The 144,179-nt window shown below is 42.2% G+C and overlaps 1 protein-coding gene and 1 long non-coding RNA gene across 5 annotated transcripts; both read right to left on the bottom strand.

Annotated features, from left to right (window-relative positions):
- Nucleotides 1–37,896: 37,896 nt before the first annotated feature.
- TSC22D1 (TSC22 domain family member 1) lies at nt 37,897–132,724 on the bottom strand. Of its 4 annotated transcripts, XM_034060236.1 has the most exons (4): nt 132,275–132,724; nt 128,788–131,648; nt 40,410–40,461; nt 37,897–39,346 (listed from the first exon to the last, which is right to left on the bottom strand). In XM_034060236.1, the coding sequence occupies exons 2-4, from the start codon at nt 131,613–131,615 to the stop codon at nt 39,089–39,091; spliced, it is 3,138 nt and encodes a 1,045-aa protein (XP_033916127.1). In that variant the 5' UTR covers nt 131,616–131,648; nt 132,275–132,724; the 3' UTR covers nt 37,897–39,088. The 4 variants fall into 4 exon arrangements, with proteins under 4 accessions (XP_033916127.1, XP_005147742.2, XP_033916128.1 ...); XM_005147685.3 differs by lacking the exon at nt 132,275–132,724 and having other exon boundaries at nt 128,788–131,657; XM_034060237.1 differs by lacking the exons at nt 128,788–131,648; nt 132,275–132,724 and adding an exon at nt 40,870–41,137.
- On the bottom strand, nt 90,260–97,304 carry LOC117435895 (uncharacterized). Its single transcript, XR_004549429.1, has 2 exons — nt 93,381–97,304; nt 90,260–92,400 (listed from the first exon to the last, which is right to left on the bottom strand). It is a non-coding gene; the product is annotated as an uncharacterized lncRNA (long non-coding RNA).
- Nucleotides 132,725–144,179: the final 11,455 nt, after the last annotated feature.

Genomic DNA, 144,179 nt, shown 5'->3' with positions numbered 1-144,179 from the left:
AGGCAGATGGGGCAGGCGGCTTCAAAGGAGCTGCCAGCCACTTCCGGGGGATGGCGGCACTGCTGCAGCCTGCCGCAGGCATCAGAATGGGTGGGTTTCCCAAGCCCCACTGCTGTGTCACCCTCCGGTCTCAGCCTCCACTTCTCCTTCTGCCCCCTGCCAGGGCCAGTGGGGAGAGAAGCCCCTGCCAGGGCTGACCCCTCCATGCAGTGTCATACAAAATACAGGACAGCGAGAGGACCACCTGGCCACGATGGTGGTGGGATGCAAACAGGCATGTACATTACCTTTTGATCCACACAGGCAGGGGAGCACAGAAATGGGGCAAGGACTTCAGGGATGTGAAGAAGAGAGAACATGTGAGTGAGAACACACCTTCTTCAGTCAGAGCTGGAGAGATGTGTTCACTAACGCCCAGGTGAGATGGAGGAGAGCTACCTACCCATGAAAGCATGGTGAGAGGAAACGTGGTGGACAGATGGGTGGGCTTGTCATGGTCCCATCCATTGGGTCGTCACTTGGCGCAGCCCAAGCAGGGCACACCATGCTGCAACATCACTGCTGCTTTTTCCTGTAACTGCCCCAGCCCACCTACCCAGCATCTCCTCAGGGTGCTGAGTCCCCACCACCCAGGTCAGCAGCGCTGGGTGTCTCTGGGACAGCCTGACCTGGCTGCTGCTCTCAGCCCATGCCAGCCCAGAGCCACCCTCTTCACAGTGCATTTCCCTGCTGTGCTCCAAGGGCCATGTCTTTCAGAAGTATTTTTGCAGCAATAAAGCAGCATTCTCCCTGGGCAAAGCTACATTTTAATAGCAAGGGGAGAGGACTGTTAAAAGCTGCAGCAGGCCCCGTTTGGCGCCAGTCATTGCTTTTTTTTCTCCTCCATATGTACCCCATATGCAAGTACAGCTGAGGAGCTGACACAGAGATTTTAAAAGGAGAGAAATGTCTGAAGCTGCTCTGACAAGGATGTTCTGGGCTTTTTAACTCTGTTTTTGCAAGAGCTGCGGAGAGCCCAGAGATCTCTTACATCTGCGCTTTTGAATTCCCTCCTTACAGGTAATTAATAACATGGATAATTGTGATGAGGGTGTAGGGGAGAGGCCTTTCCACTCCTCCACAGCCCAGCTGCTTTTCAGTGTTTTGGTCCTGTGCCGTGAGAACACCTCCATGGCTGACACAGCATAGGTAGGTGTCTACCCTACCCACTACTTTGCACAGCTTTGCATGGCTGTGATGGGTCTGGGATGGCAGAGATGGGCCCACAATGGGTCTCCCATGCCAGCTTCTTCTGCAGCCCCTCCATATGCGTCCAGGGCGTCCAACATTGCCTGATGTACTAAGCTACTCTCATCTCAAGAGTTCCTCCTAGCACAGAGCAGGAGTCACCCAGAACCAAAAACTCACTTCCAGGCTGTTCTTTATGACCCACTTTTAGCTGCAGAGGAGGCACAGCAGTACCCTGCTCTGTCAATGGGAAAGTCGTGCTCACAAGCTCATTCTTTAGTTTCAACTGAAGGGTTCATTGCCCTTAGATTCATGGGTTGCATGTAGATGGGCTTGTCTGTGTCCCTGTTTCCCTGCTTCTCAGAAGCAATATTAAACAGCTTCCCTTCTTCATACCCATGAGAAATATGCCAAGAAATAAGAGCCATGAAATAATCTCTACACAAGTACAAACACTGTTTGGACTCCTTCCTTCCAGGCCCTGAACCACCTTCAATGCTCACAGGATTCACCTTGGTTTTGAAACCAAAATATGTTCTTTAATCAAGCAACATGAGAAACACATGTATCTGGGGGAAGGGGGAATCTGCATCCTTGCCTTTCTTTGTTTTGGTTTTTCTCATCATTTTGGACAACTCTTGGGGATCAGCTGAGAGTCCCTCCAGGCATCCATACTTTTTCTTTTGAACATCTGTGTGCTCTGACTCACTTTGTGCTCCTAATGGTGGTGCCACTAAAGACAGCATCATTCTTGCTGTGAAAGGGAAGCCTCTCTCCCTTAACTTCCTGCATGGCACTCATGGCCATACATATAATTTCCATGTGGTTACTCCCCAAAGGGTGCCCTATGGAGGCTTCTGCTCAAATGTCCTTCCCTGAGAGCAAGTGAAGGAGAGACCTGTTCTTGCATGCATTTGAAGAAAGAGAGGGCATATTCTCAAAACCAAATACATCAAGCTTGGCAGAAGGGGTTTTACGTGTGGACAGAACTCATCATACTATCTATTTATAATATTTGTCAAATGTACTTTAGCATAGGGAAGTCTGCAACTGATACATTCACAGCCCTTTCCTTGCCCAGCTCCTGAACACAGATTTCCTTTAGTTTGCTGTATCCATGAGCTTCTACAATTCCTCTAGCTTGGTCTTGCAAGTAATTTGGTATTACTTATGTTTCAGTGGTGTTCAGCACTATCTGTGCTAGACACTGTCTAACTAGACCAATCAGACAAAGTAAGGGCAGATGTAATGTTTCCACCCCCATTTTACAGGCTGCAGCTAGTCCAAGAGAAATTATGGGGAGATCTTAGCATGCCACTTAAAAGGACCCAAACTGCAGCATGAAAAGCTCTTTGTGAGCTGCTCAGGCTCCTGGGTGGCCACAGTGCCTGTGTTTCCCCCAGCAAACATCCGCTTTTTTGAAGTTCTGGCCCTTGTTCCCACATGGACCACAGGGTTTGTGACCCTTTCAGTGCCACACATGAGTGAATGAGGGAGCAGGCTTCCATAGACTCCCCACAACCCCTCCCAGCTGGTCCCTAACCAAGGCTGCCTTCTACCCTAGCTGAAACCCCAGCTTCCTGATTCCAAGTGCTCCATAGCGGGAGTGCCCGGCTCCCAGCAACACGTTCATGATGAGGCCTCCTAAGGACCAGTCACCCTCTCTCAGCAGTAAGATGGGGAAGAGAAGCAGAGAAGGAAAGATGCATGGTAGGGAGTACAGCTGGGGAATGATGGATTTAGGCAGCAGGGAAAGGTATTTTTTACAGGTTTCCATATTACCTACTGAAAAAGATAATTTTTGGTCCTATTTTGACCTTTTCTTACATTTCAGTAGAGCAGAGATGGACACAGTATATGCTTCTATTAGAAAGAGAGCGTTTTCTTTATACAGACCCTACACTGTAATAAACACAATGTTTGATGGTACTTGGGTCAGTTTTCTATGCGGGATGTCAGGCACAACATTAAAATACCTATGGCAATTAATGTATTTTCCACAGCTTTTAGGAGCTATCCTTGAACAGAGACACAATTCACTGGAATACCCTTTTGGGTAGAAAAGGTAAGAATTGTCATTTTCTTTTGAAATCTTTAGGACATTTTCTGCAAAACCTCTTTAAAACAATTAATCTTTAGGAGGTCTGAATGCTTCTGAGTTTTGTCCTACCTCCTGAAGTGTTGGTTTAGAACCACTTCAGCCCTGTTAATGTGTGTCTGTCAGACAATGCAGCTGATATGAATTCACCATTAATTGGAGAGTGGGGCTTCTCGTGTACCAGACTAAGTGCTTTACTTTCAAAGTGCTGTTATTACAGTTGTAGACTGCATTTGGTTGCTTAGAAACCATCCTTATCGATGATTCAAGTTTTCTCCTGATAGCATGGTGAACAGATAGCACCTTTATTTTTCTCTCAGCAGCTGTCAGGAGGAAGTACTTTATAAGAGCTACTGCAAAAGGCAGTATCCCTCCATGGACAGGCAATAGTGTAGCTAGTATGTTGATTCAGGCCCAAGAAGTACATTATTCCAAAGGAGCAAAAGTTATTCTAGAAAACAGCATTTGGCAGCACAGTGCTCAGAAACCTGTTGTTCAGCTGGGGGAAGAGGAAGAAGAAACCCTTCCCATCTAGTGGGAACACTTATCTGACAAACAGCATATCTAACAAGCAACAAATGCTAAGAAGAAGGTCTCTGTAATGTTTCATTTAAACCACAGACACATTACTGATGTGGACTTTAGGCTGCAACTCATTAGTAAATGAATTCTATCTGTGACAACCTTGTCAAACCCAGGCTTTACTGATTACATTTGGCTTTTAGGCAGTAATCCCCAGGGGAAGTGATTTATTTCAGCACTTGATGAGTTACTCCATTGATAGTAGTGATAATGACATTATCTTGACATAGGTTAGCGTTTATAGGCCTCTTGGAAGGAATGAGTGTTCAAGGGGGATTTTAATGAAGACAGGAGGGAAGCCAAGCTCAACAGCATGAGAATAGTTAGATATGTTTGGAAAGCACAGCCCACCTGTAACAGCAAAGGTTTTACAAAGCTGGGGCAAAGCAGAGCACTGAGATTAAATGACACACACTTTTGACAATAAGCTCACAGCAGAGGGGGACCACAGGCTGCCCACCACCCTCCCTCCCTTCCCAGCCCAGTGCCCTGCTATCGTACAGGGGCTGAGCAAATCTTTGTCTCCTCTTGTCTTGCAGCTAAACCAGGGGCTGTAGCAGGGAAGGAAACTCTCATGTCCTGCTCCCAACAGGGAAGTTTTTGAAGGTGTAACAAAGAAATTAAGTTGAATGTGTGATTACCAGGGAATAATGATGCACAAAATCAGAGAGAGATGGGCACAAAAATAGAGCACTGAGTTAGGATGCTGTGAGGAGCAGAAACAGGGTGTCAATGCTTAAGACTAATGTGTACATGCTTTCTTAGTAGTTAATAAAGAGAGAAAGGGGAGGGAAGAGGGACAGATCAGAACAGCCAACAGCTCTGATTTCTCTTTAGACAGTCCTTTTTTCTTCCACTGTCCTTGGATCAACAGAGAGACACTGGGATCTTTAAGATCAGGAGAAAACCCTCTCGAGATCTAGGCATTAATCCTATCATGCAATACAGACCCAGAGGCCTAAATAATAAATAACTATCCTAACTACCAAGACGTGGAATGTCTTGCACAGGAGAAATCAGAGCTGCCTTTGAGATAGGTCTGATGTAGGTACCACAGGGGAGCTTGCTCCCCAGGATCCCAAGTTCTGCCAGTCTGAGCTATGAAGATGCTCTCTGCAATGAAGGGGATGACACCTGACTCCAGCCAAGGCCAGAAACCAAGACTGAATCAGCAGTAGCTCTTTGGAAACCTCTTTGTTTGAGAAGGTTTTTCCAGCTTAGGAGAAATCAAACAGGGATCTGCAGGCACTTGACACCCCTTTAGCAGATCCAAACTGTTCCTGTTGAGGTTTCCGTTGCCATCCAGCTGGCTGAGTAAGGCTCCTCTATGAGGAAATGCACAGCGAGCCACCCTGGGTGTGCCATGGACATGAAATGGAAGCACTACCACATTGGAGGATTGATGCATTCGTGATCTCTAAAACAACACCACAAACTCAGTTCTGCTGTTCCGTCGTCACAGAAAACACTGCAAAGCTCACTCTGCAGCAGCAGCATCTCAGGCCTTGTGCAAATTCAGGAGAAGGTTTTATGTCTGCTGAAATTGTTCTGTCAATTTTCACTTGAGAATATGCCTCTCCAAGTGCAGTGAACATGTACCGTGTCATTCTGATCTACTATCACCCCAGCTGTAACAGCGAAAGCAAGAACAGCTTATCTGTTTCAGTAATTAACTCTAATCTGAGAAGACAAGGGTCAGTAATTGCAAGAATAAGGGCTATTGCACTCCCAGAAATAAAATTTAATCTGCTTTTATTTTCAGCTCCAGTGTTCAGCTGGACCATAAAGTTACTTCTGTTGCAAATCAGAAATGTGATATGATTAAATAGCAAATCTGCTATTACTGCTATTACAGGCAATAATATCCTAAGCATCATCACATCAAGTGAGTCTGAGATAGGACACGCAATATTCAATTACAGTTTTGGAGAGGGAGTCTACACCATAGGTAGCAAATAGATGCATTTTAGAAAAATGTATTTTCTTATTTAGGGAAGAGGGGGCAGAATATCAGCAAATACATAGTCCTGAGAGGCTCTTTTAATATTTAAAATCATGTATTTTGTGTCTTTCACTGGGTTGGTGTCAAACATTGTAAAAGGAAATGTTGTGGTTTAAACCAAGTCCACACAGCTCATTCACTCCCCCCCTTGCTCTCCCAACTCCCAGAGAGTTGGGGAGGAGAATTCAAAGAATGTAGCCCCCACGGGTTGAGATAAGCACAGTTTAATAACTAAGGCACGACACAAATCACTACTGCTACTACTACTACAAATAATAATGATAAAGCCAATAACAAGTGAAGAGAATACAACACCTCACCAGCCACCGACCCATAACTCACCCCACCCTGCCCGAATGAGCACAGACCGACACCTCCTCCAGCCCCCCAGAGCTCCAGCCCTTCCGGGTCTCTCCCGGTTACATCTTGGGTATGACGTGCTATGGTATGGAATACCTCTTTGGCTAGCCTGGGTCATGTGTCCTGTCTCTCCTTCCTCCCAGCCTCCCCTCCTCCCTGGCAGAGCATGAGCTCAGAAAAGGCCTTGGACAAACCAAACATTTGAGCAGTAACTCAAAACATACTTGCTATCAGCAACCGTTCCCAGCCTGAAAGTCAAAACACAGCACTGCACCAGCTACCAAGGAGAAAAAATGACTGCTCCGGCTCAAACCAGGACAGGAAATGAGTGGACTTCAGTTTGCCAAGTGACCACTGTATAAATGGTAACGAATGATTGCCTCAAAGCGATTGTTAGTAAAAAGGAATTACAGAGGAACTGCAGGAGGAGATGAAGAACTGAAGAGATGCTTCCTCTGACACACCCGGCTCTGACTTGTATCAAGGATAGCACATGGGCAAACCCCTACAGGGGTCCTAAATTCCCAAGAATACTGCCTAGAGAACAGCTCAGCTTATGAAGCACTGGGAAGTGCTGTGTGTGAATCAGGATAAAAACTATAAGGCAAAATGAAAGGAATTGCTTAGCTGTAAGGCTAAATTACTGAATAATGCAGAGGGTAATACTTTTCACCATGTAGCCCTATTAATTTCCATACACACCAGTGAGTTTTGAAAGCAACATGGGTCAGAACCACTGGCAATACATGGCTGCTGAGCTATTCCAAATGGCCTGTATGTGCTGAGGACAATACAAAATACAATTTTATTAATCTTTCATTCTAATTGCATGGCACTCAGCAGTGTTTGTGACTGCGCACAATGACAGGCACCAATCCAGAGCCTGTCCTGCCACAAGCTAGGTTTGTTCCATTGACCCCAGCAGAGCTGTGCTGATTTACACCAGCTGAAATCTGACCCATAATTTCTGCCTCTGAAGGATTGAACTTAATTACTGCTTTATGTTCAACCCACAGCACAGGGATATCCCGGCATCACAAACCCAAGGGTACCAATCTCTCCCACTGGCTGTAGTAAACATCCCCATTCAAGACAATCTCATGACGGCTGCCTAGCAAGAAGCAGAAATCGTGCTGTGGCACCAGACCCATTGACCGGTTGGTTTGGCCATGAGCAGTCACAAACCAGGGTTTCCGAGCTGTGGGGGGCTCCCAATGACTGCCCTGGCAGAGGTGGCTTTCAGGACCAGCCCCCACTGAACTGCAACTCCTGATAACCAGCTCCTGAGACCTCCCACACAGGAAAGAGCCCTTCCAAGGATTCCCCTCTGTGGTTGGTCTGGAGTTGCCCTTGGGGTGCTTTAGTCTGGCAATACTAGAGAAGAGTGAGTCTGGGGGGGCCTTGCAGCATCACACATTTTGTCTACCACTGCTCCATCCATGCCGGGTGTCTCTGCCACTCTGGTTTTCTATCACTGTACCACCCTTCTTGGAAGCTAATACAGAGCAGCAGACTCATGTGTAACTGAAGCATTTGCAGTATGCCCTGAAAGTTTCCAGGTCTTGAGCCAGAGCACTTTCCAGGGGACAATTTAGCACCCATGTCCTGCCACCTGAACAGCGCTCCTGCTTCTGATGCCCACGGGCAGAGACACTTCATGCAGGCCCTCTGAAGATGTCAGAAGCCAAATCTTGGGACTGCAGAGGTTAAAACACAAGCACCTTAGATTGCTTCCTTGTGCCAGAATCGAGCAGCGGCCTGCCCAGTTCCCAGCATGACCCATCTCCCATGGGAAGTGCAGCTGAATGAGGACATGTTGCCACACTGTCCTGTGCTTACTGCAGTTTGACAAATGCTTATAAGCAGCATCTTACATAGAGCCCATTGTAGTAATTGTGCCTTAGGGCTGTGTCATTTCATACCAAGCAGAAGAGGTTGAAAGCATGCACGGAAACTATTTCTCACTGTGTGTATTGGTACAGAGAAATCCAAGAGCCTTTTTCCCCCTGTGCTTCTCTCCCTGCACACCCTCACTCCCACTCCTCACAGAATTCTGGTTTATGCAGCTTTTAGGACAGTTTACGGCACAGGCTGGTGAACAATTTGCAAAAGGGGGACTATTTTCTGGTCCCTGGTTAAAGAGGCTCCCTGGTGAACTACAGAACAGACAAGAACCATAGAATGGTTTGGGCTGGAAGGGGCCTTAAAAGTTGTTTGGTTCCAAACCCATGCCATGGGCAGGGACACCTTCCACTAGACCAGGTAGCTCCAAGCCCCATCCAACCTGGCCCTGAACACTGCCAGAGATGGGGCAGACACAGCTTCTCTGGGGGACAAGAAGCTGCTTTAAGGTCACCCCTGACTCTTCTCCTGGCTGAACAACCCCAGCTCTCTCAGGCTGTTTTCACAGGAGAGATACTCCAGCCCCTTGATCACCTTTGTAGCCCTCCTCTGGACTCTCCCAAACAGGTCCACGTCCTTCTTATGCTGTGGGCTCCAGAACCACGCACAGTGGGCTATCAGGAGAGTGGAGTAGAGGGGCAGAATCACCTCTTGACCACAGGCAACACGCAACACAAAACGCACAGTATTGCCCCCTCCACAACCCAAGACAAGGCATTATGCTAGCTCTGATAAAGGCAATGGCTGCCTGCTCTAACAGCCTTAGGATTTTGCCTCAAATTATTTTTATTTCTTTTCTGTATGGAACTGAGCAATCTGTTATGTGAGGAACAGTGGCTGGGTTTGTTTTGCAAAGCATAGCTGGGAATGTCACGATGACTGTCTTCCAAGTGGGCACAAACAAATGGCTTGAGTATAATCATTTAAAAACTCCTGTTGCTAAGCTGTGCCTATATGGAGTTGATTTCACTGTGTCACTTCACTTGAAGACTTGCTGAAGTGCAGCTCTTAACCCTAAGGAATATCTCCTTACACCTCTGAAGAGTACACACTGGTTCGTTAATTTTGCCATTTCATCTGGGAAAGATCAAATCTGGAAACGTGTTCGTTCTATTTTTTTCTGTCCTCTTTAACTCGGTAATTACACTGTCTGTGAGAAAACAGAGCAGAAAGGAAATTGCTTCTAAAGGACACGGTAATAAACGTGTCACGTATATCACTTAGCTGGCTTGTGTTTATTATTAACTTGGAACAGGAGAAGACTCAAGCCGTGGCGCAGGAGCATGACGGGCTGGCTCTCCCTGGAGTGCAAGTCCAGACCGTGCTGATTATCCCACATTTGCACCAAAGGGACCCAGCCCATGCAGTGCACCTCATTAGTGGAGCAAGGGACCTGGGAATCCTACTGCTGCATACATTTCTCCACAGTTCAGCAGCGAGGAATTCCCCTCTTTGCTAATTTCCACTAACTGAGGATCCCACTAAGTTTAATTAAAGCAGTATGTACTGAGAATGACTCCTCTGACTTCCCGCTAATGCCAGCCAACAGAGATGAGAACCTGCCTTGGAGTGCCTCCTCCTTGGCAGTTGTCAACTCAATGAGCTTCAGCTGTGATTAACTGAGTTCTGGCACTTTCTGGACTTGGCCGTGCTGGGGTAACAGTTGGACTTGATGATCTTAAAGGGCTTTTCCAGCCTAGTTGATTCTGTGATTCTATGATTGTAGAGATGAAGCTAAAGATGGTGGCTTGACAATGAATCTCAGATAGGATTCCCAAGCTAGTGCTTGCAAAATCTTAGGAAAAGTCTCATAAATTTCACTGTAACCAAGAGTTCACATTTATTTCTACAGAACGCATGTACTCAGGTTAGATTTGCTTTAGATCACTCCCAAGCTGTAAAATGCAGTTAAATCTAATAAACAAGTAAGTATTTAACTTGGGTTTACTGCTGCTTTGCTTAAGTAAAATGACAAAAAGCAGCTCACATGTGTAGCTGAATCTGGCCAAAGCTTGCCCAGGATTTTCCTGCTGGAATAATTTCTTGTTTAGAAAGACCATGGATGGGCAGCAGAGTAGGTATCACAGGTTGGCTTTTGGCTAATGCTGGAGCTAGAGGAATGGTTTGAGCATTCAGCTGCGTTGTGGAGCTCCTTTGGTTTATAGTAAAAAGAGGAGGAGATCTGCTTGGAGGTGTGAAAGTGGGGCAGCTGCCCCAGAGACCCCAGGGCAGAGACTCCCAGCTTTGAAAATGGCACGAGGTAGGAGCAGCCTCCCCGTGGTGCAAGCTGGGACCCCAAAGCCATCCCAATGCAACAAAATAGCACTCCTATTTATGGAGGACATTCAGAACAGCTGGGTTTGCATCACTTCATGTGAGTGCATGGGAGCAATGCTTGGTGAGGAAATGGGTGCTCTGGTGGAGGCCAGGTCATGGTGATGTCCAGATCAAATGGGGCCAGTTTAGTTCTCTGTAGCCAGAGAAAAGCACACACATATCCTCAGACCATCACATGAAGATGTACATTGGCCTTTAGTATCTTCAGGAAATTAAAAACGTGGCAACGGCTCTCAGAAATTGTTTCTGCCCAATTTAAGCTAATAAGCTCCACCAAGACAGCAATTATTCTCCTGTTTGGCTGCTGCCTCTCTTCATTATGTGTGTGCATATTATTATTTATCAGCGATCTCCTTGCAACTATACAATGACACAAGATTACGGCATTCACTGCTCCCAGAGCCTGCTGTACCAAATACAAACAAATGATCAGCAAGAACCATTACAACCGATCTGCTGATCTGAGCCAACCTTTGATCTGTGGTTGGGGATTCAAGGAATCAAAACATGGCTTCTCAGATAGTCAGGACCTCAAGTTTTCATATGATCCATCAGAACAAATGGGGACTCTGGCTACGGCACATTCAGTGCGCATTCTTTAGAGGATGCTAAGACTTTTTCCTTGGTTTGGGTTTTTTTTCCCCACACATGGCACCGGTTTGAAAGCATTTAAGTGGTGATTATCCCTTATTTTCCTACTTCATTGGCAACAGTGAACTGTGGGGATAAACGGAATATATGCAATGGTGAAAATAACTAATAAAGGCACATTTATGAGTTAAGAAAATGAACTGTGGAGCAAAGACCACAAGCTTATTCACTGATGGAAATAAGTGCTGGGGCACGCAATTATTTCCAGATCTTACTATGCAAGAAAGGCAAACTGTTTGCTGGAGAGTATTCATGAGGGTCAGATGATGGAGGGAAAGGCCAAAAAGACAAGAAGGAAAGCTTTCACATTGCTTTTTCAAGCTGTCACATGAAAGAAATGCCTGCAGTAACACTGAGTGAATGTGAACAGGGGGATGTTCACAAACTGCCAAAATGTCCCTCAGTGGGGTGGAGAAGGGAGGGAGGAGAAAATTATCATGAAATAAAACAATAAGAGAATTGATGCCATTTCACGTTACTTTTGTCATCCAGATGTGAGGAAAGAGAAATGAGTTGTGCCCATCTGGTTCATGCTACCATATGCTATAGATACTTCTCAGGTGCTGCTAGTGAGGGGCAACTCAGTGCAGGTGCTGGTTATACACCGTTAGGTATTTAAGAGCAATCAAGAGGAACCCATCACAGCAAGAGTCAATAAAGGTCTTGGACTTGACTCACCACCACATGAGAAAAACAGTAGTGCTAAAAGCACATGCTCCGAGCCCTGTCCCAGCTGCAGAATCACCTGGGCTTGTTCAGAAACTATACTGATCCTAGTAGCACACGTGCATACACCCAATACACCACATGTATTTATAGACTTGTGCTGAGCAGAGATTGTTGCTATCTGCTGTTCACCCCTAGATGATGAGCATCTGCCCCAGATGATAGGCACAGATCAGCTCTTTGGAGGGTCCAGAGTTGCCTTCTCTTCCCTTGACCACAGGGAACCCAAAACACACATGTTTCTACCAAAGACACCAGAGCAGTGGAGTCGCTCTGGATCTGTAGGCACACATACAGCCATCCCAAGCTACAGGCAGTCTGGGGCCAGCACACCCTTTCCTGCAGGCACAACAGCTCCATTAGTTTGGAACAAAGTGATGCTGCAGAGAGAGCTCCTCAGGAAATACAGCCACCCTGGCATAAGAAAGTGGGACCTGCTATCTATAGATAATGGGCTGAAAAACAGGAAATGGAGGTCAGGAACAGACAGGCAGTTCTCAGAACAGTGGTATGATAGCAGTGACCGTCCACGCGGGTCTGCACAGAGACCTCAGCTGCTCAGTGCCTCTGTAAATGGCCTGGAAGAGGGGTGAGGAGTGAGGCGAGAGAGTTTGCCACTGATAAGAAGTTATCTGAGGACAAGGACACGCTGTGAGAACTGCAGGCAGGGTGAGTGGTCAAAGGGCAGCTGAAATTCAACACACACAACTGCAAAACTGGGTCTATTTAGAGGGAAAAGAGAGTCCTAGATTCAAGTGGGCTCTGCACAGACCACTGCTGGTCAGGACCCGGGTCTGGTGTTCAGTGTCCACCAAGGCACAAGCTCAGCCATCAGCAGCACTCAGGGAAGGGAATAGACACCTCAGAGGCTGGCAGGGGAAGCAACACAAGCCCTGTCCTCCCTCCTTCCGAGCCGTCTGACACTGGGCTGGATGCAAAGCCAGTCTAACCCATTCAGCCGAGCCTTCTCCTTTGGCCATGGTGTCATCTCAGTACACATGCAGGGCAGGAGGTCTCTGCACCACTCAGTGTCACAGACACAGGCTTCCTCTCTCTCCATGCCCAGTAAAATGGGAAGATAGAGGTGAAAATAAGAAGAAAATGAGGCCCCTCTGCCTTTCATGAAGACAGCACAGTCCTGGTCAATGAGTGAATTTCTTCCCTTAACAATGGGGTACAAAATATGGATACCCAAAGCAAACACCACAGTACCAGCCTTGGGAAGGTCCATGACGTTGTTTGTCAGTCACAAGTTGGCTTAAGAAACATGTAGCAATAGGTTTGTTGATTTCTGGTTGTTAATAACAACCTACATGGTCAGGAGTCACCTGGCCATGTATATGCCATGTGCTGGGGGTACCCTCTCTTTTGTCATGCATAGCCGTACTTATGATACAGGTCTTTTTGCAGGGCTACTGCAAGCAGCTGGACAGTTTGCTGTGTGTTTTCCCTGCTGCAGCTTCAAATAATCCCTGGGGACATACTGTATCCTGAAAGCTGAGACAGCCCCAGACCAAAGGAGCCGGAGAGCCGCCTGCACTCTCATTGTGGGAACTGGTCGGTATGTCACAAGCAGGCAAGTTATACCAAAACACTCATGTTTCAGACCTGGATTGCTCACCCAAAGAAAGGCTATATTCCTATGGGCTTGAAAGAAGCAGTGCTCATCAGAGGGTGACAATATAAGTCACAAGAAGAAAGGCGTCTTTGCTTGCACCTTGGGTGGCATCCTTGCTGCTGTGGGAGCTGCATCTCCCACAAGCGGAAAGTGCCACCTCAGGGCTTGGCAGCACATTGAACCAAGGTGTCAGCAGCCTCCCTGCCCCAGGGACAGCAAGGGATGGGGCAGCAAGGAGAGCTGGTGGGGAACAACAAGGTGGTGTGTAGGGGACAGGCATAGAGGCATGGTGGGACCTGAATTGGAGACCACTGGGGACATGCAGGGGTTTGTTGGCACGTGTAGTGTCGGGGGGGCACTCATGGCACATAGGGACACTCACAAACATGCAGAAGTACATGTGGGACACATAGGGGGTGTATGGGGGGGGGGGCACGGGAGACACATGAGGGTGAAGAGGGACACATGGGGATGCAGAGGTGTAGGGGCCAGGCACGGTGGGCCATGGTGGCAGGATGCATGGGATGACACAGTGGGGACATATTGAGGATAGGGGTGGGGGAACACTTGAGCCATCTCTGGGAAGGTGTTCCCACCTCCCAGGGGGTCCCATGTGTATGTTAGTACCATAGCCTGTGGTGGGCAAGGGGGCTCATGAGGGTGTGCACACCTTGGGGGACCAGAGCAGTGGGCACCAGCAGCCCCAGCTGCACCACACCGCCATAAAAAAGTATGTGTGATAGAATTATACATATCAAACATATATAACATGTATATAATGGTATGTGTTATATACTTACAATAAATACATACGAACTAAGAAACCAATGACGGCTAAACAAATGATGGCAAGCAAGAAGCACAGTGAAACCCCCACCCACCAGAGAGGAAAGGTGGCCCAGCCCCAGTACGGTGGTGCTGGGGTGGTGCATTGGAGGGCATTAGTGGGGCTCTTGGGGGGACACCTCCGGTATGCTCCCGCAGAGCAGGCAGGGTTTCTTTTTCCCTTGCAAGCCCCTCCAAAGAGAGGAAAACCCTGCCTGCTCACTCAAAGCGTGCCTCTGCCCCTGTGACACCGGCAGAGGAAGTGTCACACCCCACCCTGCACAAAACAACCGCATGTGGGAGTGCTGCACAGGTCTCTGCATGCAGATGGCCCAGCGGAGAGGTGGGTTTGTGGCCAAAGGGAGCCGACACGTCCCCTGCACAGCCGTGGTGGCTGTGCCCCGATTCCAGCTCCAGCACCGCTCCATTGGTGCTGGGCCCACCCTGCCACCAACGCTGCCCACCCACGGATGCCTGGGCTGATGGAGCTGACAATAGCCACAAGCTGCCTTACAAAAGAGAGCTTTTAATTTAAGCCTAGCCTGCCTTTATTTAAAACTCATTTACAGCTCTTGCTCGGTCTAAATCCACCAACAAAAGGAGGTTGGTGGAGGGTGAAGCATGGATAGTCTCCCTTCCCTGCTCTCCATCCCAGCACTGCAGCTTCTCCAGGAAGGGATGGGGTGATTTCCTGGTGTCCCAAGGAGGAGGAGGAAGACCCATAGCCATGAGTTTTGGGTGGCTGGGCAGAGCGACCCACTCCACCTTGTCAGTGGGACTCCTCCTCAGCTACGTTTGGCCACAGTCCATGTTTAGTGTTGAATCACACTCACATCTCTGAAGATGAGCTTTAAAGGTATTACATCTTGATGTTCTCCAGTCCTTGGGAAAATCTGGTGGATTTGCTTTCCTTCCAAAGATGAGATGCAACTCAAAGTCAGCTGTTGGAAAGCAATTTCAAACGCAGTGTTTCTATGTCCCATTGCCTTCCTGGTAACAAGAAGTAAGGGTTTGGTTGGATTATATTTTGTTCATGTTCACTTTCAATCAAGCCAATCTGTTGCTCTCTTTCACTCCTGACACTTGTTGATGTGCAAAGCAGTGTTTGTGCTTGGAGCACCAGTGACTAACAGCAGGAGTTACTGCTTGCAGCACAAACAGCCTGAGGCTCTCCGATGCCTCCTCTGCCCACAGCCTTGTGCAGCCCCAAGTCTCACCCCTTGGGGATGTTCCCACCTAGTTGTGCTGTGCCAGTTGGCAGGATTTTGCACTTTCTGCCCCAAAATTGTGTTTGAAGCTCCCTGGTCGCACTTGGCACCAGGTGGATGCATGGCCCCAGGGGGGACTGGTGTGGATGAGACCCCTCAGGCTGATTGCTCTGAACTTCCCCTTTGCTCAGTGGCTGCCATACGGATGGGGCACAGCCAGGGAGGCACCAGCAGGGACCGGCCTCAGGACTTCTATGGGGTGTGTTCCCAGGGCAGGGGGAGAGGACATGGGGGCTGCTGGCAGACACTAACAATGCAAAAGGAAGGAAAGCAAAAGGAAGGAAAAAGGGAAGCTGAAGCAGAAATTCCTCAGTGCCAGGGGAAGCAGTCAGCCTGTTACACAGCCTTTACTCTGCTGCCGCTAAGCTCTACCCACTGAAGGAGACTAATGAGTAATTATCAGTACGTGTCAGCTGTTACTTCAGTCCTGGCAACATCTACATTTAGAAAACATCTGTGTGTTCTCCGAAGCTGTAAGTGCTATAGTTAACATATCAGTACTGCATTCTTCCTTTTTGCTTGCAAATCTCCAACCTGTTCCATGAGTACCGTGCGAGGGGTACACACAAAAATGAAACTCAGTGGTCCAAAATTACTTAGATTCTTTAACTTCTCCTTGCCATGTTCTTCCCCAGCCCCCGAGCCCTGCATTGCACTGCTTCATTGTACTGACTCAGAGTAAACTGAATAGGAATTGCAACATCTTAGCACATTTCACATAAGGATATGCCTGGCACATGCTGAAAAGCGTCTCTTTTAATGGGATTTTGGGAGGAGGTGCCTGTGTCAATAGTGAGTGGGATATCTCAACAAGAGAAAAAGAAGACAAAACCTCCTGGGAAGAGATGCAATTGGCTTGTTGAAGCTCTCAGATCTCGGAGCATCCTCTATTTTATTTACAGCTCCTCTGTGACTAAATACTCTTTGGCAATTACTATGCTGTTCTTTTCGGTTGGGCTCCTTATCCTTTCTTCGAAGCAATGTGTCCACACAGTAAACTGTTTTTGAGGAGCGTTTGCTGTTTGAGGTTAGAAGCTGAAACCACAGAGTTCTTTATCTTGTCTTTCCGCAGCTGTTTTTATATGAGCTAGCAGGGCAAAACAGCCAAGCACTAACAACCAGAATCTCCTCTTTCCCCTCTCCCCACCCTTATTGTCAAGGCCACAAGAGGAGAAGTCTCCTGCAGGACCCAGGTGCTGGCTGTCTCTGGGTTCATTGTCTGCAGATCAGGTATGAATGTGCTTCTGAAGGGTGGGCAGGGACGGGAAGCAGGGGGCTGAACTGGAAGGTGGAAAGCAGTCACCAGCCGGGCATGGTTCCTCCTGAAACCTGTGTTTGTGGCTTAGGAAAAAGCTCTGGAAAACGCAGCAGTGTGTTACTTTCCTTCCCCAAATTTCAGCTTGCTTTATTGAACGGCTGCTAATTCCTGCTAGAAAATGTGTCTGGATGTGAAAGGTGGTGGGAATCTTGCTCAGAACCTGGGGCACCCAGCAGCAAGGGGGTGGTTGGGGTCTGTTCTCATGGGCTGCAGTTTGGCATCTGATGTGTGAGGATAGCAACTGTCCCTGCTGCCGTCTGAAGTAGCTGTAGTAACCCCCAAGGGAAGACCTTTGGGTGAGCCCAGGTGACAAAATATGCTCTTGTGGCTCAGTTTTAGGTTACAAGCTTATTAGAGACTTGTACCTGTGACAAACAAGGCAGGGATGGGAGGTTCTGGGGGACTGCAAACATCTGATACCTGTGCTGCACCGTGCTCTGTTGGCACCTAGAGGCCTTTCAAACTCGCTCAAGCTTTCACAAGCCTTGAAGTGCATTTTGAAGGTATTTGATTTTCACATGATCCAGTGGTGATGTTGGGTCCCTCCCAACATGATGTTTTTATACAGGCATTCTGGTACAAATCATTTTGTAAAGCCCTCTCCTTGCAGCCTCCCAGGATTGCACAAGTTCAACAAAGTCTGTCCCACCTGGGTTTGGTGCTTAGTCCTGCTCTCTAACAACAGCCACACCTGGGCCTCTGGGGCTTTGTGACTCTCTGATGTTTAACGAAGAGGGAAAAGATTCAAGAAAAGACTAAAATAAAAAAGATAAACAGCTGCTTAGACATACCTGGTACATTATCATTGCCTCCACAGTTGTTCCTTGCTGTGACAAAGCACCCAGCCATTGCAGGCATCCTCGGGCAGACAACACAAACGCTGTCTCCTATGCTCTCTCCCTACATGTTCAGCACATTGAACCAGCCCTGTGGGAATAAACGGCACAAAATGAGCCCTGGAGCACTGGGAGGCAGCAGAGGAGGAGGCAGTGAGCACTGGAGCTGAAGCATGTTGTGATCAAAAGCAAGTCAACAGCTCACAGCTGACCAGGCAGCCTCGTCTCCTAGGTTCAGATGATATAAACTTTCTAGCAGTAAATTATCTCCTTGATTGACAGATTGATTTCTGAGCAAAAACATTTGCAGTATTGAACCACAACTGGTGCTCCTTATTTGCACACAGCCATCAGCAAATTTGCATGGAGATTTCATCTGAGAAACAGAATTAGCTTCAGTATCTGGAGACCCATCTTGAGCACACAGCAATGAAATGACCCAGGTTTAGTGCCAGCTCTCAGAAGCTCCAGCTTTGTTCCTATATAAGATAGCCAGCAGGACTGTGTTTAGACAAACGCTTCCTCCTGGCAGAAGCTATTTCCGAATTGCTGCTTGAGCTCCATGCAAGCCCAAGCAGCTTCACCTCAATGGGTGACTTTTCTCAGTTGCTCAGCCCTTATGTCCAAGTTTAATGTGAACTCTGCTCCTCCTCCAGCTTCAGACCATTGCTTCTCACCTGCCACCTCCAGGAGCACAGCAACAGCCTTCCTTCACTTCTGTACTGGTACCTGTCACTGAAGCTGTTCCCATCCTCTCCCTATTCACTTCTTCCCAGGGAGGACCGTTAGTGACCCCAGAAGTTACGTGCACATTACCTAAGTAGTGCGTAGGTATATTCTATGTATTAAAGCTAGGTTTTTCTATGTCTCTCCTAAACACTGAAGGTCAAAATCACAAACTGTATCTCAAGTTGGCCTCTGCAGCTTCATTAACCTCATAGCTTTTACCCATCAACCCTCTTTGGCAAGGTCCTCACAGCAAAATGGTCCCAGCCAGGGTATGACTGCAGAATGCGATGGCATTGCCTTCTCACCACATGTGACTGGAAACCTTCCCTAACGGGGACGCACAACACTCTGTGTCACATCTGAAAGGGCATCTTCTCAATAGCTACTTCATCTCCTAGACAGAGCAAGGCCTGTTCTGTCTTGGACATGAGGATGTAGAGTCATTCTTTCCTTCCTCCTTCATTCATTTGCTTCTACAGATAGTAGAAGCTAATAGCATCCAGGCTGAGTGCTGCTTGGCTGGAGCTATCTGGTGGCCAGGGCTACAGAGGGGATGGGAGACCGAATGACACCTCACGGTGATGGTGTGAGTGGTGTCCCTCATCCAGGACATCCTGATGTGCAGCATCCCCGCCTCACTGCCAGCCCATGTACTGCCTTCACTATGAGGGCAAAGTGTCTCATCCAGAGGCAACATAATCCAGATCAGGAGGGAGGTGTCTCCTTCCTACTGGGAAGGAGGGGGCCTGCTCAGCTCTAGCTGATTGTTACATACCTACAACTAAAACCTGTATGTCCCACTCAGGGTTAAATTCAGGTTTGCAAAGTGTTCAGGAGGGAAAGGCATCCTGTGGATGCACAATATCACCACTGCTGAAGGTGTCCTACTCTGCCTGCACAGCAGTGGGACACTGAAGTGTATTTCCATTAACGGGTGCTGGTTGAAGGACACAGTGACTTCTCTCTTTCCATATTTTTCCCCCCAATTCCTCTGTTGCACGAAGGCAACAAGGATTCACAGATCTTGCAGCATGTTCTGAATCACAGGTTGAGAGCATCCTTCTCCAGATGCTTTCAGAAGGACGTTTGGGTGCTGCAGGAGGCCAAACAAGCAAGCAGCCTTTACCCACTCTTCTTGCACCTTCTCCCTGTTTCACCCTTAGTGGGTTGGGGGCAGAGCTGACGGAATTGCTTTTGCTGATGCCCAGGGGATATTTCGATATCCAACCCCATCCACATTCCCCTGTGTGTCTCTGGGAGCACCCAAAATCTGGCACTGGCCAGAAGCCCATGTGTAGAGATGAACTCAGCCCTCTGGCCTCACTGGAGGCTGAAAGCCTCCCTCCATGTGTCCTCCTTGCCTTGTCCTGTCCTGTCTCACTCCTTTTCTCTGCTTCATTTCCTGTGACAAATTCGCCATGCCCGGTCTGTGGAAAGCAGCTGGACAGGATTCATGCCTGCAGTGTTTTCTCCTTCTTTGTGCCCCTCAGCAGGCTTGAAGCCATTCAAACCTCCTTTTCTTTTTCTTTCCTTCTTCTTTTCAGTGCAGCTTCCTACTATTTCAGCTTCTTGGCTGCCTTAGGGCTTGAAATCTCCCCCTATGCTTGCTCCTACAGTAACCCTTTGAGATGCATTATGAAGAGCACAGTGGAAAGCTGCTTCCATCATCCCCAGATGACCGCCTTAACCAGCTGGAGGTGGCAGGGGCATTGGCTGCTTCACGCTGCAGACAGAGACACATGAGAGAAGAGCACCACGGCACCATGCCTCCAGTATCTGTGCACCTCCTCACCTTTCCATGGGCTTTTCCAGTAAAAAATGATTGTGATCTGTGTGACACAGCTGTCAGGACATGGGGTCTGCCTCCCATCCAGCCCTCCTCATGATTTGGGTTTGTCATGAAGTTACCAGCATCTGCTCTGTGTGATGGTACACCTCCGAAGCCACTGGTGAAGCCTGATGCCCCCCTGCACATAGATCCCTTTCAATGCCCCACCACCTCCCTCTTTTCTTTGGTTGTTTTTTTTTTCCCTACTATTATAGGCAACACCAAACAAAGCCACATATAAGGAATGCTGTGGTGGAAAGTTTTCAGGGCACACAGCAGACTGTGCTGCCTCTATCCTGTAGATGGTACCCATCTTACTCCACAGATGGGTAAGGTAGATAGATGCCCAGCATCTTGAACACCTTTGCTCTGGAGACAGGCTGAGAGAGCTGGGCTTGTTCAGCCTGGAGAAGAGAAGGCTCCAGGGAGATCTTAGCACAGCTTCCAGTGACTAAAAGGGGCTACATGAAACTTGGAGAGGGACTTACTACAAGGGCCTGCAGTGACATGACAAGGGGGAATGGCTTTAGAATGAAAGAGGGGAGATTCAGAAGGAATATTAGAAGTTCTTCCCTGTGAGGGTGGTAAGTCACTGGCACAGGTTGCCCAGAGAAGCTGTGGCTGCCCCATCCCTGGCAGTGTTCAAGGCCAGGTTGGATGGGGCTTGGAGCAACCTGGTCTAGTGGAAGGTGTCCCTGCCCATGGCAGGGGGTTGGAATTGAATGCACTTTAAGGACCCTTCCAACCCAAACATGTGTGATTCTGTGATGTTGGCACACAGGAGGATTGCAAGATCAGGCCTGTAGGGACATTAAGGCTGCACAGCCACTCACAGCACAAGCCAACCTCTCCTGATGCAACAGCTGTGTTATGGGCTTGGACACCCCAGTTCTGGTGGCATAAATGCAAACACATTTCTGGCCACCTCGTGTCTTCTGGGGAATCACCATTGTCTGACCCAGGAAGGCCTGCAGTCAGTTGCCCTCCCATGTGGGAGCTGAGAGCCCAGTATGATGCTCGACCACCTCCAGCTGCCAACATATGGATACAGGTACCCACAAGCTCAGTTGTTGCTGTATAAGCAGTGATGGTTTCACATTATTAGACAACAGTTAAAATAGGGCAGGATGAGTTATGGGAAGGGAATGGGAACCCTCAATGAGCTTTTACCAACCAACCTAACAGCAAGCTGCTGCAACAGAGAAGAACCATATTTTAACCATATTGGTAAGCTGGTCCAGAGCTGCTCTGCTGACTTCCCTCTGCTCTCTCAGGGTATATTTGTGTAATGCCTTATGCTGTGTATACTATCATACAGTTCTGTTTGATGCTGGAACTTTAAAAAATGTTATTATTACTACGAAATAATGCTTACGCACAACAGTGTGATGTTGGCTCCTGCATCCCAAATAGCCAGTGCCTGATGGTTTGAGTCACACGAGGTGCTCAGTGGCCAATTCCTGGAACAGATCCCAGGTACCACAGTAACCACCTCAAGCTTATGCTCCAAACCAGGCAGTTCTTTTAGGTTTTGTTTTTATTTAAGAAATGTTGTCGTGGTTTAAACCAAGTCCCCCAACTCCCTGAGAGTTAGGAAGGAGAATCCAAAGAATGTAGCCCCCACGGATTGAGATAAGAACGGTTTAATTGCTAAGGCATAACACAAAACCCCTACTGCCATTTACTACTACAAATAATAATGATACAGCAAACAGCAAGTGAAAAGAATACAACACCCCACCAGCCATCGACCCATAACTCACTCCACCCTGCCCGGCCGAGCACCGCATGCTCCCTCCTCCATTTTTCTCCCGAGCTCTCCCCTCCAGCTTTCTCTTTCCCAGAATGCATCCTGGGCATCACGTGCTATGGTATGGAATACCTCATTGACTAGCCTGGGTCAGGTGTCCTGACTCTCCTTCCTCCCGGACTCCCCTCCCACCTGGCTGGAAAAAAAAAAACCTTGAACAAAAACACCCTCAAAACATGCTCAAACCATGACAAATGTATTCCCCAAAAATATATTCTTGCTCATATGGATATCTTTGGACATTAAATAACCCAATGGCAACAATGCAAGGACCATCCTTGTTGGACTGGTCAGCCTTGTCCCTCTGTTTCAACAAGACAGGTGTTCCCAGATCCCAACCCTGCCAGTTCCATGCTCCCATCCCAGCAGCAGCATGCAGGACAGGCCCAGCACCCAGCAAACCCAGCCTGGTCAAAAGCCAATGGCAAAGGAAAGCCTCCCACCAAAACCAAGTCATTCTCCAGAGACACTCTTTCCTACTTTTGCTTCACTTTTTCTCTGTGTTTTGTCATTTAGGTTTTTTTTCATATGATTTCATGGCATTTCATTAGTGCTGCACATGATATAAGAATATCTCAGTACTTTTTATTCTGTTTCATTTTAAAACTATTAAAACCATCTGCCACTTAGTAAGCACCAGCATATTTTCTTTTCTAGATCAAAGTGTCTCCTGTCTGTGTTGTATTGAAGTTTGACATCATTTTTTTTACAAGACAGGCAGGAGACACTTTGATCAGGTGCCAAACTGTTTCCCTACAACAAACAGGCAACACTCTGAGCTCGAAATGATAAGATGTTATTATGCACCGTGATGATTTCACGACATGTCAGCTATAATGTTAAAAAAACCTCTACAGAACATGCAACATCAGAAATATCATTGTGAAATTCCAGGGTTTTTAAAAATGAACAATTTCTGAGTTCAAAGCACTCCTGTCCTGGTTTCCCTCAACAGAGCTGTGACCTTTTTGTGGAATTTTTTGACTATTTTTTGTAAACCTTTTGATTTCAACGAATCAGTATCTTGTCAAAAACACTCCATTGAAACAATTTGCATTGACTTGACTTAAAAGGCTTTTCTTGAATGCCTTTTCCATATACAAAAGATGATGGTCCCTGTCAGAGAACAAAAGAGTCACCTGCTCTCTTTTCTGTCATTCCTAAATACAGTAATTGCTTGAGGATTATTTCATCCATGTTTCTCAAACATGCTGCTCCCCATCTCTCCCACCAGCCCCCCATACGTATATACGCCTTTTATCCTGGGATGCAGGATGCCTCAGCAGAGAGCCCCAGCTTTCCAATAACACAAAGACTGCAGCCACATGCTAAGGAAAACAAAACAACCATACACTTTGTAATTTTTGTCTTAATTTGTATGATGAGGAGAAGAGCTCTGCCATAGCCACCTGTGCTAAGTGCACGGACACCAAAGAGGGGCTGGACATGAGTGTGCAGCCCGTGAACATGGGAGCCACAGGTGGAGCTGATGAAGCCAACCAGCCCCTCTTCCTCCCCCTAAAAGTGGGTCTACTGCTTTGTCAAAGGAAAGCTTTCCACATGGACAGCCACAGCTGAGAAAGGGTTAGCTGTCTCCAATGGGCACAGCAGCTGGAGGGGGGATCCACAGCCCTGAATAACGGGTAGCCGAGGGGCAGCAGCATGCACAAGATGAGCAGTCCTCATCTGAAACTTGCAATTTATCTGACCCTGAAAGAGGTGAGAAACTTCAAGGGCTCAAACTGTGGTTCTCTACAATGATTATAAAGGAATCAAGGACAACTCTGTTGTAGAAAGCAGACAAAAGTTGAACCAAAGAAAGGTATGATTGAGTATTGGGGGGAAAACAGCCCATTGCAAAAACTGGAAGAGGTTGCCCAGGGGGGCTGTGGGACTTTAGTCCTTGGAGGTTTCCAAAAACCAATTGGACACAGCCCTGAGTGACCTGCTTTAATGCCAAAATTAGTCCTGCTTTGAGTGAGGAGTTGGATCAGATGACTCCGCAGGTCCCTTAAAGGTTCAATTATTCTACATCCATATCACGACATCCCTAAAATCATGTGAGATGAATCCCAGCTCAGGAGATAATGAGTCTCAGGTCTGCCTGAACCTAGTCCGTGTCCTTGCCTGCAGCCCAATGCAGTGATAGCATTTAATGTGCTGGTGCTGGTGCAGATGATCATCTCCTATGCAGGGCATGTGCCATTAGAGTCACAGCACTCACGCTTCCAAGAGACAGCATTTGGCTTCCCGGGTAACTTCATTTCAAAGCATACCTTGACCGGTCTGTGGCTGAAGGACTGTATCAGTCTGTGGCTGAAGGACTGTATCACACTGCCCGAGGTCAGGAGCAGACCCCAGGCAGCCCCGGTCTGCCAGAGTTCCGGCACAGGGAGCTGTCTGTAGCAGTGGAGCCACATGCTGCTGCAGCATCAACACACAGAGCACGTCTGAGCACAGCCCAGGCCACTGCACATGGGGTTTGTGTCAGTATGCACAGCACAAACAGACACCACTTCACATTTAGGTCTGCTTTCCTCCCCTGGTGCTTCGGGTCAGAGGGTGTTCCTGTCCTGAGAATGACTTCCCAGCATCAGTGGAGCAAAGGCTGCTCAAGAAACAACTGAGCCTTAACTTATCTTCTCCTCTTTTAAACACAGGTTGTTTGGAAACAAAAGACATAGGATTGCATACATTTATCATTTCGACCCAGGGGTAAGCATTTTAATGTGCAATAAATCATTATTGAGAAAAAAGGTCAGAAATCCAGAGCCTGGGAGGCTAGAGGTGTGGGTTAGGCATTGCAAATCAACCAACAGCAATAAAAGGCAGGTGTTTCATTCACTAGGTCCCCCCAAGCTTCACAGCTTTCATGGTTTTCTTCCTGAAAGACTGCATTCAGGCTGTGTCAGCACAAGGCAAAGTTGGATTATCCTGGAAAGTTGAGAATTTGGGAGTTTCTTCCGCATAAGAAGAGAACCAGTTTTCCATAGGTTGTTCACTGCTTATTAACAAGCTGTCTGATACCTTTCTACCCAATGTTCCCTTTTTCACACATTCAAATATAGCTGCTTTTCAGTTTTGATGGAAATAGAAATCACCAAGAAACTAACATTCAACACAGTTGTATGTCACGGCAGTCTGTAGGATGTAGCAGAGACAACCTCATGTCTCTATATACTACAGGTTCAGACACATGGAGTATTACCAGTTGTGGTTTTGCAAATCACTTTCTGTAAGATAAATATAGGTATGGGCAGCTATGGCAGCAGGCTCCTGAGGGAAGTGGTCACAGCACCAAGCCTGTCAGAGTGCAAGGAGTGCCTGGACAATGCTCTTTGTCATATGGTTTAGTTTTAGGTAGTTCTGTGAGCAGCAGGGAGTTGGACTCGATGATCCCTTCCAACTTGAGATGTTCTATGATGCTATGACTATTGCTTGTTGTCTGCTAGCACACCTTCCCCTTTATTGCCTTCTCCAAGAAAAAATCAAAGCCTTTCATACCACCTGCAATGCTTTAGTACCCCACAGGGTTAGCAATTGGCTTGTGCCCGTTCCTCCACTCCCCATGTTGAGGACAACCCAGCCGGCCACACAGCACAGGATGCCTGAGGGCTTCCCTCCTCACCAAGAGAGGGAAACCACCAGGAAGTGAGAACCACAACTCCCAAAGAGCCCATCTCCTCCCAGATGAAAATACTATGGAGCTGTATCCTGAATACAACAGCTGTTCGCCAACAAGTCAGAAACACCTACAGAAATCTCCCCTCTGGCAGAGCACAAGGACCACCCAGTGTCCTGGAGCAGATGAATGCCACATGGCACTGTGCAGGACACTCCATCAGCCATGCCCATTCATCTCAGTGAAGGACTTTGATTTGGGCTAACAAAGGTGGTAGGGGTGATGCATGCCAGGATAAACACAGCTCATTCTATGAAGAGTGGCACAGCCTTCAGTCCCAGCATTTGACAGCTCACTTGGCTGCACTGGGCAGTTACTGCCATGCTGGTACTGCCTGTAGAGCAGGCAGTAAATACTCACCCTTCACCAGCAGGAAGAATGTGAAGATCAGCAAGGTACCATGCTGAGGTGCACTGTACACTAACAGATTAGGTCCCAAACCTGTGATTTCATAGAATTACAGGATGCTTTAGGTTGGAAGTGACTTTAAAGCTCATTCAGTTCCAACCCCCTGCCACAGGCAGGGACACCTTCCACTAGAGCAGGTTGTTCCCAGTCCCTTCCAACCTGGCCTTGAACACTGCCAGGGATGGGGCAGCCACAGCTTCTCTGGGCAGTGTGTGCCAGGGCCTCACCGCCTTCACAAGAAAGAATTGTTTCCTAATGTCTAATGAACTCTCCCCCCTCTCAGTTTCAAGCTATTTCCCCTTGTCCTATCACTACTTTCCCTTGTAAAAATTCGCTCTCCAGGTTTCCTGTAGGCCCCTTTTTAGTATCAGAAGCTGCTGTAAGGTCTCCCGGAGCCTTCTCTTATCTAGGCTGAGCAACCCCAACTTTCTCAGCCTTTCTCCATAGGTGAGATGCTCCAGCCCTCTGAGCACCTGCATAGCTCTTATTATTGCTGGTTTTGCCTCGCTAGCTCCTTAACTGCATTTTTGGTAGGTGTTTGTGCCTCTCTCAGCACCCAAGGCATCACCAGAAGGACTGATCTATTTCTCTGCCTTCACTCTTTGAAGCGCCTTGCGCCCACTAAGTAAACAGTGCAGGAAACCCCTCCTAAATACCTGCTCCAGAGAAGCCTTTTGCTTTAACCTTGTCAGGATGCACTGCTAGAACAACAACATACTCCATATTGTGTCTGCCTTTGTTTGCATGGGCCAAGGAACTAGGCTGCCTACAGAGCCGTCTTCTCAATGGAGCAGTCCCATCCCCATCCAGCCCTTTATTAGCAGCTGCCAGACTCGTGTGGTACATGAGAAATGCCTTAACGTGTAATTATAGGGCTGCAGTGTTTTGCTTAATTGTTTGGCTGACAGCAGAATACAGCTGTCGAAGGAATTGCCCCCTTGGAAACCTCCCTGTCCACATGTTTCAGGACACTCAGAATAAATCCCCCAGCAGGCTCAGGATAGACACAGCTTCACAGTGCCTGGGGGAGAAAAGGGTTGAACTTCTAGCTTTGGTAAAGAACAGCTCTCTCCTTTGCCACACTCCTGATACAGTACAGCAGGGACAGCAGCACACATAAGGGACTGGAGATGGGATTGTTACTGTGGTTGGTTATTTGTGCTGGAAATGGATCTTGCTACGTTTCAGTCTAGATGATTTAGCCAGTGGTTTCCAGAGAACAAAATAGTTCTGTCCCTTGATCCTTCATTGTAAAACTCAATCTGAACTTTAGGAAGTTTGCTGTTGTAGGATTCCCATTCCTCAGACTTACCTTCATCACTGGGACCACCATGAGAAAACATTGGTGGCTGGAGGGGGGCTGTACCACCAGGCACTGAAGGGCACCAGCCCTGGCTGCCTCGGCACAGTCTGTGAGAGCCCCTTCTCCAAGGCAACTATTTACTGCAGAGCAATCAGTGCCACACAGTGCCCAGGTTGTAGATGTTCTAATGAAAGCACTCCAGAGCATCTACTGGGGTGAATGATGAAGGAACACCATTGCTTTGGAAGCACTCTCTTAGCTTTGAGAGGCTCGGTAGAGCTGCAGCATTGTGTAACCCAATATGAATGCCGCTTCTCCTCACCTCTTTGCACAGCTAAAAGCAAGCAGCCGTTTGCCTTCTCTGTTTTTGCAGGCAAGGTTGCAACCTCTATTCCTGCCTTAAGGAATGAACAGATTGAATTGCTTTTGATGATCCAGAACAACGTCATCCTTTATTCCCTCTCCCAAAGCAATTAGTCTTTCAGCTTGGTTATTTGCATATAATACGAGTCTCCAGACAAAATCCTATGGGCACAAAAATGCTCCTTGATGGAGAAATCAATAAAAGGTATTTAAGATTAAAGACCCAACATATGCTGAACTATCATCAAAATGTCACATGTCAAGAAAAAATTCAGTTCCACTTTGTGAACCAGGAAGATTAATCCCATGTTTCTGTTTAACCCCAGAACCTTAATTAATTTGTGGAAGGATCAGGGCACTGTAACACCAAAGGCAGCTTGTGCTGTCAGAGCACAAGAACAAGTTGGCTCCAACACAATTTCAGAGCTGTCAAAGCATCCTAAAGTCTTCTAAGTGAGGCCCAAAAGTGTCATTTCATCTTAAGAGATAATTTGGGATATTTTTTCTATTATTTCTTTTCTGATTTCTAAATTCTTGCTGATATTTTCAGCTCTTTGCCTCAGAAACTGAAGGCTGGAAGCTGACTCATTCTTAATAGAAAGTGTAAGTCTCATAGGAGCAGCATGATTTCAGGAGCTCAGATTTTAATGGGTACATCAAATCTATCTGGCATTACAATAAGGTCAGCAGAAATTAGCAATACTGAAGGTGGATCCTGGATTTGCTTCTAACTTAGCTCATAGCTGATGTATACCTATGTCTGTACTAACGTTGCCAAGCAGCCTCATTGGGAAACTTTAAAATTAAGCATAGTAAGAAATAGTTTTGTGACCATTTAGACCAAAAATAAAGGTTTTTCTTTTCCCTCTGTATAAAAAGTAAAAGGAAACTGGTATCTGCGAGTTACCATATGCAGCATCTCAAAAGGGTGGATATGATTCCCTTAGCTGGGTTGACCTCAGCAAGATGACATCCTCATTGTAAAAAAAGAAAGCAAAACTGCACAGAAACCATAGTGAGCCGTTTAATGATGTCATGTCTAATGAAATGCACATAAAATCGATGCTAACAAGGGGTAGCAATACCCAAAGTCCTCTCCTTTTGTGAAAGCAGGCAATTCCTTAAGTATCCAAGTAGGCAGCATGGGTGGTGAAGGTGAGGAGACACGGTCTGCAGAGGACACCATGTTGTTAGATGTGCGAGCCTATCTGAAACTTCAAAGCCAAGGACTTGCAGAGGAGCTCATGCTGAGTTCCAAGCAACACATCCACATTCCATATCTGAAGTGATGCCTGTGGACCGAGGCTAGTGCTGGGCCAGGCATGCTGCTACCATGGGGAGCAAGTACAAGCACTGGGGAGACAGGCTAGAAAGGGACAACTGGGGAACAATTGCTCTTGCAGAGTGAGTGAAAGGATGGAAATGAATTTAAACATGTCCCTGGGGGACACATCCAAAGGCAACTCTGAAACACAGGTGTCAGCTGCAGCCTCCAGCTTGGGAGATCCTAAGCTGTTGGCTGCTGGAAGGTGAGAAGATGCTCATGGACAAGGACAGCTCCACACCTCATCCTATGTGTCTGCTCCTGGCCACAGCCAGTCAGAGGGGCTGTGTCAGTCAGTCCTCACCGACAGCCCTGGCATGGCCATTATGGATGGGTAACAAGCTGTTCAATTTATGCTGAGCAGAAAGTATCACTCTAAGTGTAGCAACACCGGTATCACAGGACTTACACTGGATAGATCAGTAGGAATAGCCACTGCTAAAATACAGTCCTGCTCACACTAGGAGGTCCCACAACCCCAGCAACAGGCTTGATTTCTAGCAGAAACCCCTACCTCTAAGAACATAACCATATTTTGAGGGGCAGTGCTTTGGCAATGGCTTTTAAGGGACAAGTTCGGGAGCAGTGTTCCAGTACTGGGTGCAGTATTTTAATGCCAGTCCCTTCACTAAGAGGTGTGTTTTCAACTCATGCCCTGGGTGCTGCAGCTCCCACTTGATCAGGCAGGAGCTTGAAGGGTGATGAGCTGCCAGGCTGTGCACATGTATCTGTTCTGCCAAAACCCAGAACATCCAGGAGCACCTATAAGCACTGCAGACATTGAGGATGGTATCTGCTCCCAGACCTTGCTGGCTGCCAAGGTCCCCAAAACAGCCCAGGGCTGGGGTAAAATCACTGCCTAGATCTTACATTTACATTGGCATCCAACAGGTCACATCAGAACATGGCCTCTCCCATCATCTCCCTCTACTCTAGATCTACCCAAGCACCCACAGCCCTGACTTGTGGCCTGTCATTGGTTGAGCTGCTCCGGTTTTCTCCACACACCCTAGCAATACAGCTACTGCTGTTCCTTAGAAAGCCCAAGTGCATTTATGGCACTTAAGTAGTAAATAGGAGTAATTGTGTTCTGAGCAAAAAGGCTGTCCTGGCCCAGATCCTCCACACAAACCCATTAAATGGGAGCTGCTGTTCATCAAGAGCAAGATTGAACTTGATCCACAACCACTGCTGACTGGATTTAAAGTTAATGCTGATGAAGATGGGACTTTTTCTTCTGCTGCCTAAGATTATTTACACTTCCATCCTCTTCTCACCTCCCCTGACAGACAGACCTGAGTGCTTTCATTGTCACTGTGGGTGTGGATCCCTTGTGAATGGCAAATGAAGAAACTCCATGGCTGCAGGGTGCTTAGCAAGGCTTTGCTAAATCCTACACTTGCGGTATGGACCCACACAGCACCCCAACCCATCGGAGCCATACTCTGGTGCATCATCCTGACTCCCATATACTTTCTTCCCATCCCACCATTAAATCTGCCTATCAACTAGAAGCTGCCGCTCCCTGAAGGCACAGGAGCTTGCAGTGAGCTGCAAGCCACATCCACTCCCTGCACTCACCTTCACTTCTCTTCGGGTTTGGGGTTTTTGTCAACTGCATCTTTTTCTGCAAAGCAGCCCACACAAAGCTCCCTTCTGACTGCTTTCACTGGAGATTTTGCACGACCACTGGAGCACTGCATAACATGCTTCTGGAGCAAGGCTGCGGCATGTGTCAAGGACCAGCCTGACTTCACTTGGAGGTCACCTTTACCTCTAGGGTCATGGAAATACTTTGAAAGAGCTGTTCCCCACAGAGGCTGGTGGTCTGGCCTGCCCAGAAATTGTTTGGATCTTGCATCAACCACCCTATAAGGCTACTGCAAGTAAGAACAGTGACCCTTGAACAGCTGACACCAGGGAATATGCGCTTACAGCACTGGAGACCGAAGGAAGCCTGTGAAAATAAAGATCCTCTTTTGGTATAGACATTCCTATCAATCTATTGTGCTTTCATGCCCATGCAAAAGGTGTGATAATTTACCCCAAGATCACCTTTAGAGCTCCTTCACCCCACCTCCCAAGGCAGAAATACACTACTGTGCAGCATCCATCTTCCCTGTTACAAAGGAGATTGTGTGGCTCCTGAGTGGTGCCAAGTTTCCGGGTTCTCCCCTGCTTTGCAAGGAAGGAGAAATAAAGTCCTCCAGTCTCTTATGAGGAGCTGGTGCTCATTTCAGGCTCCAAGGGGCAGGAGGCAGCAGTGCTGGAGCAGAGCCCCGCAGGCTACAGCCCTAGCATGGAGAGCACTCTGTCCGGCAGCAGCCGGTTGTGCAGAGATCGTGAGTTTAAGCACATATCTAATTGAATTGCAGATGTCTTCTCTGATGGCTATCTGGTAGCAAAGCTTCGGCTGTAGCAGCCGCAGAGAGGCAGAACAGGCTGGTTCTCAGTAATAAAACTAATGGAAGGAGGAACGACCATTTACTGGGGCCTCCACAGGGAGCATGATGCAGGCGGATGCTTTAAGCAATATTCTGGGGGAGATGTGAGAGCTTAGACACCCAGCTCCCAGTGATGCTGAATGTATGCTGGACTGGAAAGCAGCTGAGAGCAATTTAAGTAATCCACAGGCAAGCTCATCTCCCTTCCCATACTCCCTGATGAACAACAGACCTGCTTTCCTTTCTGAAGGCCGCAAGGGTTTGCTCTTCTTGACTCTGTTAAAGGCTGACAAATGTTATTTGCTGCCTTTTTGTCACTTCCCAGATTCAGGTGGATTTACCTTGAGCTCGCACTCACCACATCTCAACCTCTCACTGTTTTACGATGCTTTTAGCCCTCCCAAGGAGGAGAACTTCACAGCGCTCAAAATCCACCCAAACCAGAAGACTGTAAATCAGAGAACTGGAGAGTTATGTCCTTCTCTGCTTTCTTCTTTTGCCTGTAGCCACTTTCTCATGATGACTTGAACCACATCCAACACACATCACCACATGCACACCACTGAAAACCATCCCCACCCAGCACAGCTGAAGAATCAAAGTTAAGCTTTAAGATGACATAAGACCCTGGCTTAGCTCAGGAACAAGGTTTCTGAGGACTGTTTTCCCTTTCCTCAGTTGGCTGTTATGCTGTACCACATTCCCATTGTGCTACACTTTGGAGCCCCCTTGGCTATGTCCTACCCAAAGCTCTTGCCTCTCGGCACAGCACAACTCTCCTGGGGGCACCTCAACGAACAACCACCACCTTGGACTCGGCTTCAAGGACAGTCAGTGCAGCTTTCCCTTTCTAACTGTTGCCCTTTCCCGACTCATTTACAATGTAAGGAAGTCAGTTTATTCATGGATTTTAACTTCACTGTTGAGCTTGGCTTGGGTCCTGTTGGAAACTGGACCCCGATTCAGGAGGGCAGTTGCCAGTATCTGCTTGGAAACTCCTTGCCATGGGGTTTTCAAACACGCTGTTTGTTGGCCTAGCTATGCACGTACTGACTGCAGTCAGGAGAGGCTGCTTACTCATGGCAGGAAAAGGATCAGGCCAGTGGCAGGTGTTTTCAGAGTATCCTCAAATAAGCATTGCAAATGCCTAAGCTCATGCCAGACTTCCCAGGAGCTCCCTCCAGCAACCAGCCTCCACTTAGTTTCATACATACGAAGTTCCACTGACGAGCAGCAGTTGGAATTGGGCTGATTTCCCACTTGGATTTGTAACTTGTTTCAGGTTCAGCCAGTTTAGAAAACCTCTCTGGAAAGATAAAATGCACAATCACAAATTGAGAGAACAGCAAGAGCTAACACAGCATCTGTAGGATGTGAATTGTTACTAAAGTATTCAAGACACTCAAGAGGTTTTGCAAATGGCACATGTTAGGCTAAGCCTTCAGTCAGCAAGCTTGAGTACTGCTATTTCACCAGACAAGGAATAAATAATAATTAAAATGCTTTTGTACTGAGATAAATACATTCACTGTAGCTAAAGGAATCAAGGGTGGTAATTCCCAAATAGCATCGCTGGGTTCTCTCTCCAGTTGAAAGACAGGAAGCTGCCTCCCAGGCATGGATTTATTCCATAGGAATTAGGGACAGGCATCTCTAAGGCGCTGCATTTACTCCACTGCTGCTAGGAGGTTTTGCCTGGGCTCTCTCCAGTTTTCAGGCATGTTACTGAAGCACATTTCTCTTCCCCAGTGTTGTGGTTTAACCCCAGCCAGCAACTAAGCCTTACACAGCCGCTCGCTCACTCCTCCACAGTGGGATGGGGAGAGAATCGGAACAGTGAGAAAACACGTGGGCTGAGATACAGCAAAAGCCATGCACAAGAAAAGCAAACCAAGGAATTAACTCACCACTTCCCATGGAAAGCAGGGCTCCATCATGTTTAACAGGTACTTGGGAAGACAAACACCAACATTCTGAACATCCTCCCCTTCTTTCTTCCCCTAGCTTTACACAGCGAGTATGACATTAGTCCACGGACCACCTCTGTGAAATATCAGTAAAATATCCACTGAGTTCATGTATTCCATGACTTTGGGCTCAATCTGTTACGTGTTACGACGGTCACTCAGGACAGGAATGGTTGTATGTTGTGTGGTGCTTCTGGGCACCAAAGCCAGCTCTGGTCAGGTCACTGCTGCTCTTGGGCTGCTTCTTGTAAGGACTGTCCTCAGTTGGTTCAGGTGATTCCTGCTACAGTAATTCCTATAACATGCAACTCAAATCATGGGTTACCAAAGGTTTTAACATTGCAATGAACTTCTCCCCCTATTGCTGCTCTGGCTTGGACTTACCCACAGACTAGGGTCCCTTACGGGTATACCTGCTCCATGAGGAGCCTTATCTATGAACTCTCTTATCTATGTCCAGGGATATACCTGCTGCAGCATAAGGTTACCCACAGCCATAGTTGCTTTGAGGTCACTTGTTCCAGAGCTGCCTTATCCATGGACCACAGTACCTTCAGAGATATACCTGCTCCAGCATAGCTTTACCCAGGGCTGCATTCCCTCAAAGGACTTACCTGCTGTGCTGTGGGCTTATCCATGGCCATACGCTTTGAGGTATGACCTCATGTACAGCCACTGATGCTTCAAAATGTACCTGCTGCAGCAGGGACTTACCCAGCATGGACTTAGCCATGGGCCACAATCCTTTCAGCACAGACATAACCAGGGCCCCAGATGCTTTGACATGTTCCTGCTGTGTCATGGGCTTATCCACAACCACAGAGACCTTGAGGTGTCCTGCTTCTGCATGGACTTGTCCACAGGTCATAGACCCTTTGACTCGAAGCTCACACTGGAATTCCAGCCTGTCCAGTTCCACAGCACAGAAGCAGCAGCAGTGTCATGGCCATCAGCCAGCCCAGGCGCATGGCCATTGCTGTTATCAGAATGTTCCCAGGCACAGCACAGTAAGATGATAAGCAGTACAACAAGCAGCAAAAGCAAAAAGCAGCCACAAACAAACACTAGACCCTAATATACAGTAAGGCAAGCAAGTCTCATGGCAAGCCTGACAATTAATAGCTAAACAGCAGTTTCAGCTATAAATTCAACTTAGCACATTCCAATCAAATCTGTCATTATCTCAAGCCCTTCAAGTGCCACGTGGGGCACCAAGGACTGTTGTAGTTTAACTCCAGCCAGCAACTAAACCCTGCATTCCTCCACAGTGGGATGGGGAGAGAATCAGAGAAGTGAGAAAACTCATGGGCTGAGATAAAGGAAGTTTAACAGGTAAAGCAAACACCACACACACAGGGAAAGCGAAACAAAGAAGTCATTCACCACTTCCCATGGTCAGGCAGGTGTTCAGCCATCCCCAGGAAAGCAGGGCTCCACTACACATAGCAGTTACTTGGGAAGACAAACACCATCACTCTTGACATCACCGCTTTCCTTCTTCTCCAGCTTTACGTGCTGAGCGTGATGCCATATGGTGTGGGATATCCCTCTGGTCAGTTGGGGTCAGTTGGCCAGGCTGAGTTCTCTCCCATTTCCTTGTGCCTACTCACTGCTGGGGTGTTGTGAGGAGCACAAAAGGCCTTGGCTCTGTGTAAGCACTGCTCAGCAATAACGAAAACATCCCTGTGTTATCAACACTGCTTTCAGCACAAATCCAAAACACAGCCCCATACCAGCTACTGTGAGGAAAATTAACTCTACAACAGCCAAAACCAGCACACCCAAGTATTCACAGAGCCCCCAGAAACTGCACAATCTAAACCTGTCTTACAATTATTTGCCAAAAATTATAGGTTAAACAAAACCCCTTTTGAATATAACCTAAAGAGTTATTGGGGATATCCAAAGAATAAAAAGCCTGACATATAGAGGGCAGATTACATTTAAATCAATTCTCACTGTGGATGAAAACCTGAGCATCTCAGAGTTTGTACAAAGAAAAACCCCGGTGGAAAAAGGCAACACTCCTGACTATTGATAACACTTGATTTAAAAGTGCTCTGAAAAATAATTTGTTCTAGAACAAAAGCAAAAATCAAAACAATTCATTCCAGAAGTGTTACAACACAACTGACTGGAACATCTACTCTTTGGTTGGGTCTCAAGTGCAATTTTAGTCAATTTGAATCAGTTTCATGGAGAAGAGGGTGCAGTTTTGACAAATCTATTGCCAAAACCATCTCTGCAACAAAACATTGCCCTGCCTAACTTTGGCAATTAATGAACAGCTCCAAAACCCAGCTCCATGGTTATAAAACTATTTATTAGCTAAATGATTGAATTTGCCAACACTGAAGCAGTGTACTAAAATTATTCATGTGTTACCTATATAAAACCTTCAGGCTTCAGATACTCTACTAAATAACAGTTAAAAATAAGTAAATCTTAGAATATGCTCAGGCTGTTCTTCAAACAAAACAAAAGGAATAAACCCAGAGGGCAATCTGCTCCTTTAAACAAAAATAATTCTTTGTGAATTTTGGTAAGGAAGCGGGTGAAAAGCCGATCTGCATGTTAAGATTGACTTTTTTATATACTCAGTGTTATGGCCTGGAAGTGTTTAAGAGACATTCAGAGTATAAAGGCAACTGGAGACAATCAAGCCATTTAAAAAGCACCAAAATTAGCATTCCTTTTGTCAGATCCCAATAATTCAAGTGCTGTTCTGCCACAAAGGCTATCATCAATTTCTAATTTTAGCTTAATCCATGAAAAACAAAAAAAACCAACCAAAAAACCATGTCACATTTCTCCCTGACGTTTCCTCATTAAGAACTCTCTTAAATGACATACTGAAATCTCAAGAACACAAACTACAAATTAAAGTTCACACTCCCACAGAGACACGCACGCATGCACTTTGATATACTAATCGCAGTAACGGTAACACTGCTACTTGTGCTGCGATACAGCCAAGCAGTGCCTGAGTGGCTGCGTGAGGAGTACCCAAGCGCAAGAAGTTAGCTCTAAATCCCACAGGAAGGTGATCTGTTCTGCCTTTGAACCTTCAGCCCTTTCCTCTGCTACACCCCATAACTCTCAGTAACAAAGATTCAAGGCCAGGCTAGACAGGGCTTTGAGCAATCTGGTCTAGTGGAAGGTGTTCCTGCCCCCGGGTAGGGGTTTGGAACTGATGTTGTTAAAAGTCCCATCTAACCCAAACCATTCTGTGATTGTATCATGCTATGAAGCTGCACAAAATTTCTACCTCCTGATCCTCACATAGAGCAAGTGGTCATGCAAAACCCCATGAAAAACTTTGTAATTAACCCTTACAATTTAAGTAAAATTAATTCCTTGTATTCAAATTTTAGGAGACAGCTTTTATAGTCAAAGTACTGTCCCACTACTCAGAGAACTAACCATTGCCTCTTCTTGCCAATTCTCTGAGCATCCAAGAGTCACATCAACACAAACACAGCCCACTGTAAAACTGCAAATTCCTTCACTTCCCTGGTTGTACCCTGTCAATCACACTAGAAATCTAGTCATTCACCCAGAGATTTGTAGGATTAGATTCAGTTGTATTTTAATCATCATTACAAAGGAGGACACAAGTACTGTTTTTCAAACTGAAGGGAAGGTTTTGTCTTCACTCAGAACTGGCAACCTTCCTCAACAGTTTCAGAAAGCAGCACTAATACTACACGCCAAGTTCACATGATTCCAACTCACAAAATAAGTATGGAATGATCAAAGCAAGAGCTGTGGGGGTGAGTCCTGGGATACCAAGATCGCAGTCTGGTCTCATCACTGGATGTTTCTGAGACTGACCTGCTAGGGAAGCTGCAGTACTTCCTGCCTTCATCACCCCAAATTGAGAGTGCTGGAGCTGCTGCCCACATGGAGTGACCCATGCCCAAGCAAGGGCAGTTTGCCGCTAGGAAACAACTGCTGCATGAGGCTTATACCTTCATGGCTCATCATACAGCAGATATCTGTGCTTCTGCTGATGTGCTAGTATATAGAAAGCACCCTAACAGTTCTGAGGATGCAGGACTGGACCAGAACAAGAAGCTTTGCTTAGTCAAGCCCCCTATTCCCACCTCCTCCATTTGCCTTCACACTATGATTTTATGAAACTGGAAAGCAGGAGCTGCATTTTCAGCAGGCACTAAAGCTGATGGGCAGGGTCTCACTCTGCTTCCTGACCTCACTGCTCATGTAAAAACTGCACAGCAACATGCTGGAAGTGACTGCAGTTAACATTAGTACAATATACAAACAGTGATTTATCAACATTGTATGCTTTATTGAAAGTCGACAAGTGCAACAGTTAAATACAATGACGTGTTACAACTGTTTAGAGAACATGCACAAAAACATATGCATACTACTATACAGATCATATGCAAAAAATCCATACTGGGAAACCCAATTCCTTTTTTGGGGTTTGTTTTTATATATATATATATTTTTCTTTTAAATTCTTTGCTAGCAGGGTTTGATATTTTTGGAGTGGTTTTTCCTGTCCTGAACCAAACTACAATGAACAAAGATTTACTTCAAGATAATCAGCAGCCAGGGAACTTCAGAAGTTACACAAACAGCATAAATCTGCCAAATTCTGAACAGTTGCGTAGGTGCATTCTTATTTATGTAGCATAAAAAAAGAGAGACTTTCCAAACTTCTTCAGATCAGCCAATGAAACAACTAAACTTCAATCTGTACAACCTAAATAGTTACAGTTTTCTATTTTACAAAGTAATTACACTAAATACACAAATATACAGTAGGCAAATAACCTTCATTGTAATTACCCTATGACCCAACTGTACGTCACCTACCTGCTTTCTATATATAATACAGCTTTATGCACCTGTCCACTGCTTCAGAAAACGGTGCAAGTATTTGCACTTAAGGTTTCAGGTGACAATTTAAGTGTTAAAACACTGAATTTACCTTTCTCCCTCTTCCTCTTAGATCCTATGCACCAGTCCTCACTTTGGAACCCCAGCGCACTATGGGGGATTGAGCCATCTCTTTTTACTCCAGTCTATTTCTTCACATTTCCAAGCTGGAAAAGCACTTGTATCAGTTATGTCACTGGATAAGCAGAAGATTTTAAAACAAACAAAAAAAAATCAGGCATGCAGCTTCGTTTCTCAGCCATTTGCAGAAGCTGCTCGAGTCCCCAGTGCACTTGTGCTAATTCTCTGGAAGAAGTTTATGTTATTCAATCAACCTAAGAACAAAGACTCCTTCAAGCCAAAGGGGGAAGGGAGGGAAGAGAGAGGCAGATGAGTGCGTAATACAGGGGGGGAGAAGCTTCTCCTGATGTGTGCAGGGCATGGAGTCCTCAGTCTGGGTTGCAGTGTGCATTGAAATGGATGAAGGGTGGCTGAGGCAGATTCCCGCTAGTCCTTCTTGCTCTGGGCAGTCCAGAGGCCAGCGATCACGACGGCAATGACATCCTGAACTACGCTGAAGGCCCTGACCCCTGTGATGCCGGCTGAGCAGGCTGCTGTGTTGTCCCTTGTGACTGGGAAGAGGAAGGCGGGGAACCAGTCTGCAGCTGCGCTTGGAACTGGGCAAGCTGCTCCGGGCTGGCAAGTGTTTTTAGCAGAGTGTTTTCTTGCTCCAGCTGCGAGTTCTTCTCTATCAGCTCTTTGATTTGCTCTTTGAGGACCTCCACTTCCTCCCTTACCGCATACATCAAGTGACTCTTTACCAGATCCTGAAACGCAGAGGAGACTGTGCGTTAGGAAAGCAGCGCAGCGCCAGGCGCGGGCTTGCACCCAGCGGATCCACCATGGCAGAGCGGTGGTGTGGCCTCAGCTCTGCCCGGGCAGAGGAGAGCATCCCGGTGATAGCCACAAGCGCCCTGCTCACCCCATGGCCATCATCCCTTCTGCACACAGGCTCGGGCTGGGACCGGGCACCACAAGCGAGGGAAAGGCGGGATGGGGATGGGGGGGGTGGTGGTGGTGGTGAGGGATGGGGTGTGTGTGTGTGTGTCAGACCCCGCACACGTGCGGCGCCGCGCGGGCAGAGCCCCGCCCCCCGCGCACCGGCTGTAGCCAGTTCTCAGCGCAGGTTGCCGCATTTCCCTCCCTCCCGCCGGCCGCGCGCGGCCGCGGGTGACGTCAGAGCGCGCTGCGGCCAATGAGCTGCCGAGTTATTTATAGCCGGGAGTTAAAGGCTCGCAGTTTGCCTAGCAACAGCGGGCAGAGGCTCCCGTGAGAGCGGCTCCCGGCTCCGCGCCGCTAACAAAGGGCGGACGGGCCCCGGTCCCGGCACCCGCGGTGCCCGCGCCGGCAGCGGGAGTCCCGGCCGCGGGATGCGCCTGCAGGGGAGTTGGGAAATCAAATGAGAAGCCCCCAAAAGCATCTCTTCTTGGGAACGGGGATGGGGGGGGGGGTTAACCCCCAAACAGCTGCCGCGTTCTGCCCGGCAGCGCCCCTCCCCCGCAACCGTACGGGGCCGGGATCGATCGCTTCGGGAGGCAGGAGCCAGAAGCGATGCCGTCACTGCTCCCCAGCATCGATGGGGAACGTGCGCCTTCCTCCCCCCGGGAAGCCTTTCATCCATAAAGCAGCCACCACAGGCAACAAACACCCCTCCACCACCCCCCCCCCCCAGAGCCCCTCGCACCAAACCGAACCCGTGCCTCCTACTCCCTGCCCGGCCCCGTTATAAAACGGCGTCCGCGCATGGGTTAACCCCCAGCGCCCGCCGCATCCCCATATTGTTTACTGCTTTGGACACGAACAAGGCGTTATGCCTCAATCGGTACGTACCATCGCCTGCTCAATTTTGTTGTCGATCGCTACCACGCTTGCACCAGAGGAGCTGCAAGAGAGAAAGAGAAAAAAAAAATAACATTAGCAGCGGCTGAATTATTTACGAGCCGAAAGACGCGGGCATTGGCAGCCAGCTGGCTGGGAAAGCCATCCTCACGCTGCCCCACCGGGATGGGATGCTCCAATGCAGCAAAGCAACCTGTGAAGCCACCCCGAGCCCCCCTCCCGCAGCTGGGTCACATATCCCGACATCTCCCCCTGCCCCAGCAGACCACAAAGATGGAGCTTAACCGCGAGCTGCGGCAGAAGCGCTCCGCGCCGGGGAGGGCAGCCCCGCCGGGCAGCCGAAGGGAGGCGGGCGGGCGCCCGGTGCTCCCGCCGCTGCTGCGGCTCCTCCGGACAAAGGAGGCCGCCCGGCATCCACCGGCAGAGCCCCTCGGACACAACACTTATTTACCTACTGTCGAGCCTCAGGGAAGAGTTGTCGGTACCCAGCAAGGACGATAAGAAAGAAATTGAGAAGTGTCTTAGTTGATAAACTCCTAGATCCATTGCCACTGGTCTACAACATTGGGCATTCATGCAACCGCGGCCAGAAACGCTCCCCGGAGAAATGCGGTCTCCCCGTGTCCGTACGCGGGCGGCGGGCGACGGGACCCTGCGGGGCGCGGGGCTGCGCGCGGCCAGCTCCGAGGTCAGCGCTCCGCCGCGCCGCACAAAACCTGGACATCCCGGCCCCCCCCATAATTTATGCGCCGCCGCCTCCGCCCATTGGCTGCGCCGCCGCCGTGGCCACGCCCCGTTCCCCCGCTCCGCCGCATCTCATTAGGAGCCTGCCCCCCCACACCCCACCCGCCGCGCAGCCCCCCGGGCCGGCAGCACCCCGCCCGCCCCAACCCGCGGGTGCCGAGCGCTCACCGAGCCGATCTCCGCCGGCAGGGACGGGCAGGGCTGAGGCGATACAACACAAACCACTGCCACTGCAGGGGCTCGCAGCGGCGGGGAAGCCCAGCGCGGCCCGGCCGGCTGCCAGCCTCCGCCACCGGGAGCGCGGGCCGCGCCGCCGAGGGGCCGCCCGTCGCCGCGCCGACACCGCCACCTATTGGTGCCACTGCCGAGAGACACGGCAGGCCGGGACACCGGCCCCTGCCACCGCAAATGGCAGCCCCGCGGAATAAACCCACAGCCACAGCGGGACGAGCACACGGATGCGCACACTGATGCGCACTGTGGCTAACTGCTCCGAACTCCTACAGACCTGATCAAGCAGCAGCAGCAATCCCTTTTTATCCCTTACACGGGCCTTATTAGGCCATAAAACCATTTATGAAACAACATTCATCCATCAGCTCATCCACAAAAAGGGCACACAGCACAAACCTGCAGATTTCTAATAACCCAGCTGATATTCTTCTACAATAATAAGGAAAACGCGTATTCACTCATTTTTAGGTTGCACCCTTGGTACTTAATTTAGGAAACATACTTCTGCCACCCAGCTGTGCTGTACTTCTCAACAGATGTACATTCTCACGTGTCCTGAACATAGACACTACAGCCCCAGCCTGTCCCACCAATCCTCCCTACCAGTAACAGGTTAGGATACAACCCAGGGCTGAATTAGACCACCACAAAACACTGCCACAAGAAAGAACACTATTTCTAGATCTGCACTTTATGAGGCATTGTAAGACTTAACAGCATGAAAATAAAAAAACAACTCGTTCTCTACATCAAACTTCTCCAGAACTGCCAGCGGCAGACATGTCATAGGTGCTGCTCCCAAGTGAAGCAGGAAAGCCAGGAGGCACAGGATAATCATCTTAAAGCTAAATTTACCATTTGCGTATCTGCATCATCCTTCTTAGTTTATTTATGTTGTCCTAGCCTACTCTTCCTTCATTCAGTAATGCCAGCAGAGTAGTACAAACTAATCCTATTCAAAAGAGAGGTCACATTTAAGAATTGAGCTCCTCCCAGTCGCTCTCTTGACACCACATAGAATGCACATCCCACAAGGGCACAGCTCTCATCCTTGGGCTGCTGGTACCTGGGGAAGTTGCACAGGACAGCACCTCACAGGCTGAAAATTAAACCGAGATTTCAAAACAAAACCCTTGCCTGTATTGACTTGAAAACTTACTAGCAAGTAAACTAGAAGCAATACATTAAAGTATACACATCAGGCTCCAGCTTCCCTCCTGCCAACAGACCAACACCCATAACCAGATACTTCAACTAACCCCTTTCTTTGCAGGGGTTACTTAATACACACAATGGTATTCACAGAATCAGTTATGTTGCAAAAGCCCTTTAAGATCATTAAGTCCAACCATTACCCCAGCACCGCCAAGTTCACCACCAAACCATGTCATTAAGGATCTCATCTACACAGTATTAATGCTTTCAGGAACGATGATTCCACCACTGCCCTGGGCAGCCTGTTCCAATGCCTGAGCACCCTCTCAGTGAAGAAATTTTTCCCAATATCCAATCTAAACCTTCCCTGATGCAGCTTGCAGCCACTACCTCTTGTCCTATCACTTGTTACCAGGGAGAAGAGACCAGTGACCTCACTCCATCCTCCTTCCAGACAGTGATGGAGAAGAAGCCATTGTATTCAGTGACTGAGCTGTTATAACAGCTCCAAAAGCACATCATCTGTACTCGAATCTCTATCAATTCTTGCCCTAGACTTGATCTAAATTAATGTTTTATGAAGGGTTAGGCTGGAAAATCAGCAGTGTCTCAAATGACTCCTCCCAGTGGCAGTTACTCAGGACAATTGACAAAACTGCAGCTGGACATAAACTCAGGAGCAATCTCCATCCCTTGAAGCTCTTAGAACAGAACACGGCAGAGTAGGTGTGAAAAACAAGTCCTATCCTTGCTAATCAAGTCCTTATAAAGTAACTCCCTTGAAGACAGCACATTCACATGCCTGACAGGGACTGGAACGCCTGCTCTGCTGTTGCAGGACAGATATTTGTACATATTTTCGTTGGTACATGTAAAAATAAAGTCATGGATGCATTCCAAGATGACTGTTGCTGCTTCCATAACGACTGGTAATTATTAAATGCCATCATTCCATTTATAACAAAAATGGTATGATTCTCAGACAAAATTAACAGTAAATAACACTGCCCTCTTTAATCTATATTAATGTATCTTCATTAAGAGATACAGGTATCATCCTAAATACAATTCCCACTAAACTCTCTAACCATCCTCCATTAGCTTCAGTGAGCTTTCAGCAAATTCCTGCATTTATTTTTAGATGCCTACAAGCAGAGTTGTGATTCAACAGAAAGCTGTCAGCTGCGTAAGTAGGACTGCATGTTAATGTGCATACTGCTTAGCCCACCCCATAAAAAAGCAAACCAAGTGCCCCTTTATGGCTGAGAAAGCTCTGAGCTTTCCAATCTAGCAAATAAACCCCATGTTCTTCACCCCTAAAACTGGGGGGAAAGCACCACTAATCTTTGGTATTCTCACCTCCACACCCCATCCTCTGCCTGATAAGGACAAAGACTCAACTCCACATTTAAAGGCTGGGGTTTTGCTGTTGCATTTTAAAATATATTATTTGTGAAATCAAACAAACTATGGAAGATATAAAGAAAATAACCCTCCAAAGTCCCTTTCCCCTTGCTTACTCATCGATTTGTCTTCTCTCCTGCCTTCTCCATCAAGACATTCCACAAACACTTCACTCAGATTATGCCTAGTCCCTTACAGCACTAGAAGGGACTCCGGATGACTACTGTGTTACTCAAAACCTTCTAAACATCTCTCTTAACACCTCATTAACAGGTACTACAAGATATTAGACTCCTGCAAAAGCTTACAGTTTCGCATTCCTAGTAGAAGAGGTGAAAAAGATTGAATAATTCCTCACTTCTGTAAAGCCTTCTGGCTCTGCACTAGCCTGGACCACTTCATACCCCTGTCAGCCCAGGACAGGAGATGAGGGACATCGGTTGAGAATCCTCAGATCACACACATCTATGGGGCACCCCAGGTGTTGACAAACTGCATGAAGTAATAAAGACTCAAGATGCGTTAGTGAGAAACATGCAAGGCAGAATACAATGTACTGCTGAGCAAGCAGCCCACCATCATCTTTGATCCTCGCATAAATTAACTGCTGAAGTCAAAGACTTTTTAGAAGGCTTCACCTTTTGTAGTGCTTCAGTTCTTAAACACCGTTTCTCCCACTAAATATTTTCCACTTGTCTCAATTTAATTATGCTAAGCACTTGAAAAAAGTGCCTTTTATCTTAAGCACAAATGAGGTAAGCTGCAGCACAGAATCATTTTGTCTCTACTCAAGTCTGGATTGGTACATTTCTGTGTGCCTGCTAAATTATTTCACTTAAAAAAATAATCTTTCAAGTACCTTGTCAATGTACATGCCCTTTAGATGTCAGCATTAAAAGCCCTAGACAAGCATCTCCTGAACTTAAAATACATCTCGTCTCTTGACTATGTTGCAAAGAGACCACACCAGAAGCTGTATCAGAAATGGCAATTTCTGTCACAGCACAGTTTCGTCTGACACTACAGACATGCTCAGATCCTGTGAGCTCCAAGTGCAGATTTCAACTACAAAATAAGAGTAATTAAGAGGTTAACAGATAATCATCTGTTATTTACTCGAGATTACAGTAATTAAGATCATACATGACATCTGACTTTACATTTCACTTGGCATCTAAAAATGCCTTAACATTAATAAATGTAAAATTATTTGTGTGTTGACAGCAACGTCTCCCCCCAGTATCAAACTCATGCAAAGTTGCTCCAAACTAACAACCTGAAAAGAAAGCTGGCTGCAGCTGACATCAAGGACTAAAGGATTATTTATTTCAATAGGCTTTAATTTCTTTATCTCAGTAAAGCTACAAGATAGGCTGGAGATGCTGCCCAATGAATGTTTTTCCCTACAGTAAGTAATTAATTTTGATTTTTAACAGATTAAGGACTGAAAATTCACATTCAGATAGTCTAAATAAAGACCACAGAATCTCAGCTAGCTTCCTTTTCCAGCCCCAAACCTGTAGCTGGGATCTTGATTTAAAGAAATAATTGAGAACTTACTGCTCAGCTCCAAATGCTAACATGTATTTCATTTCTAGTTTGAATTCTGCAGATTACAATTTACATACCTCTGCTAAATTGAAGAACCTCTTGCTACCAGATATTACTCTGTCAGTTTCCCTAAATGTTCACTTTTCCTCCCCCACAGTGAAGTTATCTGCATCTATAATTCGCTCTACTAGGAATTGGGTTTTAGTTCTATGAAAAGCAGATAAAAGGGAAAGCTATAGAAGATGTTAGTGAAATGAAGTGCTATACTTGTAAATGTGTTTGGGGTTTTTTTTTCCAGATGTGCAAGCATAACTAAACAAACATTCAATGGAAATAATACATACACCCTACTGGGGCTCTGGAAATAACCTGACAGTGTCTCTGATCACAAGAAATATCATGCTGTGAGTTCTGCACAGAAGACAGAAGGCTGCATTTTAAAGCAGAATATAACCATGGAAGATCAAAAGACAAACAAGGAGCAGTTCTCACTAGCTCCTCTGAGGTATCTTCTCTCTTTTACAGGTAACTAATTTCTAAGTCAACCCCATTAAAAACAATTTAATGAGATTTATAATGATTCTACCAGTTTTAATGTTGACAGAATAAAACATAAGGTTTACATAACATCAAGTACCTCAATACAGACAGAGATAACCCATTCTCTACCAAAGAGAACTCTACAAGCAAGTGTGAGACATCTTACAGCTGTTTTGATGCTTGGAGAGGGGCATGTGATACCCCCTTTTCTGAGACTACCCACAGCTGACCATCTAGCAATGCAGCTGGGATGCAGTACCCTGTTTTGTGCACATCCATCAAGTTTCAAAGTCTCCTCAGAGTCAGGCAAGGTCTATCTTAACTGAAAACCTGAAATTGCATCCAGATGCTACACCACCTAAATTTAAGCAGCTATAAATTTGCAATGACATCTTGTTTGGAAATCACAGGCATTGCTAAATTCATATCCAAGATTAAAATGAGTGAAAAATTTAACATTATTTAAGTGAAAAGCCCTCCTCAGTATCCCATAAACTGCCCTTGACCAAGGTCTGCAAGTGGGAAAAGATCCACCAACCGTGTTAGCATGCTGAAAGTTTTAAGTGAGACACCTGAGCCAGGAATTGATTTTCTTTCCTCCAGAGAGCTGCCCACAATGTCACTCTGCATGCTGACACTATCCCCAGGATGGAAGGGAAGAAAAGAAACATTTAGTGCCATAAAGCAGCATATGTAGAAAAGGAATAAAATGTTACAATCTAAGTTTCACTACCCATAGCATGGAGCTGAAACTAATGCTTCCTTTATGTGAAATTTGGTTTAAATAATTTTAGATTTAACTCATAAAAAGAGGTTGAATTCCCCAGTCTTAAACGTAGCTTTCACATGCAGTGCTTTTCTCAAAGCCAAGGAGAACACATCGAGGTAAAAACCACTTACACCAGCATTTAATCCCACTTGTTCTAACGGTACAACAGACTTTTCAACCACGTACTCCAAAAGAAGAAGAAGGGAGGAAACAAAGTCACTGGAGCATTTCAAGTTGCACCTAACATAACAAAAGAGACACAGCAAATACAGGAAGTGGTTTGGCACAGTGACATGTTTGGAAAGCTGAAGTTCTCTATATCAAACAGCATCTCTGACCCAGGAGGGTCTCTGGGACAATGGCTGACACCCATCCACCCCACCCTGCCTTGATGGCATACAGTGGGATTTAGTCATCAAATTAAAACCCACCCAGTTTAACCTGGAACTGAGAAGGGTCATCTTTGACTATTAGTCTTTTAATGTCTTGTATTTCCTTAAGGCTGCAGAAAAGTCACACCAAGTCACACGAAATGGGAATACCGTTTTACTGACTGGTGATAGCTGTGGAAGTGGGAGGTGGAGGACGGTACATCCTTACATTTCCCCTGTCTTCAGCCCCCCTGCAAAGCCTATACCCTTTACACTTTAACTACTTAATCCTTTCTTTTCTCTTTTCCCACCTCCCTCCCCTTTTTCTAATTGCTCCCCTCTAAACTATACTTGAAAATCTCGGATCAGTTAATAATTTAGTCACACTTACTAAGAAATCATTTATATGGTGTAACAGCTGGCCTACACTTCTCACGGAATATCATTTTCCCTTTGATGGCCCCTTTTTGATGCAACACTTGAAATTAAGCCTGTGTTTCCCACATAAGTATATCACACTAGAAGCCAACTCAGAGTCGCTAGGAACAAAGCCAAAATCCCTGCAATCAACCAGTGTTGTCATATGGTCTTCAGGAAGTTTGGAATGAAGTTCCTTACTCCAGCTGCTATAGAAAATAATAAAAACAGTCAACAATGATCAAAGGAAAAAAGTACAGAAACAAAAGGTAAGGTGAGACCACAGCATGGGAACAGAACACCTGGGAAGTGGAATACAATCTGGCATGATTGACGATGAAGATCCACCACTGCTCAGCTTCTGATGTGGCAGATCACTCATTACTACCCTGTTGTGCAGAGCCATTTTTAAGACCATTCTGTTAAATAATAACAACCTCCCAACAGTGCAGCTAGTTTACAACTGTAGTAGAAAAGAGACAGTAAGGTGAGAGTTCAGTGCCACTTTTCTTCCTCAGCAAATACACTAAGACCTCTCTCTACCCAGTTATCCATTGAAACTCCTACAATTTCAGTCTCTTTGCAGTCACTGGCAAATGGCTTCAAAGGTATTAGCAGTATTAATGAATAAGTAGATGAATGACTCGTAGATTAACTCCCCTGACTCTAATGTGTGTATATTACACAAATCTATAATACCCTATTGCCTAATTTCTAAGTGGTCAAACACTCCACTGCATTGTGCCTCAGCTCACAGTTTATCATCATTTGGTGACTTCCCAAAAAAAATGAGAGAAAAGTCAAGACCTGCTGTCCCATCCAAGCAGAAGTATACTTTAATAGGCTGAATTCACTCCAATGTATTTAAAGTCATTCCATTCTGAACAGAAGTTTGCATTTATAGGAATTACAGGAATCACCTCCACCTATTCAGGAAGCATGGGGGCAATACCCAGAAACCCCTTAAGAATGTGACCTGATTTACCAGATTTATTATACAGTCAGTGTACCCCAAAGTCTTGCTCCGCTTTGTCAATCATCAAGTTGGGCATTTGCTGGACTGCTTCCTGCCCAGCCTGTGCTTCCCCTTCACTTCCTGAGGATATGAGAGGAATCAAATGTACGCTCATGTTTTAACTCAGTATAGCACTGAGAAGCAGGTATAGCTAGACTCTGGAGTAGAAAAGTACTCCTAGGCTTCTTAATCCAGGGGCTGAGTCAGTCACATAAAGAGACACAAATCCTGCTGACTCACAAATGCAGAAATCCCAACAGAATTATCTCCACCCAAAGCATTCACTCTCATGCTGAAGGAAGGAATTGTAGAGAAATACTGATTTGAAATAGAATGCAAAGTACCTGGGAAACTACCTAATACTACGAAATGGGGTGTGCTTAAAAATGACTTTAACATTACCTAGAGACAGATAAACAGATGTTTTAATCTGACCTGACTGTGCCTTATGGCTTTAGAGAGGTATTGCCCACTGCAGCATAACACCTTGTTCCTGCAATCCTGCCACACTGCAAACTGAAGAGAACAGTCAGAACGCAGATGTGTGCCAGCTCAGCAGATTTTGAACGTGTCCCTGGAGCACCTTCTGGGTCAGAAACTATAAATGGCTGGCACAGGTCCACATCATTTACAGAAGGCACGTCTATCCTGAAGTCCTAGTTCTCCTTCATGTGGGACTCAGCCCTCCTCAGTACCCTATTGCTCCTCTAAAGGAACCACAGGCAGCCTGAAACCCTCATGCTCCACAGGGCTTCATCTTCTGGCTTACTAACAGACATCTTGAGACCATCGGCTCTGTGGTGGCCACACGGGGCAGACACCACTGACATTTAGCCATCTTTGAGCCAGGCATTCTGCAAACAGCAGCACATATAAACTTAATGCACAACATGCGAAGGAAAGATTACAGCATATTATTTCATACCTATCCAGTATCTAATTGTCTTCATGCAGAGTTGGTTAAATTTATGAGTGGCATTCTGTTTAGGAAGCAGTCCTGTCCACTCCCTAATACTGCTCATGGGTATTTTCTGGTGGACATCCACCTAAAATAGGTTTCATTAACTGTTCCAAGAGTCTTTTATACAAAACAAGGTCTGATCTCATGTATACACTGTGTCAGGCACCCAACACTTCTTGAAAACAATTACCTCATCCTCCAAAACATCTGTCATTAAGATGACTCCTTGAACCTTTGTGGCTAAAAAAAAAAAGCCTCAAAACAAAACAAACCCCCCACAAAAACAAAACCCAACCAACCCCAGTATCAGAAGTCTGAGATGAGTAACCTACTTAGTGACACATGAGAGTCAAAAACATCTCCCAGGTGTATTTCTTCATTCTCACACAGGGTGTTGGCCCAGATGCCCAGTGACCACTCTTCTACAGTGACAACACCGTGAGCTGCCACACTGCTGTCAAAGTGATAGGAAGGGGAGAAAATCCCTGCTGCAAGCAGGACAGGATAGAAAGCCTCTCTTGCAGTTCCTTCAGTGGAGCCAGGGAACCACTGCTACCACTCCCATTTAGTGCAGAGGACAAATCACCTCTTCCAAAAACCACTCTAGGCAGCCTCCCATCAAGGAAGGCATCAGTTGCTCCCACACAAGGTACAGAACAGGGGAATTCCTCTCTGTCTCTTCCCAGCTACTACTGCTAATTGCTAGAGGCCCTGGGCAGGCAGACAGCAACATCAATCAGCAGTTCAAGTACAAGCAATCATGACAGCTATAAACAAAAATATTTGTAAGTGAATGTTTGAGTCACAGGGTAGCACTGCTGCAACTCAGATAGGCTCCTGCCTTTAATTAGTTTGCCCAAACCAGTTTTTCAGCCCTGTTTGTGAAGAACTCAGCAATTTAAACCGAGCTGCTGATAAACTGAACTGGGTAGAAAAGAACCACTGAACCAATTCAGAGATTGGGGATAGGGGAATTTACTTGGATTCTGATAGACTGAAAGATGTCAAGGTACTTGACAGGATCTTTGAAATCCTTGGAAGCACTGAGACATGACTTGAGTAAAAAAATACCTTTAAATGGGAAAATACCAGGTGTCATGGGCTGACAGATTTTGCTTTACTTGTTTGTATTAGAGTACCTTTATTTAGTATTTGCCTAATGATGAACTAAAGCCTTTTAAAAACAGTAAGAACTAGCTCAATATAGTGGGTTTTCTATTCAGGTAGAGACTGGATGCCCTTCACTAAGGTATACTTTAAACAAATTGAAGTTACTGAAATTCAGATAGGGATGACCTAGATGTAATAGCACAAGACAGGGTTGTTCAGTATTGTTCACTGCCTTCGGTATTGTTCACATATTGTAACTAAGTACAGCCCACCGTAGCCATCCCAAGAGTTAGCAGGTGCACCCACTGCTGCTTTCTTCCAACTGATCCCATAACCAAGCACCTTCTGACGTGGTTTCTTTTGCCCCTCCAGGTTTACATCATCTGCGTTTCAAAGTAAGTTTCAAAAAGAAATAAGGATGTTGCTATAAAACTGGATATTCAGTAAGAATATGGAGAGGTGCTGATACACACCAGGTCTTAAGCAGACACAGCCACCCGCCTGTGATCCACCCTACAATAGAAGTAGATGCTCCTGGACATCCATATGATCACCATTTCCAGCTGCCTAGTGCTATGGGGACCTGCCTAGCACAAAGCATTAGGGATCACTTTTCCAAAGCACCCTGGCAGAGCTCCAGAGCCTAAACTCTAGATCTTGGACTTCATTCTGGCAGCCAAACTTAAAATGGAAAAAGTATAAAGTGTTTTATTTTATTAAGAGAAACAGCTCTTCTCAGTGTACTATCAACTGCCCTTGACCAAGGCTGCAAGTGGGAAAAGATCCACCAACTGTGTCAGTACCCTGACAGATTTAAATCAGATGCCTGACCTGGGAATCACTCTTATTTCCTTCAGAATGCTTCACACAACTGCACACTCTCTCAAAAGAGATCCTGTGTCTAACCTAGAGACAGCCAAATGCCTCACTGGATTTGGCCCACATGTTCAGTAGAGTCAGTTCAGGAAAGAAAATACAACCACATGCAACTAGCAAGAATTGCTGCAAGAGAGGTTAAAGTTTGTCCTTTGTATGCAATGTATGGTGACATGACAGTAAGCCTTAATTCACAGAAAAACAACTAGGACAAAACCAGCACCTCTGCAAAAGAGACTAGAAGAAAACCAAAGGAAATGAGAAGTAAACAGGAAGCAGCTTGCTGAGTAGAAATACAGGAGAAATCACCCCAATTTTCTGTATAATGTAAACAGATGCAGATTGTGGTTTATGACTAGAGGTGCTACAACATGCTGCCATGTGTATCAGTGAAAATCCACTACAGCAAAACCTCTTCATAATGCAGAAAGGTTAAAGAAAATTATATATCTACTCCATCATGCTTTTTTCATTATACACTTCGTGGAACAGACTGGTTTGTGGTAAGAAACAATCTTCTCAATATTACCTTTCTTGTTCAGTAATATAGAATGACACAGGTCATTGCTGTATACACACACTGCTCAAACATAACATACCTTTTGTCATTATATTTCAACTGCTATTATAAAAGGTCTCCATTACACTGGTTCCTCAGGCATTCTGATGAATTTAGTATAATTTTTAACATTCATCTGAAAGTTCAAGCATGTTTTCGGAAATTCAAAACAGGGGTTTAAAATTTTTAAAGCTTTTCAACGTATAAGTTCATATTCTTTAAAGAGGCACCATTCAGAGAGGAAAGCTACCCTTCACAGGCAACACCATAAATACAACATGACAAGAGTAGTAAGTGGAATGTATTAACTGGTATTTGTCAAAACTTATGTAAGAGCAAGGTTTGGGGATTTGAAAGGTGTGGCGTAACAAAAGCACCAGTTCAGAGATCAGAACACATTCTGTCCTCTCACATATGGATATTTACCTTCATTACACAGAAAACCAGCAACTCTGCAACATAAGGAGTCAGGGCATCTTCCCCCTCACTGTCACATATTTTAACTCAGTAAAATAATTCTTCCCATTCACCGAGCTACTCAGTATTTCTTTGAAACACTAGAAAGGAATAAGCTCAAACCCATGCATTTTGTATTTCATTGTTTCTATGGAAAAGGAGGTTAATAAACGTAACTTGCAAAAGACTAAGGTGTATTTCAGTGCCTCTGCCAACATTTAGTAAGACTGATTTACCAAGGTTCTATTTACGCACCTGACAAGACAGCAGATAGTGTATATTATGTAGGAAAAATGCTTGAATGAAAACGAACTTGTTTGATAGGTTTCAATCCATGTTAAAATTCCCTTCTTTTTTTTTTAGCATTATGCCACCTCAGACTTGGAATATCAGGAGTAACATCTTACTGAAAAAAGTACTGTAGCAGTAAACATTTTACAATATGGATTAAATATAGTAGTAAACTTATTTCAAGACATGAAGTTTTTTCAGTGCGTAAGTAAACCATTCCATATAATGCAGTACTCTCAACCAGCACGATACTCCCAGCTTGAAACAGTTTGAGAAAGCTTTAACAAATGCCAAGCACCTTGGTTTAGGAGAAGTATTTTTAAGGACTTGCTCAAAAAAAACAGTTTAAGAAACCATTAAAAAAAAAAAGGCAAGTAAATCAAGCATCTAAAAACTAAAACCTTTATAAATACCTCTTTAGATGTTGCTCCAGTTCCAAGAATAATACTTTCATGGTCAGAGCCTTGTTTCTGGAGAAGTGTCACTTTCATTGATGTATCTATTTAGTACCTGCTGATTAGATCCCCTGAGATGGAGGGCTGGAAGAAATACCTCTCGATCCTCAGCAGCAGTGAGATTAGCATTAGCATTCCACTCTTAACCACGGGTCCTGAACTCTGCAGCACATTCAAGAACCACAAAGCCTCACCCGTTAAAGATTACCCACTTGCTTCTATTCAAAGTTTGACGAGTTTAATAATGGTTGGTCATGATCAACAAAAACAACAAGGGCGAAGGGTGACGACACTACAGATCCTGCGATCACATGGTGTGCTGTTACATAAAGCATCAAGAGAGATTAAAGTCTTCATGATTAGGTTTTCAGATCTCAGACAAATGCATCTGCTTTCAGCAGTGCCAAATTCACTAACTTTCGAGCTGATTCAGCCTGCTTGCACTTTTTGTAAAGCACACAGTAATTGCTACAGGTAGCTAATTCCGCTTAGAGAAAGGCAGCTGAGCTGTACTGTTTCTCAAATCAAAGTTCTAGTGCTTAACGGCAACTGCTATTAGACACAAAACCAACCGTACCCAGTTCGCCAAGAAATATTTTACAGAAGCAAATCCTATCCCTGACTGCCATTATAAAATGAACCAGTGATGAGATAGACATGCATCTGGTCAGTCTTTTGCAGACCAAGTATCTTCTCATGTATCAAGCCAAAATTTAAACAAATATTGTTTGTCCTTCCTCAAAGAAACACAGATCACCAAAAGGAATTTCTGGTGCCTTGTAGTAGACCCATACCATATAACTAGGAGCCTACTTGCATAGGTACCATTACACAGCATTGCTTCAATGTAAACATGTTCCTTCCTCTATCATGGTGAACGCTTTTCTGTGCAAACAAAAGGTGACTGCCCACAGTACACTGTGGAGAAGTGAGCAAGATTCACTTCCTTAGTCTACATGCAAGCTGGATACATCCCTTCACCGTGGAAATTGCAGACTACTTGCAGCACCTGTACAGGAACCCCCACAACAAACCAAAGAGAGCACAGACATTGATGTTACACTCTTCCATCAGACTGACTACAAAAAGAGAGACAAAAACAGACATCAAACCTAGCAAATGCCACTCAGACTTACTTCTGACTGCTAAATCAATATCAGATGTGTTTCCTCAAGTTGATTTGCCTCGTAAGACTACATAGGAAATTTGACAAATGGAAACGGCAAAAAAGTTGGCTCAGAGCATGGCTATCTACTATTTAGCTGCATTTATTGTACCTTGCCTTTGACAAGGCATTGGAGAGGTGACTAATGACAGCAGAAGCAGGTATTACACGATAACAAGAAAACAGTCTGGTGTGAGGGACGGATAAACCCAACCCTACTTATTAGAACCAGCAAAGGAAGTAAGCATTTTGGTTAGGCAGTAGAAAGGAAGAAATAAACAAAAAAAGGCATTATTTCTTTTCTTTCTAGGGTGATGGGGACACCCCAGATCTGACTAATCCCAAGTATGTTAGGTAACTAAAACTAGAATGGGATTAGCTCCCCATTCCCAGAGCAAAGAGGGAACTCAGATAGTTTAAGATGAGCATCTGTGAAGCAGGGCCCAATATTACTACATGGGTTTCCCAGAGCCTGGTACACCTGGCTTGCAGGACAGAGCATCCTGCTCCTTTCAAAGCACACCAGGGAGACTGAAGTAAACAAGTTACACTTTACAGTAAGTGTTTCTCTCATTACCTCAAGTCCATCTCCCTCAGCACAGCATGGAAAGAGGTAACAGCCATGGCTCTTTTGAGTGTCCTCCTCCCACTCCACTGAAAAGCCATGAACATGGCACCACTCAGATGTGCTTCAGGATCTTGTAGAAGAGGCAGACAGGTCTAACAGCCCTCTGAGATGGGTGCTTGCTCTGAAAGCAAAGCTACTTTTGAAAGCTTCAAGGGGAGGCAAATGTGGTACAACCACATAAAAAAGAGGGAGAGGAATGACTTCTGGAAGGAAGCGGACTTTCAACAGGCTTTCAAGGAACAATAACCTAGGAACAAAAGGATTAACAGTAATAACAATCAACAGCTATTAAGATGAAGTCTGACACAGTATTACTAAATAACTTGAATATTCAAGATGAAATATTGCTTACAGCAAGGAATCTTACTACCTCTAAAGAGCTGAAACATTAAGCTGACTGGAGAAATGATCAATTCCAGAAAGCAGAAATTATAATTCATTTTGCATCTTTACATACCCTTTCATAGTTGGAGACTTAGCACAGTAATAATCCCTAATGAATCCCACTGGTTACAGTATCTTACATACTGCATCTCCTACAGCCTCCCTTATGCTGTTCTACAAACTACACTGCTGACTTGTGGCTGCCAGGCTTAGCTGAGCCTGTATCCCACAGAACTGCACCAACAGAGCTTATGGCTTCAGACTGTAAACTGCTCTTCTCCTAACCCTCTAACATCCTTCTTGCCTTCCCTTTTGCCTCTGTAAAGCTGCATGGTTGATACAGCTAGAAAGACAATCTTTCTCTACAACTGTTGTGCATACAGTACATGCACTGGCATGTTTTCCAGGATACTTAGAATAATGAGTACACACTGGAGCGGGAAAGGGATGAAAGCAATGACATTAAACTTCCCCATGGACAGTCATTACTTTCTCCTTTCCTGTTTCAAGACCTCTGAACAGGAGCTCCATCACACTAAAGCTGTGTCAAGCCAGTTAAGAACAAGGTTCAGGAAGTTATGTACATCTGACCAATACATCTCTCAGCTCCAGCACTGCTCTGACTCAACACTGGGTTTCCTTTATAGCCAGAACAATCATCATATTATATATAAATGATACAGGACTACTGAATATATTCAGCTGCTTAATTCTTCAGAGAAGCAAGTACAGTGCTGGCCCCACAAAGAGAAGCCTTAGGCAGGTCCATCTCTGGTGACACTAATCCCATTTCCTGATGCTTCAGTCCCAGTTCTGGGGATGACTTTACAGTAATACAACATTCACAGGCTTCATTTGATGCTAATTCTCCAGTTATAACACATGAAACTGGTTTCTGTGTCACTGATCTAAAAGCTCGTAATTTCAATTCATCACCTTTTATTTAGAGGGGCTCAGTGCCTCAGAGGAATCTTATCAGTTCCATTTATCACCTTCATGAAAAACAGCAAAGGATTTGCTTCATCAGTTACCAGACTGAAACCAAATTAATTGTTAAAACCTAACTGCTCCAGAGGCAGGTATTCCAAGAACTACATCTTACTTCTCATAAGCATTCCCATAAACTTAACAACTCTGGTTACAGTGCAATCAAGTAATTAAAAGTATTACTCAGGTAGCAGAAACCACAAAGAAATTGTAGGTCAATTGGATTAACTAAGCCATCAAACATTTTTACTGCTTTGAAAAAACAGCCTCTAGCTGCAACTGAAAAATGCCTGGAGTACCAGATCCTCTTTCTTCTGTCACATTCAAGAATTCAGCACCAAGCTATTCTTTCCTTCCTTTGTCCTGAACCATTCTGGCTCTTATATAAAGTGACAGATTGTGCACAGATGAATTATCACTGTGGGCACACTAGGATGTCAGATGTGGGCAAGTTCTAGCATTTAATGAAACAAAAAGCAACAGGATTTCATGCATGAGAGCATCAGGGTACCTAGGTTCTCCCTTGCCCCAAGCTCTTATGCCCAAACAGGAGGAGGGAGCGTATTTCAACATATTTGTAGTACTCCTTGACAGTTTTGCTTTGAAGAAAAACACAGAATACATCAGCCTACGTTTAGATTTAACCTGGTAAGTGAATGAATCTGGCATTCAGCCAGCAGAATTTACTGTTTATGTCAGCCTGAATGAAGTGCAGCACTCAAGCCCAAATTCTTCAGTGTGTCTCACATCACTGCCATACCTTCACAGGGTAAACATTTAGCAGGTTCACTTTCCATATGCTGTAGAGGACTTAAGAAACAGCTTGACTAATCCAGACTTTACCGTAAAAAAAGGCAGAAAATAAAGCACAAGCCTATTTTCAGACGACATAAGCAGCCCTGTGGTAACAGTGTCAATCTTGATGTGGTGCAATGAACTAAAAATAAATTTAAAATTCTGATGTGCATGTGATAAAGTGCTTGATAAAGCTGAAAATATACCCAACAAACATTAAAGTTCTTCTAGAAGCTTTACAGTTATAAACATGCAACCCTTAGATATTTAAGACAGGCTGGACAGGGCTTTGAGCAAACTGGTCTAGTGGAAGGTGTCCTTGCCCATGGCAGGGCGTTGGAATTAGAAGATCTTTAAGGTCCCTTCCAACACAAACTGTTCTGTGATTCTATGATTTAAGGACTAAAAAAATTACTACAATAGTGATCACATATTTGTGTAAGGCAGTGGTATCCAGGATTTCCAAAGTCTGGTTGAGATTACAGCACAGACTTCAAGACTCTTGCTTTAGGGGGTCAAAATCAGCAAACATTTATGTGGAGTTGCAGTGCTTATTGTTATGGGACATGTCCCATGTACTATTTGCGTAACAACTTATGAGGGTTTTAATTGCTTTGGTCCCACCCCACTGTCCCATCTTAGACCAATCTTTATGGAGCACTTTGGCAGAAAGTGCTTTGCAAGGCTGTGAGTCAGCAACAGCCGTGTACAAAACCCAACTCTGACTTCAGAAAATACTTATGAGAACTCCTCAATGAAGCAATACATGCTGGATTACAAAGGAAATAAAACTGACAAGGAAAGATAAAAAGGACAAAAAGCTGTACAAAGTCATCTGCACCATAATGAAAAGCAAAGCACTGAAGTGAAAGACAAGTGTGTGGATGCCAGGTTGGGAAGTATCTCATTCCCAAACGCAGAAATCACTGCTCTACCTTTGCTATCCTAATATTTTGAGCAGCTGTAATGAGGTGCAGTTTGAGAAGGTAACTTTATTCCAGTCCACCATTAAGCAACTAAAAAAGCCACACAAAATGCATCTTTAGCTATAAACATCCTAAATTGAACATCTGAGGAATATTCTCATACATTCTTCATAGCGATAAATATGGTGTTTCAGTTACTCAAAGAGCAGCATGACAGTTGCACGGAATAAGCCTATTTTATACTTATTTTTAATTTATTTTAAGCCTATTTTACACTTAATGTTGATTTTCATCTCAGTATCACAAACTAATACTCCCAAAAAGCACATCCTCCCTGTGTGACAAATCAACAAACTGCATAGAGGAGAGATCTTACTGGGTCTGAAATAGCCATTTAGCTCAGGAGCCACCTCTAGTCATGGCCAGCTGCAGAGGCTGGAGGGAGAACCCAAAAAGGCAGGCAGATAAATGCAACTTCCCTATAGTATCCTCCTACCTGTGAGCAACCAGCAGCAGAGGAGTTCCTGCACAAGGAATAACTTAGTATTTAATAACTCAAGAGACTTCTCTTCCAAGAACTGGTCTTCTTTTAAAGAAATCACCTCACATTGTTCTCAGACTCTGAAAAACTGAGTTTTTAATTCCAAGTTAATTACCCAGGGAAGATAAAGCTTACAAACAATCAAATATGAAGCATCAACCACCCTGGCTGCTAAACAGCTATGAATCTAAATCTCTAGAGCAGACCTGATATAAGAACACATTAGGAACACCTGGAAGCCACCACAAGCATGAAAGTGCAGCTCCAGGGAGTCAGTCTTCTCCAAGAACCACAGTGAACCATCTGTGAGTGCTTCACATTCCACTAACTGGAAGTCACTGAACTTCTATCATTTAATCATACAGAAGAACAAATGTTTTCAAGACATGGAACTGTGTTAGCATCAGGACAAAGAAACGGTAAAAATTCAGTAAAATATCCTGCAGGGGGGAGAAGCAGAGAAGTAATTTTGGGCGTGGGTATGAATAGCCAACTAGAATGTTTACCGGTTGCTGCTTTTTGTACCGTGGAGATAAATAAAATCAGATTAAGCTTACAGAAGCAAGCCTAGTATCTCTTCTACACATAAAGCATCTCTGTACCCTGGCTGTTCTATGCTAGCTTAAAGCATGTGGCCCTTTCCTTCACTGTAGGAACTGTGAAACCCAAGCCAGCAGAACCTTTGATTAGCAAGGAGCCTGATTACCATGGCCTGACACAGCACAATAACAGCAGCTCAGCATTTTTTGCTGCAAGAGACTGTCAATTTATTTTACATGTTACAGCAGCTGAATACAGAATTAATAATGAAGGATTTACAGGCATTCAGCTAGAATGGAGGGGAATGAATCCACACACACACATGTTCGGTTGTGTTGGGGTGTTTTTAACCTATGCATGCAAGAGAACACTTGAGTACTATGAAGTCGCCAGTCATATAGTCCATAAAATGGAGCTTCACAGTTAAGAGTAAATGAATTCCAACAGACAACTGAAACACAAAGCAGGACTCACAAGCCTTCCTATTGAGGAGGACCATCCAAAACCTTCACAGGCCAATTCCAAAACAAATTTGTGTCCTGCCGAACCTCCAAAGCGAGACTCATCATTAGGTGTGGGCTAACAGGAACCCAGCTATTCTTGGGTACCTGAAAATCCTCAGTAACATAGGAAATATATGAGACTAAACTGCAGCTGATATTCCTTGGGTATTTTACTAGAGAAATAAGTTAGAAATTTACAGCAGTGTAGTTCTAACCCATTATCAACATAGGCAGAATTTGTAACTCTACAAATCTCTTCCCCCACATTTTTTCCTTTCTTTCAGATTCCAGACAGCATCCTGCACCCAAGCAGCAGTTCAGGCCCAAAAGTCCTTGGCTGTGTGAGGCTTTGTTGTGGTTTAAGCCCAGTCAGCCAGTAACTCAGTACCACGCAGCCGCTCTCTCACTCCCCTCCTTCCTCCCCTGGCTCCCAGGGGAATGGGGAGGACAATCGAAATAATATAACTCCCACAGGTTGAGATAAGAACAGTCCAGTAACTAAGGTACAACACAAACCACTGCTGCTGCCACCAATAATAATAATGATAAGGGAAATAACAAGGGAAGAGAATACAACAGCTCACCACCCGCCGACCAATACCCAGCCCAACTAAGCAGTGATCTAGCCCTTCTGGGTAACTGCCCCCAGTTTATATAGTGGGCATGACATGCTGTGATATGGAATACTTCTTTGGTTAGTTTGGGTCAGGTGTCCTGTTTCTGCTTCCTCCCACCTTCCCCTCCTCCCTGGTAGAGCGTGAGACTCAGAAAGTCCTTGGTCAGAGTAAACATTACTGAGTAACAACTAAAAACATCAGTGTTATCAGGGCTGTTCCCAGGCTGAAAGTCAAAAACACAGCACTGTACCAGCTACTAAAAATGAGAAAAATGACTGCTGCTGCTGAACTCATGACAGGCTTACTCTTCATAAGTCAACCTGTTTCAAAAAGGAGGCAAGTAGAACAATGCAGCATCACATCTGAGATGCCACACAAGCACAAATTCATACAGGAGTAACCAACCCCTTCCAGTACCATGAGCACAGAAGTTGTAATGTAACCTTCAATGCTCTAAAACAAGCTACAGAGCCCAGAGACTGGGTTTCTCTGCCATGCCCAACATTTCTTCCATGGAGGAAGCAAAATTTTGCCATCCTGATTCTCTTCTTCAATTAGGCCATACACTCTGCAAGGCAAGATCTAGCTAAAAAACAATTCTCAGATGTCTAAACCAGAACAAAGTCCCCCAAGAACCCACTGCAACAAATGGAAAGGCCACTCCACTGGGCCCAAGCATTCAGCTCCTGGATCACCAGGACTGATGGTGCTGCAGCAGGACCTCTCACAAGGCAGGCACTGTGCATGCAGAAGGAAGAAGGGGGTAACTTGCTGCTGAAACTGAATCTTTGGGGTCTGACAAGTACTCTGTGCACTGTTTTCATACAAATATTTTTAGTTTGCTGTGAAACTTGCTCAAATATACTGATTTCTGTGAAAATACAGAAGTACTTAGAGATTTGACAGGCAAAGAGTAGCAACCCCAGGCAGCAAACTGAATACCTTACCATTTTGAGCCACTGATACTACTGGGCTTTTCCTGTAATGAATCCTATCAGTGGCCCACCATAAATGATTCAGGCACATTAGTTCAAGTAGTTCAAGTATCAACAATACCATAAACTTTAAGTGGTTAGTTCCTTGAGCAGCCACTGAAAGACAGCACTAATCCCATACGTGATTATTTTTACTGTTAACATTCAACTGTTATGCAGCTCTTACCTGGATCTATTTTGGTATTCTCCTCAGTTGATTGCATTTGGCAATGTTTATTTCAGAAAAAACTGAAAGTCACAACCTCCAATTTTCTTACCTGGCTTTGTAAAAACAGCAAGCCATTCTGGAATTAGCTACTTCTGACAAAGCATTTTCTTCTGAGACCTACTGACTGTATTTTCAGTTTTTCCCGTATCAGTAAGGAGCACAGAATGTCACAACATTGCAGATGTGCTGAAACGCCCCTCTTAAACCAGAAATTGGGACTTCAGTCCCATAACCAGTAATTATCAGTCATCTTCTTGAACACGAATTGCTTTGATCACTTAACTTGAAGCAATGGAGGTTATTTGGGAGACCAAAACAGCAGTTTGGAAGAGTACTACTGCATCTCACAGAGGAAGAGGGATAATTTTTATACATGCTATTACTGAGAAATGTATTTATCATTAAATTAAATATTAACAGCATCCTAGGAAAGCCATCTAACTCCAGAATTGGAAACTAGAAAAACACGTCAGTGAACTAAAGAAAGATATAACAATGAGAAGGAAAGACTAGAAATAAAAAGACAAGTGGAAGCAGGGAAGGAACAGGGCAAAAAAAAAGTAGTCAGGACAAGAAAAATAGCAAGGAGAGCAAGGCATTAAAGAGAGAAAGGTCAGGCACTGCATGAGGGAATGAAGAGGATAAAGGAATTATGGGCTAAAAATACCCAGAAGAAAGGTAACAGCAGATGGAGTTATTTTGGTACATTTAATACATCTGAACAACAAAAAGAGCATTTCTGGAAATATCAGAGTTTTCTGGGAAAAGAGAACTATAGGAAGGGAAAGCTTAAGAAACTGAATCTATAGCAAGCAGCTGCTAAAGCTCTGCAATTTCCCTTGGCAGTCCTGCACTTTGATTCATAACACAATCCCATCACATCACTGTCTTTTGATGACAGCTTTTGGGATAGTGGGGAAAAACAAAATCCTAAGTTTCAGAATCTCTCTTCTCTGTGTACATGAGCAAAACCACCCAGCCTATGACGACTCTCTTGTTAGTTCATGTTCCAGATACAATGTACTAGAGAAATACTTCAACCGAAGGTACCAGAAGTAAAATAGTAATGTAAGCCAAGATCTTTATGCAGCTCAGCTTACCCCATGGGAAAGGGCTATGGTGACAATGCAAGGGTAGCTCATTCCAAAATAACTCATACAGCCTTGAGCTGCCCTGTGTTCTCTAGCCAGCTATAAAAACCTCTCTCTCCTGCCAGAAGCACTGCAGTTCCATATCCAGCAGCCCTTGGTTCAACCAGCACAGCAGCTCCCTTCAGTGGAGGTGGGCTAAAAGGTGCAGCAGTTAAAAGCAAAATCCAGCTAACATCTGTCTTTCTACAATCAATTGATTCAGTCACTGCAAGCAAGACGATTTTTTAAGATAGCAGCACTCTGAGTGAGCCCTACGCAATACGATGCTATCTCTTCAGAGCACAGAGAAGAGACAAAGGGCACACAAGCAGGCATTTTCAGTGGAGCAGGCAGATAGGTGGACATAAAGCTAGTCTCTTGACTTATCTGCATTTCAGCTGCAGTTAATAATGGCTAACACTTCATATTTTTCACTGAAAAATGCATCAGAAGTGTTAAGGATGATGGGTTCTAAGTTTATTCCAAAAAGTCTCTGTACTTCTAGCTTCTGAATATAAATCTATCATGTTGTAAGAACTTCTTGTTCCCACTGTGCCTGGAAAAAACTCAACATTTATTACTTTCTCCTTCAGTGAACAGTTCAATAACCCATTAAACATTTGCAGTGATCCCTACTGGTACATACATGTGATCCAAGATGTTAGCAATCTACTCGGGCATTCATGGCAACAGGCTTTCCGTTGACAAAGGTTGAACTTTCCATGTTTTAATAAAAGGTACAAACACAGCTAACAAGACAAGTTAAATAATATTCTTTTCCTCTCACTCCACTACACATACACCACTATTGTATTTCACAATGGGCTCCAACTAACTGCCACAAAAGGTTCTCCTACTTCATCCTGCCCACCTGTTCTTGCCTTCTCCTGTGCATTGGATCTGATGGAAAATGAAAAACTATTACCTGCTACACCATGTGAACAACACATAAAAGCAAAGGCAGAAATTACTGATTGGCAGAGGGGGAAAATTGAGAACAGATAAGCATTTTTCACTCTAGGCTGCTTTCCCCTTTCTTACACACAACATGCCAACTCCACTATCAGCATAAGGTCTTCCAGGAAACACCAGACAGAAATGTTACCACCAAAGAGCAAACACAGGATTTTGTTGTTATTTTCTGTCTGGATGTTTTGTTGTTGTTAAAGGGAAGGAATAAGAAAAGCAGGTAAGGAAGAAAATATTCAGGCCATTTTCCTGGCTAATAATTTTTTCTAACAATGCCCACTGTGGCAGTAGGATTTCCCTTCCCCAGTCCCCAGGTAAGCGTGTGGCACGTCTGATTCAAGACTCACAGCAAACAACCAAGCAGAGGGCAAGCTCAGTAAATACAGATACAAACAGACTGATATTTACCTGTGTCAGAAGTTTATCAGAACAGTTGAAGAACCACATTCCAAAGGAGATAAGCAGCCAGGCAGAAAGGACAGCAGAGAAGAGAGGAAAAAAAAATCTAAATTATAATCAAAGCTATCACATTAAGAGATACACAATAGGAAGTACAATTAACATTAAACCTGTTACTTCAAGGTTACTTCAGAAGTGACAATCATTTCAACCTAGGAGCAAGGTATTGACACAGACACAGCACTATCCAATTAGTTTACCAAAAAAAAACCAAAACCACCCAAACAAACTATGGTGAAGTCATGGATTTGTCACCTGTGACAGTGTCTGCTCCATTCAAAGGAACCCTTCCAGATAAGCACATGGTTAAAGTCTGCTCGCAGTCTTACTGGAAGCAATGCACATATTGATATCAAATTCAAAGCTCACTTTAGCATAGGCAAAGTTAGATGTTTAGAGGATAGCACCCAGCCTAAGGCTCACTGTCCCTGCCTTTATCTCCACTTATCACAGAAACAGCCCAACACAATCACTCTCCTGCACTAAGGTTAGCCTTTATATATGCACTTTCCCCTCTTACAAAGCATTTTCCCAGTGGCAAGCATAAGCCAACCTCTAAAAAGGAAGCTCATAACAAACAAAACATTCACACACAAACACAAAAACAATTCAGTGGACTAAGAATTCTGGTACCTAAAAGCCATTAGGCACAGCACCTAATGGAAGGCTGACTTCATAAGGTTACTCAAGCTGAGGCTCTTACTGTCAAGGAACTTACTATCAACTTTCCTGTTCCTGTGTTTCCCTCTCCTGGCTTCTGAGACCATTATTTCTCCTTCCCCACCTCTCCCGTGTTACTTTCTCTGTCCTTCCTGGTACTTTTCCTTTTGGTTTAGTGAACTGGCACATAATAACCTTCCAGGGGTTCTCTTCTCCCCCCTGAAGACAGAGTTGGCAATGAAGTTCCAAGCACAAGGGAAGTGTAAGATGTGCAGAGGGCGAAGGCAAAAGATACCAAGCATGCATAATTCATCTGAGCTACAGCTGTTACTGCAGAGCATGGATTAAAATGTTTCTTTTAGCAGACCACACTGTGAGGAAAGCTGAGATCTACAGCATGCAAAAAAAAAAAAAAAGATAAATCTGGAACTTTTAATAAAGCCAAAGGTTACATGGGAAAAAAACAGGAGAAAAAAACCCATTACGCATTATCCTAAACTGCACAGACTAACCCTAAAAACATTCTAAGTTCAGATATTTTTACATTTAGTTCAACAGCTGGAAAAAAGTGCTCAAAATCCAGCAGCTCCCACTGCTCTCCAGAGGAAGAGCTGGGTTATGCTTTTTAAAGGCCTGAACTGTTATTCAATTGCACAGCAAAAGGTACTGGAAGAAACTGAAACGTTATCATCTTAGTTGTGTTTTACCATGTGTCTCTATTTTCTTGACAACCAGAATTAAGAGAAAATTAAATCGTTTTCAGTCTCCAATTTCTGCTCAAGCATAAAAACAAGTTTTTACTAGAATTAACAATTATTCCACACAGCACAATTTGGGTTTTAAAGCAAGTGCTTTCTCACACTGACTTCAGACTCCGTTCACCAATTAGGTGGCTGCTTTTTATTACAGACCTGTATTGTGTGTATAGGGTTGCCTATAAAACACTTGTACATCTCCATGTAACAACCTTGAAAGACAAATTACCCATTTTTGATGCACACATGCCTCTAGATGCACAAAGCCAACTTTTCCTGGTTTCACTTCTGCATCGACTTACAGCAAGGTGAAAACACCACTGATACCAACGCCAGAAATAGGCACCTAAAACAGCAATGCAGCTTCTTTAAAAAAAGAACAAAAAACTATGCTTTGACCACGTACGTGATGTTTGAGGAAAACAACGAGGTCATCTGTATTTTTAACCTCCCCATACAGCACACTGCACACAGAAATAGGAATCAGCAGTGCACAGCGCTTGTGTAACCAGAAAGTACCCAGTCTCACTGCAGGAAAGATATACAGTACAGGTATAGAACACTCACTGTTTTTCTCCCAACAGACATACAATTCAAGAGTTATTTGGCCTTGAGAGTATCATACCTGAGCAAGCTCTGTTCCAATGCGCATCCCTGACACCACAGCCTCAGCTGTACATGCACCACTCCATCAGCTTGAGGTTTTTTCTGCCTTTCCTTATAGTGACTCCCCCAAATCAATAGCTCTGAACGTGAACATCTCATGGGAGAATTGCAAAACCATGAACTGTGCAAATTCACAGAATCAGCTAGGTTGGAAAAGACCTTTTAAGATCATCATGTCCAACAGTTACCCCAGCACTGCCAAGCCCACCACTAAACCATGTCACTGAGGGCCTCGTCCATACGGTTTGTGAGCACTGCCAGGAACAGTGACCCCACCACTGCCCGCGGCAGCCTGTTCCAATGCCTGAACACCCTCTGGGGGAAGAAACATATCCCGATATCCAATCTCGTGTTCTGACCACTTTGTTCACTCTTTGCTGTCAACACTGAAGCGCATCACTGTTTTCCAAGGAAGGAAGGACTGACCTCCTTCCCCTTCGGCCAGCCCGGATAGCACATTGGGCTGCAGCTGCGCTTCCGAGATTAAGCCTCCGCTAAGGAAACCCCCGAGTTACAGTTTCCCACTGCCCCCGTTCCTCCACCCCAGCTCCTCAGCCGCCGCACAGGGCTATTGATCAGGCCCGCCTTAGCCGGGCAGAAGCCTGAGAACCCGAGGCCAAACCGTGCCGCCGGGTCCGGCTGCTGAGGGAAGCGGCGCGGCGCAAGCGCGCCACCTGGCGGCCCCGCCGAGCTCAGCCCAGCCCGCAGCCCAGCCGCGGCCGCTAGGGGTCGCTGCGGGCCCGGCCGCCGCAGCACTGCCGGTGTCGCCGGAGTCAGGGTCCCCCGCTCTCCGCAGCGCTCCGACCGCCGCTCGACACCTGCTAGCCGGAAAACACACCGCATGTACGGGATCCAGCAGGTCACGGTACACCTCATTCAGCTCCCTGAAGAGAGCGTGAAAACCGGACACAACAGTTGTGCCTGCATTTACACAGGTAATGGCTGAGAACACAGACACGCAAGTGCCTCGCTGTTACACACAGGGGCTGGGTATATAAATGAGACCAATCCCAGCCCAGCAATGGCACTTATAGGTGCTGCAGACCAAACACGAGTTGCAGCAAAAAGCAGGTTTTCAGATGACAACAGAGCACAGCCCAGAGATAAGAAACCTGGACCTGCTGGCAGCTGTCCCCAGCTGCTGTGCAACCCCCAGACCTGGGCCACACACCTCCTGCCTGGTTTTATCACATAGAATGGTTTGGGTTGTGAGTGACCTTAAAGTTCATCTAGTTCCAACCCCCTGCCACGGGCAGGGGATACCTTCCACTAGAGCAGACTCCACAAAGCCCTATCCAGCCTGGCTCTGAACACTTCCAGGGATGGGGCATCCTTCCCTTTTAATTGTATTTTAACAGAGAGTCAGTGCACGAAGAGTGTGCCTGGGGGAATGTCACAGAGTCCTAGAGAAAACCTGACAAACCCTTTGCCTGGGCTGTGTTCCCACCAGCATCTCCCCTCACTGACTGCCTCAGAAGAGTGCCCCCAGGATGCAGTACCAACTGCATCAGCAGCCCCCTCCCCGGGCATCCCTCAGTCACTTGCCACGCTTTCAGGTCCCAGAAGAGCTCAGAGCCAAAACCTGTGTTGGTTTTTCCCTCTGAGTAAACACTGAAGGCTGTGTGTGTGCAGGAGAAGGACAGATAAACCTGCCTCGTGCTCTGTGTACGGGAAGCCAGTGCTGCTTTGAGTGCTGGAGCCTGCTTGAGAGTAGGGGCAGACAAGAGGCAGTGATCTCAATCAGACTGGGAGCACACCATGTTTTTCTTGGGAGAGTTAACCTCCATGGCATATAGACTGCAGTGCATCATATGTGCCAACTCAAGAGAAGCTAAAACAACACCCTCCCTTCCCTTCCCTCAGTCCTCTCCTCAGCAACAAAGCCACAGACAAGGAGAGTAAGTCACTGCTTTCACACCAGAACATCCACACCTGATGAGAACAGGAAAAAAGAACATTTCAACTTACAGAGGAATAATGAGACACCTTTTTTCTTTTTTTACTCGTTTCAAGACAATGAATTGCCAATAGATTAAGAGTTCTTTTCCTCTACCCACTGCAAAGCTAATGTCACTTCTCAGATTTAAGTAATCCTTGTATTAGCTGGATTACTAGATTCCCTCCAGTGTCTTGCTGAAAGCTTCCCTAAACTTACTAGCTTCCATTACTAGGAGGTCATCAGTTTACCCACAACAAACACATGTACACGACATTGAAGCTTTAAGACCCTTATTCTTTGCACCAGCCTCACTGCATGCAACAGGGGAAAAACAATCCAAAGTGTTGTTTTAGTCAGAGATGCCAAAGGGTCATTGCAATCTACCCTCAACCCAGCCCAAGTTTGCTCACTGGCACTTACCTTTGGGTAAACACTAAAGCAGCAAGATGCTCTGCACCTGAATGCTGCCACTATTCCCAGGGATACTATGAGGAAGAAACAATCCCTTGCTGCACCTAGCTTAAGAAAACACACACAAGTATGTGTGTACACATATGTGTACAAAAGTGAGGCTGGTAGGTCAGAACACAGATTTTGGAGTCAATTTCCAGGACATTTCACTGCTAGAATATGCTTTTAAAAATAAATCTGATTTCTTCTTAAAATGTTTCTTTACAAAAAAAAAGGGGGGGAAGATTTAAAATACAGTGTACTCCACCATGCAGGCATTGTCAGTGGTGTTGAACATATAATTCAGTGTTTTCCCTTTTTATTAACACCCAAACACTTGAAGTTATTGTTTTTTGTTTCTTCCCTTCCTGGTTTTTTCTGTTTGTTTGTTTTAACAGAGCATCAGCCAACATGGCAAAGGCCTATTCTTCAACTGCCAGAAGCATCACTAGCATAAAAGTGATGTCAGCACTGTTTTGTTAGTAACATTGGCCTTCCCTCTGAAGAGGCAGAACATACACATTGCCAGGTCAAGCATTAATGGAAACCATTGTTAGTTTACTTAGCCCAGAAGCGTGAATGCTCCTCCAAGACATCATCAAGAGAACACCTCAAACAACTACTCCCACTTGCTCCTTCCAAAGACCCACATACTCAGAAATCCAAGCTACATGGGAGAGGCCATCACAAATACGGGATTAAACCTTGATTTCTTTTGCACTCCTCCACCTCACCTTCCCCCTTGCTGATTACCTACACATGCACTGGAACACAGTATTCTGCAGAAAGATGTGCCTACAAGATTGTGAACTCAATGAAAAACAGGCTGCTCATGCAGTCTGCCCTTCCAAATTTAGTAATGAATCAACTGTCATAACAGGATTTGACACAAGAATCTGAATCTTTTGTTACTGTGCCAAGCTAGACTTCTGTCTACTACTGTAGTTTCAATACTGCATGTAGATTCCATGAGTTATCTGATCAAAACCATATTTATATTTTAACTATCAAAACAATGTTATATATAATTATTTCAGTGAATTGCCTTAGTTTTCCTGGTTACTTTTATAAGCAGCAGAGTTAGTTTGTCTACTCTGCATGAAATTATGAGAAAACTCCCTGAAAATGGACCTTAACCGAGATGCACAGGGTGAAGAATACTGAAGGGCAAGTATTCATATTTGTCTTTTTCAAATGTCTTTTGCTACAGGTTATACAAGTTAGAGATACGTAAGTTTATACCTTCAACATATGGGAATAAGTAACAACACAGCAGGGCCAGTAAAAGGAAAAAAAAAGCCATCAAGAAAAGTAGCTAAAAATGGAAGCCTTCGAAACCACTTAGTGAAGTATGATACATGTGCTACCAACCACAGACTAAAAGAATAGATTAGAAGGGATCTTCTTTGGCTTTCATCTAGACCAAACTCCTGCTGAAATGAGGGCTAGCTTCAAAATTATTTCAGGTTGCTTTCTGAAGCAACTGAACAAGAACAGACAGAGCTCCATGTTTGTGAGCACTACTATCCTGAGAGACCACTGCAGGTTGGAAGATGCTGCCTGGAAGACTCGGCCTCAGGAATGCTGAGGAGCAGTACACAAAAATGGTGCAGACTGCATATGGACTTTGCAATTCAGATCAGCAAAGGCCATGCATCTGTGATCCCCCACCCTCAACTAAACCAGCACAAGTTATTTCCTGAAACAGCAGAAAGGAAAAGCACAGAGCATCAGAAGAACTGGCAACTGGATCCCAAAATATTGCATCCCTAGGATATGAGAACCCAAAAAAACCATATGGCTCATCAAAAGCACTGTTACAAACCTACAGCAGGCAACTGCTCAGAACATACCTTATATTAAGCTGTATTTTAAAAATTACGTCAGCTATTTGGCTTCTGCACTCAGGGTTGGAGGCCAAACCAGTATCTCAGCTCTCCAATAGCAGCAGCCTTTAGTACATTGTACACATTTGCTTGCAACAGTTTAAGCTAAGAGATCAGTCCAGCCTGAAAAATATGAAGTATAAATAACTCTTCTCCCTCCTGGATGTTTTTAAGGAGGAAAGTCACATTCCCTCAGTCTTCCACTGGTGAGTGTAAACAAGGCAGCAGCTGAGGAGAGCACACAAAACCTTTTTGGAAATGCCCAAATTAAATTTGCACATTGGTGGTGGGTGGGGAGGGATTCAAAAAGCGACAGTGAAAAGAGACTAGATACCTCAGTCACGCTGAAGGCAACTGGGTTTGTAGTACTGTCCCAGACTAAACCCTGAGCGCTTGCCTTGCAAATGTAACCACAACTAGGCTCTAGCTCCGAAGCACCCAGAAACCTCACAAACTCCACACAGTGTAACTGTACCACCAGATCATGCTAATAAGAGTCAATTATGCATTTAAAAACAATGGTCGCAAACTGTTTTTAATGAGGTATGATGTCATGATCTGGGGTGTAGACAGCATTGAAAGAAGGCTGTATCTAAACCAGCAAGAGAGATCCTATCTAAAAAAACAACACTAAGACTGATCCAAAATGTTAATGCTCTTAAGACTGCAGACTTAAGACTAAGTAGAATCCATTTTAAAAATGCCAAGTCCGTTTAACAGACAGCTATGCCTAATACTAAAAAAAAGGCTGGCAAAAATTAGAATAGCTTGGTATTTATGTTAAAGATCTGCCTATGAATCTCGATGAGCTTTTGACACTTTGGTGCTTTTCTGGAACACTCAAATGGCCACTACTACGAAGTTCAACATTTATGTAACATTGGGACTATTTCCTTCGTAATGTATCACTATGAGCTACTGTTTCAGTCCAAGCATTTAGATGAATGCTGCCTGAATTAAACTACCATTAACAGTGTGTTAAAGTGAAAGGATACATATTTGATTATTAACTCAATGGGAACTGCTCCCCACAGTCATTCCCTAGAACTCAAAAGCAAAATAAAGCATAAGAAACTTTGACATTAAGAAATGCAAAACTGAATTTAAGAGATGGAGAAATGAATGTTACAGATGTCTATGGTTCAGAAAAAAACCACAGAAACAGCAAGGTACACAAAGCATTAAGCCCATATAAATGGAGACGTATCTTAACCCTATATCATCTCATTTAACATTCTCAAAACAGCTGTGTCACACAACTACAATTTAAGTATTTCTCAAGTCTATTAAGAGCCAGTTACTTTCCAAGTCATAAGCACTCCTGCCTGCACTGACTGACAGTAGTAACCACATGCTTACCCAATGTCTTCCTATAGCTTCTACTAAAGTTTCTACTCTTTCAACAACTTGGTCAAAAAGTTACGATGGAATTTTCCCCTTTTTTCCCCTGGTAGAAGTTGTAGCCCAAACTGAGCTCTAACAGAAGGTTACAGACATGCTAGAAATGTTTGCAACACATGTTTTCTGAGGTTAAGAATAGCCCAAAGATAAGCAGTTGCCTAAACTTGGCAGTTATAAACTGGGATTCTGCACAGGCACAAAACATTCTTCTGATGCTCAGACTCATTTGTTCTCAAACATTGACTGTCCTGGCTCCAAAGCCACACACAAGCTTAATGAGGTGACAATCCCCTGCTGTCACAGAGTTTTGAGAGATTCAGGTCACAGCAAAAAAACCAACCCATGGTTGATTTGACACAACAGGAACTCACTGAAGAGAGTTAGATAATAGGTGCTGGGAGTTGGGTTTTTCCCATCCTCAAGATAAAAATCCTACTTCTTTCCTAACATTAAAAGAGAAGACTTACACTTGGTATCAGAAAATGTGTGTATATTTGATGTATTTTGAGTCTTGGGGAAGACTTAAAGAAAACTTTTGATAAACCCATTCTTTCCAAAGGAGTCACTATTCAAAACCATTTAATTCCCAAAGCTCTCAGAAGCTTGACACATCTTAAGACAGTCTTACTTTCATATGTATCCATATTGAAACAAAAACTGAAGGGGCAAGTTAGCAGGGAAAGGAGAGGTGTGGCAACACATACAACACTGTCCATGGCGATTGAGTAAGCCTGCCTTTTATGAGCAAGAGTGCTACACTGAAGTTATCTCCATTAACAGCACAAATTTTCCTAATACAATTTGTGGGAAATACCAATTTTGTAAAATCAGCATTATTTTATCTCACATGCCATCTATACAACATCTTCTGAAGCCACTGTAGTCCTATAGTTACTGGAATAACAATTTAAAGCCATGGCAGCAACTTTCTCAGCCAGTAAAACACATCCATTTTGTCTAGAATGAATCCATACTTTAATTTTACATTCAACTTTAAAAAATAAAGTATACTTAAGAACTTGTTTCTACCAGTAGAGCACAACAGATGAATTATTTCTATTTAAAATTTTATGTAAGTATGCTCATAAACACCAATCTTACACACTAACAGTAACTTCAGAGTAATTGTTACCTGCCTGCTCTGTATTAATTTTTTCACCAGTTAGCTCAACATGTAAGGATCCATTAAGTTCAAACGCTTTCATACTATAAAGCTGCACTGAATCATTTTCCAGTTGACTGTAATTAAACAGGACTTTCTCTAGAATTAGTGATTTGTTTCTGAAAGCAGATCACGCAAACTGAACAGATTCTTCACATAAATTAGTCAGACATTAATATTCTTCCCCTTTTTTTATAAGTTTCTTATTAGGAAGTATACAGGTTCCCCTTAATTTCAAAAGCAAAACCAGTAACAATGTCATTCGGGTGTCCAAAAATACAACAGGGTTCTATTTGCAGGGTTAACAGCACTGCTTCACACCAGTATGCAAGACCATTATGTTTCACAACCATTAAGAAAACAGAAGTTCCAGATTAACAAAGGGCAGACACAACAACCTATTTCCTCATGTAATTGACAAAAATTAAAACAATCACAATTTAGACTCAACCTTTACTTCAGTAACTGTCTGCACAAAGAATACTTTTCATTCTTCTCTAAAATAGCTGCATTTCCAAATTAGCTTTCAATGGCAAGATACTCTAGCTAGTGATGGTTGCTGTCACTATAGCATCCACAACAGCACTGTTTCACTGACTGGAAACAGTGTTGATTAAATTGTTAAGCTAAATTGAAGACTCACTTTTTCTCAGGTTGACTCTCGACCACACTACAGTCATAACCAACAGTACAATCCTCAAATATTAGCTAATAAGAATACCAACAAGAAACATGAGAATTAAAGAAAAAAGGGGTCAGAAAGCCAGAACAATAAATACTCAACATACATCAAAGCACAGGAAAGTATCATCAGCACAACACGCCATTATGCTTGCAGCATAAAGAATCTCCAAGACTTGTATTAATTTCTTACCCTAAAGAGCATATAAAGAGTGAGAACCTCATTCAGTTTCTCTCCCCACATATCATGTGTTTCAAGTTTCATGTTTTATCTTTTTTGAATTACAGTGTCACCTATTTCCAAGTGAAACCAATGCATTTATTAACTTAAGCAAGTAGGATTTGGGCTTTAAGTCATTTAAGTATTTCAGAAATATAGGTTAGCCTATCTATAATTAGCATTCCTGATGATTTAAACATGGCTTGATGATTACTAAATTCATCATCTTTAAATAAACACTTCTGACTCAGCATCAGCAGAATAGAAACATTTTCATCAACTAAGTTAGCTTAAGACTTCTTGGCAAACAAGAATAGGAAAGAACCAATAGCTTTTATAAGATCACGGAAGGCAGGAATAGGCATGCAAGTAAAAGGGAAAATATTATTATGAAACTGAATCCAGAATCATCACAGGCAATTGTTCCCATACTCCAGTGTTTGGCATTTTAAAGTGAGTAATCAGTAAGCAGACACTACACAGACAAAAAAAAAAAAAAAAAAGTCCTTATCTGAGTATTCAGGTAAGGAACCAACCCTTCTTCTATTATGATTAAATACTAACACGCTTTAGAAGTCAAGTCATATCTTGCAGAAGATAACAGAATATAAAATGGAAAACATTTATTTCAGTACTTAGTGGTCAAAGAGGATGAAGTTAATGACTTCTGAATCAAAGATTTAATCCTATAATGGAGCCACAGTGTTCAACTGCCAACAATGAGCAGGAGTCATCGCAGCAAGTCACCTGCTAAGCAAGCCAGGAAACAATACAGAAATAAAAAGCATGCTGTGTATCCATAGTGGATAAACATACAAAGACTGAAAGGACACGTGCCCACTAAGATCCTCAGCAAACAATAAAAATCCAAATCAGGTGTCAGAATTATTTCATCAGTTCATTGTTGTCCAGAACTGAGATCTTCCCACACCAGCTCTCAAAGATCTGATTCATATTCAGACACAAGATCCAGAACTTTACAGGTCCAATGAAGCACAAAAACCTTGTTTCCAATACATTGGTGTCACAAAAAGCTGACTCAATCTGTCTACACACAAAAAGATTTTTTCAAAGATTCACCTAATCCTTTATACCAGTTTACTGACAATACATGTGCACTCCCATTGCACTAGGACACGAGTCATTTTGCATTATCAAGACTTAAAGTCTGTTTTGACTACAGACTCCCTGGAAACTTGGTTTGCATAACACATTCTTTCCAAAAGGCTCCTCTGCTGAAATTAATCTCTTTCTTCTTCCCCTAAAGATGAGGCACTTCTCTTCCAGTTTCAAAAACTCATTCTGATTTTTAATCTTAATTTAGCAGAGGACCTTTCTCCCATCTTCGTGAGGCAGGCATTCCACCCTACAGAGTTTAAATGAAATCAGTTCTTTCCAGATTCATTAATCTCCTCAGCTTTTATATATTGCATTGACTTATTTGTTCCACATTGCACATTAAGATATCAGAAACCTTTAACTCTCTTTCCTAACGTGTTACATCAGTCTTCAGCTACTAAGCTGCATACCATTCCTCAAATAGCACAAGTAATTCAGATTTTTTAACATGAAGGAAACCATTCCTCATTTTCCCCGTACATCAGTTGCTTTAGAATAGATGAGACTTTGAAGTGATGCTGGGTGTCTAATGTGAGCTTCTCCAGAGGCCTGACCATAATTGAAAAATGAAATAAAAAGGTGATACATGTCATCTGTACTGGGTATGAGAATATGGCTGAATACAACAGCAACCTATTTATGCAGTGCCTGTGACACTCTGAAACGGCCTTGCAGCAAGGCTCTATAGAGCACAAAAGCATCATTTACCCACATGCTTACTACAAGTAGCTTTCCTCTTTTCCTGTTGTGTTTTCTTTTATTTTGTCTGGTGGTTCTGTCCTTCAGCCAAATAGGTGGCTGAGAGAACTGACCAAAGCAAAACATTTTTTTAAAAGCCGTCAACTTGTAGATTAGACAATATTACTATTAAAGAACAGTTTACGTATCTAAAACATTTTATGAATGATGGCTTTTGCTCACGTGAAGGGGGGGTTTATGTCATTACAGAAAAACTTGTTGCGGGTTTAGTATGATTTGCAACCACCACTAAATCAAAACAGAGGACTATCCCAGAAACTGGAGACACTGAGTTGTTCTTTAGGGGACACATACAGGGAGAAGGCTCCAAGGTCAGTGTTAGGACCTTGAATTTTGCTTTAAGTAGTCTGAAAAAAGAAGTGTAATGATAATAAATAAATGACAATATGCTACCAACAGTCTGAAAACCCAATTAGTAGAGGCCTAGCAAGGAAACAATGCTGTCAAAGAGTATGCCCACTTAACATTTTATTTTAAGCCAAATTGAATATAAATAACTTGGCAGATAAAAAGTTATAAAATGTGCAATCAGACTTCTGACTTTATTTAAGCCACAGCATCTGTAGATCTTTACCTTAAACAGTTTTCCATTACTCCCTTACACTACTTGATTTTTATTCTTTTCATCAGCACAATACATTTGAAAACTGGACTTACCATCTCCCAAAGTAGATCTCCTTAATAAAGCTTAAATTGAACATCTGAGATGATGTTAATAAGGAGAGATTTTTCAAACAGCCTCAGCATCTCTTCTCAGACCCACCTCCCTTTCTTAGCAGCTGCCAAATCCAGCAGCAGTGACACAGCCCTATGTCCCTGGCCCAAGATCCAGCCCAGCTCCAAGGCTAAGCACATGTTCCCTACAGGTATGCACACAGACACATGTGCATAGCCACACACATACACAGCTGGCCACACATGTCAATGCAAACTCCGCACTTCAGTAAATACAAGCAGCACTAACAGCCTCCTCCTGCTCCTCTCTGATCAGGTAGAAAGTCCATTAGGAGAATGTATGCATATATGCACTGACACAGACAGTATGAATGCCCTGGGCTCAGTCTCCCCTGCAGCTGTCCCAGACTCTCAGTCTGCCACAGAAGCCCCTGTGGTCCCAGTCTGATTGCTGATAGCCAGAAAACCTTGAGAACATGTAGACATACTAACTACAGATCCCTCTACGATCTGGTCTTGGACTCGGCCTACCCAGCTGGTCCCCACAAGCTTCTTGCCTCTGGTTACTTCATGTACAGGTACATACACTGCATCTCACAGTGACTCTGCTCACCCAACCTTGCAGGCTGACCCAGCAGAGCCTTTCCATTGACTCACCCAGTGCCTGGCCCCAGGTCCTTAGAGGCTGATGATCTCCAGTGACAGCCCTGGCAGGAGCCAGGTCAGGGGGCTTGTTTCTGTGATAAGGTTACTCAGGTTCCCCCGCATGCTGCTGTGCCTCAGGGCTTTTGCTGTGCACATAGAGACAAGCCTTTTCATCACATAACCTATCGCCCTTCATACTTTCCGGCTGAACATCCAAAGCCAATTCCAAGAGTATTTATCAAAGCCTTGAAAATAACATTTCAAAGTTCAAAGCTAATGTGTTTGGAAAGTCATCATGTTCACCACTTGTTTTAGGTTGTGGTGTTTAAGATTAAAAAACACAAGCACATCATTTATCAGATTTACTTACTCAAGTTGTTGCTCTTAAGTGTCAGGTGCTTGCTCATGTGTAATTCTAATAAACGTTTTCCAACGGTTATCAGGACACTTAAGTAATACAAAAAGCACCACATACCTTGTTGACCATATCGTATTATATTTGCTTTATAAACACTTATGACTGTTAATGTTATTGCTAAGCAACTGGACTATCTACCATACAGCATTTACAAAGCACTGTCTATCAGCAAACAACTGATTTTGAACTCTTTTTGTTCACATTTCACAGAATTACACATCTAACTAATACCAAACAGATTTTTTTAAAACTTCTTATAAATAACCCAAACCATTGTACAAAAAAAACCTCATCACCATTAGCATTTAAAAGACTTGGTACGTTTGGGTTGTATGGGAAATGATGGGAAAGATGAAGCTTTAATTATACAGCAGCTCTGTAAGGTAGAGGAAGTAAAACTAAAGACATTATCTGGCATTTGTGAAGTACCATTTTATGCCTAGAAGGTGAGGGAACTCGTCTTTCCTTTTCTAGCTGTTACAGCAACTGCAAAGATGCAAATCTGTTCATGCACAGATGAAAACAAATTAGTCAGAAAATTGAAGAGGAACAGACAAAGAGGAACCAGGGCTACGTTTCTCATGTTACAACTGAAAACCTGCCCCTTTCAACTGTCTCTCACGTACTACCTTCCCCAGTAAGCACAACTGTGTCTTTCTCTATAAACACGTGGGGTGACAGTTCTTTTGGATCTCTGTTTTCTCTGAAAAGCAGAGGTTTATTTTTATTTGAATTAAAACCTCAGTGTTTCCAAATTATTTCATCCCAATGACGTAATTTACATTCTGGCAAAACAGTTACTATTACCGAGTAACACTCTAATGCCCCCTTCCCAAGTTTCATTGTTAAATGGTGCATTCCCTTGTGCAAACAATTCCACAAAAATTCATATTCCAAGAGAGCACTGAGCTTGGCCAGATAAGCTGTGTGCGGGGACATGGCTGGGCAGCAAAGGGCAAACAAAGCAGGTTTTCGTGGGTTTATACAGAGAGCAAGATATTAATGGCTGAATTTCATAGAATCATAGAATGGTTTGGGTTGGAAGTAACCTTAAAGATCATCCAGTTCCAACCCCCTGCCATGGGCAGGGACACCTCACAACAGACCAGGTTGCTCAAAGCCCCGTGCAATCTGGCCTTGGACACTGCTACGAATGGGGCAGCCACAGTTTCTCAGGGCAACCTGTGCCAGTGTCTCAACACCCTCACAGTGAAGAATTTCAATGCAATGCAACGTGACATAACAAAGAAGTTGTGCTCTCAGCACTGCAATGGTGAACTGAAACCCTGCTGGTCCCTGCTATGAAAAGGTCAAATATACAGCAAGAGGCAACAGATCATTTTAAATGCCCCACTCTTCCACTCAGAAGCATCATCTCAGTTGAATGGCGTAAGCAGCCATACACTGGCTGAACAGCAGCAGGAGGAAATCACATATTCCTATTATCGTCAGGTCAAAACACTGGGTAATTTTAGAAGTACTACACAAGAGATATGCTTAAAATAGACAGATGAATGATAGGAATTTGGAATGGCGGGTGAGACTACAAAAAAATCTGATTATCAAGTGTGTGGAACTGAATGCTCTATCAGCTAGAGATTAACCCAAATATTAGTTAGGCAGGAGCTCCAGAAAGTCTATGGCACCCACACAGCCATATGCTTAGGCTATACCAGACATTCCCAACATAAACTGCCTTTTTGGTTTGACCCTTCCCTCATCATTATTGATTCCTCACCTGTACGACTACAGGGGAAGCTATGGCATCACAGTTAGCACCCAGCAGCTCAACACAGACATCAGTGCAAAGAATTACACACAAGTGGATATACAGTGGATGTAAGTCATTTCAGTGCAAACACTGAGCTGTTACCATAGCCTGTGAAGTTTCCAGGACAAAGAACGTATCTTTTCTATGTTGAACATGAGAACGGAAGCTTCAGTTTGCTTGTAAAAATCAAAATTACAATAGGTGGGGCAGCAGGTGGAAGAAGTGGCCAGGACAATGTCATACCCACCAAGTGGAAGTGGACAGCCAAAAAACAGAATATTGCTACGCTCTTAAAAAGGAGAAAAAAAATCCCAAAATCTTCCAAGGAAACACTCTTAATTCAAAGCATACAGCTAACAAGTATTAGAAGCAGACAGAGCAAGGCTAGTAAGAAAGGACACAACTGCCTACCTCTCCATGCACCTCTTAACATGCACTGCATTAGTAAAAACACGTTCCTAGTTGATTAATTTAAATAATCGCTTCCTCAGGGTAAACAGTTTTATGAAACAATACACATTTAATATTTATACAATGACAGTACCTGGCATCATACAGGCCTGAATCCTCTGTGGATGACTGACTACGTATCAGCTCTTGCCTTAACATTAAAATGTAAAGTGTTCTGGAGACTACATCCCAGGATTTTTCCAGGGTGAACTGTGGAACACAGGAGGAAGTGGTACAAGGCAGACAGATCATTTTAAATACATTGCATATGCTTACTCAGAATAGTCATAGGTTTTAAAATCATATCTAAGCGCCACATTATTTTTCACTATAACAATAAGAGAAAGGAAACACCATCAGTGTCAACGCAGAACTACTCACGTACTGATATACTGGGATAATTTTAGTATTAGAATATAATAGTGTCCAATTTGTACTGGTTTAATTCCATTAGCTAAGTAACAAGTTGGACCAAATTTAACACTAAGTCCTGGCACATCCAATTCTGCTAGAATGTGGATACTGCAGTGATAACAGTATGAAGGCATGGAAAGAAGCCTTTCAAGAAGTTATCTTTAGATACACATAACAGCTATATATGGCCTAAAATTCTCAAAAGGAAATATTACAGAAAAACTTAAGAGAATGTCATCAATTTCAATCTTGCTGATCAGAGAAACACTAATTTAAAAATCCTCAGCCAAACTGTTATGACTTCACAACTCAGGTTACAGAGGAAACAACTAACTTAACATCACCAAGTGCCTGTTAAACTTACATCAACATTATTTTAACTGTTCTTTGTGCTGATCCTCCTTCCACGTAAAATCATGAGTGCAGTACTTTGTTCAAAATATACATATGATGGAAGGAAAACAAAAGTCTTTATGGCTCAGCAAAGACTACTTACTATTGTCACTTACACTATCAGTCCTATTTTAAAAGGCAGGCAACAAGAATTCAGGAAATTACATCAGTAAATTTTGGTTCCTTTATTGCAACTCATCAGCGAAGAATAATTTTTATTTGGTCTATGTAACATCAAAATAAGCTCTAGAAAAATGATTGGTAGAAAACAAGAAGTCCAGCCTCAGATTTATGTAAGCACAGTTAAAAAGTTCACATCTTACACAGCTTGGTTGGTAGTCATGTATCTGTACAAGCAGAAATCATTTATTTCTGCATGTGAAGCACCATCTGCAAGCAATAAACTTCTCTATCTTGTTCTGGCCTCCAGGAATGTGAATAATGGCCTCTCACACAAAAGTTACACAGCTGGAGGGGGTGCCAAGATAAACCTGGTGTACTTCTGTTTACTGTACGAAGTCCTACACAATTGTTAAGAGTTCCCATGAACAGCTTCTCCTGGAAGCCTACATCTTGCTTCTCCCTGCATATGCCCCAAACTGCACCACCTATTGATATGCTGTTACAAACAGGTTTAGTATAACCCTACAGCTGTTAATATGCCCTAGGAACAGAGCCCCTAGACCTCCTAGTGAGATGTCAGAACAGACCCTCTTAACAGCACTTACAGGACTACTTAACACAGTGTAACACAGTGTATAGAGAAAAAGCAGTGACCTATGCATTGTCATCTTCACAGCAACGGTGATGTCAACTATGCATGGTTTAGAGACAGAAGGTACCCCATAATTAGCAAGACAAATGCAACAGGCAACTGTATCTACCAGAAATACTGACATACTCTTCAAGGGCACATCAGCTCACAGAGCATGAATCAAGACAAAGATTCCTCAAAGATGAGATACTATGAGGTTGGTAACAGTGAGATAGGACCTGTCTGTCCGTAAGGACCACAACGTGTCTGAAAATCCAGGAGCCACCTCCCAGGGAGGGCACAACGCACCCACAGTTCCTCTACTAATGCCAGATTCCTTATGACTTCCCCACAAATGCAAAATTAAAGTGTCTTAATGAATCCTCTTGAGTTCTTAGGAGGTATTTTTGTGAAAAATCTTTTTATAGTGGCATCTCCTCAAAACAGAAGTCTGTGGCTGATACTCTGGTAAATACAACATAAAAGTATGAGAGCAACCTCAGCATTCAAATCAGCTTTTAAAGCAAAAGGATTTAAATAGGGCTCTTTTTTTTCTTCCAGTGGGACCTTTGGTCTTATATGCTGCTATGGTCATGACTGAAAAATACTCAAGTCCACCATATTTGAGTTTAGACAGTACTGAAAAATTAAGTTGCAGGTCATGTTATTTCATGACCATTTCTAGAGGACACAATTCTCACCTTCCTCAAGTCCTAGCCCACTTTATTACATGTTTCACCGAGATGGCACTCGGGTACTAAGCCATAGGACTGGCAAAGCCACCCCTTGATAAGTATATCTGGTGTTGTTTTCTGACACAAGGAAATCCCTTCTGAAAAAAAAAACCAAAACACATTCACAAATACTTGTCCTGCACCATGCTTGCACACTCTTCAGATCAATTTACAACCTCCATCTTTAAGTTAGTAAAATACCTGCTCTTCATCACTGTAAAAGCTACCACAAGCAGATCAGCACCTTATTTCTCTAAACTTCGCACTTAAAGACTGAGAACTAAAACCACCAAACACCACAAATGTTTTAAAAAAACCTGTGCTACTTACATAAGCCATCTCTGTTACTCAAAATGCAAATCAGAGACCACTAAAAACCGTGTTAATACTTCACTTAAACATGAAAGAATTAAATGACTTAATGCCTTATTAATCAGTCTGAGCTCAGCATTTAAACCCACTGCCCTTAAAGGCCAAGAGCATTCAGGTCAAGTCAAAAAAGCAGTCTACAGCCTGGCAAAAAAAAAAAAAAAACAAATGGCAAAAAAAAAGCTTCCTAGAGCCGTATCTAGTGATAGAGGAGCACCACTGACCGGTCACTGCTCCTCATGGGGCCAAAACCTTTCAATTACACATTAGTGGAAAATCATCAATACCTAGATAAATGTAGGATAATAATATTGTTTCAGAAGGCTGGAGAAAGGTTATTTTAATGCTCTTATCTATTTCATTATTAGGTGGTGGGTTTGATGGACTTCCAAGTCAAAAGGAAGAAATTCAGGTTTTCAGATACTGGGTTTGATGGACTTAAAACAAAGATATTCAAGTTTTGAGTCCTCAAGGCTGTTTGCAGAAGTGTTATTCTGCACCAACACACTACTCCTATCTATAGAAATAGACAGACCTATCTATATATGTATTTATACAGATAAACATATAATTTTGCCTCCATAGAAAAATATACCTGATATTCCAACAGGCTCTTACAGGCTGTCGGAGTTTAGAGTTCATGCAAAATCATGCTTTTAACTTACAGAACACTTAAAAAGATACCAAGAGTAATTAAAAGCTTTGAAGCTGTAGAAAATTATATCCTCTCGCACTGAATGCCCACACTTCAAAAATAGTCATCTGCATCCTTAATTTGACATCCTTACAACCAGAGGAACAGCCTTCCCTGGAATCCTCACAGAACTTGTTATCTTAGTTTGCTTTCTGCAGGCAATCACATTAGTTGCTTTAGTTTGAGCTTATTTTGGGTTTAGCTTTCATTTTAAAGGTCAGTATGAGCATCTAGTGCCATGAAGCAGCTCTTTAAGATATCAGAATATATAACTATTTTTTTCCACCCTTCAATATAAATGTCATATAATACACAGTAGCACCTCCAAAAGTCTTCTTCTGTGTAAAAAAAATATACAACATAGAGCTATTTAACAACGGATCCCTTTGTTACCCAACATACACATTTTTGTGTATATACATGCATATATTTGTGTATATACATGCACACCCGCCTACAGATAATACTTATGGGTTAGAAAGGTACTATTTTGATTTCTCCTATAGACAAAAGCATAAAATTTTATACCAAAAAAATATCAATTTCGTTCCATTACCTGTAAGAATGCTTAAGTTTAGCAAAAGGCTAACACAAACTCACAGCTGAAGTTGCCACTAACAGCACAGTAGAGGAGAAAAAAACCCAACATAAGAACTTCTAAATGCTTAGCTAGAACCAATAATCTTTCTGCTACCTTTACAGGAGGAAAGCACTACTACAAACACTGCCAAAACTAGAAAAGGTCAGTGTGTTAAGGACAGGAACTAAGCAACAGGGGCAGAGTACTTATTAAAAGCAGGTCTTCACTAGCAAAACCTCATAGGACTCATGAGTATGAATTACTCCTTTTTAAAACAACTCAAATCTGTGGGGTAAAAACAACACTAACTCAAAACAGGGTAGAATCCCCAGTCTTTGAAGGTAATTATTTTTTGTGTCACGTTAAAAAGAAACACTATCATCTATTACACTCTACTTCATATTATAGGTGTCATGGGTTCAGCAGTAGCAGTCATTTCTTTCTCTTTCTTGGTAGCTGGTGCAGTGCTGTGTTTTGACTTTCAGGCTGGGAACGGTTGTTGATAGCACCGATGTTTTGAGTTATTGCTCAAATGTTTGGTCTGACCAAGGACTTTCTGAGTCTCATGCTCTGCCAGGGAGTAGGGAAGTCAGGAGGAAGCAGAGACAGGACACCTGACCCAGGCTAGCCAAAGAGGTATTCCATACCATAGCACGTCATACCCAGGATGTAACTGGGAGCTACCCGGAAGGGCTAGGGCTCATGGGGGTTGGAGGAGATATCAGGCAGTGCTCGGTGGGGTGGGGTGAGTTATGGGTCGGTGGCTGATGAGATGTTGTATTCTCTTCACTTGTTATTTGCTTTATTATTATTATTATTATTTACTATTGGTAGTAGCAGTAGTGATTTGTGTTATACCTTAGTTATTAAACTGTTCTTATCTCAACCTGTGGGGGCTACATTCTTTGGATTCTCCTCCTCAACTCCCTGGGAGTTGGGGCAGGAAGGGGGGGAGTGAGTGAACGAGCTGCGTGGCTCAGTTTAAACCACGACAGTATGGAAACTCTACCTTACTGTTTTTTTTTTGTCTTAAAATCCTTGTATTAAAGCCTCTGCTTAAGTTGGAAGTTTGAAGGAGTAATTTTCTGCTTTGGGTGCAAATGAGGAAATTCAAGTTAATCTGAGATGTAGATAAAAACCTTACAAAAGCCTCAAAACCCAAGCTAATTAATGTTTGTGCTGAAATACCATCCATGGGTCTCATTTAATAAGCAAAGTCTCCTTCTTAGCATCAAGAGAAAAAGGGGAGGAAAATGCATCCTGCATTATTTCATACAGACTAAGCTGAAGTTTAGATTTGAGGGTGGAGGTGGAAACAGTATTCATAGCACATTACAGTCACTATAATTCTAGGTTAAAAGGTAAATTCCTGTATTTTGATACAGGTCAAGGCTTCTGTAAGGATCAATATTAGTGTATTTTATAAATCAGATTATGGATCACTTTAACCTAGAAAATTCATTGTTTCATGTAACCTGCAAGGATTCTCTGAAGGCTGGAGGGAGTTTGCTAAGTAAATAAACTCTCTTCAATGTGCCAGAAATTAAAGAGGCAACACAGGAGTGAAGAAGGGGAAAGAAATATGGGAGCCTGGCAGTTTTATTGTACTTGCTTTTAGCTGGAGCAGAAAAAAGAGTTCCTTCAGGCAACAAGAACACCTGCCTTGCAGAAAGCCAGTCACAACATGATTTACTCCAGTGCAAAAAATGCTCCAAGAAGTTTCCCAGGAATAACTGAGTACCACATGCCATTCAAACTGGTGAGACCATTCACTGACTGAGCCAAGGCACAGTCCGGCTCTCAAACAGCTCCCACCTATAACTCTGCAGTCTGCGCAAAGAAACAGATATGAACAGCTAGTCAAGTCATAGTAACTGGCATATACTTCAGTATTTACATAAAGGCAGAAAGAAGTCTCTCTATAAAATGTACTGAATCATGGAGTAGCCAGATTTTTAAACAGTAGGTGCTCCATGAAGGACACAAAACAGATGGTAGATCTGGGTGACACAACACAGCAATATAAACCATCCACTACTGAAGCGTAAAGGCAGGTGAAGATCTGGGATTTCTCTCATCCATTCATAATGGTGTTAAAGCCCTTAGAAAAAGTTGTAAGGAACAGGCAAATAGCCCAGCCCTTTGATCATTATTAGACTGTCACCAAGACTACAATTTTTAAGTCTTTTAAGGAGGCAGAAAATTAATTCAAAAATAGTAACTTAGGTTCAACTACAAACAGGAATTTTGGTGTTAAGATTACCTGAAGAGACAAGCAAAACACCCTGCAGCTTTCAAAGTACTGTCACATTAGAAGCACTGGGTTGACTGCTGTGTTTGAGCCTTCCAAGTAATATGTATTTTTTGAGAGCAATGTGAGGAGTAATATGGGGACAAAAGTTTCCTTCATTTTTTTCCTAAACATTTACTCTCTGAACAAGCCTGGTATTACTGTTCTTCTTCCTCACTTGCAAAAAAAACTGCTTTAGTCAAAAAACAGGTTTGAGGTAGTTAAAAAAAAAAATTTACAGAGACCTGACTAATGTACTCCTGTAACAGGAATAGATGGGAAAAGTATCCAAAGCAACCAATCAAAAATCATTAAGATTTTGCATTAACAGAAGGTAACAGATACGTAGAAGATTTATCACCCACACCACGAAAAAGAGAACAAAAAAAAAATCAAAAAAAGAGAAAACACGAAAAAAGAAACCACTTCTTGGAACACTCTTCAGCATAATACGTAACAGAAGAAAGCATTATTGTTCCCTAAAATACTCAAAATAATTTAATCATTTAATCAGCTGCTTTGTAAATACTGCTTTAAAAACAGAGATCAGTTAAGCAACATATGAAAAACATGAGCTGCATTCTAGGATACTGTAGAGGTAAAACTGAGAAGAGATTAACACATGAAAAGCTAAGAAGTTCATTACAGCACATTCTCCTATTTACAACTACTCTTAATTTATTAGGAAAGAAGTTCTGTCCGTAAATGTCCCTGTTCTGATATCCTTACCAAGTTTTTAACCCATTTCTAATTTCAACTAGATCCATCAGAAGGTTACAGCTTCCAAAGATACACAATCTCTTAAAAAATACAAATGGACAAGTCCAGGAGCCCTTCAACTCCTCTCTACCTTTCCCTTAAAAAAAAAAAAAACCTTGCAGCATTAACTCAACCGTGTTAGACACCATTAGGTGCTAAACATAGCCAGTGACCAAGGCACAAAGCAGCTTCAAATCAGCGTTTATACTTTATTAGACACCAGAAAACCTAGCTGCTCCAGCTTACAGATCTATTGGAGTACAGACTTTACTGGTGGCATTGCTAATTGGGGTGGGAGGGAAGTGAAGCTTAGCTGCTACAAGTGATTTTCTGTCCAGTCTACTGCCCGATAAAGGGAGAGTTTCTATATTAGCTGTCTGCTTTTTAACTACAGGTCAAGAGCTGTTCCAGTATCCAGCTCAACCACAACTTCTCTGTAGTCCTGAAGTCACGCAGGAACATCCCATGTGTACACAGCAATTGTGCTGAAGTCAGCTGTTCATTTACTCTTACGTGCTGCTGCCTGATTTCATCTCTCCATTGCTTATACACTCCTCACAGATTTCACAAATTAATTTTTCATGCTGTCTCACCTAATGCAGAGTGCTACCAGAGATCAGGAAGAGTGTTTTAAGAGTATTTCACGTTTCACTATTCTGAAAAGTTCTAAAATACAAGCCATCAAGAGCCGTGTGAAAATTCCCTTGGAATACTTGCATGATAGGGATACATTCCCAAGTCACAGCTTACATGTGTTCAAGGTAATTTCCAACATTTTCCAGAAATTCATGTTTCATGTTCACATGCTACTATACTTACGCTCCACATTAAGCAGTATTTCCTAGCCTTCCATAATACCCTCCCCTCACTCGTAAGTGTCCAGATATACAACTGTAGGACAACATAACAAATGAGAACAGAATTAAAGTTCTGCCTTAAGGAGCTGAGATTTCCCAATTTTATGCCTTAACCTTCTCTTAGCTATCAGGAATGAAGCTTTGGACAAAGAGGTAAAAACTTGTTACCTGTCAGTAATTTCTGCAAAGCAACTTTGGTAGTCCAATCTTTCAATTCTTCCTGTAGGTCCATGCAAAGAGTACAGAGCAATGTATTTTACCTTGTCCTCTTAACAAAGGTTTCCTACCACAAGCAGCAAAAGGTTTGCAACCTCATGCTGCCTAGGCAGTTAAACCAATTTTAACCAAAGTAATAAAGAGTGCATAAGCTGAAGAATACACCATCATATTTTTACTAGTATTAAGACTATGAAAATATCTCCCCTTCAGACTACAGCTTCTCTGCAGCACTGTTTGAAGAGTCTTTTCATTTTTCACCAAAAAAGCTGAAATCAAAGCGTGAGACAGGTAATTTACCCAAATGCCATACCAGCAATTCAAAAGATTATGTAAAGTGATACTAATATCTAAAGAATGCTTCTCCTGATTAGCAGTTTACATTTGCTAGCAATCTGTCTGCATTATTATTATCACATTTTTAACATGGGCTCCAAAAAATGTAATTCCACTTGATGAATAAACCTCAGTTCCATGTCAGCACAAAGCTAAATTCTGGGGGGAAAGAAACAAAGAAACAAACAAAAAACCTATCCAAATCACATTTCAATCTTCAACAGTCAATTTTGATCACAAATCTATTTATGATCATAAGCATCTTGTTATTTGTTCAAATGCTATTTACAACTGCTATCTTCATCTGAATTCAGCAAGAGGGGGTCACATACTGGTAAGGCTGAAATTGTTGAAGTAGCTACCAAGAAGAAAACTACTCAAGTAACATGCACCTCTGCAATCTCTTACAGCCATCCACCAGGACAAGTAAAATTCTTTCGCCCCATAAAATACCCGTTTGTGAAAGATTTCGTTACTTACTGTCCCATAACAGAAGCCTAAACCCCACAGATTTTCCTGACCTCCATAAAGCAAGAAACATCAGTTTCTAGCAGGGAGAAAGAAAAGGAAAGCCACCCATGTGCAAGAGCGGATCAAGGAAACTAAACAATACAGGACTGTATTCATAAAATCACAGAAGGGTTTGGGCTGGAAGGGACCTTAAAGCTCATCTAGTTCCAACCTCCCTTGCCTACAGGGATATCTTCCACTAGACCAGGTTGCTCCAAGCCCCATCCAACCTGGCTTTGAACACTGCCAGGGATGGGGGAGCCACAGCTCCTCTGGGCAAAGCAGTATTAGAACAATAATTTTATAGTCTTAAAAACTAAAAAAAAAAAAAAAAAAAAAGTGATTAAGAAGTGTCACTGTATCAGTAAATGCCATTTAGAGACAACCCAGGTTAAGCAGCAAACCCCAACAATTCCTGAAACAACCCACCAACTCACCTCATGTTGCTGATAATCAACTTATGGACCTGGCTCAGGAGCTGGGCACCAATTCTTCATAAAGTCCATGCAAGAAATTAAACTGGAACATTTGTTACCATTGCTTTCAAAAGAATGCCTTTTTCCGGTTTTCAATTAAAACTGCTTTTCTAAACTAACATCTAAAATCCCATTCATTCTTTCAGGGATCAATAACAGAGGTCTGGCAAACCAAGGTAGCAATCTTTGATCAATCAAAAAAAAAACAAAAACCCCAAAACCCCACAAAAAACCAAGATCTGAAAAAGGCTTTTTGTCAGTGCTACCTGGTTAAATCCCAATGCCCTGCAAACTGGACTGGAAAACTGAAATCCAGCTTACAACACACCACTGCTGATGTAACCAGTCTGGCTTTCAGAAGTTGACAGAAAACTGTTACCCATCTTCCTCACTGTAAAAGCAAGGGACCACAAACACCCCAGAACCTATGTTTTTTGTTCTCATTTCTCATTTATAAAATCAACATTGCTTCTGGTTTACAAAAAGGACACATTTTTTGTACGTCTCCCTCCCTTAAACTGTTCTAAACTAACAAAGCATCTCTCACAAGTGACAGATTTAGCTCTGCCTGAAGAACAACTTTAGCAAGATTTTCCCCCACATTCCCTGATCAGAATACCTCCTCATTCTCAAGGCATCCCATAACAGAGAAAGAGTTGCAACATAAGCCACAGAGGGTGGACAGAAGGTGGAAAGAAGAAAGCAAGTCTTTCAGGTTAAACAAGATAGCTCTTCTGGGACAGGAAATAGGGAGCTGTCAACAGCCAGGATTTTACTGCCTGGCTATGAAACAATTAGGAGGAGCTGGCATCTGGTCAAGAAGATGTAAAGGATTACATGAAGTAAGTTAGGTAGCTCAAATGCTCAAGGAATCTTAAAAGGAATAGAAAGGAAAAATATTAACACTGTCTGTTTTATGAAATTCTGTTAGTACTGGGGATTTAAAACAACTAAAAATCATTGTGTTTCCTGGCATTCTGGAGTCAGTCAGAAAAGTCACTCAATATTCATACAATTACATTAAGTACAATATAAACAAGAAGAAAATGGTTTCAGATATCTTTATTTTTAATAACACAAAGGCAGGAGTTATTGCTCTAAAGATGTATCAAGAACCCAGGATTCCAGCTGCAGAACTACGAGCATGATAGTAACACTAACACAATGGTAATAGACAAGAAGTACCAAAATACTGACTGTAGAACAGCAATAGGCTTTTAGGCTTGTTTGGGGTTCTGTTCCTTACTGTGATGTGGGGTTAAAGTAATTTTAGCAACTGAGACAATAACATTAAAAACAGTTCTCAGTGCTCCTATTAAGTATTTGATGGTATTAAATTACCTTATTCTACAGAACAAATTATCAACAACTGTGGCTGAGGCAAGTACACCTTTTAAGGAAGGCAAAAAAAGATACCAGACTTTAAATGGGCAAGAAGTTAGAAAAACAGGTATTCGCAACTAAAAGCACTGCTGACACAGATCTCTCCCACAGACAGCAGTACTTATTTCCAAGACTTGCATATATCCAGCTTCTAACTTCTAGGTTACTCATGCTCAGCACACAATCCATGTCTATACCTGTAACAACTACTCAGTTTTAAGGTCATCACGAACATATTTCCACACATTAAAAAAAAGTATTGAATTTGATACATTAAAGTGATTTCTCTTTAAACTTCAAAGTTCACAAGTGTTACTGCGGTTGCATAGTTTAACACATACCTCTATCAGTTTTCTAAAAATATCAGGTTATAAATTTAGCATTTTACTCGATAACCCCAGAAGCATCAAGACAAAGAAGTTGGATATTCACAGGGAATAAAAATAGGGTATTAAAAAGCCATCCAACAGAGCCCAAATTTTAAAAAGTCCAGTGAAAATGGCTCACTACGTAAGTATGCAATTAAACAGCATCATCTGAACAATTATTTTTAGAATGTACTAAGACTGCAATGCATTCCAGCACAGTAAGAAGTCACAACTGCCATGAAGCAGTAGCCTCAGGGCTATGTTAAGACTGCTCAACTAAATAGGCTGGTGCATTTAATGAGACTTCTAGGCATTAGTTAACATAAATAAATAAATAAATAAATAAATAAATGGTTTGTGGTAACTGATTTAGGAAGCTACTTGGATTCAAGCACAAGCATCTGACTAGTCTGCTCCAACTGCCAGAAGCAGAAAACAGGAAAACAAAAGTGCACTTTACCTACTACCAGTGGGCCCAGGTCACCCTCCTGCCACCTCTTCTCACACTCAGCTTCAGAAGAAAGCTTTCCCCTTTCCTAATCTGAACATTAGAAGTCAGTCCTGTTCTTCAAAACTAATTTCCAATGGCAAAATGAACAAAGTACACAGGCATGCGTATGCGTGTGTTGCTCACTACTGCCAAACATAAGGTTTTTATTTGAGATCTTGCAAGGCATTTGAGTACAGAATCCCTTAGAGGGGGGAAATTAAAACCTTTCTGCTTTCTAACAAATAACTTTTCACTCTTAAAGCAAAATCTAAGTTTTTTTCCACTTTCACAGCTCTCGACACTTTCAACATACTTTCTCTTGACACAAACCCACAGGAAACCTCAGAAGATGCAGTACTTCCCATATTGCCCATTATGTCACTTTTGGCTCACTTGTTTTTAAGTAAACTTGGAGAGTTTGAGGCTTAATTAAATACCATTTTCACAAGAAGCTTTTTATTTTTTTTCTAATAATTTAAATGGACTATAAGCAGAATAGGTTTTACAGATATAACACTCTGAACCACAGGAGAACACTATTTCACAGATCCATAGGGCATCTCCTATGTAGGAGACAGCATGCTCTGACTGCATTAGACCTGTACACTCTTAAACTTAGATTTATTGACTGGATCTTCAGATAGGAAGATGCCAGGTTTAGGTTTTATAAAAGACATCTTTATGACATGGCAACAGAAGGATTGTGGAAGGCCAAACAAATCTCCTAAAGAATGATGCATTAGAAGTAATTTTCTGCCTAGGCCTCCATTTCTAGGGCAGCTCTGTTTGATGGAAAAAGGAGTCATTTCTTTCCCAATCCCATTTTTGTCAGAAGATCCTGCTTAAGGAAGGCCAAGATCCAAACCCAGTCATCTTCCAGCAACATAAATGGCTCTCAAGATCTTCTGCTGAAGGCTTGTGATGCAGTATAAAGGTTAGAAGATGTCCTGAAGCAATTTGGAGGGAATGAAGAAGGAGAGAAGAGTCACAAGATGCACCAAAGTAATAATGCATGTAACATAGTTCCAAATGACTTCAATTCAGCATGAAAGAGGAACTGGCAAAATCTTGTTAGAATTTCACTGCCAGTTTTCAAGTGATTCCTTTTGCTAAAAATCGAAAGGAAATTTAGAATAAACTTCCTGTGCCAGCAATGACATGGCTGGAGAAAGAAAGCTCTGACTGCAGGCTACCGATGTTTGCAAGGAAGAGGCTGTTGCTCTGCACAGCAATGAAGCAAGAAAGGCAGAATTTACCTGAGCTGATTCTACTGATTCCCCTTCTCTGACGGGGATTGGGCCAGAGGGACTGCTGATCATGTGGGTTAGCAGCACATCCCCTTTAAGCAGAGTGTTTCAGTCTATTCATATGGACAAAGAAACAGGAATTAACCCACTAGCCACAGGCTTCGCTGAAGCAAGAACATATTTACATGTTTAGAACTGGGGAACTATTTCAGTGCTGGGAATCAAGTTGGATTTTAAACCCATTTGGCAGCCTCCACCTTTTTGCACATTCAAACCTAATACTGGTGTGAAGAGACAGGGAGGAGATGAAACCTGTGTGGTTAAGGGCCATGTACAATCACTGGCCTTACCTTGGCCCCAGCCACCATTTTCTGCTCTTGACTTTGTTTCCTGTCTAGAAAAGGGCCAAAGAATGTCATTAGTCCTTCAAAGAACTGAAGTACAAATATGACCCACAGACAGGAAGCTTATAGAGAGGCATAAAAAACATTCTTTCTATGTGCTCAGGATGTTTTTCTCCTCTCTCTCCCCCACATTTTCTCATTACTGCTCATACTCTTTCCCTCTCTCAGCCTAGAGAAGTGGAAGACAACATAAACAGGAAAAAAAAACATAGAGAAACAGCATAAAGTCCATCCTTCACATCTGAGTGGATGGCAGTTCAAAGGGGCCCTACCTACCTGCAACCCTGTTGTTTGCTTCAAGAACTCTGTTTGCCCAAGGAAAAAGAGACGAGCAAATCCTGGAAGCAGATCCTTCCCCAAAGGAAGTTTCTTTCTGAGTCTGCAACCTGGAGCTTTCGCTTGAGACTCAGTCCTCTGAGCGGATTCTTTCTTCAAACTCTCACACTGGTTCTTTACTTTTGTGGGCAGCTGGAAAAAGAATGAAGCCGTAGGCTGAGGCAGGGACTCCATACTTCCAGGATAGGGAGGCAGAAAGACTGGAGGGGAAGGAAAAGTGCTAGTTGGTAACTTCTTGAGTAATGATCTGCATTCCCTCATTTCCTGCCACACAGAGACACACACATAGTCACTGCAATAGGGGAGGATGACAAGAGATGAGTACTAGACATGCAGTTTTTTCATGCTTTGATGCCAAGAAAATAAAAACCAAAGTGCTGAGCTGTGAACTTTCAAGACTTTTAAGACATCTACCAATAGATGAGAGCAATCGTAAGATGTTTCGTCCAGAAAGTTCTGTTTGTTACAAGTAGATGTAGGTGGGGGGGAATTAAGTGCTCATTTCTTAAAAAAAAAAAAAAAAAAAAGAAGAGAGAGAAAAAATTTCAAATCTCTCCTCTGTTCACTTTCTCTCAAGTGAATTAAAAATGGCATCTATTGGAATGCAGTGAATGTCTCCCCATAATCTCCTTAAGAAGAAATAATCATACTTACCTGAATGTTTCCTTTACCCATGACTTCCTAATCCCACCCCCAGCTCTTCTGCAAAGGCCTTACTCCAATTTCAGGTCTTCTACTCTAGTTGAAAAATCAGATTGATTAAACACCAATGGCAGTTCAATGCTCTTGTGACAACCTCTGACCTAACCTAGGCGCATTATCATTGCTGTGGGAGCTAAGAACCTACCCAAGTTGCTGGAATATTTCTCTTTTTCCTAGATGATCTTAGGAGTTAATTGTAATTACTTGAACAATGAAAATATAATGCCCAAGAGCTGAAATTCTCTTCACAGAGCCCAAAAGCTGATAGATTCGTGTGAAATTTTATCAGTAGCATAGAGCCAACACACGACAGAAAAGAACTACAAGTCACTGGACCCAAACCACAATTATACGTATAGCCTCTCATGTATGTGTTTACTTATTATTACCCATTACAATACCTTATGCACAACAGCAGCAGTGGCTAGTGTTTGCATGTAGGGTAGCTGTTGAGCTGTATGCATCGTATGAGGCACTATCAATTTGCCTTCATTGCTCTGAAGACACCAGTTACAGTATGATCCAATAGTTAACCAAGAAAGTATGTTCCTCATTATGCAATTTAACACAGTTCATTTGGGGACAATTCTGATGGGATTTCTTCATCCTCTCCTTTAGAGCACACACCTAAACAAAATAGTCTTATAGTTAGGTATCTTGCATGTCCTTTCATTATCAGCTTTTTCCCTCCTCAAAAACAACTTCCCTTCATTGTGGTTCAAATAATAAAAGGAGACATTTGGGGGGGAAATATGCTAGATTCTGTCATTAAAAACACAGCAATAATAGTTTTCTTTAAACGCATTTTTAATTTCTGCTGTCAGAGTAGTAGGCAAGAAAACTTCCTTTTTTTTTTTTTTCAAAACAGGTGACAAAAAGTCTTCAAGGACAGAACCTGATACATGACAGTAATTAAAACAGAAAAATCAGCAAGTTTCTTCCAAAGAAACTGCTTGGCATGCAGAAATACACTCTGCTTCTGGGTTCCACTGGGGACATTGCATATGGTGACAGTGCCTCAACCTAACGTAAGAAGTTTTGCTCTAAATAGCAAGATTATTTTATAGAAATAAGATTATTTGTCTTAATGGAATTCCATGACTTTTCAACAACACAAGACCTTTCAATTTGATGAAACACTGCCTTTTTGATTCAGATCAACTTACAACAGTTAAAGAAAGGTCTAAGAGTCAGGTTCAGTCTCCTCACATGCATGTTTTTGTGAAGGAAGGTCTTCCTGTTTGGAGAGAATTAACTGACCAACACACATTTAAATGTACTTAGCCAACAGATGTCTCCAGCATGATATTTTATACTCCCCTTTTCTAGTAATATAGGGGATAAACAATGAAAAGAAAATAAACAGAACATGTTCCATGTAAATTTCTACTGCTCTGTACTTGCTGGCTAAGGAGTTATAAAATGAGGGTATCATTAAAAGCACATTTCTTCTTAACATTCCCATGTGAACGGAAGATTCTTTTCACCAGATAACTTGCAATACCTTGAATCTCATGAACTAACATTTGTTACTTACAGTTCATAACTACAGTGACATATACAGCATTATAGGCTTCATTTCAGGTGGTATGTTGAAGTCTACAAACACTACTAACACTTCCAGTTAATATTCTTTTCCAGCTCAAAGCAACAGAAGGTATCTGAGCAAATCAACCCAGATGAAGCAGCATGATCCAGGACCATGACCTGTAATATCAAAGGCTGCCTTTAAGAAATCCTCTTTTACCAGTCAAAGATAAGATCCTATTCACTGGAAAAAGTCTCCAGATCACCTACTGAAGTTTCTGGGGTGTAGATGAGAGGTTATTTGGTCTTATTCCTTTCATGTAGCAGTTCAGCAGAAGGGACAAAGATCCAATGTCAAATTGTAAGGAAAAAAAAATCATAATGGCTTTGTCTATTGGCTTTTTCCTCATGGAAATAGCTGAACAACAAAACAGTTTCTGGAAGATCAATCTGAAACATCCTGTTAGGAATAACGTGTTTTTAAATTCCTTCCCTTACGTCAAGGTCATAGCATCGCTCCTTTTTCAACAAAGAGAGAACCCTTTACTTTTAATTTTTATCCTTTCATACATCTTTCTTCCCTTAAAAAGACTTGTTTTGGACTCTGAAGAAAGAGGCTGGTAATTTTTGTGTTCTAGCTATCGAAAATACTAGTCTGATTCCTACATAGATATGTATTTCAGGCTGAAACAACTACATCTTTCTGCATTCTGCGATGAGTGATGCTAATAAATACTCCTTTACCTTTCTTTTAAATCTTTAGAAAAGCAAAGAGGTCCAGAATAGACCTTCTAAAGTACCCAAATCCCTCTTACAGGAGACGCTTTTTGGTGCCTCACATCAATCAGCAGAAATGATTCACTCTACTGAGATGGCATGTTGGGCCAGCTTAAGCAGCTGAATATACAACAGCTTCTCAGTCACTGAATTGTAGAGTTTGCAGATTTACCTCAAGCGCAGGCTATGATGAGATTCTTCTAGTTGGAGCAGGTAGAAATTACGGCTGTGATGACACAAGAACAATTATGTTGATGATCTTCAGCTATAGATGAAGTCAGGAAAGGCATTGGTACTTCTATTTGTGAAAACACTGAAGACAGTAAGGAATCCTATAATTGATGCTCTCATCTCCTTCAGGCAAATAAAGGAATCTCTGCAATGTATTTTCACAGTGACCTGAGTGTTGGGAGGAAAACTCCCTATACTGCTTTCTTCTGCCTTCTTTTTCCATATAGCAGGTTTCATGACCACTAATTCAAAAGCCAGTGAGAATAGTGAACCCTGTTCTTCTGCATCAGTAAGCAGAATCTCAATAGTCAGTGAAGAAAAGTTTAAACAACTGTAAATTCTACATAATACCATCAGCAAAATAAGTAAAAAACTGAATATATGTAATTGGTAAGCAGTATGGAATATAAGCAGCAATACTTCTTTTTATTTCTGACACTGCAGCTCCAACAGCTACAGAAACAAAATGCAACCTGCCACAGCAGATTAAAGTTACCTGCAGCTAGATCAACTGTTTCTCAACTCAAACTGAAAATTTAAAGCATCATGCAGTTATTTTAAAGTGCAACCAGCAATATGGAATACTTGCAGTTCCCAAAGTAAAACTGGTTCTAGGTTAAACAGTTGTTGCCAGTTGTCATACCTCTCAAAACATGTTCAGGCTGCAAACCCACTGCAGGATGTATGCACCAGCAGCATTCAGTTCAACTGTTATTCAAAATAAATATCACAAGAACAACAAATTTTAGTAAAGTACCTTTTTCCTGCACACTAGCACCAACACGACAGGTATATTACAATATCAACAGGAGCAATGTAAGGCTGACTTCAAATTCTACACTACCAACACTGTAAAAAAAAAAATATTAAGTTTCCCAAAACTTCCCAGATTTGTCTTTTTTTTTTTTTTTTTTGGGGAGGGGGGAATGATGGGGAGCGGAGAGAACAGGGAGTGAAAGGGCAGAGAGGACTTGATAGGATAGCAGGGAAGAAGTCATTGAGCATTCATTTCATATTAAGAAAAATTTATTCTCTGGGAGGTTGGTGAGGTGCTGGCACAGGTTGCCCAGAAAAGCTGTGGCTGTCCCCTCCCTGGCAGTGTTCAAGGCCAGGCTGGAAGGGGCTTGGAGCAACCTGGTCTAGGGGAAGGTATCCCTTCCTGTGGCAGGGGGGTGGAACTGGATGGGCTTTAAGGTCCCTTCCAAACCAAACCATTCATGTCTAAGATTACAACAGCTATACTAGATAATGTTATCAAGTCCCAAAATGCAGAAAAGGCATCAAAATCATTGATCAAAGTGTTGATGTTAAAAGAGTAAGTTTCATACAACCCATCATTAAAAGCTAAACTTGCAAATAGAATGGTAGGAATCTTGACTTTCTGAATTTCAGACTTGGCATTTGACCTCTCTTCAGAATGTGCTCAACTTCTTCAAAGGCCTATGAAAAAACAGAGAGGGCCATGGCACTGTCTAGATTATCAGACAAGGTGTCAGACAATACCTGCTCAAGACTGGCATACATACCAGTTCCTGAAAGGACCTTCCTAGGAGTGATAAAAAGCTACGGCTTTTCTGAACTCAGCATGATGGAGAATTCGAAAACTGTACACAGCTGGTCACAGCAACGCACACTTGAGAAACACAGCCGGTGTTTCTTGGCACATACGCAACAGCAGGAAAACACATGGAGTATGAAACTGAATGTTAATTATAGAAAACAGTACCTGGTAAAAATAATTCCCATTAATAGATGCATCAATTTCATAAAATTTAAGAAATGGGTATATTTGTTATATAATGTTATAATTATTTTTTCATTTTTAAAACTTCACATTGCAAGCAGATTTCTGGATGTCTTTATTAACATGCTTTTTGTTTCTTGTCAGCTTTGTATGCAAAGTACAGTTGACAGCAAACCTTTTTCTGGCTTAACTAAACCACACGTTAAATCACATTAACAGACTTACTGGCACCAATATACAATTCTGCCATAAAGACAGACCTTCATTCAACCTTAAGAGAAATTCTTCACTTCTGGGCAGAGTACATGAGCTAGTATTTAAAAATATTTTTTATTTACAAAAAAGAAAAAAAAAAGTCAATGTTTTTAAGACATCATATGAATGGCTTGCTTTTGTTGTTTGCTTTTTTCCTCCTTAAGTCTACTATAGCAAAGGTTACAGTATTTATGTATACCTTGAACTTACTTGAAGAAATCACATAAAATCTGTAGTGTCTATACTTTCCTTTTTGGTTCTTAATGATTGAATTAAATAGGCAAGCCATGCATTTACATGTAATTAGCTTTCATAAATTTCTTATGTTTTTTTTTTAAAGCATTTTTTTTCACAGAGAACTCAATCTTCATGTAATTCCTACACTTCTCTGGTCAAGGTCTTTCAACCAGTTTATCTGCAGAACCTGGAAGCTGAGATATTGCACATAAACAGTGTTAAGAGGAGTGATTCCTGTACTGTTCAGCAGCCACACCAGACTGGATGCCTGTGATTTGGGAGGGTTTGCAGGGGTCACATAAAAGTCCAAACCATATTTTCATTTGAGAGTAGCTCAAAGCCTTTTGCTGCAGGTTCTGATCCTTAACCATCTCTTTCATGACTTTTTTGGAGAACTCAAATACAGTAAAAATGCCTGTTTCATTCAATAATTACTCATTTTATTTATACCTATTTAATATTACTCAGTATTTTATTTATATCTATTTAATAGATTAATTTTAGTGTAGGGCAACATGGATAACTGGAAAATAAGAGCTAAACAAACTGGTTGCCTTTTTCAAGTCAGCAGTTTTAAGTTCTGCTTTGGAAAGTACTCAAAATGTGCATTTCAGAATTGAGCACTTAGTATTTGATATGGAAAATAACATATTAATTTCTTTTTCTAAGTGAACTTCCTGACTCTAGAACTTACAAAATTTAGCATGCAACCTTACCAAAAGGCTTGATTCTTTCCTCATTTTCAGTAGTATTAAGAACTCTACAGCTAAAACTGGACTGAGTTTTCTAGTAACTGTTAACTGCCAAGACACAAAGAGATGTCAAATGCTATTGTAAACTGTTAGCTTTCCAGCACCAGGAACTGTGCGATGTAACTAAAGCTTATTTTTGTCTTAATGCAAACTAGTGACATTGGATACAGAAACTAATTCAGGCTTGAAACCTGAAAATGACGTGCAAGCAAACCATGATACCTTTGCAACATATAGTCTGACTCTTAGGTTACAGATTCAAGTTTTAAGAGAATCATGTTTTAGATTAGAATTACCTTTTTATTATTATTATTTTTACCTACTAGGAGTTAACAGTACATGCAAAAATATATTCTAGATTATCTCGTGCTACTGTCACCACACAATACACTGCCTTTCATTAGTTAAATGCTTTCTGAAGATTTCCTGACTTGATTTTTCTTACTGGACTAGCGCCTCAAATTCAGCCGTATTTTACAGTATCAAATTAAAACTGTCATTCAACTTGGAATAAGATCACTACAAGTCTTATTATAAAAATTCTCACAAGTCAGGTTAGGTGAAGGCCATTTGAAATGTATCACTTGGCTCTGCTTAGGTAGAACTGCTTGCATCGAGTTGTCCCTGTATCTTCTCACCATGCAAGCACCTTCACACCTACCTGATCAGCCAGAACTCGCAGCTTTTGCACTAGACACAATTAGTTTTGGCAGTGCCTCTTCACAGGCATACCAGTGTGCAGTATTTGACTGTCATTCTGTATCTGTTGAAATATTAGCACTCGGTTTAGGTGGTATGCAAGAAAAAGCAAACAGTATTACGTAATAAATTTAAAGAATGCATATGCAAACATGTGAAGCTGTATTTCTAGCCTAGGCTTAATACTTTACAAAGTTACTCAGAGCGAGGAAAAAAGACATCAAACATCCATACCAAAACAGAATTTTACCCCACTGACTGATCTGGGTTGGCAAGAGTTTTAACCACACACTGAACCTCGCAGGACCCTCTTTCCTTCATTTGAGTCAAGACTTCATTGACAAAAATAAACATAATCCAGGGGAGATAAATAAAACCTTCCCACAAACTCAGGCAAAGACACAAGATACTATGAACCCGCTTGAACAAAACACCATTTGAGTCACTACTGAACACTTCTGTATATGATTAGTATCTACAACATGCACAGTTTAATTTGAAGCAAGTCTGACAGTAACACACACTGGAGATATTCTTGACACTACTCTTATAGCACGAAATTAGTCACCTGATCTCAGAGTTCTGTGCCAAAACGTAAAGGTCAATATTTCCTCAAAATAGTTGTTATACTTAATAAAATGGTTCTGCCTGCAAGTTTGGCATATCATCTCTCCTATAAAAGACCAGCAACACTCCTTTCTTTCCTTCACATATTCTTTTTAAGGCAAGACTCTAAAATTATTCTGCAGCAGACTCAAGAGTGTTCTGCATTAAAGTTTCTCAGGCTTTAGCTGTATATTATATGCAAACTCGGATTTTCCACTTAATGGCTTTCTAGCTGCCAAAAATAAAAAGATTAAACAAAAAAAAAAAGAAAAAACAAAATAAAGAAAAAAACCACCCTCACAAGCATTCCATGCTGCCATTACTTCTACATGTGAAAAAGCCTGCATTACAAAATTACCTTACACACTCTAAGTCAAACTCCATCTTCCAGTTTACTGAAATGCACAAGGAAAGCAGAGCACACATGACACAGCCAACAAAGAAAACTTCAATGTAAATGCCTAATCAAGTAAATGTCCTTCATTGCTGGTTGGCATATATCCAAAATCCATTCTCTAGAGGCTATAGAATTAAGAATTACATTATATAGAATTCAACCAAGAATAAGCTTGCATTTAAGTGTAGTTACTCTTCCAAATAGCTGTTTCCCCAAGTTTAAAATTATTCTTAATTCGTATTTTAATACCTGCATAACTGAAATCCCCATAAGCATTTCACAGGCTAGACCAGAGTTTACTACTGCATAACCTCTTTTTATCCTGCTTTTTTGCTGGACAAGCATTATACTGAGTATTACTTCATGTATATAATTTCACATGTGAACATCACGTAATTTTCTGTTATTTCTTCAGTCCAACTGAAAAATTCTGCAGACAGAACTGCTACCTTCATGCTTTGAGTTGTGACTTACTGTAATAGTCAGCTATTCCTAGCCTGGCCAATCTTTTAATGTTCTGTTTCCAAGTCATCAGGGAATAAGCATTTACCAGTCAAGTTCTTTCATTCTATTTTATAAAGTAAAGCATACATATATATTTAAGCAGCCTGCACGACAGCAGAATCATGTCTGGTACCCAATAAAATACCTTCTAATAGTACTTGCATAGGCAACTGCAAGTTGTTGGAGAGAAGCTATAGATAGTATTTGGGTGAACACTATGGCACACTGCAATACAGCATTAAAACATTTCTCCCCTCTACATGAATTGAATGCAGGTTTCAGAAATACAGCATATTCAAGTTTATGCTGGTCAAAAGTTTTCTTTTCCAGCAATGTATCTAATATTATAATTCAATATTTTAATTAATAATTTGTTTTCCTTCCTTGTACATTTAAAATACACAGACAAAAAAAAGGGGTGCAGTAGGAAAACCCAAAAGCACTAAAAATATCAGGAGTCTCTCATTAATACAGCCAAGTAATAAACTGCTTTCATACTTGGCTGTAGTTTATTACAAAAACATGCAATAAAACATCTGCATTTAACAAAACTATATGAAAGATGCTTCCTATCTCCAAAGTGGGAACAGAGAACACTGGAGAGGAGGACATGGGGAAGTGTATATTCCACAGCTCCAGTGGAATTACCTAAGTACCTGTTAAGAGCATGTACATTGGCAGACTGTTCTCAAAGAGCCAATCATTTAACCATGATAACCTTGGCCTCTAAGGAAATGAATCATTAACTGGCCCATACAGATTTTTGAGCTCCACCATATCTAGAGCTCAAAATAATACTGAGTATAGACTAAAAAAAAAAAAAATGTGCTAACATATGATGAATTTTTAACTGCAGCTTAATACACAGTGGTAAAAGGCATAATTGAGAACATGCAAGTATTTTACGAGGAAAGGAGACAAAATGTAAATCTTCACATTCTTGTTGCTACAGACAACCACTTCATGTCTTCTTTCCTCAGCAATTCCCCAGCATGCATTAACACTACACATATTCCTTCCCTCTTCTTTACCACTTAAATCAGAGGAAATGGTTATTCTGAGCAGTGCCCTAAATGTTAATGTAAAAAAAGAAAAAAAAAAGGAAGTCTACTTGGCAGCTAGCAATCACAGAAGTCGGTATCATCTGACTACAATGTTTTCCATCAGTCTTAAGGCAAGTTTAAACTACTACTACATGTTCATTTGCAGCATATAGTGTCAACAAAATTAATCTGAAGTAAAAACATGACACTGTGGACAAGGACATCAGTAATCCATCTCCACATGACCTAGTCATAAAGTACACAATGCAATGGAAGAAACCAAGGTTACTATGAGAAAACCAAACTCACACAAGCTTAACAATCCATTTCAGAATTGTAACCCACATTAAGCACAAAAAACTACATGTTACAGGAAAAGACGGCTCATAGCTATTGTAACAATACTCATCTCCATGACTTATTAGAATTAGTCATTTTGTTCAGTAGGATGACTAAAAGTTACTAGTTTAGTTTACATACACAGTTTAAAACTCCATAAACTTGCAAATTTCTACTTATCATGCTTGAATGGTTTTCAGTGATAAACAACTGAGACTCTTCAAGATTAGTGCCCACTACACATAGTTCTAGCTCAATTTTGATCAGGCCTTCAAAAGAAGATGACAAAAGTATTTCTGCTGCATGCTCCCTACAAACCTACTTCTGAAGCCACTGTTTAATTTAAATCCAGTTTGACACCTCAGGGAATAGGAGAGTGTTGTAAAAACAATGGAGTAGATGAGCATGGTCCTATTTCTCCCACCACAAGCACAAGACAAGGGATGGCAAGGACAAGACGCAGCCCCAACATTACTCATCTTGATGGATGACAACCAGAGATCCAGGTAGCGCACCTCAAGCTGAGAGCACAGCATCCCAGCCTGTGTTTTTGAAGGCAGCCAGCAAGCCAAAAGACACAAAGCAAAAGGAAAACTACAGTGGAAAAGTCAGAGAAAAGACATATGAGAAGAACTTAAACTACAGGGGGAAATCCAAGAGCAGTATGGCAGTAATAAAAGTGTAACTGCCGCGCCACAGTCAGGGAGTCTTTTGATTAAAATGCCTGGAAACGCCACACACAGTCATCCCATCCCATCCCCCACTTTAAGTATTTTTGGTAACTCCAGTACTCATAAAACCCTTTGGTTGTTTCTTAAATAATAAACAAAAATACCCAGGCAGTGGAGGGGAACAGACTTGAAAGTCAAATCTTTTGGTAGCTGGTTGCTACATTCTACACTCCCCTATAGCAGAACCACTCAGTGGAGTGAACTCCACCAACTTGAATGCTCTTGCAGCATTAACTTCCTTCATTTATGAAGCCACCAGCAGGACTGGAGCCAATGTTATGGGTATAATGCTTAGGCTTCAACATTAGTCTCACTATTGCATCAGCCATGCTATTTTTAAGTACAGTTCAGCTTTTCTTTCACGATCTGATGCAAGCTACAAGGGGCTTTGTTTTGTTTTAAACACTGTTCAAATGCAGTTTGTTCAACACCACCTTTTTTGCTAAATATTTAACAGCCATTCTAAGACTGTACAACATCTACTGGTGTGAACATTTATTAAAAGCAGTGAGGGCTACACTTGGCAAGATTGCTGCTAAAATTGATCCTTCTAAACATGCAAAGCTGGAAAAACACTGTTATTACTTCCATTTACTACTTTAGGCTGTTAAGACAGTACCAAAATGTTTGGCATCACTGTGCATAACAGTTAAGAGACATCACAGATTCTAAACCAAAGCTTTTCTAACAGAGAGGCACACATTAGATCAAACGAAAAGCATGACAATTTACAATGGAAATTTTGCAAAATGACATTATCAAATTTTAAATAACCAAAGACAACTTCCAGGCTTCAGAACTTATAACCAATATACATTCTTATTTGTGATGTATTGCAAATAGCATGATCAGCTGAATTTACAGCTCCAAATTTCAGTGCCATGTGAACTTAAAATCTGAACATGCACTTTTATTTTGGATGATCAATGCACACATTACACTTACCAGAGCTGGCAATCAAGCATTTAGAAAAAAGTTAGGCACTGTCAAGGATATTTTGCAATAGATATAATTGTCCTTCCCCACACTTCTTTTAATTGTCAGTACTACAGGAGAAGAATATTAAGTTCCCAGTTTTTAAGTACCCAGTATTTTAGAAATGCCTTTCTCTTTAACCAACCAAAGCACGGACAAATGTTTTGAAAGTGTTCTCCAACTGCAAATGGGTTTGAGTATCCAGTTTGAAGTATCCTTGGCTGAGTTTCAGGAGCATTCTTCGTTTGAGACCACCAATACAAGCATGGTTTAGAAAAATATGAAGTGAGATCAGTCGGTGCTGGAATAAATACCATCCAAGAGATGGCATGAAATAAAGAATCAGCAAAAACTAAAAGATGTTTTATTAGAACACGAAGCTGCAATAAAATAGAATTAAACAGATGAGTCAAGAATATAAGAGAACTACATTGGGGTGAGGGGGAGAGGGGAGGGAATGTCTCTTCCCAGTCTTCTGGGGCTGGGGAGGAACAAGTGCCCTTCACTATGTATTACCCAATTTTTGGTTTACCTAACATAAAATAATTCCATAGAAAGAAAACCACATTTATGTAACATTTATAAAAGCTTGTGCATTCTCTCTTAGAACAAATTCAGCATAAAAAAAGTTTAGCTAAAATGCTAATTGAAAGGAAGAATTTGGGAGTTACCAACCTAAGACTGCAGCAGAAATGCAGTAGAATTTTTTAAGCAGTTTTGGTGAGCTGTTGCCAGTTCCTACCCTGTGTATCTAAAAAAACACCTCCCTACAGTTTTCAGATAGTTCACAACCTCAGGGGAAAGAAAAGAAAAATCTAGTCTGATTTGTAATGTAATTTAACAAAGAGCTACAATCACCAGTTTACTTCTCATGCTGACTTTATCCTTGGGCTTGCTTTTATTTTCATCAAGGTAACATTCAGGATGTCATCTGAAATACTGGCAATTTCTCAGGCATAACCAATCCCAAAACCGCATCATGGGAAACCAAGATACCTGCTCTCTCCTATCTCCTTTAACATCACAGCTTTTTGAAAAAACTTCACAGAAGTTCATGAAAAAGTAACCATCAGGCTCAAGACAGGGTGCTTGAAGAGGAACATGCAGTTGTCAATGCCTCCACCTTCCTTTTGCATCAAGCTATTTACCAAAGTCATTCAGATCAGCTCAACACATGGGGGGGGGGGGGGGGTTGAACAGATCTGAACAAGGATTCAAAAGCACATTCCATTTTCTTGGCTCCGATACACCCACCCTGGTCTGCTCACCAACCAAAGTAAAACCACAGAAAAACCTAACAAGTTCTGAATTACTAGTATAACCAAAGTCTGAGCATGTTATTTTCACTTCATCATGCACTCAGGCCACATTCTCTACTAGTTTAGAAGACACAAAATGAAGAAGGGAAAGTGATAAACTGAAAGTCTCCAAATACTAGAGTATCTGGAAACAATAGCACTGAAGTACCTTGCTAGGACTAGTGATCCCTTGAGACTGGTAAAAGATACATGTGACAAGTCCAACAGACTGCTTCTCCGCTTGTGTTATGACCTACACCTGCCCAGCTGCTGCTTCCTCTAGAAGGAATTTCAGAGCCTGTACAGAAGATTCTAGGATGCTGCCCAGAGCAATGGGGAAGAGCTGGCAAACAATGGCAGGTCAGCAGGTTCTCCCGCAATACTCTGGCAAGCCTTATAGGTCTTTACTTCAAGCTTCTACTTTCTTCCACAAGCACCAGTGAAAAGGAATTCAGAGCGCAAGAACAAAACCAAGACTTTCTTTTTCCTTAGAAGCCTCACAAAAAAAGAATTCATGATATAAAATTCCTCAATCCCAAAGGGTCGAGCTCAGGGCAGCTTTGCTGACTGCACTGTGGATTCTAAGACTGAAGGAGCCATGAAAGGGGACATGATATGGCTGTAAGGCAACAAAGGATGACACGGGCAAGCATTAGTTACATATCAGAGAAGAAGCAGTAAGTTTCCTTGTGGCTCTTCTAGAAATATTACTTTCCAGAAAGCTGCATGTTCTCTCTCTCAAACTAGTGTTGGAAATTTATCAAAAATAAATATTCACCATAACAACACTTAAGATAGAAAATGGTACACAAAATCCATGGCTTCCAAGAACTCACTACTTTTAAGTCAAACTGACAATCATACAGTGCATTATGAATATGGAAAATAAGCAGTGCCAGGACTGTGGGCTTAGAGATAAAATACTACAGTGGATTCACCTCACCTCCTTTCTTTTCCCCTTCCCTAACATCCCATCTGAAGCTTTCAAATAAAGGAAAGCTAACAGGTCAGGGAGGAAAGCAAAGAAGCAGACAGCAAACAGAGAAAGGTGAAGGGACATCATGAAGGAAGCTAGCTGTTAGAAACAAGCCAACCATTGAAATTCACAGCAGTATCTCCAGTAAGTTTCTTGAAAAACGTTGCTGGGACAAGGGGGAGGGAGGAACAAAAAAAAAAACAAAAACAAACAAACAAAAAGCAGGTTTATGCCAGAAACAAATTAATGGTGTTCTAGAGAAGCAAGATTTAAGTGCAAGCTTAAGACTAATACAAGTCGATCTTACAGTCTGCATATCAGCCTAAAATGTTTAAGGTTTTCAGTTTCAGCACTGCAACAGAGGAAGAATGTTACCTCTTGTTTTAGAGAGGCACCATCTTCAGTTCCTATTTTACCAAAGGTCCCAATTTTAGGTTCCTTTCTTAAAACAAAACCAAACAACAGAATCACTAAACAAGTAACCCATGCTTCTTTGTTGCATAAGTAATACAGTCTAAAAGAACAAGTGTATTGAATTTCTCCCAGGATCACCAGCTAATTGAAGTTGCAAGGAATCTCTGGGGATCACCTAGTCCAACCTCACTGCTCAAAGCAGGGCAAGCTGGCAGGAAAAACTAACAAGCTACAAATGGAATACGAAGCTGAAACTTCTGAAACTCAGAAGCAAATGGTGCTGGGAATTAAGAGACCAGCTTCCCCTCCTCCTACCCATTTTTTAAGAGGTGGGTAACTATGGTACTTCATTGTGGGCAAGAGAAGCTGCATATAAGATACCTCTATACTAATCTCGGAAAAGCAGGCTTTTTCTTTACAGGAACTATCATGTATTCACTGAAGCACAGTGTGCCACAAGGCCATTAATGTAACTGTATTTAACATATCATTCTGACACCTCATTATCAAATTGTAAACTTTCCTGTTTACACATGTCACCATTTGGTATTTCCCAATTTAGGGGAGACCTTTCTCTAGTTTTTGAGAGCTTCTTCCAGGCAATATAGCATACCTTCACTGACAGGCACAGTGTTATTGATTCATAACTAAAAATCTATACACAAACTAGGGTATCGCATAATAAGCTTGCATTACTTAAAGGTTTAGTTTCAAGACTGCAAAGCATTTAGCAAAGATGGCAAATTATTCTCCAAGTGAGGCTGCCCCGAATCTGTGCAATAACTGTATTTAATTTATAACTACTCACTTTGAAACAGAAGAGCCAAGAGACAGCTACAGAAAATATGTGAATTTTCTTTTATCTTTCTGTATGACTTAACCCAGGAAACACCAGGAGACATGAAAAAGGAAAGTGTGAACAAAAACAGAAGCTTCAAAGAGCCGGTTCCAGAAAGAGCAAAGATAGCAAGTGATATTCAGGGGTACTTTTTTTCATTGACTTCAAGAGAATTTCATCAGGATGCTTTGGGACACATTGCATTTGAAGAGAAACCCATAGCAAGACCACTAAATAAACCAAAAGAGCAAGAAAGCAAATAATTTAACCCTCTTGAAGCATGAATATTACCATGAGGTTGGTTGAGTTTTTAAGTGTTGAGCTGTATTAACTTGAGCCCCACAAGCAGAATTAAGGAGACAAAAATGCTCCTCCTACAGTCACTCGAGACCCTTTAAAACCAGTTATTTATTTAAACTGTGACAAAGATTTTGAAATTATCATGGGCATTTCATATTGCATTTCTGTATTATGTATTATAGAGTAAAGCTTTAAACATCAAAGGCTTGGAGATTTTTAAAGCAAAGATGTCTGTTCTAGTTTTTATAAACTAATAGCCACATTAATGATGAAGAAAACACTAAACTGCAACCAGGAGATGTAAAATGACACTGAATAATTCCACTGTTTTAAATAAAAACTCTTAAGTACATGTATGCTTTCAGCTAAAGCTACACTATTGATAACCTTAAGGATATAAAAAGTTTAAGAAACTACTCAAACAAAAGTCAAAGTTGTGAAAAAAAAAAAAAATCAAAATTCTCAAGGGGAAGATATCCAGATTCCCATTTTGGGGGTTTCCTGGTGCAAGAGTTAGATGACATGTTCAAAGAACTAATACAGTCAATTCTGTCAAACTATGAAAATCCACATTTCTCCCCCTCTTGCTAATGTTCCCTTAGAGAGCCATTCAGAGAAAAAAAAAAATCATAAATAAGCAGTTGCAGTACAAAATCTCAATGAATTTTTAGACAACTATGAGTAAATTCCAACAGAAAATTCTTCCCTGGCTACATCACTCATCCTTTTCCTCCATGGAGAAACGGGTTCCAAATAGTTAGAAACAATAACCATTTGTCAAAGGGTTTGAAATTAATCCCACCTAGATACAGAACAGAGTAACTTTAACATCATAAATGCTAAATATTTTAAGAATCCTTTTCCTAGTTCTAATTAGGATTACAAGAATGATCAAGTATCAATTAAAGAGTTAGGGAAAAGATTTGTTTGTCCATTGCCCTCCACAGCTGGGACTTTCATGCATTAAGCCTCAGGTGTTGGGACTTTTTTAATTAAGCAGGCTTTCTATTACACAGCTAATTATTTGAACTGATTATATTAGCCTTCAGAGGATGAAAACTATCAGCACAAACAAAAGCATTTAAGAGCTTGTTTTGATGTTGGAATGCAATGTAAGGGTCTTTTGTGTGGCAACTGAAAAGCATGTGGGATCAGACAATCAGTATCTGAATCAGGTTTACTGCCCTTAGAATAGTTCATCTTTTTCATATGAACTTCAAACAATGCAAATATTCTTGCATTTCAATCTAGTTCCAATGAATAATCAGTAAACACTATCACTGAATTTCTACTTTTCCATCTGGTATTTGGCTTCTGGATTTTAGCAGTTCCTATTTTAAAGTTGTCACTAATATAAGTAGTGATTTTTCCAGAGATCTGTATTACATTCAAGTGTTTCTGTTCTCTTTTGCCTTTTTTAAGGGCACTGACATCAGGAGTCACTGATTTCAAAAAAATTTACACAGTACAAATTATGCACCAAGCTTTCCTAGCTTCCTTATATTTTTCCCTGAGCTTTGTCTTCATCCTCACTCTGCTTACATGATTCATTTTTTAAAGAACTTTGATACCATTTTGATATACGGTTTTAAAAAGTATTTAAGCCACATCAATTAACCAAATCAAAGTATCTAAATACTCAGCAGTACCAGAAACTTGGCAATCCATTTCATCACTGCCTTCTATTAGTCTCAAACCCCTAATTACAAAAGTGTGATCATTTCCAAAATACAAACAGCAGTGACAATTCTTTTCAAAGGCAAAATAAAGTTAACAATTAACTCCTTTTATTAACTGCTTAAAACTAAGTAGCATAGCAGGAACACCTTATCTTAAGCCCTGATCCAGCAGCAATACCATTCCATCCATCCCCACAGCCTATTAACCAATATTGCATTCTTCAAACACACTGAAATCATCACAGATTGCATAACAGTTTTGCAAAAGGTACCTACTAAAATTGCTGGCATTAAGTTATTAGACTAATTAGATTTATAAACTTATCCAACCCAGCAGCCAGTGTCCTACAGAATTACGTGGGTTTTTCGGTTTAGGCTCTTATACTGTTGAGTTGTTCATCGTAGGCATATACTGTTGCATGCAGGAAGCAGCACAATACATATAGAATTCCTACATGCACAGTACCATAAATATGGAAGATAAAAGATTAATGCTTAGAAGATCAGCAAAAAAGCCCTAGTCAATGAGTGTGCAAAACGCTTCTGAAAAAGGAGCTTGACACTCTAATTAGACAAACTTGAACATACCAAATACAGCAGCTCAAAACAAAGGGCTAAACCAATCACACACTAGTATCTGAAGGAAGAAGATATATTTAGTCAGTGGATTTGGCTTTATTTTCCTACCAGCCTCTCCTCACCCACAAGCGTTAATAAACATTCCTCACCAAAATATTTCTTTCATAGGAACATATTCCTTTCAGTCTTGATTATCAGAACCCCTTCTTTGTCCTGTATTTTGGCTACTTAACCACCTTCATGAGCATAGGAAATTTCCCCTGCAGCTAAGCTTATAGTCCTGATCTTCAAAGGCCCTGCTGTCCTGCATTGCTCAGCAATATACAAATAGCTGTCTTTATCATGACACAGAACAAGTGCAAAATAACCCCCACAGACCAATGAAGTCACTAACTTCTTCAGACCCCTTTCTGATAGGATGCTTTAAGAGATAAAGTTATATTAGAGAGGGTCAGGTACATTTTCTTAAAGCGTAAAGCTACACATAAGTAGTTTTTCCATGTGGCTGTATCCTCCTCCCCAATTTTTAGCACACACTTTATCCTCCAAGAATGCAAGATACTCATGTCTGTTCTCATATATATGAGGACGATATGGCACATGGCAGGCACTAACATTTATTCCTTTATGGGTATTTCATTCCACTTCCAACAATGTTGCGCCCATTCCCAGAGAAGTGCAAGATACTCAAAACTAACTGAACAATTAATTCATCACCTTTGTGTTCACATGAACACAGCATTTTACACTATCACCTACACAACATGATGCAAATTTCAAACACATCTAGCATGAGAAAGAAATAAGTTTCCTGGACAGTAGTAAAGTATAAACAGAACACTTGGCTAATCCTATTTTACTGTTACGCAGCAGTTTATAATCTCATATTGAAGACACTTCATCAAGGCACAGGAAAGATAAGTTTAGATGAACTTACTACATAAACCAGGTTACAGACAAGAAAATGGATTAAATACAGAAACCCATGCCAAGGCACTAACACTAAGCAAACTCACATTTGCTAACTGGTTTTATACATTAGACATGCTGTGCAATGACTTGGAGTGTATTACACTCTTTTTTGAATTTTGTATTTTAAGCCAATAATACCCTCCAATACTACCTGATGTTGCAGCCAATGAGGAACATATGAGACAGTTTGTACCTGATATCTTGAAAATGTTAAAAGTAATTTATTGGCCTTAGTTAATGTGATTAACTTAAGAATTAAAAAGAGTAAGCTTTGCCAAACTTTTCATGATTAAAACAAGATCAACAGGCTTCCTGCATCTGATTTATTACTCATTCCACTGCTAACCTGCAACATAATTGCATTATTGTTGTATAATCCACATCACACTGCCTTAAAATCTAATCAAACATCCTCTCCAAAGACCAAGTATAACACCTGGAAAGTCTGCAGACTCCTCCAGCTTCTAAAATAGGATTCCTGTATTTGCTGTAGATCAAATACAACACTAATGTTCAGCCAACAGCCATATGATAAAAGGAGAGAAACAGACAGATACGGTACCTGGGGTTTGTCTTATTCCAGGTTTTGACTTAAGTCCTTCCCATAAGTAAAAGTTCGTTAAGTAAAACATTTATTTGTAGATTGCACAAGATATGCACATTTTATTCTGCTGCTGGATGGATGAACACAGAAATACAAAGTAAGCTACTTTCAATATATTACAAACCAAAAGTTCTAAATAAAGTCAGAAAAAAAATACCCTAAGTAGATTACTTGTCTCCTTTAGGGCTTAGTGACCTCCGACGTGCTTGCTGATCTGCAGAGCATCAGATACACCACCGACTGCAGAAATCTGAAAGTCCTGAAAAACATGCTCCAGAATTTAGTAGTAGCATAAAGTGAAATTCCTCACTAGTGTTACTCATTTAATGTACTTTGATGAGGGAATGTTTTGAAAATATGTCAGACCTTGGAGTCCTGGCAACACTCTTTACAGTACTATTAATGCCCTGTTTGCAAATGTACCCACACAGGCATGAATTGAGCCAAAATATCCTGTTCTCTTCTCATTTTTTTTTATTATTTGTTTGGTTTTTGGTAGTTTTTTTTTTGTTTGGTTTCGGTGGGGTTTTTCATTTGTTTTGGAGGGTTTGGGGTTTTTTTGTTGTTTCTTTCTTTGTTGGTTTTTGGTTTGTTGGTTTGTTTTTTTTTTTACTGTGAAGACAGTTCAGAGCAACTTTACCAGCAGCATTTATCTGAAAATGGGAAGGGGAAACGCAGAAAGCATTTCAAATCTTTTATCCAAAGTCCTTTGTAGGCAGCAGTAAAACTGAGAAGCTGGCAATTTCAAGTGCTTGCTACTTGCCTATTTATTCATTAGCAAGAGCTAATGGAGTTATCCACAGACACTCTAAGAGAGGTTATCACAACAGAAGGCATCTTTCCTCCCCTGGGGCAGGATGCAACTACCAGGGGTGACTCTTGGCAGAAGCAGGCAAAGAAGCTGCTAAAGTCCATCCCTCCTCCTCCTCCTACCTGCAGTATCCTGCAAAAGGACAAACAACATACTTCAATTCCATCACAAACATGCAAACATATTTAGCTGTTATGAAGAACTGACCAAGAAAGGCCTACAGTATATCCTGACATACAACCAAACATTTGAAAATACACAAGCAGGGAGAAGAGGAAAAGTCAGCTGTTGAAGTTCATTTCTTTTTACCTCACTGGTACAGCTACCAATATACTCTGTACAACTTCAGTTATTCTTCACAACTAGCTGCCCTACATGTGTTCCTATATTTAATTATTTTGCACTGCCAATAAGAATTGTTGCTATCTAGTGTGTCTTGATGGAACTTTTAGCTCACTCTCCAGTATCTTGTTAAATAGGCATACCATTTATAAATTCTAGAGAGTATAGCCATCAGAAGCTGCCTTTTGAAGCTTTGTTTAACATTTAAAGCATTTTTTTTTACAGGCCTCCTGGATGTTCGCCAATGGGACTGTAACGCCAGTGCTATAGCATCCAAAATGCTCTTTTCAGCCATTGCTGTGCTGACCATTACATTTTTCAAGCACGAGAACAGCTTCCTGCAAAATAACAATTGCAAGTGTTTTTGTTAATGAAACTGTAAATATCCTGTTTCTGCTTACATGACATCTTAATTTCTGACCTGTGCTTTGCTAGAGTAGGGCAGTTGTTACACCTTTCCCTACTTTAAAAATGCAAAAACCTCTGAACTTTTGCTACTCCATAAAGTCATGACCCATCACTGCATCACAGCTAGCTTTTAGCAGCCATGGATCAATTGCTATCATTCACATTTCTACAAGCAACACCCAAGGGTATGTATGGCCACTTTCTGCACCTGTTTTTCCATTTGACTCAATTTCCTCTCCTACCTTCATACATCAATACTATTTTCAGTAAAGTTAAATAAAAAGAAACTTAAGTTGTAGTTGATTCCTGTTTGGAAGAAGGAGGTACGGTGCAGTATCCTCACTTCAGCAGTTGCCAGCGTGAAGTACTCTACAAGTCACTGAAAAAAGGTGAAAGTAGCAGCTACAGCATATCTAGCTCAAAGATGTACTTGCTTTCCCTGATTTCACTAGAAGTAGTCACAAAATCTGAAGAAAAAAGGCATTCAATTTTTCACGTACTATCATAATTCTGCATGATTTCTAACATAATCATACACACACATACACATTTCTTTTTAAGTGCTGCTAATTTCTAGGCCTCCACAGACTCTTGTGGCAATACATTCCACAGACAAAAACCTGCTTTAAAATTAGCCAAGGCAATTTTACTCATGTCCTCCTGTTCCCAAATTATTTGAGGGCACATAAGGTCCAGATCTTGTTCTGAACTAGTTCTCATTTATAATTTAAAGTACAAAAAAAGTGGGTGTGTTATCATAGCTTTAGGCTCCTTCTGAGTCACTGTCTCAATTGGAAGTCTGATGTAGGTTTACCATTCAGCTTTAGAGATTTGTTTCTTAATTTAGGTATTACTTTGAATTCCTTCTAATCCCTGTAGATCATCTTCAGTCATTTATAAAAAAAATAAAAATAAAAATAAAAAAATACACCACCACAATTGAATTCCGAGATGTTGTCGGACAGGCTCCAGCAACACAGCAGGCATGAACTCATTAGCTTTTTGTTTTTAAAGTCTCGAGTTAAAAGTGCACATTTAATTTACAAAATGGGCATTCTGGGCTTTGTATCTGCTGTCTACACCAAAACTAAATGACCACAGTGGCACATTTGGCAACAGATTTCTAACTCAAACATATTAATTCACCACAGTAATAGCAGGTATGAGTGGAAAATCCTTAGGAAAGCAAAAGTGACCAGAAAAAGACAATTTGCAGTACTTAAAGATATGTGTGAAGTAAGAGAAAAGGAAAGCCACTGGCCCTAACACTGGCTCCACTTCCTCCTGGCACCAAACACTACAAGCAAGCAAACCTAGCTTAAAACACAAAGGGCTTCTGGATAAGAGTGACTCTCCAGGAAAATAAAGAAGGCAAAATAACATAGAGGTCTTCCCACAGTCTGACAAGTGGAATTAGCAGCACCCAAACTTAGTTAAAAACTTAATTCGCTCATTACCATCCTTTTTCTTACCCCCTTTCATTACTTCTCACTCACCAACAGCCAGCCTTATTTTCCTGAACCAAAGGATTTACAATTCATCAGCAGTTGTTAGACAAAGAATGGCAGATGCCAAGCCAAACCAGAAAAATGAAAAATGCACACAACACAGTGCTAAAGCAGGAATACTGCAAGACACATTCTGAGGTTTAGAAACACAATGCATTAATTCAAGCAGCAGAACCCTGCAACACTTGCACAGCTTTTTGCCAACATTATCCGGAAAGGAGCAGAACAAACTTTTGAAACAGTAATACGGTGAAGCTACAACACAAACAGTTCACATCAAGAAAAGCAAATACACTAGGAAATCTTAAAATGCTATCTGCACGCACATAAAATGTTAAGCACATAAATCTTCAACTAACATCAACCAATTGCTTCTATTACTTATACTTCTGGAAGGTGCTGGCCTCAGCAGTTAAGCATAAATTAGAACAGTCACTTCCAAGGATTTACAGCATCCCAACACCACTGCAGCATACCAGCCACTCTGCAAAACCCACTCCAGGTGGTAAAATGCTTCTCCACTAGTCACTTCTTCCTATGGCAGTGGGCCTCTAGCTATAAGCCATCAAGAGGAAAGAGAGAAACTCTTCCATCTCTTCCCAACAATTTGCATAGATGGTAACAGTAGCACATATGTTTCTAAATACCTTTCTTGTAGAAAGCTGAAGGTTCAGAATCTCCACTATAAACTGTTCCAAAAAATAATTCAGGATTTTCAAGTTCTCCACAGGGCTCTATTCAGCTTCCTTCATCAGCAGCTCACTGTTATTGTTATCCATTACTTAAGCAGATGAATTAACACAAGTATATCCCTTAAAGATCAAGCTGCCAAGTCAAAGAGCAACCATCCTGGCTTTTTAGAGGTTCACTGCCATGTTTTATACATGACTTTCATTTTATTTTTCAGAAAAGCCAGAACTGAAGAGAGTCTTAATTTTCACATTTCATGCCTCTGCAATCTTAATTCAACTACTAACATCAATATACTTAGAGAGAAAAAAGCTGCTTATATCACCAGAAAAAACATGCAAATCTCTTTTCAGATACTGCATTTCAAACCATTTCTTACCAGTTTGAGATTACAAACAACCTTTGTTTATCACTTAAAGACAATCCTACAGAAACTAGTCACATTCACTGACAGACACTATAACTAAATAGTATTCAGACATGCCTAGATCTTCTTTTATAAAGGAAAAAAAAAAAGCCTGTTTTTCCCAGCAATTATGTTTGATACATTTCTTTTGTGGTCACTTTAGGCAGGCAAGACTACCAGTGGTAACTACTTCTTTTAACTATTTCTGAGGCAAAATGCAGATCTTTCTGGCAACCTCATGATTTCTGTAAGGACTTTGTTTTTACACCTTGCCTCTTTCAATAGAAGCAGAAAACATAAATCAGTGGCTGAAAAACATGCAACTGCTGAACAAAATTGTGCAAACCCACATGGCAGCATTATTCAATGAATGTAATCTATATGACTGGTCTAGTGATCACAGGAACAAAAACATAGGAAGGTTAGTCTTCATCCACAAAGGCTATAGGCTTAAACCAGAAGATACCAACCTTCTCCCATGTCACAGACACCAGGTCTAGTGCCTAGAAAGTACTTCTGTTCCAGAGCTATCTGACTCAAAGAGCAACTTTGAGGAAGGAATTCTAAAGAATACCTGTAAATTCACCAAATAAAAGGATTTTTAAAGCCGATATAGAAGCACTAAACAAAGGGTATTTGGAATTTTGGATAACTGCATGGTTACATTGATCTGACTTGATCATCAATCTAACACAACATGCATTATTTAAGAAGTTATCCCAGTGTTCAGTGTTTTCTTTTTTTTTGTTCTTGCAACATTAACATGAGTAAGACATTCTACATATTTGTAAAATATAGATGTTCCTGGAGCATTAAGAATTATCTAGTTTATCATATTCTGCGATTAGAATACGCAAGCTTCCTTAAACATCTCCCCAGTTCAGAAGTATTAAGAGGGAAGTTTGCATGGCTTTAATTTTTGCATCAGAAAAATATCAAGACAAAACTCTATTTGGAAATACCTACAAATGCTTCACACAATTTCAACATCCTTTACAGAATTCTTTGGAGGACTGCTTGTAATACTTTAAGAGAAAACACTTTTATCCAGTAACTTCACAGGCACTGAAAAGCATGTTCTAAATCTTTTAAGTATTTAGACAGTAAATATACATATTAAACATTCCAAGAGATTGGATTCTGGTCAGGCAAATGCAAAAAGTAAAGGTAAGTACTGCTAGCCACAACAGCCTGCTGTAACTTGTTATTACTTATTTTCTCTCTTCCACAGATCACAGAACTCTCTGGAAGCTATAAAATATCTTCATGCAAGCCACCATCTTCCATTTACATGTTAATTTCCAATGAAATAAAAAGACTGCTCATTTACTTCACCATGCTCCAGCATAAACAAGCAGCACTAAGAATCTACACATCCCAAGAGCAGTCTGTGAAACCTTACAAAAGAGATTAACCCATGCTTTCATGACAGAACAGCCTCTCAATTTTCAATGCAGCAGTATTCCAGAGATGGTATACTTCATTATTAACAGGGTATACCTCTACAAGAATAGACAGACTATCTTGCTTTGCTGCTCTGGTTTTTCAGAAACCACTAAAAGCATTTAAGATTTTGCCTGCTTTAAAGCATCGCCATTTCAAAACCAATTCAGAAATTATATGGACATCAAACAGCAAGTCCTTTAGGATTGCCTTTTCTGCTTTTCGTTATAAAGCAGCCAGAAAAGCAGAGCCCCAGTTCACAACCAGGCCTTTTTAGCTACCAGCTCATAAATAAGAAGACGCTGTCATGCCAAGAACTGCATATACTTGGCTCTAACACACACATGCCTGATACCATTTCAAAGATTAAAATCCCTTTCCTCACCAGAAAAAGAAAGAAGAAAACCAAAATCACCATCATAAACATTTCACACTTTCATTCCTCCCACCTCTCCCTCCAATCAAATATGTGCTTGGGAACTCCTCCCTTTCACAAGCAATTATGGAACTGGAAAGAGTATCACAAACTTGGAAAGAAAGAACAGAACATGCAGGCATATGCACATCCTGCACCAGTCCCTGAACATTTATGAGTAACTTACCATTTCACCCAATTTAGGATATTAGGCCTACTAAAGAAACACTTGGCAGTGCAATATGCTGATCCATTCTTAACATAATAACCTCATTCAACAGATTAAAGAGGTACATTTATACCTCAAATTCATTTGACTGCTACAGTAAATTATTTAACAAGTACTTAAAATATGTAGACATTAACTCATGGTTCCTTCTATTTTACATTTACTTGATCTTATTTTGTATGAATGCAAGAAATGAAACAATAAGAGCAGCAATTGTTCCTTCTCTCACCAGCAAGTTTGTTCAGTTGTCTGGGGGTTGTTTTTTTTTTTTTAAAGAACTAAGCCTTGTATGTTCTTATATACACGTATATAGATAGGCAGCATTCAGAATTTTAGACCAAATAAATTATCAAGAAATTAATCAAGATATTCACCAGACATTTCAAGTTAAGGCCAGGTCAAGATTTTCGCTAAACAGCTTGTAACAAGCAAAGAGGAATGCTGAATATAAACTAACTCTTACTACAAAATCCTTGCTAGATTTCAGGGACACTCAGAGTTTGAGAACCCCATACTGCAAGTGACAAAGGGACAATGACAGCTAACACCATGCACAAATTTCTACACACACAACAATCAAGAAACATCCCAAGTTTAGTGTGAGGTGTCCCTGCCCATGGCAGGGGGGTTGGACCCAGATGATCTTAAGCTCCTTTCCAACCCTAACTATTCTATGATTCTAAGTTGTTCTGCTTCCCTTACGTGCCTTTCTATAGGGCAGGCATTGCAGCATGAAGCCTCATGAAACCCTAGAGGGAAAAAAACATTTCACTTCTGTCAGAGTCAACCTAGAGGTAAGAATTAAAATGCTGTTTAAAGTCCACAGGAAAGCTTCCTCAGAGACATATGGAATCTTTTCACATGGTACAAAAACACATTATGATACTTTGACATATATATGCAGTAAAATTACTAAGCTGAAAATAATCTTCCAGGAAATCTAGAAGTTATTTTTATTACTATGCTTACCCCAACTCAGTGGCAATATAATGCCAAACAAGTCACTCACAATTTAGATTCTGCCTGAGAAGTTTTCACTTGTGCCTCTTTAAAAAGAGAAATATCTCAAAATTGCAGTCACAATAGGAAGTGAAAACAACCATACATGAGTTACCAGGTTAACTTTTAATCACCATCTTCCTTACAAGCTTGTAACAACACTAAATATATAGAAATACAAATTTAGTATGGTTGCATCTTTATTTGATTTCTGCAGTTTCTTGTATGTAAGTTATGTCTGCCAGACACTACCTGTGTCTTCTATATACAACTGTGATGGAGCTGGGTGAAGCAAAGGTCAGAAAAAGTTTAAAAGACATTTACATTTTTTCTCATCTTGACAGGGATTTCATCCCTCTGTATTGCACAAGGAGGTCAAAGTTACTGGAAAAACCTTAGAAGTTATGTCCATACCATACATTTGTTTACAATGTAAAGAAAAAATACCATTTCTAAACCAAGCACAAGCAACTCTCAACAGATGCTAAATTCAGAAACTTAACACTATGCAATTACAAAAACTACTGACTAGATACACAAGCACAGAAGATTAACACTCAGTTACCAGTAACTAGGACTGTTATTGCAATCTATAGTCTCATGGGTCAAATAAAAGAGCAGCGTCTGCAAATGGTGTAACTTACATTTGATTTGCACCTTCTCATCTTATAGGAATGCACCAACAAAAATAAGCACCCTAAGCTGAAATTATCTTACCTGCATAACTCATCTTGAAAAACTATAGTGTAGTGGTAAAAAAATCTATTATTAAATGCATTAAGGCACTAATAAGGCTACTGTTGAACATGTATCCACGTTTTCAGCAGCTTTCAGTACTGTCCCCAGTGCTTAGCACAGTACTTCGATACTGTTGCTTAAATGACTTCTGGAGAAGTTCAAATCTTGATTACACACAAAGAAATCAGAGCCCTGAAAAGTTCCTGCTGGATATCCATGCTAATTAGAACAACCCCTCCCCCCCCCCCCCCCCCCCCAAAAGACATACAAACAGGAGGCTGGACAAGTATTTAAATCACACACAAGCTCAAACAATCTGCCTGGCCAAGTGGTTTAGCACACTTAAGCAGGACATTATAAAACACTCCACAACCAACTTCCAGCTGTTAACAAATCTATACCTTACCAAAACCACTGTCTATAAATTACTGCTTTAACAGGCTGTGGGCCCTTCCATACCTTTGTTAAGTCTAAAAGAGGCTGTGGGACCTTTCCTATCTTTGTTATGTCTAAACTTATGGGATATTCTGCTGCCTGTTTCAGCAATTTATAAAACTGTACTCCTCCACTGTATTTAAAAGAATGGGTTATTCAAAAGTATATAAACAGCTGATCAAGATACTCCATAAGTTTTATTAAATATGAAGCACAGTTTTCTGAGTCATTAAAAAAAAAAGCATCAGTGGTACCTACATTTGTTGTTATTCAAAGATTACAGTCACCTTAAAAAATGTGTTGAATTTCTAATCCTTGATGATAAACAAAACCTCAAACTGCTTTACTTCTTCCTACCCTGTATCCACTGCAGTTTGTACAACCCCAGCAAGGAAGGTTAATTGTAGAGTGGTTTGTTTAGGTAGCCATTCTCTGCTAAACAACAGAGCTTAAACTGTTCTGGACCATCCCTAACCGCGCACTGCAAGAGGAAACAAGCTGACAAAATTACTTCAAGCCTGAATGCCTATGACACTTAAAACATGTCTCCTGACTGTCAAAGGTACTTAATAATGAAGTTCCACCAACACTGAACATCTCAAAAACAGTAGTATGAACACAAATACAAAGAAAAAACATGACAACACACATTGGCCTAAGTGGCCAAATACAGACATACATACCTACTACATGTGAGTTTTTCACACTTAGCTGAGTGGTGAATGTTTGGCTTCATATATGAAGCACATATGGAGCAATGCTCAGACTGAAACATATTCCTGCTTTTACAGAGCCCCATTCAAATTATTTTCTTGTTGTTGCGGTGGGTTTTTTTAAATAATCTGTATAGCATTATTTTAAATATACAGAAGTAATGTTTAGGCTGAATGTACATTTTAACTTTCAATATTATGATAAAAAGACTAGCGAAAAGTCTGGAAAATTACTAACTGAATTATTAAAAAATAAAGGTTAAAACAGCTGAAGTCAAGACCCATAAGCGTAACTTAAGACCGTAGAGTAGAAAAAAAATTAAAAAAAGGAGTAATTCCTGACATATGAAAAATGACACCAAAATAATTTAAAGAAATTGTAAAGAAAATGGTGAACCAGTTTAGCGAGACTTTTTTACCTTAAAAAGTGTTCAAGATCTTACTTTGCAAGTGCAAAAAAAAATTAATTAAATTTCATTTAGTTATTAAAGCATAATATTGCATTTGAACTATTATGAGCCCCATTCTTGACCTCTACACAGCACCCAAGACAGAAGTCCTCATTCAGTGGGTACTAACAAATTCATGAGGTAACCAACACTGAACTACCACAGCCAATACTCTAGCATTTGCACGTATGGGATCATTAAAATCCCTGCCTGCCAAACATTTATAACCTCTAAATCTCTCTCATGAGAAAGTCTATCTAGCTTCAGTGGAAAATGAAGACTCCTCCATATAACTGCAACCACTACCCAAATCCTGCATCAGACACCAACAATGCGCTATAGGTGCTTGGAGGCTTGCACAAAATGAGCTGATAAGGGTTTCTACACCACAGCTGAGTGTGGAACATTTACTATCTTTGTTAGAAAATTTTAAAGGCACAGCAAGAGTTAAAGCGTCGTGAGACATTAAAGCCAAAAGGATGATCAGGTGCTCCAGTTCAATACCATAATTATACGGCACTTCCATCATGCAGTTCCTAGCTGTGAATGCTTTAGAACAGGCTAAAAGAAATAAAGTGGTATCTCTAGTCACTCAAGAGTTAGTTCCATTTTAGCTTTAGGCTATGGTTTCTGGTACAACATCGAGAATAAACTAGTTCCTTATTTACAGTGATCATTACCATGAAATAATTTACTGAATAATCTTACCCTTAGTCCCTGCTTAGCTTGCTGTTAAAGCATGCTCTTCCTTAATAGCATTGCCTTTGGTGGCCTGAGTGCAGTAAATGAAAGGTATAGGCCCACTTTAAAAAAATTTTTTTCAGTCACTTGTTGAAATACAATACATATTATACACAGTACATTTTAGTCTCATAAATTAATCAAAAAGAGAACCAGTGCATTAAATCAATGAGAACAGACACATCGTTCTCTTCTGGATTTTTACATTTCACCTACACCCATCTGCAAATCCAGGTCACAAATTGTTCCCCAAAAGGTCATAGCAAGTATACACTTGCTATTACTACATTGATAACCAGGTATGTGTAGTCCTTTCTTTTAAAAGGACTTTACTAGCACTATTGTTGTTTACAACTTGAGCTACTTCTTAAGCTGAAAGATAGATTTGAAAAGACGTACTTATTACACTCTGTGAAGTGCACAGCATTATTATAGGTGGGGTTCTGACACACGGGTATGCTATCCATATGTCTACGTACACTTAAACAAGATACATTAACATTTCAGGGGGGTTGGGTTTTGGGATTTTTGCCGAGGACAGAGGTGATATTATTCTTTTCCCCTCCCATTCTCAAAACTTTGTTAGCTTCCTACTGACTGCTACGGTCATTACTCTGTTGTGGCATTATCAAGATCACAGTAATTTCTAAAGGCTGGAACACTTCACTACCAATACACAGACTAACAAACAGATAATTCTGATTTCCAGATTAGCCTGTAAAGAATACAAATCTTGTAACAGTAACAAAGGTTGCTTTTCAACATGAAATATTTTTAAACCTTTTGTTTTTATGTACACATACATCGATGATTTAGTCTGCTTATACACTGACCATTTCCAAAGAGCAGCCACAGCTGCAGTGCTGAGGAACATTTTCTGAAAATCACGTTATCAGCTAGAGAGATACATTTCTCAGCAGCTACAACAATCTGCCTTAAGTGCTAAACTACTCCTTTTATAAACCTCTGAAACCTGAATTCTTCCTATCTTTAAAAAACAATGCAATACCAAGCAGTGTAGCAATCCTTAGTTCAAGGTACACCATGGCATGCAGAGAACACATCTATAAAAGATATCAGAAAAAGGTCCATTCAAACAGTTATTGGCACCTACATTTGGCCAGCAGATACACAAGGTGCAGGCCCTAAATTCTATATTGTTCTTTACTTGGAGCAGAGAGCTGAAAGTCGATTCCACCAACAGCAGGTATTTTATTTCCTCGGATGACATGAGAAGCTGGACTTCTCAGCATGACACAACAGCAACCACATTTTCTTTGACAAAGCACTCTCTTTTTATTCATGTGACTTGTCATTACTGAGGGTAACCATGTTTTCAACTTCTGTAAATAGCTAAATTGAAGATATGAAGAGACTTTCTGAACTCAATTTATGCAATTTTCAAATTGGTGGCACAACTCTGAAACAAGTTTAAAACCTGAAAAATGGAGAATAGCAACACTGCCCCTAGGATGCAACTAGAGAAACACCACCACCTATACTAAGCCACCATAAATCCTTTGTTTTGAAGTATCTTCTAGAAGTACCTCCCTTTTTCATCATATATACAGAAGTAAGACCTACAGCAAACAAAAAGCCCATATAAACTCTGAAACAGCTTGGAGGAAAAAAAAGTACATCAAAAATAACATTCAACTGAAATTTCCAGGTCTACTTTAATACGTTTGCCACATCTTATTAAGATCTTCGGAAAGTACTGCTACAGCTGTAAAAATCTCATCTGCACCTGTTCACCCTTCCTACTACTCACATACATGATGAAAATTGATCCAGTTTCCTGACTGTATTCTTGCTTTACAAGTTAAAATACTACTAGTTACTACTACTAGAGATTCTCAAAGGCTGTTCACAAGTCTTTCAATTCTCACATTCAGCTTTAGTCTTCCAGCCCTTCCACAGACTTAGTAACAAGCTATAACATACACCCCATACTGAAAGCATTCCCTCTACTCTTGCTTCATCTAGCTGTAAAGGGATCTACCAATAAAAATTTCTCTTGAAAAATACAATTGTGAGATTGTCAGATAATAAAGAATATCTCTATGGCAGTTTTCTGTGTTTATCATCACCTTTTCCTCCTCTGTTTTGATTCACTGTTGGATGAAATGCACAAACAGGTGAAAAAAAAAATCTTGCATCAGACTAAAGAATGAAAGCAACTCCATGGAAAATGCTGTCAAGGACAGGGAGGCAGTTATTAGCTGTCTTATCCTTCATTCACAAAACCTGCTTTGAGTAATGATAAACAACATTTGAGATTAAGTAAAAATAATTCAGTTAGAGCAGCCTTTATAAATGCTGCAAAATACAGATTTTAAGTTTTTACCTCACAGGTAATTTAAGACTTATACAAGTCTGTACAAAATCTTACTGCAAGCATCCAAAGCACAATCAAGTATAGTCTAGGAGAGATACAAAACTGATTTTGAAACATTAACTATAAATATATGAAAGAATTCTCTGCAATATAAGTATTTCCCCATATTTAAGTTTCAAAAGCATAAAAAATTTCCTTTTATACAGTTCTAGAGATGAAATACTAAGCTGAAAAGACCATATCTAAAATTGAGAGGATTTAATAATAAATCAAGGTAACTAATGCAAAACCAAGAAACTATATGAGAATCACACACTAAAATGAGTCCATAACATGATTCAAGCTAAGAAAATAGAAAGTGACCTCCATTTTTGCAGATGGAAATATTAGAATAGAGGATGAATCTACAAGCATACAAATATTTATGGCATACCCTACAAGCTGAGGACAGACTAGTCAGGAGAACTAGGGGTGGGGGTTTTCTTTGCATTTGTTTTTTTGGTTGGGTTGTTTTGCTTTGTTTTTTAAATACAGAAATTAACAGTATTATTTGTATCCTCCCTTTAATGAAGTTTGTAAATTAATTTTCCATACAGCATTCTGCCAAGCAGCTCCTTTTTTGTTCATCTTTACTATGACTTGAAATAAAGAGATATTAAAGGATCATTCATACTGGGGAAATTAAAGGTTACAGTTTTCAAAGAGGATACACTCCACACTGCCTGTATTTAAAACGCGGATATGCCCTGATAACAGGCATAGAAAGAGCTGCAAATGGTGTTCAAAAAACTGAACAGAGCTAAAATCTTAATGATACTGGCACATCTTTAAACACAATTATATGCAGGTTTAAGGAAAGCTGGGAGTTAATCTAAACAAGGCATTACATGGGTCAGCTGCTTTTTCAAAGGCACACTATATGGAATTTTACAGCTTCTTCACTGGCCCAATTATGTCATCACTTACTTCTTTCTTCTACCTTCTCCCTTGCCAGGTTTATAACCACTGGAGATGTATTGATATAAATCTTCAGTGATGTATATATGTGTATGCACATGATACAGAGAAATGAGGATTTTACATGTTTACAGTATACCTGCTTCTTAAATGTTTATATACTTCTACAATTCATTATCTTTTATCTCCTGTAGAAGAGGGAATAGTCTAACAAAAATTTCTCTTTCTAGAGAACTCTAGTTAGAGAAATCCAGTGGCCAGAGAAGTGAGAGGCCAAGCAGAACAGCATAGCTTGCACTACCTTTAGCGAGCAATAAGGTCTAAGCTCCCGACCAAAAGAAATTCCAGTCAAGATCACAATACCTTGCCCTGTCATCCCATGGAACAGGAAACAGAAGCAACAGCACTAAGTTTTTAATGTTACACATATACAGGGAGAACTGCTGCTGTAAATTATCTGATTGTACACAAGTGACCTGACCACTACTGCCATGCAAAAACCCCACAATTATTTTTGGTCTCCATTTAATAGAGGCATATCCTGCTCTGCATAAAGAATCTAAATGATTTTCCAACAGCAGCTAAACAAAAGCACAGTCTACCTGGAGATGACAGATTGCACAAAGACACAACGCGCATGGGAGAAGAAAGGACGTGATCTTTGGCTAGCTAAATAACAGAGGAAGAAGGTATTTCTGGCTATTGTTACCCTGAGGGATTTAAGTATTCTGGAAAAACTACCAATCGTGACAAACAGCTAACATATGCTCTTAAAATCAGGGTACAGTCACATGCTAGATGTCATTTTCCAAAACAATGAGTATCAATGAGCTTATGATCCTCTTACTCAACACTGAAAGCTTAAGGAGCTTTGGTTGGATGCTTGGTTAGAAAAAAAACAGCAACACACAAAACACCACCAACCACAAACAGGACACATGAAGAGCAGAATTACTGTCCTGCTGTAAAAAGATCAAAGGAAGGAAAATGAAAAAATATTTGAGAAAATCACTGTTAGTAGCATACTGGTGATACTGTGGGCTTTAACACCTCAATCTGTCTTCTACCACCTTCACATACTTATTGACTAAAAAACAATCAGAAAGAAACAGTGTTGTGACTTGTCTTCTAGCACTTCTGGAAGACAAGCTGCTACTCATTATAGCTCTCTGGCATCTTAGAAAGACATGATGAAAGCCACTAAGGCAGTCAACACCTCATGATCAACATAATCAGAGACTGCTGATAGAATTAGTATTTTCAACAGTAAGATTCAAGCCTCTCCCAGCAACCTGTTTTGGTTTGTTTTTGTTTTTTTTTTAAATAAAATTTGGCCACTGATATTACTCCTGACTTAAGATATAGCACCAAAATGATAGTTAAGAAGCACTTCACCTCCCATGGCTATCGCATTTTCCCTTCCATGTAGGTGTTTACTACCTTATTCCTCCCTCCCCCCCCCAAGTCTTCAGATTTTCTTTTCTCTCCTCTCCCACATTCTCAAGACAAGTCGTTTACCTGAAAGTTACTTCTATTAACAATGCTGGTGCTTAGACAAGTTCTCTGGAAGAACCACCACAATATTGCTGTCCATTTGTAAATGTGTGTCACAAGAGATCCTCAATCAGTGAGAAATTTCCACATGTAATTAATATCAACGAATTGCACTCTAGAACCACTGTTCAGATCACTTCAGCCTGCACATGCAAGGACCTTTCACAGCTGACACAGCTTCTCTGCAAACACTGCGAAAGAAATAAGACTATTGATGTGCACATACTACTAGGACCAGATTGGTCATTTATCTGAAAAAGTGCAAGTGGGAGAACTTGTACAGTTTCTTACTGTGACTGCAGAGAATCAGTGCACCAGATCAAAGGCTCACCACTCCTCCACAGGCCTGAGCGGCTCTCACAATGGATTAATGCTTTGAAGCAAAACCACCAAGACCAAAAGTGCCCCAAGTTCAATTTACAGAGCCACAACAGTGTGGCTGAACCTCCCTTTTCCCACCATACTCATTAGCCTAAAGTGTCGCTTGGCTGTCAAAGAGAAGGTTTCTACATACACCACAGACTCACAACTGGTTCAACCTGAGTAAAGGCAATACTTGAAAAAGATAATCTGAAGCAGGATGAAGTCCAGGCTTGTAAAAAAAATATATATGAAACCCCAAACCCTAAGAATAAATATTATTTCAATATAATAAATAATCTAAACTAGAATCACTACTATCATACCCACATTCCACAGTATTCTTTTGTCTTCCTCTATACAATGGGAATACACACACTGTCAGAGATTGTTAAACACAATTTACCCACGCAGTAGTTTCAGAGCATAATCAATACAACCCACCCCTTCAAGAGAAAAACAAGTCTTTTAATATAATACCTACATGTGCTGGGACCTGAGAAATAATATCTCTAATAAGACATGAACATCACACTGCTTCATTTCACAGAATGGCTGTAAAGAGACCTGCAAGTTAGTGCAAAACAAACTATCAGGCAATCTATCTTTAATAAAGTTACAAGCAGTCTTACCTTTCATCCTCACCATCTACAAGAGGTGTCGTCAATGGCAGCACCTTCAGTGGAAAGAGGGAAGCAGAGGATGGCACGTTGCTGCTACCACTGTCAGAAACGGCTGATGTTCCAACACCACTCTCTCCACTGGCAGCTTGAGGTAAACCCACCAAGGAAGGCTCTGTAGGGCGTCTGCCATCTTCAATTTGGCTTACAACGGACTGAGCTAGTGATTGTGCAGGGAACTGGGTAGAGCTTAGCGGCATCTGCTGTGGCACACTCTGTGCCACTGGCATACCTATACTTGTTGATATCAAGGGAGGCTGACTAACACTTTGAGACAAATTCCCATTCTGCACAGCCGAAGTTTGTGCTATGTTCTGTGGCTGTCCCAAACCTATAGAAGCAGAAGGTATGCCAGGAGGCACAGCTGAACCAGCTTGACTTGGTGCGGGAACAGTACTAGCAGAAGGTATAGGGCTAACCGCAGGCAGCTGCTGGCCAGTCATCCCTTGGACGACAGATTCCACTCCTTGTGCCTGTGGCTGTACAGGTAACAAAGTGCTTTGCTGAGCAATGACCATTTGCTGAGGAAGGCCTGAAGCACTAGCCTGTAATCCCTGCTGCATTATTCCTGTCTGCACAGGCTGCACTACTTGTGAAGATGGAGGAGCAGCCGTTGACGGCATAACTGGAGGTGGAATTTGGTTTGCAGCAGATGGTGGTTGCACCACAGCAGCTACACTCCCTTGCTGCCCAACATTCAGCATTTGACCACTGGCACCTACAGCTGGTATTGCTGCTGGAGCATGTGCAACAGGCTGAGCTGGGGCAGCGGCTGGATGTGCTTGTACTGAAGGCTGCATGCCCTGTGCCTGGGCAACAGGAACCGGTTGCCCTGCTCCTACTCCTGTAGCACTAGGCTGCATGGCAGGGGCTGGAGTCTGAAGGATCTGCTGATGCTGAATGTAGTCTGGCACAGGCCCCGTCACAGAGTTTTGGTTCATCGACTTAACATGACCTGCGGCCATCTGTGTAGCAACTGTCTGTTGCTGCTGCTGCTGTTGTCCATACTGCAACTGCTGCTGCTGCACAACTGGCAAAGTCTGCACAGGCGGCGTCGGCTGAGAATACGGTAGCTGCTGTTGAGCCATACTTTGAATGCCAGGTTGCTGGTGGCCCATAGATGGGGATACACCTAATATATTAACTGGGGCTGGCTGAACCCCAGTAACAGTGGTTAGACTGGCCTGTGCAGGAGGCTGGACCCCTGGCTTCTGCTGTGGATAGTTTACTTCTTGAGAATGCAGCTGGACTTGTGCAAGCTGGGATTGAGAAACACTCTGTGGTATACTTGATGCTGGAATTGCCGGAGAAGCAGCACTGCTAAAATCCATCTGCTGCGGACCCACACCTTGAAATGCTTGCTGCTGTACCACAGGAGGTGCTCCCATTTCTCCACTTCCCACACTTTCTGTATAGTGACTCAGTGTGCTTACATTGCTGCTAACAGAACTCCCACTGGTGCTCTCCCTTTCAGAAGTCACTTCAAGCGGGTTTTGTTTTATTGTCTCTACTGCTTTGTTTACTGCTACTCCTTCTGAAACTGCAACGGTGTTTTCTTTATCATAGAATTCAGTGCATGTCCATCTACCTTTTTTGAAAGGTTCAGAACTAGAATCTAATTTTACAACCCTAAACCTTGACGTGCCAGATGCAGGCTGCTGCTGGCTTGATCCCACTGCCATTCCTGCAGTTGGATTAGTAACATTGCTAATGACACTAGAGGAAGCACTCGTACCATTGCCAACACCACTCAAGATATTCACATTAACATTGCTGCCAGTTCCAGACAAAGCATTTACATTAGCAGTACTCGTGATGTTGCTCAAGTTTATAGTACCAATCACGCCGCTTGCCACACCAGAACTACCACTACCCATATTATTTAAGGTACTAGTTCCAGTAGCAGGACTTACACCTAAATTGCCAGGAGTACTTGTAGTGCGGATATTAGACACGACAGATGCCGGGGAACCAGTGGATGATGCAGCAGAAACTGGTGCAGTTGATATAACATTGTCAGAGCTTCCAGTTGTTGATAGTTTTCTAAATGATGGACTGGGAGGTGGTCCTCCAGAAACTGGGGCACTGCCCACCCCAGGATGCGACGGATGGTGGTGCCCATGATGGTGGTGGTGAAGATGGTGGTGGTGATGAACATGATGGGGGTGAACACTTCCATTGATCACAACACTTTGCTGTGGGTGATGAGGCAGAGGAGCATGCTGCTGAGGAAGATGGGGCTGGTTTGGAGAAACAGCCCCAGGAGTCTCTGCCTCTTGGAAGTTATTTAAAGTCTCTTCAGAGGAGCTCCTCTCAGGTTCTCCCAAGTCAGTGGCCCTGGATAAAGAAACATCCAAAATTTCAGAAGATGACAGATCTTCAGTGTGGGACTCATCCAGATCATCGTAGCTTTCTGTATCCTCAGCTATGCTGTTATTAGAGCTCATACTAGCTGATATTTGAGCAGGGGTCACACTGGTGATTTGGAAGCCACTTTTCTTTTTCATTTGAGCTCCAGTCTGTGCAAGAGGCTGTGGCTGGAGCTGAGACTGCGAAAGGAGGTTCAGGCTTTGTGGAGGAGGTGGTGTCGGCTGTGGACCCGCTGATGAAGATGCTGCAGGAGACGGAGGCGGCGGCTGGACCAGCAGAGGTGGCTGATAATCCTCGGCAGAGAGGGCAGCGCTCCCAACGCCGGTACCTGGTGCAGTGGGAGCAGTAACGCAGCTGCTGCCGCTGCTACTGCTGCTACCCCTTCTAGGAAACATTGCCGGGTGCGCCATCTTCCTAGCACTAATGTCTGCGGCTGAGTCAGGCTGGTGCATTGTATCGGGTGTATTTTAAGAGTGCAATCCCCCGGTATGGAGAGAGACAGACACACACACACACACACGCACAGTTAGCTTTGCGCTCACGGCAGGGCAGAGAGAAACCACGCACAACCCCCCCCCGGCTCCCGCAGAGCATGGGCTGAGGAGCCTCGGCACCGCCGCTAACCACCCCCCTCCCCTCCTCCTCCCCCCAGAGACAGAGGGGGCGAGGACCGGTCCTCCGCCGCCTATAGATTAGCGCCTCTGAATGTGACACTTTCAATCCTCCGCCATTCACTTTCTTTCTCCCTCTCGCCCCCCACCCCCTTTTGATTGCCACCACCACCCCCTGCCTCAGCCGCCACCCCCCCGCCCACCGACTGCGCCTCTCCCGGGGGTGGGCAGGGGCCGGAAGAAATGCCGGTGGCCCTGGGGGCGAGCCCCTTCCTCCCCGTGGCTCGCCGGCAGCCGGCAGAACCGCCCTCCCCGCGGCGGCCGCCACCGGGCCACCGCCTCTTTCTCCTCGGCGGGGTGAGGGCAGCCGGCGGGCCCTCAGGGCAGCCCAGCGGGGCGGACGGCGCCCCTCGCCATCACTGCTGTAGTAGTAGTAGTAGAAGAGCGCAGATACGTACAGGACTGGCGCACAGGAGGGCGGCAGCGACAGGCTGAGCCGGGCAGGGACATCCCCGTCAGTGGCAGCCATGGAGCTGAATCATTTTGGGTATTAAAAAGACGGAATAAGGAGAAAAGAAAAGCAGCAGCAGCAACCCGACAAGAGAGTCCATCAAAAGGAGTGAGAGAGGAAGGGGGAGCCAGCCAGGCAGCCTCTCTCTCTCCTCCCTCTGTGTCTGGCTGTCTCTGGAGAAGGCTCCGCTCCGCACGCTCTTCCTTCCCCCTCCGTCTCCTCCCCCTTTATAACAGGCGGCACCCGCTCTTCCTCCGCAGCACCGCGCCTGGGAACAGTCCTCCTCCCGCGTGTGCGCCTGCCCCGTCCTTTCTTCCCCACGGCTCGGTAGCGGCCGCCCTGCCGCCGGGTCTGTCCCCCGCCCGGCCCCGTCTCCTCACGGAGCGCTGGAGGAGGGCGCTGCGCGGGCTGCTGGGGGAGGGGAATGCTCGCTAAAGGGGAGGGCGGGCGAGAGACAACGTAAGATGGCGGCGGTCCGCGCGCATGCGCGCCCCGCTGGCAGACATAAAGCCCGTCTGGCCGAGCCTGGCGGAAATAGGTTCGGTTCGCGTGGCGGAAATTGCCGAGCGGCGCCGAGCCCGTGGAGGGGGAAGGGGGGGGGGGGGATATCCCCGCGTGGCGGCACTCCGGGGTGGGTAGGGGGTGCCGGGCGGGCGCAGGGCTTCCTCCCTCTCTAGGTCCGTCTTTCCTTTCCCCCGGCTGCCCCTCTCTGCCTCTCCTTCGGGCCCGCAGCATGACTGTGCCTCACATGACCTGCTGCCGCCTCCCTCCCCCTCGCTTCAGCTCCGTTGCAGATTTATTCAAGTTATTCATCGCCTTCTCCTTCCTCCCCTCCCTCGGTCCAGAATATTCCTGCCCGTTCCTTCCCCCGCGCACGGGGAAAGCGGGGGTGCCTCTTTCGGAAGCTGCCTTTCCCTTTGTGTTTCCCCGTCCCCCGGCGGGGGTCGCGGCGGGTGACTCCCCTCACGCCCCGAAATGGCCGCCGCGCATCCCCGACCCCAGGCGCAGTCCGCGCTCAGCCCCTGTCAGGGCAGGAGGTGTGGTCCCAGTGGCGGGGGCAACGGTGCCCGGCGGGTCAGGTGAAATCGTTCATCTGCATTCACAAGGGACACGTGTGTGTGAGAAGCAGCTTCGGATGAGAGGGAAAGCACCGGAGAGCTGCTCTAAAAATGCTGCTGTTCAACGGGATTTTCAAGTTGCTAAATAGAATTGAGGTGAAATATATCGACCTTCCACATTCTTTCAGTGCCAGCACCCCACAGGGCAAGAGAGACCGTGTGGGCTTCTCCAGAGCCAAATGGCAAAGCTTGATGTGCCCACCATGGCAGGTCTCCCTGGTCACAAACTGAGCTTCTCATTGCAGAGCAATGCCCATGAGATCCCTGAAGATGCTCGGTGTGTGCATGTCTGCCAGGGTTTCCTTCATGTCCTTGCAGCTGTTGGCACGCACACACAGCTGCCCAGCAGGTAGGCAGGTATCTTATGGCTGCACAAACCCAACATTCTCACCATCAGCGTTACGGCGCCTGTCCCATCAAGAAGACCCTCTCCAGGGGCTCTTTTTCAGAGTGAAATTAATTGGGTTTCCCACATTCTTACAAAGACGGGTACAGGTTTGTGCTCTCTCCCCCTTTTTCTCCAGCAGCCTGGTGTGCACCAGTGCCCAGAAAGCTGCTCATGTTCTCACCTCCTGGCAGCACACCTTTGTCTCCAAACACACACATCCTTGAGCTTGTGGAGGTCTCAAATCACCACTTTGAACTGTCTGATTTGCATGGAACAATAAAATGCTCACAGGACTTGACTGGCTCAGGCTGATTCTGTAAACTGTGAAGCTCACTGGTTAGGACAGTCAGTAAGGTATAGGAGAAAAAGATCAAGGTTTGCAGTTTGCTGCAGTGCATATTTAAGTACATCATGAAGAGTATTAGAGCTATAACGGGAGAAGAGTAGTGAGAGTCCAAGGTATTATATCATTTAGCTGAGTCATTAGAGAGTTCTTATGGGAGATGTAAATGTTAGTTCCTTCAGGCAGAGAAGAGATTTGAGTCTCCCATGTTTGGTGTGTGGTGTTTAATCACTGAGGTAATAAAAAAGCTGTTTTTCTAGCTCCATTTTGTAAAAAGGGTGAGGGTTCAAGGTCACACACAGTGGGAGCTTTTGGTGCCTATACCTGAATTTCACTTGCCCATTTTGCCTCTCCCTGTTAACCTAGCTTATCTAGTTCTCACTTGGTGTGGGCACAGGGTGGATTTGAGAAAATCATACCTTTTGCAGCCTAATTCCTTTTATGTCTGGAACACAGACATTTAGCTCAGATCTCCAGGTATCTGAAAGGTAGACTTGCAATTCTTGCTCTTTCCATGGCTCCAGGACACTGCCTCTGTACAGATGCTATGAAAAGATTGACATGTAATTAAACAAGATTCTGCCTTTTCTGAGAGCTAGACTATATTACTTTTTAAAACTGATAATCAGAATGGCTAGAAAACCATACTACATGAACGTGAGCTCCATGTGGGAAGGTGCCTTTGTGTAACTCTCACAAGTTTCAGGAAAGCATCACAAAGCTGCCCACAATCTATGTCCTGATGCTTGGTGCAGCACTGAGGCTTTATATGTGTCTTTAATGAGATATTCAGATGTGTAAACATTTTTGAGATGAGCCTGAGGTTGCAGGCCAACTTCCATTATAAATTCCTGTTATGTCTGCTTATAACTTTCCCAGAACAATTTCCTTGAGGAATTAAGTCTTCTATGATTAGTTGCAGCTCAGAGATGATTTTTTGAATGTTTGAACAAAGTCCAACTACTTTTAAAGCACAAAGGCTTTAAAAGCCTTATGCTACAGATAAATCTGTTTCTGACCTTAAAAATCTGTGGAAAATAACTCAGAAAGGGTTGAGCTATAAACATTGTATGCACATAATAGCCATCAACAAGCCTGAAAAAGAAAACAATAGTATTGTCATTGGTTAAATGTTTGCTTTTGTCCACACTAACTTATATTAATAGTAGTTACTTGTCTTTTGGGCTATAAAATTCTCGTTACAGCATGTGAAGCAGTTCTTCAAATTGGACCCATATAGTTCTCTGCTTAGACAAGAGATACTGAAAAAAGAAAAGAAACGTAAATGAGTTTTAACTTACCTGCATAGTGTGGTCACTGTTCAGTTAATGATCCAAATGATGGTCTTGACTAAACAAAGCACATCTGAAGTGGCATGTTTGAAAATAATTTTTAAATGCTATTTTTAAATACAGATATTTCCATTCCACCTGTTTTTCTGTGCTTTTTCATTTTCATCATGTATATCCTTGCACTTCTCTTTATCTTTTGTAAGCCTTATTCTAAGTGTGAAAATGGGATTCTCAAAGACTGTAATTCCTTTTCACATCCATTAAGGTTTATGAAATTAAAAATAAACCACTGGAATTTATAATTTTTATGAATTGTGTTATTCGGTTTTTGTTCAAAGTGGGAAAAGAAATTTCATCATATAGCTCATTAGCAAAACACTAAATATTTCAAAAATACAGCCACAAAACAATTGACCACCTTCAGGTTTGGACAGTAAGTGGAATTGCCCAATAGTCCACACAAGTCCACCTGCTGTTTTTTAATGAAATGTATCCATCAATGAGGTGGAACCAGAGGTGCTTGTGTTATCACCACATGGATCCAGCACCTTGGTTACCATGACTTGCTCATGCCCTTGCTCATGACTACAAGGCAGGCGGTCCTGCAGTCCCGTCATTAGCTCAGCTGGAGACTGAAGGTTTCTGGAGGGTTGCCAGTGTGGAGGCATCCCCTTGGATTTCATATCCTATATACATGCCTCCTGAATGAGCAGACACAGATGGGCTTGGTGCAGCCCTTGCTGCCAGGTAGGGAGAGTAAGTGTCTGGAAGAACTCTTAAAAATCTTTAAAACCTTACCATTTAAAATCAACTTTAAAATCTTACAATTCATGTTAACACAAAAGAACAAGGTCTTTGCAGTGTAAATATTTAGAGATCTGGCTCCCATATATGTAATATTTCTTCAGACAGGAAACAACAAGCATTGTTGCCACCACAGCTTCTCCAAGGATACCAGAAGAAACAGTACTTTAATATTTTCTTTCTTTGGCTCCTTTTCTATCTGACACAATTGTATGTGTTCATCCTGGCGTATGCGGTAGTTTATGTCTTTGTGCAGAGTAATTATAAAGCAAACAAACAGGAATACTGTGAGGTTTTTACTCAAGACAGTCAGAATCATGGCAAAACACTGATGTGTGTTTTAAACCCTGAGTGACTGCTTCATAAATAATTTTTTTGAGAGCTTTAATGAAAAGAAATTTTTATGATATGAAGCTGCCATTGTTAGACAGGAGTCTTTTCTGTGTTCATTAATATTGCTGACTGTAGTCTCTACGTTGATTTGCAAAGATGTATATGATTTTTTTCTTCCTTCTTAACAGAAGTAATCATTAGAAAATTGTCACCTTTTGCCTCTGAGAATACTGTAATTCTGCTTCTGCATTTTCTTAGAAAGTTCAAGTCAAGTCTTGAGCTTCCTTTCTTGTTTTGTTTTTAGTTGGGGGGTTAGTTGGTTGACTGGGTTTACTGACTGATTCCGAAATGCCTACTGAGACATGTTGTAGTCCTTATTTTAATTCTTACGAAATTATGCTGAACTTTTTGGAAAGGGATTTTTTCTCACAACTTTTTATTAAATAAGTGCTTGCAGAAATAGACAGTTCTAGCAAGCTTTAAAAACCAAAATCAGCTTCTTTTAGACTAGTCAGGTGTACTCCAATGCAATATACTCGAAATCATTTCTTTCTACATCATCTGGAAAAGTTGTTTTAAAATATTCATTATACCTGCATTAGGATAATGTGGCCACGTAGACAGTCTTTTTTTTTAATGGGGATTTCATTCAAATTCAGATTTTATGAAAGTCTTACAGAAGCTTTATCATCACTTTAAACTGTATAACTATAGGTGAAAAGGCTCATGTGCGCTGTATTGCAGAAATGAAGGTTAAAAGTGGATCATACACCAGCACAACTGATGCATTACCAGCTAAAAGACCACCATGATTTTATCACTTATCATCTTGCTCTCCTTTACTTCTCTGTTTTCACTTGTGTTTGTGGGCAACTGATGAAATTGCATCTTAAAGAAGCACCCAGTTCTGGAAAGTATTGGATGCAGTTCCATTGTAGTCTGAGATCATTTATTCAATTAAGTGTTTGTACAGTACAGGTCTTAGATTGTTAACTGTTTGATCTTTGATTAATCAGCCAAATGGTATATATAACCAAGCTGAAGATCAAATAAACCAGATGCTCAAATCATTGAAAAATGGTCCAGTTGTTAAAGACCCTCCCTTTTTTTACCTCTGGAAAATCAATGAGCAAAGTAGCAGGTCAGCCAGGTTTTTTACATTACTTTCAGGTTTTACGAATTAATAATAAACATTTGCATGGGACTATTTAATAGTACTAGAAATGTGAGCTCTTAGTTTATAGTTCTCAGTCACAAAGATTGTATGGAATTGTTTTCTTTTGACTTATCCACGCTAGAGAAAAACACTTAGGAAAATGTTCTGTTTAAGAAAGCATTTTGTGTCCCCTAACACTGCATTGGCAATTCTGTTATGTGTAAAAGTTCTGCAATTTATGTGTGATTTCCTTCAATGATCATGGATTGATGAGTCTATTGTGATGAGGCAAAAATCTTTAAAATCTCAGGCTACAGATAAGTAAAGAGATTTTTGGGTATTTTTTTCTCCCCTGAAGCACTGGGTTTGTTCAATGAAGAATTCTTTGGAAATGCAGAATTTGTAGGTAATTAGTATTTAGCACAGCCACACATTTTTTGTTATTATTGCATAGCAACTGGAGGCAGATAGGCTGCCATAGTTATGAAGGGTACAGAGAAATCCTTCTTGAACTCATTTAATTATCTGACTCTTGTGTATCTAATTTTCATCACCCTTTCAGCTGTGTCAACAGTGTTTCTTCTCATCTAAAACATACGCTGTGGAAGTAAATATATCTCTGCACAAATCCAGAATTTTCTATTGGACAGTACTTGAGCGAACTTGAAACTAAGGTTTTTTTATGCATTAGTTGTAGTATAACTGAACTGCTTACTCAAAGCAAGCACAGACAAGTCATGAGCACCAAAATAAATGCAATTTTTATGAGTAGTCACTTGGTATGTTTTTCTCCAATAATAAAAATCACCTATATTATTTCTCTGCTAAAGGTCATATAGACTTATTCACAGTAATAGTAAATTTAATTCCTTCACTTCTGTGAGGTCTTTGGTTTACTTCACTACTTTATAATTTTTCAGTCATCTTCGCTTTGATTATCTCAGCATTTCAAATCACTGTATGTAACATTTCTGCTTCTGCACACATACACTGACCAGCCTTGAAATGTCAAATGTCCTCGTGACAAAATTCAGTGGAAAACAGGTTTAGGATTTGTAACTTAAGCACCAGAAAAGACTGCCTTTATCAATTTCAGTAGAACAAAAGATGTGCAAAGTCCTGACAGTTCAAACACATAATCAGAGGCTTAACTTCAGTCATGTGAGCAGTCACTTTGACTATTAACTTGTGGTCACTAAACCCCTAAAACTTAAGATTAAATGTGTAAATATTTGTAGGCTCTGAAGACAGAAAGATGAGGTATGTGCTAAGGTGTGGTCTTATGGACCCTTAAGGTTATGTTGACCTTTAGTTAGGAACAGTGTTGAGTCCTTATCAAGAAGAAAGTTGTGCTGCCAGACCAGGTATTTTCCACTGCTTTTTTGAAAGATTATGATTTTTTGCCAAATAGGAGCTTTGTGTCTTAGCTTAAAAGCCAGACCTGCAATAGTTCACTGCTTTAGGATCGAGCCACATTGCCTCATTTCCAGTTTTACCATTCATTAAGGCATTTTAACCATTGCTAGTAAGAAACTAAAAAGTTGGCTATTTAAAATAGGACATCAAATAAAACAGCAAATTTCTGTTGATTAGAAAGTGCTTTATTTCTAATCTGCTCAGTCTTAATACCTTTATTTGTAGTTTGGCATGGAAACACTGATGAGAGTTTAAAATCCGTTGAGGTTACTTGCCACATCTTGTTGCCATGTGAATTCTGAGATAATAAATGAGGAAAGACAAAATAGTGTCAAAACACAACTCAGACTATGCTGATCAACTAGCCCTACTTGAATAAGGGGCAGTGTGTTAATGTGCATGTCCTGTGAGTCAAAATACAGCAAGGGAGTTGCTTCCCACAGCTAACCTTGCCTGGTGTCTCCTCAGTGACTCAGTCATCTTTTAAACCCTCTGTAGGAAACAAAAGACAAATCAGGGTCATGTGAAACATGAAACATGCATGTGAAATGTAGCTCAGAAACATCCAGAGCACTTGCTCTTGAGTTGACAGGTGTCTTCTCAGCAGCTAATGAGGGTGGTCAAAGAGAAATTCTCAGTAAGAGGATTTCCAACAGCTCCCTGTTGGCATGGGCTGCAGGAGACAGTGCTGTTTTACTTTGTGCATAGAGGAAGAAGGTAATAGGATACAAATGAAGTTCACAGACGTGAAGATGAGAGGTGGTGTGGAAACCAGACAGATCCAGGAAATAACATGGGAACTTCGTATTTCCCAAGAAAGTGCATTTGCTTAGTTCACATACTTAGTAAAACACAGAATTAGGTATGATTTTGGAATATGAAATGGATGCAAAGTAACATTTTTCATGTTTGGTGGCATTTGTAAAGATGCTTTTGCTGGTATACCCTAGGATTTGTAGTAATTTAAGGTTGCTGTGGTACTAAAAGTATTTTAGAGAACTGGAAATACTCTAGAGAAATGCAACAGAAGTGATGTTGGAAAAAAATCTGGAATTTCAGTCATAATACGTGTTTGTTTTGCAAATGTCTGCAGGTCAAGGCATTAAATTACAAGATAATAATCTCTTACTGTTTAAAGGAAGGGGATGATGTTTCAGACCCAGATTCAGCTCGTTTCTCATCAAAAACAGGAACCTTCACATACAACCTGTGCATCCTCTGGAGCTACTTATTTCTCTCCATTAACTGCTAGGAGAGTCCTGGGTAATTAGATGTCTAGTGTGTGTCTCTCTAGGAAGGACCAAGAATGAGGTATGTGAGCCAATGGTATAAGAAAAGAATATTTAGACTGAACATCATAGTTTTTAAGATACATTGAACACTAGCAGTGAAATGCAGCCTGAAACAAGGAATGTAAAATCAATTATAGGGACACTCAAATTTAACCAGGATAAAATACTTGAAGAATTACCTTTAGAGAGTAATCCTATGCTGATCAAGAGAGGGTTTATATAATCTGTAAGATTATTCCTACCATTAATATATACAATATTCTGTTAAAGGACGATAATCAATAATTTAAGGCTCTTACCTGATACCAGGATTAAAGTGACACATGATTATCCAGTGCAGGAAAGAATGTGATTTTATTCCTCAATATTATGCTTGGGAATAAAATTACACTATTTGTATTGGTAAATATATGTATAGAAACATATACATCTATATGTAAATATTTACATATGTGGGTTTATATGTGAATATATATATTGTATGACTCAAGTATATTTATTTTTTTTCCCTAACTGAAGCTTGGTGGTGCTTTCAGTGTCTGATAATTGACACTTCTGCATTCTCTGCTGTCAGGTACCATTAGCCAAGGATGCTCTGAGACAGGTTCAGCCTGGCCTGGGCATCCAAGAGCTCCTTTCCATGTTCTTTGTCTTCATTCTCACAAAACTGGACAGCTTGCTGCAGCCTATGTAAATGTGACCTCCCCTAATCAGATGCTGGCAGGTAGAGGAAAAGACATTTGTGGGTTCAGCCCTGGCTTTATGTTGCAGACACTGCCTACTCCTCTTTGCTCTGGTGTCTGCTGCATTTGGAGGCGGTGAGGCTTGATACGGATTTAAAAAGTGTTTAAGAAGACCAAATCTGTATTCTACAAATTTCTTCATTGGTTCAGCTTCTATAGACTGTCCTAGCATACCTTTAGCCTGTCATTTAAATTATATACCATGTTCCTCAGCACATGAAATGCATTTGTTGCTCTGTGGATTTTGGAGGTTTTGTCTTAATTTTTCTTCTAACCTTGCTTTTCACTTCTCTTTTTCTCTCACTCTTTCTCCTTTCTGGTGCTTTGATTATTTTCTTTCTCTGTAAGACTTCCCCTAAGCTTAGCTCTAGCACATCTATGTGTAGCTGCCACCAATTTCAAAACACTGCTTTCAGACTTCCAGTTAGACCAGCTCCTTCTCAGGTAGGGTCACAGAGAGGTTATGCTGCTTCTCAGCTAATCCTCTGAGGCCTAGAAACAGGTTTTTCAAGCAGAATAAATAACTCTGCTGAGCCATTACACTTGTTGCAAAGTGTTAAATAGCTGATTTCAGTATTTTTGTAGACAATGACAAGTGAATACTGCATTTTGTTTCTTTTTTTAGCCTGCTTTCCTAAGGAAATAAAGCTTACACAACTGTTCTGCCTGGCTGTCCATCTGCATGTCTGTCAGGCTCTCTTCAATAATTTTGAACCCGTTGCTTGATTTCAGCCTGGGGTAGAGTTCACAAATGTATGCTGGCCCTAATGGTCAGGCATTTGTACAGCTTGGGAGGAACAAAGTCCTAATGCACTGCTCTCATGGGACAAGAAGCATCCCCACAGCCATATCCACAGCAGCAGTGGCTATGGCATCACAGTGCAGCCTGTGAGCACTGGCCAGGTGCACCATGTCCCTTCCTGGGGACAAAGAACTTGAAGAGGGGAGATACTCTGTTGAGAAGAAAAGTGTTGATGAAATGACAAGGAAGGAGGCCTGCTCTGTATGAGGGACGAATGTGTGTAGGCAGTCATGTTTCGTTATTGCTGCTGTTTGTGGAACAAGTGTATTTATGATTAAGAAAATGTGTGAAAGTTTCCTTCACAGCAGTCTTTATCTTCTTGGAAAGTGTGTATGCATATCACAGACTCACAATGCATGTGTGTTCATTTTTCAGCTGGGTGGCTCAGTCTTAGATTTGGGTCACTTGATGCTACTGAAATACAAACAGGATATAAAATAATATCGCAACAGGAATGTTAGACTTCATCTTTTGGTACCCAAGAGATGGAGCCTACAGCTTACAATTTTCAGAGTCCTCCTGGGCATTAAAGTTTCCAGCTCCTCAGAGTCTTAATCTTCTTCTCAACATTGCTACAATTTTCAGCTGTTTATTCTTGCAGAAAGCTGTCCTCCAGATAATCAGCATCCAGATATTCAGTATTTGTCCTCTATTTCTCTTTTTGCTGTGGAAGATGAGATTTTGCAGCTGCTTTTTAACAGACTTCATACTCTAGGGTTTTAATGTCATCATAATTTAGCATTGGAGATCATGATCTGAATTCTCAGTCATGACCACTAATAGCAAGTAAGGTAAATCATTTATTTCATGTGTTAAGTGATAAAGGTGCACATAATTACAGTGTCTCAAAAAAAAACCACCAAAAACACAAACCCACAATCACAGTGGCAGCTAATACAAACAGAGAATAAAATATGAACAGCTAAATGAATGCTAAAAAAACCAACTCATGCATCTGGCATCCATGGCTGAGAGTTGCTATATCATATCTGAAATGGGTTGCTGGTGGGAGTGAATTCTAAATAAGGTGCCATCAGCTAAACAAGACATTCTGTCAGCAACAGATTTAATGAGGCCTATTTCCTGGGGGTTTGCGCTTCGTGTTTGGATTCTCCATTGTTTAAGATGGTAGCAACCTTGGTTCAAGTTTTTCTTGTGTGGGTAAAGCACTCCTAACCCCTTTGCTATGGAGTTTCACTTGCTGGTGGCTGTACTAAATTGAATAGTCCCAGGGAACATTTCTGGCTACTTGAATTTGATCCTCTGTACTATCAAATTTTCCAAATGGTGCTTGGCAAAGTAGTGGCCCAAATGGCTCATGAGTACAGTTTGGGAGTGAGCTTTGGCCAAGGCAATTGGCAGCAGGTAGTTCGCGTTCGGCCACCCTGTTTTGGAGGGCAAAAGAACTTAGTAGTAATCAAGATAGGCTGTTCACTGTCTACTGCCCTTAATGGAAGAAGATGGTCCTAGAAAATTTAATATAGGAGTGTGAACCTATCTAATAGGAATTGCACCTTTTCCTCAAGACTACTGATACACTAATAGAGCTTTTACCCATTAACTAACTGCCTATATATATGGAGCCATAGGAAATAAACATGTTAGAAATCTCTGCTCTGCTGTCAGATTTGGCTAGAAGTGGCTGAGAGCTTCAAAGTTATTAGTAGGTGATGGACAGTGATGGGAAGGGGAATTCATAGATATGCAAATGTACACCCCTACTTGTGCATGTATGTGTGCTTGCATAAAGGCTGCAGTCACAAACCTTTCCTAAGGAAATCAGGCTGGAAATGTGGCAAACAAACAAAAGCTGGTTAAATCTGGCAGAGTGTGCTCTGTAACCGATCTTGGCTGTTTTGATGGGGTTTAAGTAAGGTGAGCTGTAATTTCGTGGGGAACCTGACCCACTGAAACTCTGCATTTGCTCAGCCCCCTTGAATTACTTCAGTCGAACAGAATTTTAAGCTGAAAAAAATGGCCACTGAAAGCTAACACAGGCTTTTCGAACACATTTGACTACATTGTGTAGCAATGTGGGTGTGCAGGGATTACAAGAGCTACCATTAAACCACCTCTGGGACTCTCAGCAGTAAATAATCTGAGGTTTGACACAGCTAGTAGAAGCCACTTGAGTGATGGGGTAAATTCCTGGTTGGTGAGCTTGT

The sequence above is a fragment of the Melopsittacus undulatus genome, chromosome 2 (genome assembly GCF_012275295.1).
Source record: "Melopsittacus undulatus isolate bMelUnd1 chromosome 2, bMelUnd1.mat.Z, whole genome shotgun sequence".
NCBI lineage: Eukaryota > Metazoa > Chordata > Aves > Psittaciformes > Psittaculidae > Melopsittacus > Melopsittacus undulatus.
This window is presented reverse-complemented; position numbering and strand designations above follow the sequence as displayed.

Excerpts from the sequence above, each read along its gene's own strand:
- TSC22D1 (XM_005147685.3), bottom strand. The coding sequence starts at position 131,657 with ATGCACCAGCCTGACTCAGCCGCAGACATTAGTGCTAGGAAGATGGCG. Across the intron at positions 40,462-128,787 it reads GTAGATGGTGAGGATGAAAG|CTCCTCTGGTGCAAGCGTGG; the intron begins GTAAGACTGCTT and ends TCTCTCTTGCAG. Across the intron at positions 39,347-40,409 it reads ACAAAATTGAGCAGGCGATG|GATCTGGTAAAGAGTCACTT; the intron begins GTACGTACCGAT and ends TCTGCGTTTCAG.